The 144,179-nt window shown below is 42.7% G+C and overlaps 1 protein-coding gene and 1 pseudogene across 2 annotated transcripts; one reads left to right on the forward strand and one right to left on the reverse strand.

Annotated features, from left to right (window-relative positions):
* The first annotated feature begins 31,169 nt into the window (after positions 1 to 31,169).
* On the forward strand, positions 31,170 to 82,430 carry LOC103012378 (alpha-ketoglutarate-dependent dioxygenase alkB homolog 4-like; annotated as a pseudogene).
* Positions 82,431 to 89,682: 7,252 nt separating this feature from the next.
* Positions 89,683 to 136,180, reverse strand: LONRF1 (LON peptidase N-terminal domain and ring finger 1). Of its 2 annotated transcripts, XM_057537277.1 has the most exons (12): positions 135,387 to 136,180; positions 120,814 to 120,932; positions 119,664 to 119,786; positions 116,155 to 116,304; positions 115,393 to 115,633; positions 115,198 to 115,294; positions 113,788 to 113,902; positions 110,535 to 110,656; positions 107,978 to 108,136; positions 107,703 to 107,865; positions 101,767 to 101,919; positions 89,683 to 91,039 (listed from the first exon to the last, which is right to left on the reverse strand). In XM_057537277.1, exons 1-12 carry the CDS (start codon positions 136,096 to 136,098, stop codon positions 90,881 to 90,883), a joined length of 2,313 nt encoding a protein of 770 aa, XP_057393260.1. In that variant the 5' UTR covers positions 136,099 to 136,180; the 3' UTR covers positions 89,683 to 90,880. The 2 variants fall into 2 exon arrangements, with proteins under 2 accessions (XP_057393260.1, XP_057393261.1); XM_057537278.1 differs by lacking the exons at positions 89,683 to 91,039; positions 107,703 to 107,865 and having other exon boundaries at positions 101,772 to 101,919.
* Between the last annotated feature and the right edge of the window lie 7,999 nt (positions 136,181 to 144,179).

Raw genomic sequence — 144,179 nt, forward strand, 5'->3', positions numbered from 1 at the left:
GTCAAGACCTCCACTGGGATCACATGGACACTATTCTGTTCTCAAAGAGCTCCAGCCATGTGGAAACTATAGAACTCTAGATTGCGTAGATTTCAATTTCCAAGTTTATAGCAGTTTCCTTTAAAAGTTAGAAAGACTTGGGACTTCCCTGGTGGCGCAGTGGTTAAGAATCCGCCTGCCAATGCAGGGGACATGGGTTCCATCCCTGCTCTGGGAAGATCCCACATGCCGCGGAGCAACTAAGTCCGTGTACCACAACTACTGAGCCTGCGCTCTACTGCCCGCAAGCCACAACTACTGAGCCCACGTGCTGTATCTACTGAAGCCCGCACGCTCTAGAGCCTGTGCTCCACAACAAGAGAAGCCCGCGCACCGCAATGAAGAGTAGACCCTGCTCGCCGCAACTAGAGAAAGCCTGCGCACAGCAATGAAGACCCAACACAGCCAAAAATAATAAATAAATATAAATAAATAAATAAATTTAAAAAAATTGTGCCCTTTATTTATGTCCTTTCTTTACTGACCATTCCTATCACCATGATGATGGAAACAATTTTTGGTTTTCCTAAAGGAGTGACAGAGATCGCCTCTCCTCTACCCCTCAGTCTTATTGGCTTTAATTATTTTGAGAATGTAAAACATAACATGGCACTAAAAGCCCAAACTATTCCAAAAAAATATACTCAGAGAAGTATCACCCCCCCATCTCCTGTCGCCATCCCTCCATCATTTCCACCCTGCTCCCACCCATCCTCACTGATTTCTTCTTTATCCCTCCTGTGGGCCATGAACCAAATGAGCAGAGGCAAATATATTTCTTTTGTCTCACACAAAAGTTAGTAGACTGGAGATGCAAGAGCACTTTGGTTTTCTCTCTTAGCGGTGTGTCAACAGAAGCTTTCTTAAATCGAGGAGGAAACTTGATCTCTCACTTGATTCAGAGAATTGACAGGGTTTCATCGCCTTCGACCCAGGTATTAAAAACATCATTTGCACAGCTTGAAGAGTATTCATCCACCAAAGTTTTAAAGATCCCTTAATGCTATAGCTCCTCAGTTCTTAGGACAACCCATTTCATTGCCATGGAGAGGTATGGACTGTTTTTCCTCCCAGATAGAAATCCTGAGGTTTGCCCCAAACCGCAGTCAGCATTGACAGCAGTCCCCTGAGTTTAATGATGAACTTTATCCTTGACCCTCACTCCTCTCTGGAGTGGCACTGCTGGTTCTTGCACTTGGAACCCAGCACTTCTTTGATAAGCTCTGCATTGAGCCCGTACCGCAAACTCGACCTGCTGACCATGGCCAGGTCGCAGAGGAAAATGTTTCCACAATGATCTTCCAGAAAGAGTGTTCAAGGAGGGAAAAGATTGTGCTACTCTGCGGCTTGGCTTTTCTGTGGCTTTTCCCTGACTGTAGACAGTGCCATGTAAGCAACAAGAACTCCACTAATGGAAATTGTTTATGGAACTTAGAGTTAACTCTTCAACAAAAGGAGCCTGATGCTGTTGGTCTTGGCCGAGTTCGGCATGAGTCATGCGCTGTTTCAAGTACCTGATTGACTATGGACAGAATGAAGGGGCTCGCTGGCTGTTCTGTCCAGTGGAACAGCTCCACATGGAAACAGGGACTGGGGGAGAGAAGTGGGGTGAGTGTGCGGGCCATGCTTCCAGCGCAGAAGGCACACAAGGGCACAGAGCAGAAAGAGCCTTCTCGGCCAGTGCCGACTATACCCCTGCAGCTGGAGCTGGCAGCCTCCTTCCAGCTATGAATCACACATTTGATTGCAGCCCTCAGCCTGCAGACAGCCCCGAGCCAGCTGCTGGGCCCTGCCTGATCGTTGGGCAGCCCCCTTTGTTTCAACTCTGGAAAGGCAGCAGCCCATCGGAGAAAGCATTGGAATGAAGAAAACCAAGGGCATTGTGACATGGGGATTGATGTCCTTTGGGTAGGATAACCATTGCTGAACAATGCCCAGCTCACAAGTGCTCCTACAAAGGAGCTTTCTCTGGGAGCTCCTCTCTAGGAGCAGTTTGCTGAAGAGTCAGGATTATCACCTTCCAGGGCACAAGCCCTGGAAGGTCTGGAACTTCTCCTCTGTGGTGCCTCTAACGTTACCATGAAGGGAAAGAAAGGCTGTCGGAGAGAGACACTTAATATCCCTGGAATGATTCTGTTAAGAGCATGTCACAAGCCCTGGGAATGCTACCGCGGGACTCTGTTTGCTGTCAGTGTGTCTGTAAGCAGACACCCCGATGTTTAGTGAACAGAAACCGGCCATGTAATCCAGGTTCCTTGTCCAGCTTTCACTCACACACCCCTGTGGTCTGAGCACCGAGAAAGGAATGCCTTCATCTGGGCAACGTTTCATTCGTGAACTCCCTGGGTTGTATAAACAGAAGTTTCTAGTTTGGTGTCTAATGAAAATATTGGAAAACTATGAATGACATAATAATAGTCTCCTTGTTTACCTGATTTCTCTGTTCCAAAAGACTTCAAGTCCTGTGTTTGAAATATCATTTTACCTCCATAGAACATTTCTCTGTTGTATGTAGGAATCAAGACAGGAAATCTACATTTTAGGCGGATTGGCTGCGTTGGGTCTTTGTTGCTGCGCGCGGGCTTGCTCTAGTTGCGGCGAGCAGGGGCTACTCTTTGTTGCAGTGCGTGGGCTTCTCATTGTCGTGGCTTCTCTTACTGCGGAGCACAGGCTCTAGGTTCCCAGGCTTCAGTAGTTGTGGCATGCAGGCTCAGTAGTTGTGGCTCAGGGGCTCTAGAGCACAGGCTCAGTAGTTGTGGCGCACGGGCTTAGTTGATCCACGGCATGTGAGATCTTCCCGGACCAGGGCTTGAACCCGTGTTCCCTGCATTGGCAGGCGGATTCTGAACCACTGCGCCACCAGGGAAGTCCCTCCTGGGTCACTCTTGACCAGGTACTCTTGACTCACTCCTGGCTGACTCATGGAGAGGCGGGTCCTGTTTTTTTATCTCATTGTAATAAGAGTGGCGATGGAGTATATTCTTTCTCACTAAGTAGACCATGAGTTCCTTTAGGGCAGTGACCATGTCTGAAACGACCCCAGCCCCTTATATTGTATATAGTGGGTGCTTAATAAATGTGTTGATGGAATTGATTATGATGCACAGTTTACAGTGGATGACTGGGACCACTGCTTAGGAAAAATGATGCCCCACTCATCATCCAGGGCCGTACAGTTGCAAAGCACTTTCACATGTCTTATCTCACACCAGCCTTCCAAGGAGGTACAACTTCCCCAAGGACAGTGCATACAGTGAACCTCAGAGAGAGGAAGTGACCTGTCAGAGAGTCCTTATGGCTGGTGAGTGACAGGACCCAGACTGGAACCACGTCTTCTGTGGTCAAACCCATCAGTGTTGCCTCCACATTTCTGAAGAAAGACTCACTCCTGTTCACACAGGGACCATCCCCACCGAAAAGCCTCTGTCTTTTACACCTAAGCTGCTTTCTGTTTTTCCATTCCAATAGTGACTACATTGAGCTCCATGACTAATATCAAAAGTTAAATTCGGGGCTTCCCTGGTGGCGCAGTGGTTCAGAATCCGCCTGCCAATGCAGGGAACACGGGTTCAAGCCCTGGTCCGGGAAGATCCCACATGCCGCAGAGCAACTAAGCCCGTGCACCACAACTACTGAGCCTGTGCTCTAGAGCCCCTGAGCCACAACTACTGAGCCCATGTGCCACAACTACTGAGCCTGTGCACCTAGAGCCCGTGCTCCGCAGCCAGAGAAGCCACCGCAATGAGAAGCCCGTGCAGAAACCCCCGCTCACCGCAACTAGAGAAAGCCCGCGCGCAGCAACGAAGACCCAACGCAGCCAAAAATAAATAAATAAAACAAATTTAAAAGTTAAATTCAAAGGAACATTTTACAACTTCTCTGGCACGTCATGCCAACACTATCTGTCCGTCTAAAATGTGTAGGAATGAGGTGGGTAGTAACAGATGCACACAAGTTTTATTAGCGCCATTTTCAACTGAATTACCTTATATGCACTCCCAGAGGGATCATGCCCCCCTCCGTGGTACCCAGAGGAGGACATTCTCTTTCCTCAGACCCTCTGCTCAGCCCTGACCGGTTGCCAAGCTGCCGCCCCCCTGTGCTGAGGCCTCGGGGGGTGAGGGGCCTGTGACGGGCACGTAGGGGATGCCCCAGGCAGGTACTCACATTGAAACTGCTGTGACTGCACAGTCACTCTCCTGAGGTGTCTCCCTACTTCGGGCTTGTCACCCTGGCGCCCAGCTCCAGGCAGGACAGCTGGACAGAGAGAGCAGCGTGGTTTCTTTGCCAGATGGCTCCAACCACCAGATTCCATTTTCTGCCCCGAACTGAGGCTCCCTGGGCAGAAAGGGAGCAAGAGTTTTCACACTTCTCAAGCTGCTTATTTTTCACTCTGCATTGGGGAGATTTTTCTCCTTAAGGCTGAGTCTGAGTGTCATTGAGACGCCAGCTTGGTGGCCCATAGGGTTTCTAATGAGGCTGTCCCAATATCCCCAGCACTGAACCTCTGAAATGGGGCTCAGGGCTGAAAGGCCGGATACGCGTCATCTTAGTTACTTGCAATAGAGAATTTCATGTGACTTCCTCTATATGAGGTGCATTTTTCTTCAATGCTTAGGTAAAATGTAGGATGAAATTTCATGAGAATCACCTGAATTCGTAAGTGTGCATAAGTTTACAAATCATTTAAATGTTTATCAGTGATTTTTAAGGAATACTGTTGAGAAAAATTTCCATTATGTAGTGCTCTGTTTGGGTTTCCTGAAATTCGGACCAGCTTTAAGACACAATTCTATTTCCTGGCAATGGCCCAACGGTGCCTTCCCTTTGAGCTGCTTCTCAGTGTGATGTTCTTACAGCAGGAATTCAGTTTTCCAAAATAATTTCTCAGTCTTTCTGGCATAAAGGCTCCATGAACCTAGCCCAGTGTCCCTGACAGCCACACTTGGTGGAGTTCAGACCTATGCCTGGTTTCTGTCTGTTTCTGGCCAGAAAGATCTGTGAGCTCAATCCTCAGCAGATTATTTCATCAGCCTTAATAAAGGCATGTCAGGGCTCTGGCAGGAAGAATCTGGTTTCAGAAGCAACTTTCCTTTGAAAGTGCCAGGGTAACCGCTTCTACCCAAACCCATGAGGATCGCATTGCAGGAAGCAAAAATATGATAGCACGGCATCTTGGCAGACAAGCTTCTTTCCTCTCCCCCCCAAAGCCTCCAAACAAATAGCTCTCTGGGGGAGTGATGTCTACATCAAAAGCTGCTTGTCGCTCAGTGGGCCTCCCAGATGGGGAAGTGTTTGCTTTAGCTGAGAATGACTATATTCTTTGCATCCGGAGTCAGGGGTGACTGCAACGGACTCTTTCTGGCTGTAGCCGGGTGGATTTGTGGGTGCTATGCCTTTCCCCGAGCTCCCATCATCCAGAAAGGGCGGAGGAAGTTAAGACAATACAAGGGCCCTGACAAGAACTGAAAGTCTCCAAAGTGGGCAGAGGCTGCCGCGTGTGCCATGAAGATCATAAAACCTTTTTTAAGCTTCTATTTGAGTTGATAATATCCAGCTCTTGGTAAAATCTGGGATCTTGCAGGATGCTGAAATTCGATTTTTTTTTTTTTTAAGAACACATGAGAGGTACAAACATTTCCAACTCCTATTTAACTCACTCTTGCATCCATAGATCTCCTCAGGAAATCTGTCTGCATTAAAAATGGTTGGGCTTCCCTGGTGGCGCAGTGGTTGAGAGTCTGCCTGCCAATGCAGGGGACACGGGTTCGAGCCCTGGTCTGGGAAGATCCCACATGCCGCGGAGCAACTGGGCCCGTGAGCCACAACTACTGAGCCTGCGCGTCTGGAGCCCGTGCTCCGCAACGGGAGAGGCCGCGACGGTGAGAGGCCCGCGCACTGCGATGAAGAGTGGCCCCCGCTTGCCGCAACTAGAGAAAGCCCTCACACAGAAACGAAGACCCAACACAGCCAAAAATAAATAAATAAATTTATTAAAAAAAAAAAAAAGATCAATGAGGTAATTCCCTGGAGGTCCAGTGGTTAGGACTCCGTGCTCCCACTGCAGGGGGCATGGGTTTGATCCCTGGTTGGGGAACTAAGATCCCCTGGCTGGAGAACTAAGATCCTGCGTTGTTTTTTGGCTCAGCCAAAAAACAAAAAACAAAAAAAGTCAATGAAACATGTGACATGCCACAATCCTAGGGTGAGAAGTCATGTTTTCTCTTTGTCAATCACTGAGCTGTAATGCAATCACTGTTGGATGCCCTAAGCCCTAAGTAATGTCCTCAAGTCATTGCTTTTTTGACTGACAGAAATGTGTAGCACTGTTCAGCAACTAAGAGCTATGCTAATCTCAGAAAGTTTCCCTAAGTCGCTTTTACACTCAGGTGAGAACCCCCCACTCACTTGTCCAGCATCCTATCCTGTAAGGAACAGGGTAGTCATATGGGAAAAAAACAGAGATCAATGACATGACCATGTCCTGTGACTTTTTTTTTTTTAATTTTTTTTTTTTTTTAATTTTAAGTATTTGTTTATTTATTTATTTATGGCTGTGTTGGGTCTTCGTTTCTGTGCGAGGGCTTTCTCTAGTTGCAGCAAGCGGGGGCCACTCTTCATCGCGGTGCGCGGGCCTCTCACCATCACGGCCTCTCTCGCTGCGGAGCACAGGCTCCAGACGCGCAGGCCCAGCAATTGTGGCTCACGGGTCCAGTTGCTCCGCGGCATGTGGGATCCTCCCAGACCAGGGCTCGAACCCGCGTCCTCTGCATTGGCAGGCAGACTCTCAACCACTGCGCCACCAGGGAAGCCCCTGTCCTGTGACTTTTATCCATGAGACTCATAGACTCGAAGAAAGGATTATGGGCTTAGGACGGGGATAGTCAGGGCTTGAAAAAAGTTATGTTCATTTTCTTAGAGCGTTCTAAGGGCTGGAATTTGGATAATTTTCACAAAATTGTATAGCACTTAAAGTTTGCACACACACACACCTCTTTTCAAACACATCTTTTTTAATCAGTAGTTTCTGGGCACCTTGTCTCACCAATTTTTGTTCAAATTCTTCAGGGAAAATGACTTTATCCTTTACATCTTTGACATCCTTCAAAACGTGACCCATGAGCCAGCAGCATCTGTATCCCTGGGAATTTGCTAGAAATGTAGAACCGCAGGGTCTACCCAGGACCTACTGAATCAGAAGCTGCATTTTAACAAGATCCCCATGTGATTTGTTTGCACATTAAAGTTTGGGAAGTGCTGCTGTACTCCTTTTAGTTCTCTAGATCCCCAGGCTATAAGCGAAATACTCAATTATCATACAAATGCTTTACTTTTTAAAAGCTTTATTGAGATATAATTCACATACTATACAATTCACCCATTTATAGTGTACAGTTCAATAGCCTTTAGTAAATTCAGAATTTTGCGTCCATCACCACAATCAATTTTAGAACATTTTTATTATTCCATAAAGACACTGCCACATTAGCCATCCCTTCTCAAGCGCCCATTCCTCCCAGGCCCGGACAACTTCGAAGCTACTTTCTGTCTTTACACTTGCAGTTTCTTAAAGCCTGGTTAAAACTACAGCTTTTCTTTTTCCGTCTCTCAAACACGACCTCACTATTAGCAATCACTTATAAATATGTTTATTTTTTATAATCAGTCCATTTAAAATCTTTTGGGGAAAAATTTAGCCCAGGGGTTACCTTAGAAGATAATCTGTGATGTCTTTTCCAGTTTTGTGGTTCTCCAGAGGCTATTTCCCCTTAAATAAACAAATGATGACTGCGTCTGTTTTGTAAGCAGTGAAGGTTTCCGCCCTTTCACAGATGTCAGGAACTTTATTATTAATGCAGGCCCAGCATGGTACCTGGACATTTAGCCTAGGAATTCAGGGATTTATTTTTCCTGTCAAGTTTTAACTGTGATTCTTCACTTAGACAGTCTGGCAGTATGTTGGGGTTTGTCTCCTTGGACAATCGGCTCACTCCAACCGAAAAGGGGACTGAACATGACTGTTGTCTTTAAACACCAGCCAGACCCAGCTGAGGACCGTGTACAAAGGACAAGCCATCCTGGCTCACTGGGCAACTCTAATCAGAGGGACACTGATGACTATTAGAATTAGAATCTGGCTGTTTTGACTGGAGCCCTCCCTGTGGTCCGTGGTCCTAAGGTGGCATCTGGGTCGGTCTTTTCTGTGCTTTGTAAGTGCTCTGAGGGCCTTGTTTTGGGGCAAAATGAGGAGGTACGTGATAAGCTGTTAATAGATACAACTATTCTTTTAACTTATGATTAAAGCTATTAAAATATATGAATGGTTAAGATCTTCTACTGCCACTATTAGCAATTACGGTCACTAAAGCAGAGCCTCTATCCTGTTCTCTTTCTAACCATCATTCCTTTGGAGTATTTATCCGCAGTCTTTGTGTTTAGCTGAAGCACTTCTCCAAGAGGTTAAGGCTTTCTCAAGGTGGCTGAATGGCTTGCTGTAGCAGAGACTCTTTGGAATGTTAACATTCATTTTCTCCTGACACTGAGTCCCTCTACACTACCCATTGGTTCTTTCTTCTTTCCTCGTCTCACATGATCTTTCTCTCTCACCCTCTTTGGCTTTTTCTTGATTTCCACCTTCCATTAGTGGGGAGACATTGCCACTTGTTAAAATACTGCCCCGAGAGTTCCCCCATCCATAAGAATTTCCCAGCTGACCCACCCACCCTGTCTAGGTGGTCAGCCCTCAGGGAACACCATTCATTTCCCTTCTGAGTCTGCGCACCTTCTCAGGCAGGGCTCAGACCCGAAACCCTAACCCTGTAGTTAAAGCTCAGAGAGGAATTTCTCCACCTGGTCTCTCCCAGGCGCTCCAAGTCCTGCTTTGGGATGACTGAACACTAGTGATTTTTTTTTTTACTATAATGTCACCACCGTCTAAGTGCTTATGCTCCTTCTGTGTCTTTTGGGGGATGGCAAGACATACAATTAACTCCATTTCAAAAAAGAAGGGAGCTGGAGGGCATCAAAGTCACCACATCATCTGGTTACACAGGACTCTGTGAAGGCGTAAACCTTTAGCTTTCTTTGGAAGTTTCATCTGAATCAGGAGATCTCATTATGTCCTTTGGGCCAATCTACATTTTTCCATGGCCCCTCTGAGGGCTCTGTTTTCATGCCTGAACTGGAATTTTCCACACCGACTCCTGAAGATGGAGAAGAAACACCCCCAGGCGGCCCCCCACCCCCGTTTCCGCACGGCCAGCTTTGCCTCCCGGTGTCCTTCCCGGCCTGGCTGAAGGGAAGGGTCCCTTGGCAGCCTCCCTGCACCACACGGGTGCCTGCGACCGAGAAGATGTCCTCTTGTTCCACAGATGATCCCTGTGGAGTGGAAGCCCTGAGGCCCAGCTCGGGATTTCTCCCCTCCCTGGTCTGGGGACGCTCAGAGAAAGCTCGGTCTCGCGGCTCTGCACAAAATCTCCCTCCGTGTGGATGGGCCAAGGCCTCTGGGAAGGCGTGACCTGCCCGGTTCCCAGGAAAGTGGGCTCCTCGCAGAAAGAGGGGGTGAAGGGGTGACAGGCCGCTCAGGAAGTAGCGCCCTGGGCGCCCTGGCAGTGGGCGAGGCCGGGGCTGCCGCTGAGTTCAGGCCGATGGAATGCTCTGGAAACACCCTCCCAGTCAGAGCAAGAGGTGAATCAGAGGGATCCCGACGCCGAGACTTGGAGGCGAGCAAGACTGCACACCGAGCGCCAAGGAAATGAGGAAACCGGGCGGCCCTCCTCCCCCGCCAGGTCCCTTGCTCTGCTCTGGGCCCCGGGGTGCGGGCAGGGGACTCAGCACAGGTTTCTTCCACCGAGTCCCACACATCCTCTTCTTGGAACAAACTGAACGTTTGGTTGCTCCTTGGATGGGTTTGCTCTTCTGGGCTCCTTGGGAGCGAGTGGGAGGAAGCCGCTTGCCTCTACCAGCCACCTCCATGGGGAGGGAAGACGCCGTTCTGGTGAGGACAAGGCGAGGCTGTGCCTTGTCCCCCGCACATAGTAGGCCATCAATGACGTTCACTCCCTGGGCTGAGAAGTGGGAGGTCTGCTCTTGCACCACTTTCCAGAAGCGTCCCCCATCAAACACTTGCAGGGGCCCATTTTCTCAACAAAATGGATTGGAACTCAAGACAGTTAACTCACTGACTCAGAAATGGTACCCATGGGCTCAGCACTTCCAAAGATGGGATCTAGCAGCTGAGAGAGGACGGCAGAGGCCTAATTGTGGAACATGGCCTGTGACTTTAAAACAAGTAATTTTCACAGAGGTGCCACAGGCCTGACTGAGACGGGACCCCGCCTTGAACTTGAGACCTCGGACCAGGGTGAGGCTGGGGGGCCTGAAGCCTGGAGCTGAAGCAAGTAGGCTGCTTACAGCACTGAGCTGGGGGCCCCCAGTTCTGAAGGGCTCTAAAGTCACCGCTGTGAAGGACGTGAAGGACAGTGCCCAGAGGCAGGGAAAGAAGCCGGCACATGGCTGGCGAGATCAGCTGGTTCCCTGGCTCTTCATGCACACAGCACTTTACATGCTCCTTTCTCAGGATCCCTCACCCTCCTGGGAGTGGCCAATTGCATAGTCAGGAAGGGGTGAATGTGGAGCCGTGAACTTGACCTCAGTCATGTCTAGCCCTGGGGGTGAGGTGTAGCAGCCCCAGCTGAACTAGCCAGGTAGACAGAGGTTCGCAGGGTACAGCTGGGTCAAGTGCCTCATTCACAGAAGGAAAGATATTGAATTCTTCCTAACAATTTCTTGTTCCCAGTGTTCTCCCTTACTTATTACAATCTGGCAATATTTTACTATCCTGTACTTACAGGGAGTTTTTGGACAATCTCACCTCTTATCAACTTTTCTCTTCTCTCCTCCCTCTGCTGTCATTTAGTCTGTCATGTAATCACCATTGGTTTGGTTTGGTTACCAGGTGCCAGGCCCTTTAGCAGGCCTGTAGATAAAAAGTCCCAGCCTTCCAAGGGCTCACTTTCAAATTGGAGAAGTAAGCCCGGTTCATCATGAAGACCCCAGTAAGTTCTGTGCTGGTGGCAACAGGAAGGAAGAGTTGGGACAAACAGTCAGGGCCCCTGTCAGGGAGATGGGGGGAGGGGAAGGCTTCTCAGAGGCTAGTTAGGACCACGCTGTGAGCTGGGTCTTGAGAGGTGGAGGATGGTTTTCCCAAAGAAGGAAATGGTGCTCATTCTGGGAAGAAGGCAGGGGTGCACACAGGCCTGGGATTTGAGAGGCATGTCACGTTTGATGAGTGATAGCAGCTGAGGGCACCGTGAGCTGGCTGAAGTGACGGGGGACCGGGTGAGTGGGGGCAGGAGGGACTTCCATTTCTTGATTCTCCATCAAGCCTTGAAAGGCTCATACAGTCCCTGAATTGGGAGGAGGCTGTGGGGAGCAAGGGACACCTTCCTCTCATCCCCCCTCATCCTCTCCGCCTCTGGGATAATTTATTCATACATCCCCCTCTTCTGGATCCTGCCTCACTTGTCACAAATCTGGCCTATCCTTGATTTGACTCTTAAGCACCACCTACCCTTCCATTTTTGCCTAGGAAGGGATGGAAAAGCTGAATGAGATTAGCCAGTAAATGAATGAGAAATCAACCACATCAGGAATCCTAGCAAAAGCGCTAAACAAAAGCAGGAAGGATATTTCAAAGGAAAATCCTCACATCGGAAGTAGGGAGACAAAAATAAAAAAGAGAAAGGGAAAAACAAACTTAGGTCACCTGTGAAAACCATTCAGTTAGCTAATGAAATACAGGATATGACAAAATGAATTACAATAAGCTAGGAAAATAATCACAGCCAACACTTAAATAGCAGTCACTCTATAAGCCCTTTCTTAAGCATGAAACATTTATTAACTCATTTAAGCCTCACGGAAACCCTATAAGATGAATACTATTATTATCCCCACTTTACAGATGGGGAGACTGAAGCACAGAGAAGTAAAGGAACTGAAGAAGTAAAGAACGGCTACATGCAATGGATAAGAATTAACAGTCTACATATATCATAACAGAAGTTCACAATGAGTAAGTTTACTTAAGGGGTTTGGGAAAATTCTCCCCTCACTCTCTTCCTGTTATTACCGGGGAGGTTACATTATACAGAGTGTATGCCAGCTTAAGCCTGAAGTACAGACCTCCCTCAGTATCCTTCGTACCCACGGGGGGATTGGTTCCAGAATGCCCCTCGGATACCAAAATCCATGGATGCTCAAGTCCCTTTTATAAAATGATGTAGTATTTGCATATAACCTACACATATCCTCCCATATACTTTAAATCATCTCTCCATTACTTATAATACCTAATACAATGTAAATGCTATGTAAATAGTTGCCATGAGGTATGCAGGGCTTGCGGATACAGAGGGCCAACTATACATCCAGCTTTGGGTGTCTGGGGGGTAAACGCGAACAGTGGGAAACAATGGTGCCAGGAGGATGGCAGAGACCATAGCACTGGCAGCTCAGCAGGAGTGTGGTTGGGCACCCCGTGCACAAAGCATGCTGCCTAGGAGAGGCAGCAGGTCCCGACCAGAACCCTGGTACCAAACCTGCTATGGTACCTGGAAGCGATGGTGGGACCTGGCAGTTACTGAAGCATCCAGCAGAGCTATGTCCAAACAGAAGAAATGGGAAAAAGAGAAATAATCTTATTCATGAATAAATATAAGAAAAAACTCCAAAGAATCCCTGAAAAAAAAACTGTGGCAAGAGCAATAAATACAAGTGATTACTGAACATGTAACCTCTAATTAAAAAAAAAAAAATGCAACTAGCCTTACAGAGAAGTATTTGCATTGCTTTAACTTAGAATTTAGGCAAAATCTCTGTTTTAACAAAAAAAATGTTCATGAATAATTTTCCTGAAATGAAAGAACGTATATTAGGTTATCACAATATTAACCCAAAGGAGAGTTAGTGTTTAAAAAATCTGTTTTTTTAGGAATGTTTGTTGACTTTTGTTTCCTTAAAGTTTTGCTAAATAGTGATGAATCTTTTCTACTTCCTATTGTTTGAATAATATTAGTGTTTCTATGGATAAAATCCAAGCTTCAAGAATACAAAAAGAAAGTTCATGGCATTTAGGTCAAGATTTGTTCCTCACCTCTTCCCCCCCGCCCCTGCCCCCGCAATTTTGATTCATTGTGGTAGTGGAGGCATGACCTTGTCTATTAATCTGAATGACATTCTGGTTTCTGAAAGGGCGATCCTCCGAATGACAAATAATAAGATAAAAGCATTTAATCCATTTAGTCCACATGTGTACCTGGGTCTCTTTATTTTAGAGGCTATGCGGGCAGACAGTACTCAACTAACCCTCAGAGTAATCACCCTGGTTATACCTAATGCAACAAATACTATTCAACTTTAACAAAATAAGAGTTTTATACTGTCTGGCTTGTTCTTAATTCTTCCCTAAGGGCCTATTTGGTTTAGCATCAAATATAAGCTTAAGAGATTCTAAATGTTAGCTAAACAGTCACTCAAGGGATTTAGAGATGATCTCTTTACACAATGGAGGGTTAGCATACATCTGACATCCCCTGTAGACAGCACATCTTTATACATGTCTTACACCTCTGATTCCTAATATTGATTATTTGAAAGCCAAATGAAAAACAATATTACTATACCCTCAAAAAATCAACTTCTGTTGTGTAAAAGTTTTGGCAAGACAAGTCTTTATCAATTTATACTGAATAAAGCAAAAAAAGAGAATGAAGTTTGCAGTGATTACATGATCAAATAAAAATATGTGTGTATATCTGCGTATGTGTGTGCATACATATGTATATTTGCATATATCTTAAATTTGCATAGCACAAATGAAATGAGGAAGTCAGACCTAGTAGGAGCTCAACAGGAATCCCAAATTTGGTCTTCTAAGACCCATTCTAGTGCTCTTTGCAGTACCCTGTGTTGTACCCAAATGGTGATAGAAACTTGTGGGCAGAGGAGAAAAAAAATACAGAGTAATATTTCTCTGTCTCAGTCCCACCAGTTGGCTAACGATTAAATATTTTTGCATAAGTCGTGGACCATAAGATACATTTTTCTCATGTATTTAGACTTAATAAAATCGTTTTAACGGTTTTAAAGAGACAGCAAGGTTAGAGAAACAGGGAAGGAGAAAGAAATCTATGGTAATAAAGATAAAAGGAATGAAGGGGAATAACTCTGTCTCTCTTTCTCTGTAATGGAGCAAACGGGGTCACTGCCTGTTGCACAACGGAAAGACCAGGTACCGAAGCAATGGTCTTTTTCAGAGAGAGAAAAGGTTTTATTGCAGGGCAGTCGAGCAAAGACATGGGGGCAATGCTCAGATCTGTCTCCCCAATCAGCTTTTGAGTGGGGTATTTATCGTGATCAGGTTTTGAGTGGGGTATTTACCGTGGATATAGGGAGCGAGATGGGGAGGGGGCTCAGAAATGACTGGTGGGAAGTGTAAGTTTCAAGAGTTCTATCCGCAGGTGCGGCTGCCTTCATGCCTCTTCTTGGGTCGTGTGTGCAATTTTGGGGGTGAGGGTGTTCCATGTGTTCCACGTGGTGGCTTTTTAGCCTGTGACAGCCAAAGCTTCCTGTCCTTATCCTAGTCCCTCAATGCTCCTGTGCCATGCCCAGTCGAATGCGCCCTTAGCAAGTTGTTTCCACTCCTGCTCTTTCCCTGGGGGGTGGGGGTGGGGTCTCAGTTAATCATTTTGTTTCTACCTAATAATGGGCCTTGTAAGTTACAGGGTATGGTTTCATCTCTCTCTTTAGAGGAGCTTTTCTCCCAAGAGGTCATAAAACCATAAAAAGAGCTGCAAGATTCCAAAATGTATCCCTATGAAGTTACAAACTGAAGAAGGTTTAGAAACAGGGTGGGGAATGGAAGAGTGTAATAGGGAAGGTGCAGGAAGGAAGAGGTGCATCAAGCAACAGTAGGCTAGTTGGCCAGACCTGGCTGAGCTGGAAAGGTTTTCATGTCACTGTGCACCAGCAGAGGCAAAGTCACTCTCCCAGTTTATTTCCCTGTGAGAGGATATGTATTCTTTAATATTTGACTGTATTGCTTTCGCAGGGTAAATGCAAATATGTGTATACCTAAACACATTTAAATGTGTTTAGTTACATTTTCTAAAATTAATTATTTCCATCTTCATAAGGCTTGGGTTCATATCAAATTGTTGGGTGGAGAGAGAGCACGGAGGTTGTATACACCCCTTTATTTACAGAGGAGGGAATGGATTTGGATATCACATATACTTTGCATATGCATGGCTTATGTAACATTGTATTTTTAAATATGAGAGCATAACTAAGCCTTTAAAAACGATTTAGACTGTGTTGGGGTTTGTTTTTTTTTGGTTGCCTGGGATGTTTTTTGTTTGTTTGTTTTTTGCTTCTCCTAAGTCCTAACTTTTCTGCAAATGGAATGAAAGTAGTTACCTTGGTTGCAACTTTATTTCCCCACAAATGTGTCAGCTCTTCCGCTAGGCAGACCTCTTGTCCTTGTAAGAAATGCTAATGATAGGGCAACAGCAACCAAATAAAAGATTAGGTACTGTTGGGGAAAGACTATTACTCATAACTCGGTATACATCCTGTCAATTATCCTGCCCTGATGCATAGTGCGTGACAGGAAGCCGGGAAGTGATAAGAGACCTACCAACCCCATCTCCTTGAAGGGGAAGGTGGGGCGTTCAGTGATTGCTCACCAGGTGCCTTGCCACGCACACCATAGCACGGGTCTGGGTCCAGTCATCACTAACAGCTGTAGACAGCCTCGGCTCTGTTATAAAGTGTAGGTATCAAAGTGTTTGACATACAGATCTAAGTAGGTAAGCCAAGAGTATAAAGAGTCCAAAATGAATGTCTTGTCCCAAACCAAAATATTAGTTAAGAGGGGAGAAAAATAATCACATAAACCAAAAAGATAGCTTTGCTTAGAGAACACATCTTTTGTCCATGCTCTTTTTCTAGTTTATAAATCGCATGATCTAAACAATGTACCATGATTGAAAAAACTCTTTTCATATCTCTAAGTGCGTCGATGTTAATTAAGTGAGTAACTTAATTTCAGAATAGCAGACCCAGAATTGCAGGTATCCTGGTGGCCTTGATGTCTAAGTTCTCACCCAATGAAGAGACTCTTTCTATAACAGCCTGGGAATGACCCAGATCCAGTTACTCCTTGAATATTGCCAGTATTATGGGCAAATCATGACCTAACCAGGCACGTCTTTCTACTTTCAAACAGTTCTACTTATTAGAAAGTCCTTATGTGATAGGATGGGCTGGGTTTTGGACCCAGAGACCAACTGGAGCCAGCAGGGATCCTTTCCTGAGTTCTCCACGGAGCTGGCTCTGCAGCGACCCCTTGAGGACAGACAGCTTAGGGAGCACTGAGCAAGGTCACCTTTGCACTGACCTTGGGCCTTATTTGTGATTCCATCAGCTGTAGCAAGAAGGTGGCTCCTTCAAGTACCTTTGTAAGCAGCAGATATGGAAAAGGAAAAAACGAGAGGAGGAGATGAGGAATATGGCAGATGTCTTGGGGGTTCTGATGTGAACAGTCTGGTTATTTGGGAAGTCCCAGAAATATACTGGTTAGGAGGAAGGGAGACAGGAGGTGTTCATGCCCGGAACTGCCCATGTGTAGAAGGCGAGAAGAATAAATTCTCTGGGTACCAATGTTAACGGATAGCCAAGCTGGTGAACCATAACAACATTGGTGCCACAGTGATGTAGGATCCCAGTCGTTGCTTCCTGTGCAACAGAGGCTAATTAAATTACTCCTATTTCTGGAACCATGAGGATCCAATGTGTGACTAACTCTCTGAACAGTTGTTTTTTTTAAGTCCCAGATTGATTTTGTCAATGGAAATAACTGACTTCTATGTTCATAGTATAAAACATACTTTAATCTTCAGCAACACGAGCAGCGAGAAGCACTGCAATAAAGTTAAAAGCTGTCACTCAAAGTGACCAGATAATGTATCATGCAAATCAGGACACTTTTGAAAGTGAAAGAGGGTGTAATAACACCCTCTTATTATGCTGGGACAACAGACAATAAGAGGGACTGCTCTGGGTAATCCGGCCATAGGGTTACCCTACCTAAGGGTGGTCTGTCATTGGTAAGACAGACACGGGCACTGAAATCAGGTGGCAATACTTGTATTTATCCACCAACCTGGAATACAGCCTGAATATAGCTGGACCATCTTGAAGCATAATTCTGCCTGCTGATGCCAACCTTCCCCACCAACAATAACAAAGAAAAGGGGGCGGGGGGGGAAGCAGACTCTTCCAGAAACCTCAAAGAGTAATATAGATATTTCTTAAGGCTTTTCTTAGAAGAAGGGTTCAGGGCTTTAAATGGGTGCATCACACACACAGCAAAGCATCCTAAAATCCTTCCTCCCCATCCATCACCCCAGGGTCTCCTCCCTGTCCCCGGCTCCAAGCGATTCCTCACTCTCTCTTCCTCCTCATTCTCCCCTCAAATCTGTCCTCTTCCCTCTTGGCAGCTCCTCCCCACTGTTTCACGAGTGCAGTGAAAGAAAAAGGGAGATTGTGAACATGCATGTGTTAACTTGCTGTGTGTGTTCATCACAACTTTTAGAGTTTCATCACAGAAAAATTAAAATTTATGTGAGAGAGCTAGATGACCCCAGTTTGAGACATGCTGGAGAACTGGAACTCAGATGGAGGGAAGAGAAACATGGGGACTGAATCATTGGGCACAGTCAGGGGATGGTGCTTTATTCACACAATGTGAAACTGGCATCTCCTGTCTCAGTTTATCTGAGGCATGAAGACAGTAGATGCCGTGTTCCAGGTGCTTTGTGAGACTGACTCTCCCATGGAAATGGGAAAGCTTGTCAGATGATTCATCTACACTAAGGGTCACGGAGGTCGCTTTGTTGGAGATGGAAGGGGTTTGTGGAGATTATTTATTTGGAGATGGCTATCAGCATGTTACAAGTTCTACCTATGCCTCTTACCTCAAGCAGAGAGGGTGGGCAGGGGGTCTTTGAAGAATCACTCAGAACACTTGTGCCCTACATCTAGACAGACAGAGTGGACTTGGATTTGACTTGTGCCCGAGGAATCTAAGGTCCAGAACTGCCTGGCCAGCTGTTTTGATGGCAGAGTGAAGTAGATTGCCAGGTTGAGGGTTGGCTGCTCAGTTTTGGGGAGATTGGGGGATGATTTGTAAGTGTTTCCCGTGGGCCTGATCTGGTGAGCCTACGACCAAGAGAAGGAATGAAGATTTGCCTTAGGACCTGTTTGGGTGGCCTTCAGGAAAGCACCAGGCTTCAGGAGAGGAGAAGGTGACGGGCTCTGCTCTTCCCAAAGGCCTGAGAGGGGCGTGAACAGCCACAAAATAAAGTCCATTTGCCCAGGTCAAAGGCACTTCAGCGGGAGCTTCCCAGGGTTGCAGAGGTCAGGGACTGGCAAACTAAGGCCCGCAGGCCGCTGCCTGTTTTGTATAGGTTTATGGAACACAGCACACCCATTCTTTGACATGTTGTCTAGGGCGTTATAATGGCAGAGTTGAGTCGCAACAGAGACCGTAGGGCCTGCAAAGCCTCATACATTTACTACCTGGCCTTTTACAGAACATGTTTGCTGACCGCTGGGAAAGAGTCTCAGAAACTCTCAGAAGTGCCTCAGGAGGGGAAGAGTGGACTCAGAGAGCACGAAACCACCTTAAAACATTACCATTCAAGTAAAAACTCTCCATCGCCTTTTACTTCTTGCTCTCCCTGCATCAACCTAATCAGGTCTAAACAATTCTGATCATCAGTTCCAACAGGGGATGGGGTGAGTTCCACACCAACAGGCAATTCTCCATCGCCAGCTGGGTGTCCCACCATTCAACTTAGTTCCGACACTATCCCCCCGGAGACAGTGTCAGATCTCACAGGCCGAGGGCGCAGTCCTACAAGACTGCCGCCCACCTCCTCCGACGCCAGCAGCAAGTCCGGTTTGCTCGCTGTGCTTCTGATTCCCCGGCTGTAGATCTGAGGTTCCAACAACCCCTTCCTTGGGTTCAATTAATTTGCTAGAATGGCTCGCAAAACTCAGAGGAATATTTTACTTACTAGATTACCTGTTTCTTATAAAAGGATTTAACTCAGGAACAGCCAGATGGAAGAGATGCACGGGGCCAGGTATGAAGAAAGGGCTCAGAGCGTCCATGCCCTCCCCAGTTGCATCATTCTCCCCAAATTTCCACGTGTTCACCAACCCTGAAGCTCTCTGAACCCCATCCTTTTGGGGTTTTTTGGAAGCTTCATGATGTAGGCATGGTTGATTAAGTCACTGGCCTTTGACAACTGACTCAGTCTCTAGCCCCTCTCCCCTTTTTGGGGTAGGGAAAATGGGGGGGCCAAAAGTGCCAATCCTCAAACCACATGGTTGGTTCCCTGGCAACCAGCCCCCATCCTTAGATGCACCCAAAAGTTATGTGATCAGTGTTACAAAAGACACATTTGTCAGGACTTCCCTGGTGGCGCAGTGGTTAAGAATCCACCTGCCAATGCAGGGGACACGGGTTCAGTCCCTGGTCCGGGGAGATCCCACATGCCACAGAGCAACCAAGCCCGTGAGCCACAACTAGTGAGCCCACATGCCACAACTACAGAAGCCTGCGCACCTAGAGCCTGTGCTCCACCACAAAGAGAAGCCACCACAATGAGAAGCCCGTGCACCGCAACAAAGAGTAGCCCCCACTCACCGCAACTAGAGAAAGCCCACGCACAGCAACAAAGACCCAACGCAGCCAAAGATAAAATAAATAAATAAATAAGTAAAAGACACATTTGTCACTCTCATCATTTAGGAGATGACTTCAAGGGTTTTAGGAGCTCTGTGTCAGAACCAGGGATGAAGACCAAATATATGTTTTTTATTATAAACCACAACATCACAGGGACAGACACTGTTGCTGGAGGAGGAGAAAAGAGAGGGAATGACCCCTCCCTCCTTTCCCATTTGAGGGGGTCCGTCCTCAGCAGGTCCAGCTTGGGTGTATGAGCGGAAGGAAGGACAGCGTGAGATGTTTCCTCTAAGTCGGATTGAAATTTTGCTCATTATGTAGGTCTGAACACTGTAAATTACTACATCAAGAACCTGCTGATTAACAGTAGATGTATTTTTCCTTCAGAGGTAAGGGAAGAACTTCCACTGCAGAGCAAATATACCAGAACAGTGGGAGACAAAAAATAAACTCAGCTCTAAGATAACATCCCAAGAGTCCTTCCTGTTCAATGTATTTGCTTGTTTTCTTCAGTGAGGAAAGCCGGGCTCCAGATGTGACTCTCCCCTTATTTATATTGTGCAGGGCAGTGCTCATCAGTTTTGGAACTCAGGGCTCTTATCTGCGAAATAAGGGTGGGACCAGCCCTAGATGAATCCTTTCAGCACTGGTAATCTGTAAATCTTTCAAGAAGGGTCATGTTTCTTTGTGAATCTTTGGCAATGTTGCACAGGATTAACTGCTACCGCCTGGGGGTAACTTGTATATAAACGCGTGGAAATGATTCAGCGTATCCCCACCCTCCCCTCTAAGAGATTCCCTGGGTGCTTCCTGATTATCCATGCCTCTCTTTTACCCTTAGAAGGAGCTGAGGTAGAGAGGCTATGCCTGAGGTTTTACATTTATCTGGCTAGGAGTTAGGCTGTTTACTGTTTCCTATAGCTGCGTTGTCCAAGGCTAAAATGTCCTCTAGTGCGGTTGTTTTTGTCTCCCCTATTGTCTTTGGGTTTCCCCAAAGACTCCTTAAATAGGGTCTTGAGGCTTGCAGTTCTTAATCCGTATTCCCCTGTTACGGCCCAGGAGCTCTGTCACGTGGTGGTGAGGTGTGGGGAGGGGAGGCATTTACAGTCCTATGATTAGGTCTCAGTCTTTTACTGAGCCTGTCTCGGGCATTTCCCATTCCCCACATTGAGGACTAGAAGGGGCTAGAGTTGGTACTTCTCTTCAGCCTGGTCGTTGAGCCTTGGGTAGAATAGTTTCCCTCGAGGGTGGTTCTTGCTAAGGAGACCAGGATGCTCTGGGTATATTTCACAATGTTTGTTTGCCCCTCCACCTGCCAGAAAGACAAGGGGATTTTTCTCCAATCTTCACAGGAGAATTTGGCAGAGCTCCTGGAGGTAAAACTCATGAAAGTGGTGGTGGTGGTGGGGTCTCCCTGAGGCTGGGATGCCAGGAGTTTCTAACCCTCAAGGCACCCACATTAAGCCTCCAGCAACTTGTCAATTACCCCTTCAAGTGTTCCTATCCATATTGACTGCACCTTTCTGCTCCTGGGCTTCTGTTCCCAGGAAGATGTGACCCACTGTCTCCACCTGTCTGTCTTTCCAGGTTTAGGGGCGATAGCTGGCCTGTGACCTCAGTTCTCGGGTGGATCTAAGAAGAGTTGTGACTCTTCACTTTGTTCAGCCTTTTTCTTGTTGTGAAGACAGGAATGAGGACTTTCACACTCTTCACACGTCTGACCAGAAACCAGAAGCCCCCTCACTTATTTGGGTAAATAAACTACATGAAATCATTGACAGTCGACAATTTTTGTCCCACAAAATGGCAATTTCATAGTTTCAACCAAACTCGAACACATGAAGAAAATGAAGTGCAGCGAAACTGCCAAACTTGAGATTCAGAGTGCATTGCTATAGGCAACCCTGAAATTATTTTAAAGATTTTTTGGGTGATGTTTTGTATTCAAATTCAGTTTTGTAAATCTCTAAAGGAACTTTTCAATTTTTTTTCTCAAATTTTCAATACTGCTTCACAGGGATTCTCACTCCAAGTCCTTTAAGCAATACCTGACACCTACTTTATTTAGTAATTATAATCGCTTCCAGCACTTTCTACTTTGCAGACTTCCACATATATTTTCTCAAAGGTGGGTAGAATCAACATGGTCTGCAGGTATCTTAGTCTCAAGAATCAAAACTCTGTCATGGCAGTGGGGCCAGTACAGTGCTGCTATCCTGTGATAGATACTTGTGGAGGACGTGTGTTTGCAAACCTTAATCCATGTATGTATCCAAGAAATGTAACTGTTTTCTTACTTCAGCTTAATTCTGATTTGGGATTTCCATTCGGAGGGGACCAGCAGAAAGTTCCATTTCTATCATTACAAATGTCCCCCTCCCCTCTCTGAAACACAAATAGTACTGAGAATGGTACTCAGAAGGGAGAAGGATTCACATGTGCTTCTCAGTGCATCCCGGCTGCCCAGTGACATAATTCTCCGAGCCCGTGGTCCCTAGAAGTGAGCTGCTCCTCACTCTCAGCCCAAGAAGACCACCTTCCTCTTTTGCCATGAAGCCTGGTGTGTCTAGTTACATCACGTGGATTCCTCCGGAGGTGCTGGGGTGTGGGTCTCCAGGACACTTGGAATGATCTCACTACAGAAAGACAGGGAAGGAAGGAAGGAAGGAAGGAAGGAAGGAAGGAAGGAAGGAAGGAAAGGAGGGAGGGAGGGAGGGAGGGTGGAGGGAGGGAGGGAGGAGGGAGGGAGGGAGGGAGGGAGGGAGGGAGGGAGGAGAAAACAATAAGAACAACAGAAAGTGTCTCTTTCTTCCCTCCCTGGGACACAGGACACATAGCCTTCAGTGATTGCCAACCCGTGTGAAGGGAAGGTAGCGACCTTGTCCTCCATCAGCTTCTGCTTTCTGCAGAAGTGCAAAGTGCCTGAGGCAAGGTCAGCACCCAGCAGCTAGGAACACCAGTGGGAAACCGAAAGAAGAAACCCATTGTATTTTTTTATATTTTTTTAACATCTTTATTGGAGTATAATTGTTTTACAATTTGTGTTAGTTTCTGCCATATAACAAAGTGAATCAGCTATACCTATACATATATCCCCATATCCTCTCCCTCTTGCGTTTCCCTCCCACCCGCCCTATCCCACCCCTCTAGGTGGTCACAAAGCACCGAGCTGATCTCCCTGTGCTATGCAGCTGCTTCCCACTAGCTATCTATTTTACATTTGGTAGTGTATATATGTCCATGCCACTCTCTCACTTCGTCCCAGCTTACCCTTCCCCCTCCCCGTGTCCTCAAGTCCATTCTCTATGTCTGCATCTTTATTCCTGTCCTGCCCCTAGGTTCTTCAGAACCATTTTTTTTTAGATTCCATATATATGTGTTAGCATATGGTATTTGTTTTTCTCTTTCTGACTTACTTCACTCTGTATGACAGACTCTAGGTCCATCCACCTCACTACAAATACCTCCATTTCATTTCTTTTTATGGCTGAGTAATATTCCATTGTATATATGTGCCACATCTTCTTTATCCACTCATCTATCTATGGACACTTAGGAGAAACCCATTTTAAATGCTTCAGTGAATGACCCTGCCACACATCCAATACGTCCGCTAGGAAACAAAAACCTACCCATGATAATGTCTTCATTTGATTTGAGGCAATTTAATTCCTGGAAATTCTTTCCTTAATTTACTAGATTTGAGTATCAATCATAGAAGGCATGCGATGAATGACGCAACACAAATGAATCAGCGGAATGATACTGAAAGTTCAGCATCTTCGGGGGAAAAAAGTCATCTGAAGACAAGCACATTACAACACGTGATTCAAGAAAGTGGGGAAAATGTAATAAATATTGCCTTGAAATTAAGACAGAGCTGTACACATAGAATTATCATTCTTTTAAGTAGATGGCACAATTCGGATAAAAAGAAGACTCTGAGGTGGCTTCAGACAGAAAGTGACTGTGAACATGAGAGCACTGAGAACAAACAGTAAGGAAATAAGAAATTAAGAATGAAGCCTTCAGTGTAACTCAAACAATTACTTTATCGAACAAACTATAGATATTATGCTGGAATTGCTATTGAGTGTGAGTCTGTAGGGGTTGAAAGATGTTTCCTTAATCCAGACAGGAGCTACTTTCCACTATTTCAAGTTTACATCAAACGACCTTAGCTTGAGTGTAATTTTAATGTTATCTAATACCAATCACGATCAGTCATCAATGATCAGTATCCCAGTGTCCCACAAGACCTAGGGATTTCTTTTTTTTTTTTTTTTCAGTTACTGACATGTACCTACCTCTTCTTTTCATGCCTTTATTTCTGTATTTGGCAGGCATTTATTAGTTAGCATAATTATGAAATTATTCAGTAGCCCAGAAATCCACTGAAGCATGTGATTCTTATCTTACATTTCCACTGGAAAACAACCTTTGAATTCTTGCTACCAGATATGACAAAAGTCCAGTCAAAGCAAAAATCTGTCTTAGAATGCTTTCAGGGTAGCCGGATAGGGTAGAAGAGAGGCTCGGAGGCTGAGGCAGCCCAGCTGAGACACTGAAGTCATTCATGCAGTAAGGTAAGGCCCTGTGAAGGGTTAGATTTCCTGGAGCAAAAAAGCCGACACATACACACACTCGCACACACACACACACACGCACACACAGACCAGTTCCATTTCTGGTAATATGGCAGACGGGATATTCAGATACACTTTTTAAAGTATAACTCACCTAAAAATGCTAGATGTATATTTATATAAGCATAGATGTGTATATAGATAGATGATTGCTAGATGTATATAACATTTGGTCTTTGGAAAGGTCCTTTTCTCAATTACTTACCTAAGACGGGAAACTCAGTGATTTATTCTCTGAATTAGTCCATGTCCTCAATATCTTTCTTTCACCCTAACAGGTAAACAACTGAAATGCCTGATATAGGATTCTTGGGAGTTTCTTTCACTAGCCTAAATGTACGAATCCACAGACCTCTAGCTTCTGGTGTTGCAGGTAAGAAGTCCAATAGCAGTCAAAAAAGGGAAATCCTAGAAACTTGTTTTACCAGGTTATGCCTAAGTGTGCGTTTGTCTCCTCAATCCAGCCAAGAATTCTGAGCCTTCTTACTCTGAAAACTCAGGTCTTTCTTTGGCTTAGGAAAATTTTCTCCTAAGTTATTTAAAATTATTTCTTCTACTTCTTCTGTTCTTCTTCTTTTAGAATGTATATTATTCAGATGATAGGAATCCTGCATCCATTTTTCAAATCCTTCTCCTTTTCCCTCGTGATTTCCATCTCTTTGCATGTTTTGCTCTGGGATTTGTGATGTTGATGGTCCTCGACCTTCTAGGCCACAAATAGGATCCTCATTAGCTACCATCTACCCGCTTGATTCATATGCTGAATTGGTAAGGTTTTTTAAAGCTCTAGGAAGTCTTTTTAAATTTTACTTGTTGTCCTATAGTTTTGTTCTTAAGTGCTCTTTTTAATTTTAGTTTTTAGGAACCCTTTTGTCTGCTCCAGTAGGTTTGTTCCATTGGGTGTAAGATCTGAGTGTTGTTTCTATGTGTCCTCTTTGGCTTCTGGACACCTTTAGATTCAAGCTTCTTCTAGATTCCCTCCCTGTGGTCCTGGTATAGAAACTGACAGTCCCCCTCTAAGACATCGAGAGGAAGCATCCTTGATCTGTCATCATCCTGGGCTCTCCCAGCACCCATGGCAGGGAGGGCTTGTCCAAACCTCTATGTCCCTTTAGGGAACCCTGGCACACTCAAGTAGGAAAGAATAGATGCTAGGGTTCTGCACATCTTGATTGACAAGCTCTGTTCCCTTCTCCAAGCTCACCCCGCTCAGCACCACTTCTTTTGCAAAGAAGAAGCGGGGGTGGGGAGTGATCCATATGGAGAGCCCAAGCCCTCATATACTCCCACTGTAGGTCCTGGCTCTTAAGAGGAAAGTCTCTTGGATTTGGGAGCAGAGGGAAAGGGAATCTCACTTGGATCACATTCTGAAAATCCCCTGCCCAAGGGTTTCTTTCTGTAAAATGAGAAAATTTAGACTAGTGTTAGATCATATTTAAGGGCTCTTTCAACTCCCCAAATCTATAAATCAGAGATTAGATAAAACATATTCACGACTATGATAACTTATGGGATTAGAATGTGTCATGAAAGGAACACTTTAGGGCGACTGTTTTTGAGAAAAAATGTTTTTGAGCTGTAATGCTTTTATGAAAAACCAACAAATCAGAAGATAGGAGATTGAGCATGGAACCGGATGGCGAGATCCTCTGAGCTTTCTGATCTCTTAATTCTGATCATATATTGAATATCAAATGTTTTCTTCCCATAACCTAGGATAGTGCTTCTCAAACTTTACGTACGAATCACCTACGGTGTAGGTTCTGATTCAGTAGTTCTGGGGGAGGGCTGGAGAGTCTGTATTTCTTACCAGCAGGGATGCCCAGCCTGCTTGTCCGTGGCTCACATTTCAGTAGCAAGGCCTGGAGGATTTGCAGTGGTGAGTAGACCTCTGGCGGCCATCAGTAGAAATGTACAATCATTTTGTCATACAGCTGTAACTTCTTTTTCTGGGAATGTTAAAAAACACACCCCCCCCAAAAGCCAGCAACTGATCTATCTCTAACTGACATTATAAAGGCAAAGCCAAGATAGTTTATTAATTTGGATTCTATTAATCTAGAATTTTGTGTCATTCCAGAGAGGCCACATTGCCAGCAATAATCAAAGACGGGGTGTGTGTGTTTAGTCCATTAAGTGCTAAAGCAAATGCATTAAAACAGAAGAAGGAGAAACCAAGGAGTTACAAGTGATTAGTCTTTATTTTATTAAAACAATTTTTAAAATTTTCTAAGGCTTTAAATTTGATTCTCCTATCCTTGTCAAGGGCTGCCATAAATTACATTTTTAGGAAGTCCTCACTGATTCAGGCTCTTTTCTGAATCAGACTAGCCCACTCTTTTTTTTTTCTTTCTTTATAAATTTATTTATTTATTTATTTATTTATGGCTGCATTGGGTCTTCGTTGCTGCACGTGGGCTTTCTCTAGTTGCGGCGAGCCGGGTCTACTCTTCGTTGTGGTGCACGGGCTTCTCATTGCGGTGGCTTCTCTTGTTGCGGGGCACAGGCTCTAGGCACGCGGACTTCAGTATTTGTGTCACACAGGCTCAGTAGTTGTGGCTCATGGGCTCTAGAGCACAGGCTCAGTAGTTGTGGCGCACGGGTTTAGTTGCTCCGCAGCATGTAGGATCTTCCCGGACCAGGGCTTGAACCCATGTCCCCTGCATTGGCAGGCAGATTCTTAACCATTGTGCCACCAGGGAATCCCCTAGTCTACTCTTTAATTAGGAAAAATGAGGGCAGTTTTAGAGTAGTTTTCAATTTCTCAGTCTTTTGGCTCCTTTCTGTCTATGCTTCTCAAACAGAAAATAAAAAGTGCAATGTTGTTTGACTAACTATTGTCAGTTGCTCAAATTAAACAAAAATCTACAAATGTTTGAAAGGTATCCAATTTTGGAAACTATTTTTTCTATTTTTTTTTTTTTTGAACTACAAGTTTATTTCTTATTTTGAATGTCAATAGACATTTCCTGGCTTTGCCATGGTAAACAGATAAATGTTCCAGAAATTATCCTTTTTTTTCAGATAACAAAAGTAATATCGCTCTAGGAAGGAAGATAAACATCCTACACCACCATGTGCTTATTCTCACAGTTGAAGCTCATCTAACTGAAACAAACTTGCAAATTGATATTAATACCAACTTGATATTGATATAAACCTCTGGCCTCATATACAACTCAGTATCACTAGTCCTGAGCTGTTACTAGAAAATTGTCCATTGGCTCATGGAAATTTTCCGAGTTTAGTCATGTTCCAGTGACCTTGCATTTGGATACCAAATGAAACCCCAGAGCAGGTCTTTTCCTTTGCTGGCTTCCATAGCATAATCACATCCATTTATGTTATAAGAATTATACAGATCTTATATACTGTAGGAAGTTATATATGATTATTTAAGGCTTTTATTAATCAGCTTTATAAAACCATCTAGAATTATTACAACTAATGACCTGGACTTGACAGTTATCGAGAGAACTCTGTGCAGATCATTTCAAAGACTCCTGTTCTGGGGTTTAGAGGTTGGGCAGGCTTTCTCAGTAAAGTTTTCATGGGAAATGCAGGTAATGGTTAATTACAAATATTTCCATATCCTTAGCGTTTCCAAAACTACACAAAATTTCATATGCATCTCTGACTCAGGGATCCACATGTGGTTTGTATATATAACCAGACATTACCTGGTAAAGTCCCTGATGACTTTAATTCACTAAATGAGAGAAAAAACTCTATTCCTCTACTCACAACACTTTTGACACCAGACGTGTAGGGTTTTTTCCCACATCGACCAACTCTCTGATGCCAGGTAGGTGACCTACAATTCAATTTCAGGTCTGACACTGTCTACCTGGAGTCAGCATCAGAGCCACAGGTTAAGGGATCCGTCTCCCAAGACAGACCCCACTTCCGATGCCAGTCCTAAGTAGTAGGTCCCTAGGTCAGTCACACTTCTGTCCAACTTGGCTACAAATTGGGGGTTCCAAGACTCCCTCCTCAGGTTCAATAATTTGTTATAACATCTCACAGGACTCAGGGAAACACTCACGTTTACCAGTTTATTATCTAATAAAGGATATGATAAAGGATACAAATGAACAGCCAGAGGAAGAGATACACAGGGCGAGATCCAGAAGGGCCCCAAGCTCAGGAGCTCCTGTCCCTGTGGGTTTAGGGTGCGTCACCCTCCTAGCACGTGGATGTGTAGAAGCTCTTTTACACTGTAGTTTAGGGATTTTTATAGAGGCTTCATCATGAAAACGTGATTGGTTATTAACTCAGTTTCTGGCTCCTCTCCCTTCCCTGGTGGATGAGGAGTGCAGATGAAAATTCCAAGCTTCTAACCATCGCTTGGTCTTCCTGGTGACCAGCCCCAGCCTCTGGAGGAAGCCACTAAGAGTCGCCTTATTAGGACAAAAGACACTCCTATCACCCAGGAAATTCCAAGGGATTTAGGAGCTCTGCGCCAGGAACTGGGGTCAGAGGCCAAATATGAGGATAAAAGATGCTCCTAGGGACTTCCCTGGTGGTCCAGTGGTTAAGACTCTGCCTTCCAGTGCAGGGGACGCAGTTTCGATCCCTGGTCGGGGAACTAAGATCCCGCATGCCGTGGGGCAACTGAGCTAGAGCGCTGCAACTACTGAGCCCGCGTGCTCTGGAGCCCGTACATCACAACTAGAGAGAAGCCCGCGCGCTGCAACAAAGATCCCATGTGCCAGCGACTAAGACCTGATGCAGCCAAATTAATTAATTAATCAATTAAAAAAAAAAAAGATGCTCCTAGCACATTTATCACTTAGGACATTACAAAGGTTTGGGGAGCTCTGGCCAGGAGCCCAGGACAAAGACCAAAATATATGTTTATTATCATATCACAGTGTTGCACTAACCTCATTAGTTAGACTACATTAGAAATATCTGCCCTAATGTTAGCCCGGCCAGCAGCAGATTGTGTTTACCTGCAGTTCATAACACTTCTTTGTAACAAGGTATAAGGAAGGAATAGAACCTTACTTGATATCTACTAAAATTCAAGACACCAGTTATCTTTTTTTTTTTTTTCCTATTTATTTATTTATTTATTTATGGCTGTGTTGGGTGTTTGTTGCTGCGCGCGGGCTTTTCTCTAGTTGCTGCGAGCGGGAGCTGCTCTTTGTTGAGGTGCGCGGGCTTCTCATTGCGGTGGCTTCTCTTGCTGCAGAGCACGGGCTCTAGGCACGCGGGCTTCAGTAGCTGTGGCACGCGGGCTCAGTAGTTGTGGCCAATGGGCTCTAGAGCACAGGCTCAGTAGTTGTGGTGCACGGGCTTAGTTGCTCCGTGGCATGTGGGGTCTTCCCGGACCAGGGCTCGAACCCATGTCCCCTGCATTGGCAGGCGGATTCTTAACCACTGTGCCACCAGAGAAGTCCCAGTTATCTTACTTTTTAAAACCTAATTTATTGCTTTTTTAAAGGTAAGTCAAATATATCCCCTTCTTGTCTTTCAATCTGTGGAGCTCTTCCATTGAGTGGGGACAGAAAACCCAAAGGTAATCATTGGAGCCACTGTTCAAGGTGGAATTGGAAGCAGACAGTTCCATATGCCAGCACCCAAAGGAAAAAGAATCAAATATAAAACAAATATATGATTTGCTACCAAAACACCCAAATCACGCACAAAAAACAAAGTATGTATACTCTCCCGTATCTGTGTACCCACTGTGACAGCCATAGCAGTCATCTGAAAAATGGAAGTATTTATGGGATCTATGATTTCAGACTTGGAATAGGGAGAGATAAAAATAAGATGCAGCTGAGGGCAGCCTCGGGGCGATTCCACCTCCAGGAGGAAGGGGCTGACACCAGCCTGAGGCTCTTTGTACCCCAAATATTGAGTACTTCACTTTGTTTCATGACATTTATTTACTTCTAAAAACCAGAAATACATCTAAGATATAAGCTTGACGGTTAAATGGGTATTAATAATTCACACAGGAGGTGGAATCAATTCAATCAGGTCCCTTTCCCGTCCCTCTCCAGGGCCCTGCAGGACCAGTGGTGTGCACAGGGTACAAGGAGAGCAGGTAGATTCTCCACCAGAATCCTCTTCGGTAATCGCCTTCCTGGGTCAGGCGGGGCTGGCAAAGGGTCCCACTTGGTGCAGGGGTTGGGATGGGGCAGAGGAATGAGGGTTTTCTGTCGCTGGAAGTTCTGATGCAATCACAGACAGGTAAACACTGAAAGTCAAGTCCCCAAGGAATGCAAGTCAGAGCCAAAATCAACATTCTAAGCTGGGTCAGCAAGCCTGGGGGCCAAGTAACAAGTGGGAGCTAAGGTAAGGCGCCAAATGGATTAGCAAAACAAGAGAGAACAGCTGAATGGGAGTATCAGGCAGGGCCCAAGGAGGCAGTGATTTGAGGTCAGGCTGACTGCACTGAGAAGCACTCAAATGGTTCAGAATGAAACACCACCCCCCCCCCCCGGCCCCCCAGGCTTTCTCCTGCAGGGCCTCCCTAGATTTGCCTGGTGGAAGGCTCTGGAGGAGTCTGGAGCTTGCATTTCTAAGGTGGCAGGAGGTTCCCATGGTCACAGTGGATTAGCTACCGGAGCCCTTATGGGAATCGAGTGTTCAAGGTCAGCAGTTTGTGGCAGGCTGGGGGCAGCAGGGATCTGTGGAGCATGGTCGGGATGGAAGCTGAGGACAGGAGGCCGTGGGGTGAAGCTTCAAGGGCCCGAGTGGGCCTCTGGTTTCTGATGCGTTCGGTCTGGAAGATTCTGAAGGAGACCCAGGCATCTTCCACTGAGATGTCCTCTTTTAGGGATGGACAGCTATCCGTTTATGACTTATTTTGACCCTCAGCATACTAAAGGGTTTTCCAGAGGTCTTTCCGGGCGTCACAGCTCCTCCTGCCCCCCCGCCCCGAGTACCTGCCCTCGGCCAGGCTTATTCTTATGGAGTGGGGTACTCCTGGGGAACGAGTACAGTGGATTTTTATACCAAATGCCACTGAGTTGAGTTGAATGCACTGGTTCTTTCTGTTTCTCTAGAACTACAGAAGCTTCCCCCACTGCCCTTTCACCAAGTTAACATTGATTAATTATTGGTAGAAGTCAAACCCAGGAATAAACACTTTACGTGTGATTCTCACTGAATCCGTCCACGCTCTAGAGCAGACCCTCCCAAGCATCCAGGACCCCTTTCTTCGTCTCCAGAACCCTGAGCCTGTCAGGTCCTGCAGAGCAACGGAGCCATTGCGGACAACCACACAGCCCTTTACCACCTACTTGGAGTCTTGTGTCTTGTTTAAGAAAATGTTATTTTGAGTTTTCCATCACTCACAGCCAAACCTAATCCATACCAACTAGCCAGGTCAGCAGGACTAGGCTGTGAAAACTCTAAAAAGATCAGACAGTGAGAATAATCGAGCCTATGAGAATGCAGGAAAAATAACATTCCACTAGCCTACCACTCTTGAAAATTTGTAGTTATTTTTATGACTTTGTAGAGAAAATTCCTACATTCTACTTTTTATAGGTAGACAAGGGGTTGGCCCTGAAGAACTGGGTACACTGCTGGATCTGAATTGTCCTGTGTCACGGGCGGTGGCGGTGGGGTAGTCTGTGTACCTTGAGGGAGGCGCCTGGGTGCCTGGTCCACATGCTCATCTGGCTTATCTCATTAGATCTCTTTGACTGAAACTCTCACAAATTCTCAAATCGAAGCCAAAAATCACCTCTTAACCCAAAAGAGTGATTAGCATCATAAATGAGATTTGGGGGCAGATTCCAAGGGCTGCTTAATATAAGGAATTATTCAAGTGAGGGAATTATATGATGGGTAGTTATATGTAATACAGATATGAGTAATGCACTGTGACCCATTCCACCAACATTAGCCTTTTTCTACAAAAAATATTCTTGCAGTCACTTTATTTGAGAAAAAGTTTATAAAGCATCTGTGAAATTATTTTGTGAATTGTCTATCCCTTGACCATATTATCAATTTCCTGTGTGTTATAGCCTTTTGTGGGAGTTCCTTCTAAATCAAGGATTGTAGCATAATTAATTCTGATGCATTTTAATGCCACTCTTCATTGTTAGTCATTGTCAGAAAATTACAAATATTCTACATTGGGTACTGTCAAATGTTACGCATCATAGTTCTACATGAATAATCTTTTGCTGATAATTACTAGTAAGGCTTGGTTTACTTGCTGGGGTTCATGGAGCTTTATTGACTTGGAGCTAATTAAATTGTTGCCTGCTGCTTTTGAGATTCGGCCACAGAAACATGCCCATGATTAGTGCAGCCTTTGTGCAGGAGGCCCGAGTTGGACTGAGACCAACTTAGTGCTTGCTTAGTGCCTATGTGTTTGCTGGGGGTGGAGGTGGGGAAGTAAGATGGCTGCACAGGGGTGAACGTTGTATACATTCAAAAACTTAAACATAATAAAAGGCATCCAAATCTGAAGGGAAGGGGTAAAACTGTCATTATATGCAGATGACATGAAACTATATATAGAACCCTAAACACTCCACACAAAAACTACTAGAATTGATAAACGAATTCAACAAAGTAGCAAGATACAAGATTAACATACAGAAATAGGTTGTATTTCTTTACACCAACAATGAAACATCAGAAAGGCAAAGTAAAAAAAGAAAAAAAATCCATTTCAAAATAACATTAAAAAAATACTTAGGGGGCTTCCCTGGTGGCGCAGTGGTTGAGAATCTGCCTGCTAATGCAGGGGACACGGGTTCGAGCCCTGGTCTGGGAAGATCCCACATGCCACGGAGCAACTAGGCCCGTGAGCCACAACTACTGAGCCTGCGCGTCTGGAGCCTGTGCTCTGCAACAAGAGAGGCCGCGATAGTGAGAGGCCTGCGCACCGCGATGAAGAGTGGCCCCCGCTTGCCGCAACTAGAGAAAGCCCTCGCACAGAAACGAAGACCCAAAACAGCCAAAAATAAATAAATAAATAAATAAATTTATTTAAAAAAAAAAATACTTAGGAACAAACCTAGGAGGTGAAAGACATATGCTGAGAACTATGAGACATTAATAAAGGAAACTGAAGATGATTCAAAGAAATGGAGGGACTTCCCTGGCGGTCCAGTGGTTAAGACTCTGAGCTTCCACTGCAGGGGGCACGGGTTTGATCCCTGGTTGGGGAAGTAAGATCCCGCATGCCACCCAGCATGGCCAAAAAAAACCAACAAACAAAACAAAACAAAACAACAACAACAAAGAAATGGAAAGCTATCCAATGTTCTTGTCTTGTACTGAAAGAATTAATATTGTTAAAATGGCCATACTACCCAAAGCAATCTACAGATTTAATGTGATCCCCATCAAATTACCCATGATATTTTTCACAGAACTAGAACAAATAATCCTAAAATTTATATGGAACCATAAAGGACTCAGAATTGCCAAAGCAATCCTGAGGGAAAAGAACAAAGCAGGTGGCATAATGCTCCCAGACTTCAGACAATACTACAAAGGTACAGTAATCAAAACGGCATGGTATTGGCACAAAAACAGATATATGGATCAATGGAACAGAATAGACAGCCCAGAAATAAACCCACACACCTACGGTCAATTAATCTTTGACAAAGGAGGCAAGAATATACAATGGGAAAAAGTCTCTTCAGCAAGGGTTGTTGGGAAAGTTGGACAACCACACGTAAATCAATGAAGTTAGAACACTTTCACACCACACATAACAATAAACTCAAAATGGCTTAAAGACTTAAACATAAGACATGACACCATAAAACTCCTATGAGAGAACATAGGCAAAACATTCTCTGACATAAATCGTACTGTTGTTCTCTTAGGTCAGTCTTCCAAGGCAGTAGAAATAAAAGCAAAAATAAACAAATGGGACCTAATCAAACTTAAAAGCTTTTGCACAGCAAAGGAAACCATAAGTAAAACAAAAAGACAGCCTACGGAATGGGAGAAAATATTTGCAAATGATGTGAGAAAATATTTGCAAATGATGCGACCGACAAGGGCTTAATTTCCAAAATATACAAACAGCTCATACAACTCAACAACAACAACAAAAAACCCAAACAGCCTAATTGAAAAATGGGCAGAAGAACTAAATAGACATTTCTCCAAAGAAGAAATACAAATGGCCAACAGGCACATGAAAAGATGCTCAACATTGCTAATTATTAGAGAAATGCAAATCAAAACTACAATGAGGTACCACCTCACAACGGTCAGAATGGCCATTATTAAAAAGTCCACAAATAACAAATGCTGGAGAGGGTGTGGAGAAAAGGGCACCCTCCTACAGTGTCAGTGGGAATGTAAGTTGGTGCAGCCATTATAGAAAACAGTATGAAGGTCCCTCAAAAAGGCAAAAATAGAGTTCCATATGACCCAGCAATCCCACTCCTGGGCATATATCTGGGCAAAACTCTAATTCAAAAAGACACATTCACCTCAATGTTCATAGCAGCACTATTCACAATAGCCAAGACATGGAAACAACCTAAATGTCCACTGACAGATGAATGGATAAAGAAGATGAGGTACATACATACAATGGAATACTACTCAGCCATAAAAAAGAAAATAATGCCGTTTGTGTAACCAAGCAGGACCCTTTGGGGCCTTCCCAGAACAGCCCCCCACCCCATGTCCTCTGCCTGCCTTTTGTCTGTAGAAAAACTTTAGTCAAAGAGTAAATTTAATCAGAGAAATGAAAAAAATGCAGAAAGGAAAACAGTCAAGCAAGACAAAATAATAACAGTTTAGCCATTAAACAAAGTGAAGTTCCTCCTCAAGGGCTATAGATCCTATTCTGAGCCACACTGTTTAAGTTGTTTTGCAGCTACTGAAACCCCTGCCAGGTGGGAGAAGTTAACTGTATGCTGCCCACAAGCACTTAGACCCCAGACCAGTTGGAACCAGGTTGATGATGTTGATCCTGATTACCTCACCACCAACCAATCAGAAGAATGTCCAGGAGCTGATCACACACCCCACGACGACCCTCCCTCATCCTGTCTTTAAAACCCTTTCCCTGAAAGCCTTCAGGGAGTTTGGGTATTTTAAGCACTAGCTGCCCTGGACTCCTTGCTTGGCCCTGCAACGAACGCTTTCCTTCACCACTTGGCTTTACTGCCCATGTGCAAGCAGACCCAAGTTTGGTAACATCTGCAGCAACATGGATGGAACTAGAGATTATCATACTAAGTGAAGTAAGTCAGAAAAAGAAAGACAAATACCATAAGATACCATACAGTACTATACCATATGATATCACTTAAAATATGGCGCAAATGAACTTATCTACAAATCCGAAACAGACTCACATAGAGAACAGACTTGTGGTTGCCAAAGGGGGCGGGCAGGGAAAGGGATGGACGGGGAGTTCGGTGTTGGTAGATGCAAACTATTACATTTAGAACAGATAAACAACACGGTCCTACTGTATAGCATGGGAAAGTATATCCAATCCCCTGGGATAAACCATAATGGAAAAGAATATTAAAAAAGAATGTCTCTGTGTATAACTGAGTCATTTTGCCGTACAGCAGAGACTGGCACAACATTGTAAATCAACTATACTTCAATTAAAATTAAAAAAGTTTAAGAAGCCTTAAGTATGGCTGACCAACCTTAACTTGATCTTGAGTGTGACAGGGGCGCTGAATCGGCTGAGCGTCTGCTGTCCCACTGCAGGAGGGGCGCGGGGTCCCAGGCGCTAGTACCCAGTGAGAACCCCGAGGGAGAGAGATGCGAGGCACCACGACCTGGTCTGCAGCCCATCTCGCTCCCGGCGGCTCTTCCCGGTGATTGGGCGGCGCCAACTCCCAGTGCACCCCGCCCACCCCGCCCACCCCGCCCACCGGCGCCGGCGTTCCTCGTGCGCGGCGGGAGCGCGAGTTAAAGCCTTCCGGGCGCTTCACCTGCCTGTGGCGTCCTGGCGCAGCGCGCCTCGCTCCCGGGTCCCCGCGCTGTCTCTTCGCGCCCGTGGGACGCCAGGCGCTCCTTCTGCTCCTGCCGCCTCTGCTGGCCGCGCTGGGCGGCCTCGGGGGCTCCGCGACAGGTGAGTGGGGCCCGCGGGTAGGGCGCCCCGGGAGGGACCGCATCCCGCTCTGCAGGCTGCGGGGCGCGTGGCTGCCCGGCTGCCGGGCGGGGGCGGAGGAGAGCTTGGGGCGCCCTCGCTGGGTGTGCGCGGCGTATCCCCCATCCTGCGGTGACCTTTTGTCTGGGAGGGCGAGGCTAGACTGTCTGGAGGGGCCCCCTGCTTCTCAGCCCTTTACTCCTTAACAAGCCTGCCTGGTGGGTGGGCTCAGCGGATGGATTGGATGTCTTTTCCTCTCTGGTCCTCAGGCCGGTGGGAAAGGAAGCTCGTTCCGCACTACGCTCCCTTCTAGGTTCTTCCTTTTCCCAACATCCAAGGGAGTGGAATTGGCTTTTTAGCCTTGGTCTCTGATGGGCCCGCCGCCCAGGTTTAACCAGGCAACAAATTTAGCCTCTTGGAGGCCCGGGACCTTGGGAAGAGGTGCTTCCCTCCAGAAACAGCCCGGGGGAAACGGAGCTTGGGCCCAGGTGCGGTTAGCAAGCAACTTCCAGCGGCGCTTGTTAATACCACCCAGGTGTAGGCGGACCCCAAGGCAGAGGAGAGCTGAGTCGGGGTCCCAGGGTGACTAAGACACCCTGAGTTCCCATAGGGTTGGTGGCTGGTGACCTGGGCAGGTGCAGGAGGTGCCCAGTGTTTGTCAAACGACCTGGCCTGCAGAATTGCCCATCTCTCCTGACAGATGCTCCCAATTGGCCCTCATGGATGGAGGCAGATTTTAGCTCATTTTTTAACTTATGCAGACACTTTGTTGGTCAAAGTACTGTTAACTGGTTAGGAGGAGATGTCACTTAGTCTCTGAGCTGTTTGCCCTCCAGGAGGGATTCTGACCCTCAGGGTTTTTGCCTAACCTGGTGGGGCATCTCTACGGCAGGAATCCCAAACAGTGGTCTGTTTGCTCCACTCCGGAAACAGGATTTAAAGTTACTTGCCTTTTTCACTAAGCAGTGTTCGCCCAGATCTTCTGGTGTGAAGACATCTTTGTGATGTCTGTTGTAGACCAGCCCATGATCATTGTACTTTGTATATTGACAGACTATGAGAAAGCTACCATGAACTATAGTAAATAGATTAATAAGTACATTTTTTATTTATTCACAGCAAGCATCCACCTAAATTTGAAAAGTAATGTTTGAGACCCCTGTACAGATGGTGTTCAGCATCCATGTGCACACTGGGTCTCCAGACTGAGAATCACCAGGGCAAATAGTGTTCCAGGTGGGACTCGCCTAGCAGTGTGAGTCTTTGAGGGTTGACTGCAGCCCTAACTGGGATCCTTCTGGAAGGATCTGCTAGAAGAGGTAGCAAAAGAGCTAACACTTTGGGAGCATTTATTTGGTGGGTATTGTGCCCAGTGACTTTGTACTCTTTTAATCCTTGCATTTTCCTCTTAGAACCACTTATTTACTAGCCTCACTTTACAGACAAGAAAAACTGAGGTCCAGAGGGAGGCAGTAACTCTCCCGAGGTGATGTTGTTAGTACGTGGTCTGACCAAAACTCCAACCTAGTAAGTAGCCTGACAACTGAGCCTGGGATCCCATCTTAGGGGTTGCTGACCTCACCTGCTCTCAATTGAATGGTTTTGGTCAAGTCAAGTGGGATTGCCCGGACGGTATGTGAGTAGCTGGCAAAGTTGTTAGCTATTCGTTAATAACCAGTACCTCCTGAGTCTTTCATTTATAATGCAATTTATAAGCCAGCCTTTTAAAAATCAAACATTGAGTAACTATGCTAAAAGCACTGTCTTAGAGGGATGCAAGTAAGACTGAGGTCTGGTTCCTTACCAAAGAAGGTGTAGTCTGCGCAGTGGGCTTCCATTGTCAACTCCCATCACATAGCTTTGCACACGACTTTCCATCCCATGTGCATACATTGTCCCTGGGGTAGGATTGCTGGGTCTTCACTGCATCTTACAGAGACTTCTACCAAATGGGACATGTGGCTTATGTTTTCTCTGAACCAAGGATTGGCTTTTTCTCTTTGAAAGTTAGGACAAAATAGTAAACTAAGTACAACCAGGCCTTCTCTGAGCACCACATCCATAACAGGCTTATTTTTGACCATTAATCAATCAGGGTTGAGAAACACAAGTTAATGATTCGAATAAAACTGATAATATAAATCAGTGTGATAACTGAAAACTTAAGTATTTATAACCAGGCTATTAGAGGTACTCTTATAAAGATGGCATGTAGGACCCCAAACCCTAACTTCATTTGAAGCTGTATCGACCCATGTCTAAAAGGAAACTGAAGTTAAGTGCTTTGAATGTAGATCTCTAAACTTGCAACACTTAATACTCTGAGTCTGTAAGACCGAATCAGGCCTGGAAGAAGTAGTATCTTTGTAAGCACAAGTGTAAGTCTGAGCCATTCTGACAACGGGGAGGCAAATGACAGCTCTCCAGCAGCAACTCCACAGCATCAGAAAGAATGGCCCCCAAGGGTCGTCACTGGAGAACCTGCATGGGTTTTCAGGGTGCTGAACCCCCCCCTAGCGTTCTCCTCGATAATAGCTGAAGGAAGGTCTTCCAAAGAAAACAGTGAATGCAGCTTACATGAGAAGGTCTCCTGGACCCAAGGAATCCAAGAACTCTGATGGCTTTGCTTCTTGGTCCTTCATTGCAGATGAAATACAGTGTCAGATGACAAGGCAAGCTGCATGTGGTGGGAGATGCATTCCTGTGGCCTGGCTCTGCAACGGAGAGCAGGAGTGTCCGGATGGGGCGGACGAGCAGTGTGGTGAGTGGTCTCACCGCTGTGTCCCGTTGTGTAGCATGCACTCACCCACAGCGGGCCCTTATTGCTATGTGCCTGGTTGACAGTCAGTTCTCATGGTTTTCACCCTCTTAGGGGGTGTTCTGAAATGTTGGTAGTTCTGGGTGTCTTGGTAGTATAATTCCAGTGTCAGAAGTAGCCTAACCTTTGAAAGCAAAGTAAAACTGGCTTAAATCTACTCCACGTGCAGTGGGATCTCAGAGTTCCCCCCCAGTTCCCAGCAGGTTTGTGCAGAGGAGCCTGGTTTACAGCGTTTTGGGGTCACCTCTGGAGCACCCTCCAGTTTTGCTGAAGTGTTGAGCTTGTGGGTATCTGCACTGCATGTGTCCACCGCTGCAGCAAACACATTGCACTGCTCTCCACCTTCAAATTCCCGCTCTTTCCTTTTGGAGCAGTTCAGCCCTCTCCTGCCAAGTTCTGCCTTAGGAATTTCACCATAAGTTCTAAGCTATTTCTCAAGGTATTTTTCTCAGGTTAAAAAAAAAAGTTCCATCCCTAAGGGAAATTCTAGTGCTGTTAAAATAATTTATTATTTCACCTTGCTGCACTAGTTAAGACTCATTTGATTATGAGTCACAGAATCCAAATGAAGCTAAGGTAAGCTGGCTTAGGAATTTATTGTAAGGATACTATGGTTTCTAATGGAACTCAGAGAAGACTACCTGGGCCTTGGGACAGTGTCTCATAGTAAAAACACATATCTCTGAGGATCAAAGACAATTGCCTCAGAAGGGGAAATCCACACAAGTTGGCCAGACACCCTCAGAAATGTCTATAAGATGACCTACTGAGCCCACAGGATCTGAGTCCATTTCCTCAAAGAGGTAAGAGTTCAAGTGGGTCATTGACTATAGGATATATCACATACACAGACCACTTTTATGTATAATCATTTTCAAATTTTTAAAAAGTCATTGCTTTACAAAAACAAACAAAAAACTTTTTTAAAGTTTTATTTTTTAAATTTTTATTTTACTTTGGAGTACAGTTGGTTTACAATGTTGTATTAGTTTCAGGTGTACAGCAAAGTGATTCAGTTATACATGTACATATATCTATTCTTTTTCAAATTCTTTTCTGGTTTAGGATATTACAGAATATTGAGTAGAGTTCCCTGTGCTATACAGTAGGTCCTTGTTGGTTATCTAATTTAAATATAGTAGTGTGTATATGTCAATCCCAAACTCCCAATATATCCCTTCCCCTGCCACCTTTCCCCTTTGGTAATCATAAGTTAGTTTTCTAAGTCTGTGATTCTGTTTCTGTTTTGTAAGTAAGTTCATTTGTATCATTTTTTTTATGGAAGTATAATTTACTTACAATATTTTATTAATTTCAAGTGTATAACATAGTGATTCGATATTTTTACACATTATAAAATGATCACCATAATAAGTCTAGTTATGATTTGCCACAATACAGAGATATTACATAGTTATTGACTATATTCCCCACACTGTACATTTTATACCTGTGACTCATTTATTTTGTAACTGGAAGTTTGTACCTCTTAACCTCCCTCACCTATTTTCCTAATCCCCCCCTACCCACCTCCCTCTGGCGACCACCAGTTTGTTCTCTGTATTTATGAGCTTGTTTCTGTTTTGTTATGTTTGTTCATTTTTAAAAAAATTTTTATTGGAGTATAGTTGATTTACAGTGTTGTGTTAGTTTCAAGTGTACAGCAAAATGAATCAATTGTACATATACATGTATCCACTCTTTTTTAGATTCTTTTCCCAAGTAGGCCATTACAGAGTATTGAGTCCCTGTGCTATACAGTAGGTCCTTATTAGTTACCTATTTTATATATAGTAGTGTGTATATGTCAATCCCAATCTTCTAATTTATCCCTCCCCCCTCCCTTACCCCCTGGTAACCATAAGTTTATTTTCTACATCTGTAACTCTATTTCTGTTTGGTACGTAAGTTCATTTGTACCCTTTTTTTTAGGCTCCATGTATAAGCGATATCATATGATATTTGTCTTTCTCTGTCTGACTTACTTCACTCAGTATGACAATCTGTAGGTTCATCCATGTTGCTGCAAATGGCATTATTTCATTCCTTTTTATGGCTTTTCATAGTCCATTGTATATATGTACTACATCTTCTTTTATTTATTTGTTTGTTTATTTTTGGCTGCATTGGGTCTTCGTTGCTGAGCAGGGGCTCCTCTTCGTTGCGGTGCCCGGGCTTCTCATTGTGGTGGCTTGTCTTGTTGCAGAGCACGGTCTCTAGGTGCATGGGCTTCAGTAGTTGTGTCACGTGGGCTCAGTAGTTGTGGCACGCGGGCTTAGCTGCTCCGTGGCATGTGGGATCTTCCCGGACCAGGGCTCGAACCAGTGTCTCCTGCATTGGCAGGAGGATTCTTAACCACCACGCCACCAGGGAAGCCGCATCTTCTTTATCCATTCCTCTGTTGATGGACATTTATGTTGCTTCCATGTCCTGGCTATTGTAAATAGTGCTGCAGTGAATATTGGGGTGCATGTATCTTTTCAAATTATGGTTTTCTCCAGATATATGCCCAGAAGTGGGATTGCTGGATCATATGGTAATTCTATTTTTAGTTTTTTAAGGAACCTTCATACTGTTTTCCATAGTGGCTGTACCAATTTACATTCCTACCAACAGTGTAAGAGGGTTCCCTTTTCTCCACACCCTCTCCAGCATTTATTGTTTGTAGATTTTTTTTGATGATGGCCATTCTGACCGGTGTGAGGTGGTACCTCATTGTAGTTTTGATTTGCATTTCTCTAATAATTAGTGATATTGAGCATGTTTTCATGAGCTTTTTGGCCATCTGTATGACTTCTTTGGAGAAACATCTGTTGAGATCTTCTGCCCATTTTTTGACTGGGTTGTTTGTTTTTATGATATTCAGCTGCATGAGCTGTTTGGATATTTTGGAGATTAATCCCTTGTTGGTTGCTTCTTTTTTTTTTTTTTTTTCTTTTTTTTATTTGCGTATATTGAAGAATCCTTGCATCCCTGGGATAAATCCCACTTGATCGTGGTGTATGATCCTTTTAACGTGTTGTTGGATTCTGTTTGCTAGTATTTTGTTGAGGATTTTTGCATCTATATTCATCAGTGGTATTGGTCTGTAATTTTCTTTTTTTGTAGTGTCTTTGTCTGGTTTTGGTATCAGGGTGATGGTGGCCTCATAGAATGAGTTTGGGAGTGTTCCTTCCTCTGCAATTTTTTGGAAGAGTTTGAGAAGGATAGGTGTTAGCTCTTCTCTAAATGTTTGATAGAATTCACCTGTGAAGCCATCTGGTCCTGGACTTTTGTTTGTTGGAAGATTTTTAATCACAGTTTCAATTTCATTACTTGTGATTGGTCTGTTCATATTTTCTGTTTCTTCCTGGTTCAGTCTTGGAAGGTTATACCTTTCTAAGAATTTGTCCATTTCTTCCAGGTTGTCCATTTTATTGGCATAAAGTTGCTTGTAGTAGTCTCTTAGGATGCTTTGTATTTCTGCAGTGTCTGTTGTAACTTCTCCTTTTTCATTTCTAATTGTATTGATTTGAGTCCTCTCCCTCTTTTTCTTGATGAGTCTGGCTAATGGCTTATCAATTTTGTTTATCTTCTCAAAGAACCAGCTTTTAGTTTTATTGATCTTTGCTATTGTTTTCTTTGTTTCTATTTCATTTATGTCTGCTTTGATCTTTATGATTTCTTTCCTTCTGCTAACTTTGGGTTTTGTTTGTTCTTCTTTCTCTAGTTTCTTTAGGTGTAAGGTTAGATTGTTTACTTGAGATTTTTCTTGTTTCTTTATGTAGGCTTCTATAGCTATAAACTTCCCTCTTAGAACTGCTTTTGCTGCATCCCATAGGTTTTGGGTCATCGTGTTTTCATTGTCATTTGTCTCTAGGTATTTTTTGATTTCTTCTTTGATTTCTTCAGTGATCTCTTGGTTATTTAGTAACGTATTGTTTAGCCTCCATGTGTTTGTGTTTTTTACGTTTTTTTCCCTGTAGTTCATTTCTAATCTCATAGCATTGTGGTCAGAAAAGATGCTTGATATGATTTCAATTTTCTTAAATTTACTGAGGCTTGATTTGTGACCCAAGATGTGATCTATCCTGGAGAATGTTCCGAGCGCACTTGAGAAGAACATGTAATCTGCTGTTTTTGGATGGGATGTCCTATAAATATCAATTAAATCTATCTGGTCTATTGTGTCATTTAAAGCTTCTGTTTCCTTATTTATTTTCATTTTGGATGATCTGTCCATTGGTGTAAGTGAGGTGTTAAAGTCCCCCACTATTATTGTGTTACTGTCAATTTCCTCTTTTATGGCTGTTAGCAGTTGCCTTATGTATTGAGGTGCTCCTATGTTGGGTGCATATATATTTATAATTGTTATATCTTCTTCTTGGATTGATCCCTTGATCATTATGTAGTGTCCTTCTTTGTCTCTTGTAACATTCTTTACTTTAAAGTCTATTTTATCTGATATGAGTATAGCTACTCCAGCTTTCTTTTGATTTCCATTTGCATGGAATATCCTTTTCCATCCCCTCACTTTCAGTCTGTATGTGTCCCTAGGTCTAAAGTGGGTCTCTTGTAGACAGCATATATATGGGTCTTGTTTTTGTATCCATTCAGCAAGCCTGTGTCTTTTGGTTGGAGCATTTAATCCATTCACATTTAAGGTAATTATCGATATGTATGTTCCTATGACCATTTTCTTAATTGTTTTGGGTTTGTTTTTGTAGGTCCTTTTCTTCTCTTGTGTTTCCCACTTAGAGAAGTTCCTTTAGCATTTGTTGTAGAGCTGGTTTGGTGGTGCTGAATTCTCTTAGCTTTTGCTTGTCTGTAAAGCTTTTGATTTCTCCATCAAATCTAAATGAGATCCTTGCCGGGTAGAGTAATCTTGGTTGTAGGTTCTTCCCTTTCATCACTTTAAGTATATCATGCCACTCCCTTCTGGCTTGTAGAGTTTCTGCTGAGAAATCAGCTGTTAACCTTATGGGAGTTCCCTTGTATGTTATTTGTCATTTTTCCCTTGCTGCTTTCAATAATTTTTCTTTGTCTTTAATTTTTGCCAATTTGATTACTATGTGTCTCGGCGTGTTTCTCCTTTGGTTTATCCTGTATGGGACTCTCTGCGCTTCCTGGACTTGGGTGGCTATTTCCTTTCCCATGTTAGGGAAGTTTTCGACTATAATCTCTTCAAGTATTTTCTCTGGCCCTTTCTCTCTCTCTTCTCCTTCTGGGACCCCTATAATGCGAATGTTGTTGCGTTTAATGTTGTCCCAGAGGTCTCTTAGGCTGTCTTCATTTCTTTTCATTCCTTTTTCTTTATTCTGTTACACAGCAGTGATTTCCACCATTCTGCCTTCCAGGTCACTTATCCGTTCTTCTGCCTCAGTTATTCTGCTATTGATTCCTTCTAGTGTAGTTTTCATTTCAGTTATTGTATTGGTCATCTCTGTTTGTTTGTTCTTTAATTCTTCTAGGTCTTGGTTAATCATTTCTTGCATCTTCTCAATCTTTGCCTCCATTCTTATTCCGAGGTCCTGGATCAACTTCACTATCATTATTCTGAATTCTTTTTCTGGAAGGTTGCCTATCTCCACTTCATTTAGTTGTTTTTCTGGGGTTTTTTCTTGTTCCGTCATCTGATATATAGCCCTCTGCTTTTTCATCTTGTCTGTCTTTCTGTAACTGTGGGTTTTGGTCCACAGGCTGCAGGATTGTAGTTTTTCTTGCTTCTGCTGTCTGTCCTCTGGTGGTTGAGGCTATCTAAGAGGCTTCTGGTTGCTTCTTTTGCAAATATTTTCTCCCGCTCTAAGGGTTGTCTCTTCGTTTTGTTTATGGTTTCCTTTGCTGTGCAAGAGCTTTTAAGCTGAATTAGGTTTCATTTGTTTATTTTTGTTTTTATTTTCATTACTCTAGGAGGTGGATCCAAAAAGATGTTTGCTGTGATTTATGTCAAAGAGTGTTCTTCCTATGTTTTCCTCTAAGGGTTTTATAGTATCTGGCCTTACATTTAGGCCTTTAATCTGTTTTGAGTTTGTTTTTGTATATGGTGTTAGAGAATGTTCTATTTTCATTCTTTTACATGTAGCTGTCTGGTTTTCCCATTTATTGAAGAGCCTATTTTTTCTCCATTGTATATTCTTGCCTCCTTTGTTGTAGATTAATTGACAATAGGTGTGGGGTTTATTTCTGGGCTTTCTATCCTGTTTCATTGAGCTATATTTCTGGTTTTATGCCAGTATCATACTGTTTTGATGACTGTAGCTTTGTAGTATAGTGTGAAGTCAGGGAGTCTGATTCCTCCAGCTCCGTGTTTCTTTCTCAAGATTGCTTTGGCAATTTGGGGTCTCTTGTGTTTCCATACAAATTAAAAATTTTTTTGTTCTAGTTCTGTGAAAAATGCCATTGGTGATTTGATAGGGATTGCATTGAATCCGTAGATTGCCTTGGGTAGTATAGTCATTTTGACATTATTGCTTCTTCCAATCCAAGAACATGGTATATCTTTCCATCTGTTTGTGTCATCTTTGATTTCTTTCATCAGTATCTTATAGTTTTCTGAGTACAGGTCTCTTGCCTCCTTAGGTAGGTTTATTTCTAGGTATTTTATTCTTTTTGTCGTGATGGTAAATGGGATTGTTTCTTTAATTTCTCTTTCTGATCTTTCATTTTTAGTGTGTAGGAATGCAAAAGCTTTTCTGTGTATTAATTTTGTATCCTGCAACTTTACTGAATTCATTGAGCTCTAGTAGTTTTCTGGTAGCATCTTTAGGATTTTTTATGTGTAGTATCATGTGCTCTGCAAACAGTGACAGTTTTACTTCTTCTTTTCCAATTTGGATACCTTTTATTTCTTTTTCTTCTCTGATTGCTGTGGCTAGGACTTCCAACCCTATGTTGAACAGAAGTGGCGATGATCTTGGGTGACCTCAGCCTGCAGTGGCTTGAAGCAGGATCTCAGGTCCCAGACCAGAGATTGAAGCCAGCCCGTGGCAGTGAGAATGCCGAATCCTGGCCACTAGACCTCTAGGGCCAGTGGCCAGTTCCAAGGCCCTGGGTCATCTGCTTTGTGGAAAAGAATTTTAACAAAGAGACAGAAGGTAGTGAAACAAGTAAAGTGTTTATTAGGAGGAAAAAAAAGTACGTGTGGATAGACAGACACAAGCAGGCTCAGAGAGAGTTGCACCCTTGGGGTAGTTCACATTACTTAAATGGGGCAGTTCTTCTCGGTTCCCTCTGGCCAGTCATCCTGCTTTGCCTGGCTCTGAGTCCATATTTGGTCTAACTCAGGGCCCTCCCCTGTGTGCGTGTGCATCTTTTAGACAAGATGGATTCCAGTGCAGGGGTTTCTGGGAAGAAGGACATATTATGATCTGGCGCCCCCTCCCTCTTCTGACCTCTGGGGAACCTTTCTGTTGCATGTGCAGTCGGGAAGGTGTCCTTGACGTCAAGAATGAGAGATATGTGGTTTCTTTATCTTCTCTCCAAGCAGGACTCAGCTCCCCTTGTTCCTGCCGTTATGTTTATCCTGGAGTATCTGTCCACAGGGGACAGATTCCAGCTCCTCAGCCTGGGACCCATCCATCTCCTGCCTCAAATTCCCCCTGAGAGACGTGGACCCCACGAAATCTTTACTGGGAAGATGAAGGCCGAAGGTCTATCTTCTGTAGCTTCTTCAGGCTGGCATGGGGCTTACAGACCCTACCTAATTGGAGCCATGCAACTCTTGCCATATCTTGTTGAGGGACCCCAGGGTGACTTCTGCTGTTATTCTGGCAGGGTCTTTTTCAGGGAGCAGCTGGAATCCATGCATCACCATTATCCTGTTGTGCCCTCGAGGAAACAAGCTGAATAGGTAGATTAGAGGAGCAGGGGCTAAAGACTAGTGAAAGACAGTTATAATCCGAGACTCAAGCAGGGGTAAGAATCTGGTTATACATGGTCAACATATTTTTGTTAATCTCAGGGTTAAAATTTAGCATGTTTCTGCATTTCTAAAATGGAAGTTCTGAACCTGTTGGTTCCAGCCCTCCTACTTGGGCTGAAAGGTCTTAGTTATAGATTTATAACAGTATGGAAGACAACAAAGCGCTAGGCGAAATATAACATAAATCAGTATGACTGAAAAGAGGAGGGCTATAAGAAAATGGAAACCTGTCCGAAAGTTTTTAATACCTTGTGGGATCCAAGAGAACAAACTAGAGAACCAGTTTTCAGTTTTCCCGCCCATATTGAATAACGAGGATTGATGGTTAATTGACTGCTGAAGCCAGGTGGCTTATTGTTGAATTTTTTCAGTGTTGGTTTCTAGCTGGGAAGAGGTGTTACCGCACGTGCGACAGGAAGCATTGGCGGTTGCACATACTCCTCCTTGTTCTGCCAGTAGATACTCCAGGGCCAGTCGGTTGTCAAGTACCACCTTGGGCAGGGAATCTAGAGACTCTGTAAATTAATAAGAGATTTAGCAGTCTCACTGGCTGTGGTGGTAAGAGTGCGAGGCAAGTTTTGAAGGACGTATTGGTGGGCAGCTGTCCCCCCACCATGGTAACAGTGCATACCCAACGAAATAGGCATCTCCATCTGGGATATTCCCGGGTAAGTTTCGAGTCAATCCAGTGAATGGTTTTAATGAACTGACCCAGTGCTTGGATTCATTTGAGGAGTGGATTGAGAAAGGGGAAATCAAGGTTCCCAGCCTACACTGCGTGGGTGTGGAATGATTGCGTAGACAGTTAGTAGCCCACGGTTGTTTATCTACGTGGCATCCAAAGACGTATCCTGTTGGGGCACAATAGACTAAACTGGCCTAAGGTTTTAAAGCTTAGCCATCCAATCCTGTCGTTGTGGAAATATTTTCCAACCATATACCCAGTGCACTCCATCCATTCCGTTCTGTGAATTGCTCCACCAGTATGGATCCTTCTTCCATCAGGTAGTGGGTTAGGGTTTGAGCACAAACGGGCAACTGGACCTCTGGCTTGGGCGAGGGGCATCATAAAACACTGGGGTGTCTTAATGCCAGTTTTTCATTCCCCAGTTTTGACCTCATGTTCTGCTGCTGCTGCTAAGGAAGAGGTAGGCAAGAGACATGAGAATTTTTTCTGTGGGAAGATGAACAATTTGACTCTGTACATCACAGCACTGAGTCTTGGGTCTTTGAAAGTCCATTTTCCCTCAGGAACTTGGCTAAAATTCTTTACGGGACAGACAAAGGGGTCGCTATGGTCGATGACGAACTTAGCTCGCAGGGTAAGCACATCCAGCATTCCGTCAACTGAGGGGAGGAAGCAAGAGTTTGCAAGGTGTGAACCAGGGAGTTGTCTGTCCTGTGGACAAGGGAAAGAGGTAGAGAAAATCTAAAGTAATTAATACCTTCATAGTTGCACCAATCAGAGTTGGGTTTTTTTTTTTTTCTTTTCAATCAGAGTTTTGATCTTGAAAAATAACTGGAAAGCATGAGCATTAAAAGAAGTGTTGTAGTGAGTTGAAACTCAGTGGTTAAGTATGGGTCCTGAGGTTTCAGGTGAGTCACATTAAACCACCCAGCATGGGTAGAGGAGTTCTGTCTCGGGCATAGGTGCAGGGCTACAGCGGCACTCGTAATAAATTCTGAAAGCAAACGTGAGAGCACGGAGGACAGTGATTATCTAACTCTACCAGAGCATGTCAGTTATTTTGTAAGTGAACTAGAGTTCTGGAAGGCAAAAAGGAAGATAGTGGCTGCGGGTACTTAGCCTTGGGTCTAAGAAGTCTCTTTGTCCTTCCTGAATAGAGCTTTAGGTCTTGGAGAGGCTTCCTCGTCCACCTGGATTTTTCAGGCTGTCCAGGGTCCTCTGTGTCCTATGGAGACTTGCAGGAAGGGGTGGATTCATAGGAATGGCTGGAATGTGGGTCTTCGGGTTCCTGTAACATATCAGTGGAGGCAGGTTTAATCCTGGACAGACGGACCCAACTCGTGACTCCCTGGAGCTTAACTGCTGTAGGGGTGCTCAGCAGGACTTAAGGACCCTTCCACTTTGGGAGTACCTGGGTGCGGGGGGACTCATTTTTCCAGGTCTCTAAGAGTACCCAGTCCCCAGGATTTACAATGGAGTGACTGGGGCTCTTACCTGGGGCGGGCTGGGTATGTATGTATGTATTCATTCATTCATTCATTATCAGTCATCAGTTTTATACACATCACTTTATACATGTCGATCCCAATCGCCCAATTCAGCACACCACCATCCCCACCCCACCGCAATTTTCCCCCCTTGGTGTCCATACGTTTGTTCTCTATATCTGTGTCTCAACTTCTGCCCTGCAACCCGGTTCATTTGTACCATTTTTTTAGGTTCCACATACATGCGTTAATATACGATATTTGTTTTTCTCTTTCTGACTTACTTCACTCTGTATGACAGTCTCTAGATCCATCCACATCTCAACAAATGACTCAATTTCATTCCTTTTTATGGCTGAGTAATATTCCATTGTATATATGTACCACAACTTCTTTATCCATTCGTCTGTTGATGGACATTTAGGTTGCTTCCATGACCTGGTTATTGTAAATAGTGCTGCAATGAACATTCGGGTGCATGTGTCTTTGAATTATGGTTTTCTCTGGGTATATGCCCAGTAGTGGGATTGCTGGGTCATATGGTAATTCTATTTTTAGTTTTTTAAGGAACCTGCATATTGTTCTCCATAGTGGCTGTATCAATTTACATTCCCACCAACAGTGCAAGAGGGTTCCCTTTTCTCCACACCCTCTCCAGCATTTGTTGTTTGTAGATTTTCTGATGATGCCCATTCTAACTGGTGTGAGGTGATACCTCATTGTAGTTTTGATTTGCATTTCTCTAATAATTAGTGCTGTTGAGCATCTTTTCATGTGCTTTGTGGCCATCTGTATGTCTTCTTTGGAGAAATGTCTGTTTAGGTCTTTTGCCCATTTTTGGATTGGGGTGTTTGTTTCTTTAATATTGAGCTGAATGAGGTGTTTATATATTTTGGAGATTAATCCTTTGTCCATTGATTCGTTTGCAAATACTTTCTCCCATTCTGAGGGTTGTCTTTTCGTCTTGTTTATGGTTTCCTTTGCTGTGCAAAAGCATTGAAGTTTCATTAGGTCCCATTTGTTTATTTTTGTTTTTATTTCCACTACTCTAGGAGGTGGATCAAAAAAGATCTTGCTGTGATTTATGTCAAAGAGTGTTTTTCCTATGTTTTCCTCTAAGAGTTTTATAGTGTCCAGTCTTATATTTAGGTCTCTAATCCATTTTGAGTTTATCTTTGTGTATGGTGTTAGGGAGTATTCTAATTTCATTCTTTTACATGTAGCTGTCCAGTTTTCCCAGCACCACTTATTGAAGAGACTGTCTTTTCTCCATTGTATATCCTTGCCTCCTTTGTCATAGATTAGTTGACATTAGGTGCGTGGGTTTATCTCTGGGCTTTCTATCTTGTTCCATTGATCTACGTTTCTGTTTTTGTGCCAGTACCGTATTGTCTTGATTACTGTAGCTTTGTAGTATAGTCTGAAGTCAGGAAGTCTGATTCCTCCAGCTCCGTTTTTTTCCCCTCAAGACTGCTTTGGCTATTCGGGGTCTTTTGTGTCTCCATACAAATTTTCAGATGATTTGTTCTAGTTCCGTAAAATATGCCATTGGTAATTTGATAGGGATTGCATTGAATCTGTAGATTGCTTTGGGTAGTATAGTCATTTTCACAATGTTGATTCTTCCAATCCAAGAACATGGTATATCTCTCCATCTGTTGGTATCATCTTTAATTTCTTTCATCAGTGTCTTATAGTTTTCTGCATACAGGTCTTTTGTCTCCCTAGGTAGGTTTATTCCTAGGTATTTTATTCTTTTTGTTGCAATGGTAAATGGGAGTGTTTCCATAATTTCTCTTTCAGATTTTTCATCATTAGTGTATAGGAATGCAAGAGATTTCTGTGCATTAATTTTGTATCCTGCAACTTTACCAAATTCATTAATTAGCTCTAGCAGTTTTCTGGTGGCAGTTATAGGATTCTCTATGTATAGTATCATGTCATCTGCAAACAGTACAGTTTTACTTCTTCTTTTCCAATTTGTATTCCTTTTATTTCTTTTTCTTCTCTGATTGCCGTGGCTAGGACTTCCAGAACTATGTTGAATAATAGTGGTGAGAGTGGACATCCTTGTCTTGTTCCTGATCTTAGAGGAAATGCTTTCAGTTTTTCACCATTGAGAATGATGTTTGCTGTGGGCTTGTCATATATGGCCTTTATGATGTTGAGGTAGGTTCCCTCTATGCCCGCTTTCTGGAGAGTTTTTATCATAAATGGGTGTTGAATTTTGTCAAAAGCTTTTTCTGCATCTATTGAGATGATCACATGGTTTTTATTCTTCAATTTGTTAATATGGTGTATCACATTGATTGATTTGCGTATATTGAAGAATCCTTGCATCCCTGGGATAAATCCCACTTGATCGTGGTGTATGATCCTTTTAATGTGTTGTTGGATTCTGTTTGCTAGTATTTTGTTGAGGATTTTTGCATCTATATTCATCAGTGGTATTGGTCTGTAATTTTCTTTTTTTGTAGTGTCTTTGTCTGGTTTTGGTATCAGGGTGATGGTGGCCTCATAGAATGAGTTTGGGAGTGTTCCTTCCTCTGCAATTTTTTGGAAGAGTTTGAGAAGGATAGGTGTTAGCTCTTCTCTAAATGTTTGATAGAATTCACCTGTGAAGCCATCTGGTCCTGGACTTTTGTTTGTTGGAAGATTTTTAATCACAGTTTCAATTTCATTACTTGTGATTGGTCTGTTCATATTTTCTGTTTCTTCCTGGTTCAGTCTTGGAAGGTTATACCTTTCTAAGAATTTGTCCATTTCTTCCAGGTTGTCCATTTTATTGGCATAAAGTTGCTTGTAGTAGTCTCTTAGGATGCTTTGTATTTCTGCGGTGTCTGTTGTAACTTCTCCTTTTTCATTTCTGATTTTATTGATTTGAGTCCTCTCCCTCTTTTTCTTGATGAGTCTGGCTAATGGCTTATCAATTTTGTTTATCTTCTCAAAGAACCAGCTTTTAGTTTTATTGATCTTTGCTATTGTTTTCTTTGTTTCTATTTCATTTATGTCTGCTCTGATCTTTATGATTTCTTTCCTTCTGCTAACTTTGGGTTTTGTTTGTTCTTCTTTCTCTAGTTTCTTTAGGTGTAAGATTAGATTCTTTATTTGAGATTTTTCTTGTTTCTTGAGGTAGGCTTGTATAGCTATAAACTTCCCTCTTAGAACTGCTTTTGCTGCATTCCATAGGTTTTGGATCGTCGTGTTTTCATTGTCATTTGTCTCCAGGTATTTTTTGATTTCCTCTTTGATTTCTTCAGTGATCTCTTGGTTATTTAGTAACGTATTGTTTAGCCTCCATGTGTTTGTGTTTTTTACGTTTTTTTCCCTGTAATTCATTTCTAATCTCATAGCATTGTGGTCAGAAAAGATGCTTGATATGATTTAAATTTTCTTAAATTTACTGAGGCTTGATTTGTGACCCAAGATGTGATCTATCCTGGAGAATGTTCCGTGCGCACTTGAGAGGAACATGTAATCTGCTGTTTTTGGATGGAATGTCCTATAAATATCAATTAAATCTATCTGGTCTATTGTGTCATTTAAAGCTCTGTTTCCTTATTTATTTTCATTTTGGATGATCTGTCCATTGGTGTAAGTGAGGTGTTAAAGTCCCCCACTATTACTGTGTTACTGTCGATTTCCTCTTTTATAGCTGTTAGCAGTTGCCTTATGTATTGAGATGCTCCTATGTTGGGTGCATATATATTTATAATTGTTATATCTTCTTCTTGGATTGATCCCTTGATCATTATGTAGTGTCCTTCCTTGTCTCTTGTAACATTCTTTATTTTAAAGTCTATTTTATCTGATATGAGTATAGCTACTCCAGCTTTCTTTTGATTTCCATTTGCATGGAATATCTTTTTCCATCCCCTCACTTTCAGTCTGTATGTGTCCCTAGGTCTGAAGTGGGTCTCTTGTAGACAGCATATATATGGGGCTTGTTTTTGTATCCATTCAGCAAGCCTGTGTCTTTTGGTTGGAGCATTTAATCCATTCACATTTAAGGTAATTATCGATATGTATGTTCCTATGACCATTTTCTTAATTGTTTTGGGTTTGTTTTTTTTTTTTTTTTTTTTTTTTTTTTTTTTTTTTAAAGGATGGTCAGAGAAGGAAGGAGGAAAGGAAAGAAACATTCTTTTTTTTTTTTTTTTTTTTTTTTAATGAGGATCTTGAATCAGATGCGTATGTTTTGATTGATTGATTGATTGATTGATTTTGGCTGTGTTGGGTCTTCGTTTCTGTGCGAGGGCTTTCTCCAGTTGTGGCAAGCGGGGGCCACTCTTCATCGCGATGCGCGGGCCTCTCTCGTTGCGGAGCACAGGCTCCAGACGCGCAGGCTCAGCAGTTGTGGCTCACGGGCCCAGCCGCTCTGCGGCATGTGGGATCCTCCCAGGCCAGGGCTCGAACCCGTGTCCCCTGCATTGGCAGGCGGATTCTCAACCACTGCGCCACCAGGGAAGCCCTTGGGTTTGTTTTTGTAGGTCCTTTTCTTCTCTTGTGTTTCCCACTTAGAGAAGTTCCTTTAGCATTTGTTGTAGAGCTGGTTTGGTGGTGCTGAATTCTCTTAGCTTTTGCTTGTCTGTAAAGCTTTTGATTTCTCCATCAAATCTAAATGAGATCCTTGCTGGGTAGAGTAGTCTTGGTTGTAGGTTCTTCCCTTTCATCACTTTAAGTATATCATGCCACTCCCTTCTGGCTTGTAGAGTTTCTGCTGAGAAATCAGCTGTTAACCTTATGGGAGTTCCCTTGTATGTTATTTGTCGTTTTTCCCTTGCTGCTTTCAATAATTTTTCTTTGTCTTTGAGTTTTGCCACTTTGATTACTATGTGTCTCAGTGTGTTTCTCCTTGGGTTTCTCCTGTATGGGACTCTGTGCTTCCTGGACTTGGGTGGCTATTTCCTTTCCCATGTTAGGGAAGTTTTCGACTATAATCTCTTCAAATATTTTCTTGGGTCTTTCTCTCTCTCTTCTCCTTCTGGGACCCCTATAATGTGAATGTTGTTGTGTTTAATGTTGTCCCAGAGGTCTCTTAGGCTGTCTTCATTTCTTTTCATTCTTTTTTCTTTATTCTGTTCCGCAGCAGTGAATTCCACCATTCTGTCTTCCAGGTCACTTATCTGTTTTTCTGCCTCAGTTATTCTGCTATTGATTCCTTCTAGTGTAGTTTTCATTTCAGTTATTGTATTGGTCATCTCTGTTTGTTTGTTCTTTAATTCTTCTAGGTCTTTGTTAATCATTTCTTGCATCTTCTCAATCTTTGCCTCCATTCTTATTCCGAGGTCCTGGATCATCTTCACTATCATTATTCTGAATTCTTTTTCTGGAAGGTTGCCTATCTCCACTTCATTTAGTTGTTTTTCTGGGGGTTTTTCTTGTTCCTTCATCTGGTATATAGCCCTCTGCCTTTTCATCTTGTCTGTCTTTCTGTAAATGTGGTTTTTGTTCCACAGGCTGCAGGATTGTGGTTTTTCTTGCTTCTGCTGTCTGCCCTCTGGTGGTTGAGGCTATCTAAGAGGCTTGATGGGAGGCTCTGGTGGTGGGTAGAGCTGACTGTTGCTGTGGTGGTCAGAGCTCCGTAAAACTTTAATCCACTTGACTGTTGATGGGTGGGGCTGGGTTCCCTCCCTGTTGGTTGTTTTGCCTGAGGCAACCCAACACTGGAGCCTACCTGAGCTCTTTGGTGGGGCTAATGGCAGACTCTGGGAGGGCTCACACCAAGGAGTACTTCCCAGAACATCCGCTGCCAGTGTCCTTGTCCCCACAGTGAAATAAAGCCAGCCCCCGCCTCTGCAGGAGACCCTTGAACACTAGCAGGTAGGTCTGATTCAGTCTCCCCCAGGGTCACTGCTCCTTCCCCCGGGTCCCGATGTGCACACTATTCCGTGTGCGCCCTCCAAGAGTGGGGTCTCTGTTTCCCCCAGTCCTGTCGAAGTCCTGCAATCAGTTCCCACTAGGCTTCAAAGTCTGATTCTCTATGAATTCCTCGTCCCGTTGCCGGACCCCCAGGTTGGGAAGCCTGACGTGGGGCTCAGAACCTTCACTCCAGTGGGTGGACTTCTGTGGTATAAGTGTTCGCCAGTCTGTGAGTCACCCACCCAGCAGTTATGGGATTTGATTTTACTCTGATTGCGCCTCTCCTGCCGTCTCACTGTGGCTTCTCCTCTGTCCTTGGACGTGAGGTATCCTCCTTGGTGAAGTCCAGTGTCTTCCTGTCGATGATTGTCCAGCAGCCAGTTGTGATTCTGGTGCTCTCGCAAGAGGGAGTGAGAGCACGTCCTTCTACTCCGCCATCTTGGTTAATCTCCACTCGCGGACTGGGTTCTGTTGCTGTATTCTTGTATAGCCCTCTGGACCTGGCCTAGGTTTATAATGTATTTAAGATGGGCTTGGGTTTCTGGGCCAGTTAGCATGTCCAGGGTAAGGAATGGCCTTCCGTGTGTCATTTCAAAGGGGCTTAACTTCGTGGTTGTTTTATGGGCCGCCCTGACCCTTAAGGGAGCTATTGGCAGCAGGCGGTACCACGGTTCTGGTTTCCTGACAGTTTGCCCACGGTTTTCTTTAGGGTATGATTAACCTGTTCTACTTTTCACAAGGATGGAGGTCTCCAGGACGAATGCAGGTGGTACCTGATTGCTAAGGCCTGTGAGAGCTGTTGGGTAACCCTGGCTTTGAATGAGGGTCCACTGTCACTCTGGAGGTGGCGGGGTAACCTGAACCTAGGAGTGATTTCTTACATTGATAGAAGTGCTCTGGCCACTTCGGTTGCCTTTTCTGTCCTGCTGGGGAAGGCCTCTGCCCATCCAGTGAAAGTGTCTTTAAATACTAATAAGTATCTGAAGCCTTGGAAAGAGGGCACCTGACTGAAACCCATTTGCCAGTCCTCTCCTGGGTAAGTCCCACGTCACTGGGCTGGGCTAACGAGAGGGGGAGGGGGTGCGGCTTGAGGCTGCCTCCGGATTATGGGTGGTGCAGAGGGCGCAGGCTCGAGTAACCCTTCTGATTGTCTCTGGGAGCCCTTTCCTGTAAAAAGCTGGAAAACCACAGCAGACATGGAGTGGTTTTCTCTCTCATTCTCTCTCCCCCAGATGGAGGAATCATGTGGCCCTTTAATAATTTTCCATTGGTCAGAAAGAGGTATGAGCAACTTTTGATCCACGTGCCACCAGCCATCTGTTCCCTTTGGTTCCCCCTTGGTCTCGTGGCCAGGTCTCTTCGGGAGTTGAGTATCTGGGTACAATGCTAGAAGGGGCAAGGGATGGGATCAATGCCATTTCTGTTGTGGGTATCAGGGCAGCTTTCTTGGCTTCCTGATCTGCCCTGTTGTTCCCTTGGGTAATTTGAGAAGTTCCCTTTTGGTGCCCGCAGCAGTGAATGAGTGCTACCTGTTTTGGTTTTTGAACCACTTCTATGAGATGTAAAATCTCAGCCTCATTTTTTAGGGGAATTTTTTGTATTTAAAAATTCTCTCATTTTTCCAGATAGCTATGTGGGCATGTAGAACAGGGAAGGCATATTTTGAGTCTGTTTATAAATTTATAATTTTTCCTTCCCCTAGGGTTAAGGCTCGGGTTAGAGCTATCAGTTCAGCCTTCTGGGCTGAAGTGTTGGGCAGCAAAGGTTTTACTTCTGTGACATTATGAGCGCGCTCATGATAGCGTACCCTGCCCTTCTGACCCCTTAATAAAGCTACTGCTGTCAGTAAACCATTCTTCCTCAGGGTTTTCTATGGCTTGATCTGTTAGATTAGGCCTAGAGGCGTAGACCTGGTCAAGGGTTTCGAGGCAGGAATGTATTAGTTCTGGGCTGTCAGCAGGTATCCATGTAGCTGGGTTGAGGGTGCAGCAAGTTTTAAGGGTTACCTCTGGGGAGTCGAGGAACAAAGCCTGGTACTTAGTAAGGCAGCCTCCAGTTAGCCAGTGGTGGCCTTTGATCTCCAGGATCCCTTGTACTTGATGGGAGGTCTGGACTTCCAGTGGCTGTCCAAAGGTAAGCTTGTTAGCTTTTTCCACTAATTAAAGTGGTGGCAGCTACGACACGAAGGCAGCCAGGCCAGCCTTGGGCCACAAGTCTAGTTGTTTGGAAAAATAGCCTATAGTCTGAGGAACTTGCCCTAGCTTCTGTACTAGGACCCCCCCGAGCTGTCTCTTGCTTTTCAGTCACGTATAAGATGAATGGCTTTTTCAGATTGGGGAGACCCAGAGCAGGGGCTCTGGTGAGGGCCTGCTTGATATTATTAAAAGCCTTTTCCTGTTCCCCAGTCCAAAGTAATGGTTTTGTATCTGGGCCTTTAGTGGCTTCATACAGGGGCTTAAGCCATTATCCCAAATCATGGAATCCAAATTCTGCAAAATCCTGCCATGCCCAAAAAAGGTGTTTGTCCTTAGAGTGCTTAGGCCTAATATAGCCTGTTTTCTATCTGGAGATAACTGTCTACTTCCGAGGTTTATAATATAGTTCAGATATTTAACTTGTTGCTTTGAGATTTGTGCCTTTGTCCGAGAGACTCTAACCTCGGGGTCCCAAGGAAATTAAGGACTTCAGTTGTATTCTGATTTGAGGCCTCCATGGAGGGACTACATATTAATATATCAATAGCTACATACTGTAGAATAGCCCCTTTTAGGTGTTATCTCCCTTAGTTCTTTTCCTAGGGCCTTGGGGAACAAGTGTGGGCTGTCCCGAAACCCCTGAGGCCGTACTGTCCAGGTGTATTGTTGCATTTGGCCTGAGAGGGCATTAGTCCACTCGAAGGCAGACAGATACTGTGAGGAGGGATGAACTGGGATGCAAAAAAAGGCATCCTTGAAGTTGAGCACAGTAAACCATTTAGCATCGTCAGGGATTTGGGCTAATGTGTTATAAGGATTGGCCACGAGGGGGTGAATAGGGACCACAGCATCATTTACTGCTTTAAGATCTTGTACCATTCTATAGTCCCCATTTGGTTTAACATCTGGAAAAATAGTATTGCGTGGAGACTGGCAGGACACCAAGAGGCCATGTTTTAAGAATTTATCTACAAGGGGTTGTAAACCCTTCTTTGCTTCCAACTTTATGGGGTATTGTCTCTTGTTAGGGTAGGCAGCTTCTGGCTTAAAGCTGATTTTACAGGTTGGGCGTTTATGGCCCTCCTAGGGACTCCTTTGTCCCAAACTGCAGGGTTCACTGGTTGGAGAATACGGCTGGGAACAGGCCCTTGATCTACCTTAGTCAGGGTCAAGATAAGGGGCTGCTTTCCTCCTAACTGTAATGTGGCCCCGAGGGAGCCCAGAAGGTCTCTCGCCAGTAGTGGGGTAAGACACTCAGGGACGACTAAAAGGGTATGTGAAATCAAACGCTGCTCAAATTGGCAAGTGAGAGGCCCAGTAAAATAATGGGGGTGAGGCTTTCCTTGGACACCAGTCACGGTACAGCTTTCGGAGGAAAGAGGCCCAGCGTGGGAAATCAGGACAGAGTAAGTGGCTCCCGTGTCAGTTAAAAAAATCGATCTTCTCACCTGCCGTGTCATGGACCACCCGGGGCTCCTTGAAGGGGATAGACATCTCCTGGGGGGATTTGTCCAGCATGGCAATCTCACGAGTGGAGGCCCCCCTTCCCCTTTGGGACCGAGGGCAGTCCCACTTCCAATGACCTGTTTGTTTGCAGGCTGGGCACGGCCTAGGGGCATTCTTGGGCCCAGTGGCCTGTTGACTTGCACTTGGAGCCTTCCTCCTTGTTGGTCTTACTTCCAGACAGATAGTTGAACTTTCTTGGCCCCCTTGGGTTGTCTTGAGGTTGCAAGGCGTGGCTGACAGCAACGGCTGTCAGTTTTGCATGAGCCCTGTCCTGTCTTTTCTCACGTTTGGTTCTTTCTTCCTCCTCAGGTTGATCTCGGTTATTAAATACTCCAAAGGCCACCTCTAGGAGTTGGGGCATGGGGGCTTGTGGTCCTAATTGTAACTTTTGGAGTTTCTACCTAATATCAGGGGCAGATTGGCTGATAAAGGGTTGTCCCAGCAGGGATTGACCTTCGGGAGTGGAGGGGTCAATGTTAGTATATTTTCTAAAGGCCTCCACAAGCCGTCCATAAAAGAGGGCTGGATTTTCTTTTTCTTCTTGGGTCACTCCTTTAACCCTTTCATAGTTCACTGACTTTTTGATACACTTTCTTATCCCTTCTAATACACATTGGATTATGTGCTTCCTGGCTTCTGTCCCCTCCCAGGAATCATAATTCCAGCAGAGCTCCTAATTTGGGACTGCGACTCCACCCATAACAGAATGTTCGGGTTGGTCCCTGGCCAGCAGGTCAGCGTGCCCCTGGGCTGCTCCCCAATTCTCTGTTTCTCCTCAGGGGTACAGCAAGTAGATAGGACTACTTGGACATGCTTCCAAATTAAATCCAAGGCCAGAGTTAGGGCCTGAAACCCTTCAGCAAGCTAGGGTCTTCAGCAAATCAGCCCAGTGTTTGTTTGCATTGGGCTAAATCAATTAAAGAGAAGGGCACATATATTCCGATTGTCCCTGTGCTATTTGCCACTTCCCTAAGAGGGGATAATTTCCCTGATCCTGGGTGACAGGAGGTTCCACTGCGAGTTACCCCGGAGGGACTAGTCTCTCTTTCTTGGGGTATTGGAGGGTATAGAGGGACATAGGGAGGTGGAGTTTGGGGTCGGTCAGAGAGCTCTGGGGAGGTAGGTGACACCAGAGAAGTGGGTGGCTCTGAAGAGGTAGGGGTACTGTCAGGAGTAGGGGGAGCTCAGTTTCCCCCCTGAGAGTTGGGAGTTAGGAGGGGATCATCTAAAATGTCGCGAGGGTTTTCTAGTTCCCCAGGCTTTTGATTACAAGAGCCACCTAGGGCGGGATTTTGGTAAAGGACCATGAAGACTTGAACACAGGGAACCTCAGTCCACTTTCCTATCTTGCGGCAATAAAGATCCAATTGCAGAATGGTATTATAATTTACAGACCCATTTTCAGGCCATTTTTCTCCATCCCGGAACTTAGACAAAGGCCAGGCAGTGTTACAGTAGAATTTGTTTTTCCTTTCTTAACCCGTCTATTTAAAGAAGTTTCTAGTTCTTAAGGATACACTCCAGAGGTGTTTCTTCTGGCTTGGGAGGGGATCCTGCCATGTTGGGTAACCTGCAACCGAGAACAAAAGAGCTCTCCTAGAAATGGAATTTGGTGTCCCAGAAACATTACAAGCAGGCGCTTGAAGGAGATTCAGAGCATTCCTCTAAATTTCCTTCAGTCTTATTGCTGATGGGGTTTGGAGCAACGTCTACTTCCCCATCGACTCCTAAACAGACGTTTCCAGTCATCCTTGGTACCTTGTGCAAGGTGTCCCCCATGTGGCCAGGGGAGGACATCTGAACCAGTGCAGGCCGGTTGCCAGGATTCCCCTTGGGGAGGGATCTGTGGTCTGTAGAGCTTATGCCCTATGTCAGGTCTTCCTATGCTGGGGTGTATTCCTCGTAATTAAGCATCTACAAAGTTTATAACGCAGGCTTCTGTGTAGTGGCCAGCCCAATAGGCTGTCCGTAGCAGTGTGTAGGCTGCCAAGGCCTGGAGTAAGGGAGTCTGGTAGATGCAAAGAGGAACCCTTGGAGAAATCGGAGTTGGGCGCTATGGAAGGTGGCACAGGTTCAAGACCCAGGGGGCTGGGAGGTAGAGAAATTCTCATAGTAGATTTTTGGACATTGAGTGATGTGAAAGACTAGACAACAGAAGAACCCCAAATCCATTACCCTATCTATCTGGAGGCTAAGATAAAATCATCAGGCACTTCCCAATTTTATCTGACACAGGCAACAGTGAGTTTGGCAGCGGCGGGGACGCAGTTTAGGAATGAGGTCCAGAAAATCCTTCCCTGAAACAGTGCAGAGATACGAAGTGAGAAAGAGACCTTGCTGTACGAATGAGGTGGGAAAGAAAAGCATAGAGGAGGGTTCCATATGGGACAGGGAGAGAGAGAGAGACAGAGACAGAGAGAGAGACAGAGACAGAGACAGAGGGAGGGAGAGCGAGAGACAGAGACAGAGAGAGAGACAGAGACAGAGACAGAGGGAGGGAGAGAGAGAGACAGAGACAGAGAGAGAGACAGAGACAGAGGGAGGGAGAGAGGGAGGGAGGGAGAGAGGGAGGGAGGGAGGGAGGGGGAGAGGGAGAGAGAGAGAGAGAGAGACAGAGGGAGGGAGAGAGGGAGGGAGGGAGGGGGAGAGGGAGAGAGAGAGAGAGACAGAGGGAGGGAGAGAGGGAGGGAGGGAGGGGGAGAGGGAGAGAGAGAGAGAGGGGGAGGGAGAGGCAGGCACCCCTTGGACTCCTTCACGGTGAGGAATCACGTTTCCACCAGGTCCCAGAGGACAGCGGCAGCAGTCACCCCAGCGTTAGCTGGGTCTGCACGGCCTGGGGGTATCCGCTGCCACCCTCACCTGGGGGAGCCATAACGCAGTGAGTGGACCGAGATTAGGCCCCGTGGGTCTTGAAAAGAAAGCGAAGCAGAGAGCGAGAGAAACAGGGCAAGAGCGAAAGTCAGGGGCCTCAAGCAGCAGCCGGGCAAAGCCCACTGTTTACGTTGAATTCCCAGGTTTGGGCACGAAAAATGATCTCGGGTGGCCTCGGCCTGCAGTGGCTTGAAGCAGGATCTCGGTTCCCCGACCAGAGGTTGAAGTCAGGCCGCGGCAGTGAGAACACCAAATCCTAGCCACTAGATCTCCAGGGCCAGTGGCTAGTTACAAGGCCCTGGGTTGTCTGCTTTGGAGAAAGGAATTTCAACAAAGAGAAGGAAGGTAGGGAAACAAGTAGTGTTTTTGAGGAGGAAAAGAAAGTACATGTGGATAGACACCCATGGGTGGGCCCAGAGAAAGAGTCGCACCCTTGGGGTAGTTCAGATCACTTATATGGGGCAGTTCTTCCCGGTTCCCTCTGGCCAGTCATCCTGCTTTGCCTGGCTCTGAGTCCACATTTGGTCCAACTCAGGGCCCTCCCCTGCGTGCACGTGCATCTTTTAGCCAAGATGGATTCCAGTGCAAGGGTTTCTGGGAAGAACGTATGTATTATGGTCTGACACCCCCTCCCTTCGCTGACCTCTGGGGAACCTTTCTGTTGCATGCGCAGTCGGGAAGGTGTCCTTGACCTGAAGAATGAGAAGTATGTGGTCTCTCTGTCTTCTCTCCAAGCAGGACTCAGCTCCCCTTGCTCCTGCCGTTATGTTTATCCTGGAGTATCTGTCCACAGGGGAAGATTCCAGCTGCTCAGCCTGGGGCCCATCTATCTCCTGCCTCAGCAAGAGTGGACATCCTTGTCTTGTTCTTGATCTTAGAGGAAATGCTTTCAGCTTTTCACCGTTGAGAATGATGTTTGCTGTGGGTTTGTTATATATGGCCTTATTATGTTGAGGTAGCTTCCCTCTATGCCTACTTTCTAGGGGATTTTTTTTTTTTTTTTTAAAGAGCCATTGATTTTTTTTTTTTAATGGGATTTATTTATTTATTTATTTATTTATGGCTGTGTTGGGTCTTCGTTTCTGTGCGAGGGCTTTCTCTAGTTGCGGCGAGCGGGGGCCACTCTTCATCGCGGTGCGCGGGCCTCTCACTGTTGCAGCCTCTCTTGTTGCGGAGCACAGGCTCCAGACGCGCAGGCTCAGTAGTTGTGGCTCACGGGCTCAGTTGCTCCGCGGCACGTGGGATCCTCCCAGACCAGGGCTTGAACCCGTGTCCCCTGCATTGGCAGGCAGATTCTCAACCACTGCGCCACCAGGGAAGCCCTCTAGGGGATTTTTAAAAAAAATTTTTTAAATGTATTTTTGGCTGCATCAGGTCGCAGTTGTGGCACACGGGATCTTCGTTGAGGCATGCATGCGGGATCTTTCGTTGAGGCATGTGGGCTCTTCCTTGCAGCTCGCAGGCTCCAGGGCACGTGGGCTCTGTAGTTTGCGGCACGCAGGCTCTCTAATTGAGGCACGCGAACTCAGTAGTTGTGGCATGCAGGCTTAGTTGCCCCATGGCATGTGGGATTTTAGTTCCCTGACCAGGGATCGAACTGGCGTCCTCTGCATTGTAAGGCAGATTCTTTACCACTGGACCACCAGGGAAGTCCCCGGGGATTTTAAAAAATATATATAAATTTATTTATTTATTTATTTTTATTTTTTATTTTTGGCTGTGTTTGGTCTTCGTTGCTGTGAGCGAGCTTTCTCTAGTTGCAGCGAGTGGGGGCTACTCTTCGTTGTGGTGCGCGGGCTTCTCATTGTTATGGCTTCTCTTATTGCAGAGCATGGGCTCTAGGCATGCGGGCTCAGTAGTTGTGGCTCACGGGCTCTAGAGTGCAGGCTCAGTAGTTGTGGTGCACAGGCTTAGTTGCTCTGCGGCATGTGGGATCTTCCCAGACCAGGGCTCGAACCCATGTCCCCTGCATTGGCAGGTGGATTCTTAACCACTGCGCCACCAGGGAAGCCCTCTAGAGAGTTTTTATCATAAATGGGTGTTGAATTTTGTCAAAAGCTTGTTCTGCATTTATCGAGATGATCATGTGGTTTTTATTCTTTAGTTTTTTAATGTCGTGTATGTATCACACTGATTGATTTGCAGATATTGAAGAATCCTTGCATCCCTGGGATAAATCCCACTTGATCATGGTGTATGATTCTTTTAATGTATTATTGGATTCGATTTGCTAGTATTTTGTTGAGGATTTTTGCATCTATGTTCATCAGTGATATAAGCCTGTAATTTTTTTGTGGTATCTTTGGTTTTGGTATCAGGGTGATGGTGGCCTCATTGAATGAGTTTGGGAATGTTCCTTCCTCTGCAATTTTTTGGAGGAGTTTCAGAAGGGTAGGTGTTAGCTCTTCTCTAAATGTTTGATAGAATTCGCCTGTGAAGCCATCTGGTCCCGGACTTTTTGTCTGTTGGGAGTTTTTCAATCACAGTTTCAATTTCAGTACTTGTGATTGGTCTGTTCATATTTTCTATTTCTTCCTGGTTTGTAAATTGACTTTTGAAGTGATCAAAAGCCTAATGTTTATTCTAACAGTGTTGCCATTCTTAGCATTTTTTTGTGTACCCACCCTATGCCCCTGTGAGATATGTAATGAATATTTAACTCCTACACAATATGAGATATAGTTATTATTTTCATCATTTTATAGATGAGAGAAGTGAGACTTGGAAAAGGTAAGTGAACTCATCGAAGATTTCACATCTAGCGAATATTAGTAAAAATATTTATCATTCAGGCTTCAAAGATTATGGATAAAAAAGTGTGCCCCTGCTAATATGGAGGATATTCTTCTAAAACAGAAAAAAAAACTTTAAAAGCACAATGGCCTCATGTAAGAGCATATGTTTCGTCCAAATGAGAGAAAAATCCTTAAGAGCAGGGATCCAATTCCCTCTGAAGCTGAGGTGACTTGGCCCCATTTCATCTTCAGATGTGGCAGCACCACCTAGTGGCAAAGAAAGACATAGCCCTAGTGAATGGTTTTCTTCTTTGGACAACTAACCCCGTTTTTAAGAGTGACAGATTAATTTGGGGCTTCCAATTCAAAATAAGATGACCAAATATGTTTATCTCCTTTGCCTGGAAAAATTTCTCAACAAATACTAAGAAGACAGAAAGGACAGAAGGTGATGACTGAACAGAACAGAGCAAGTTCAGGCCAACGGCCTGCGTGAGGGGATAACTGATAACCGAAGGTGGCCCGAGGGGCCCAGAACTTAGAGGCAGTCTGATCCGTGAAGAGGGCTGGAAAAGTGGGGAGGGGGTGCGAATTAATCTGTTCACCTGCTGCCCATGCTCAGGAGGTTTACACTCAAGAGGATTTGATCCGAAGGTGCTGATCTCAGGGACATCAGGCCTGCATTAGACCAGGAGGATAAAGAGGCAGGAACTGAAGAAAAATCTGCACCCTGAATGGTGGGTCCTCAACCTCCTTCCCACACGCGACACCTGCATTCCGTTCTGGAGAAACTGAAGAACGCTGGAGAAAAATACAGCCACAGAAGTCCCTCAGGGAGAAGGCTGTTTCTCTGCTGTCCTTTGTGACGACAATGTTGACCTGAAACAAATGCACAGCTATTTCTCCAGTAAAGATGGGTTTATTCAGGATCAGCAGAGAAATGCAGTTCGGGGGCTGTAACCGTGATGGGCAGCATGTGAGTTTCCCACATGGCAAGGGAAGAAGAGCGCTTTTACGGGGGGAAAAGGAAGTTGGGAGGGTTATAGCAAACAGAGTCCATGGCTTTTCCTTAGCTGAGTCCTTGCCAGGAAAGAAGAGGAATCTTTCTTCTTCCTCTTGGGCTCTGCTGTGGTCATAGGGCCTGAGAGCTCCCCCTGCTGGTCTCCAGATTCTGTTTAATTGAGGTTTCTGTTCATTAATTTTTTACACCAGCCTTTAACAAACCCAGCCCTACCTGTGTGAGTCTCTCTAAAATATGAATGGATGGCCAGAAGTCATCACACTTTCAAGGAAAAGCTCTGACAAGAAAAATGAAGACCAAAACCAGCAAATGGGGAAAAGAGGCTAAGTGGAAACAGAAGATGCAGGAAGGGGACAAAAGCTACACTTAACAGTATCAGAAGAGAATGTTAAAAAAAAAAAAGAGAAAACAGAAAAAGTAATTCTTTGCAGTTTATAAAAATGGTAACTGAAATAACAATTCACGATAAGTTTTGAAGGCTAATGCTGAGGAAATTCCAGGAATGCTGAACATTAAGAAAAAAGGTAGATAGAGATTGGAGACAAAAGAAAACTACAAGTTGAGAAAAATCTAAGTGGGGAAAATCTGTCTAATGGAATTTTCAAAAAGAGAGAAAAGAGGAAAGAGGTGTTGTGTGATCATTCAGTGATGTACCTTGGCAGGGCCCTTCCCATTTATTACAATGGGTACTTAGTAGGTCTTTCAATAAAGTTATGGGTTATCATTCTAGCAAATATTCTGGCAGAGCTTTCCATGTCAGCAGAAACGGAGCTTATTCTTTTTAAATGCTTCATAATACTCTGTTATCTAGAACTAAATAGCATATTTAACTACCCATTTTTCCATTGGTGAGCGTTTAGGTGTTTTTCTGTGTCTTGGCATTACAAACAGTGCTGCTATAAACATCCTGTAATCCTTTTCCTTGCAGATGTTTGAGTATTTCCCTTAGAAGTATACCTCAAGAAAAGATTTCTAGATCACAGAGTATGAGTATTTTTAAGTTAAAATCCAAAGGTTGCCCCTTCCTCATGACACCGATTTATGCTGTTACCAGCTGAGCTTGGGGTGCCGTCTCCCCATACCCAAGACTGGGTGCTAATAATCTACTAAACTGTTTTCCAGCCTATTAGATTAAAAAATGACATCTCATTATCTTAATTTGCATTTTCCTGACTATTATCAAGGTTGAACAGTTTTATTTACTAATCATTTGTATTTCTTCTGTGAACTGGCCATTTGCATCCTTTGAACATTTATATTGGATTATTTTTCTTTTTCTTACTGATTTATAGGAACTATTTATATATTCTGGACAGAGGCTTCTATCTTAGAAGTTATCAATGTTTTATTCTAATCAGTTTTGTCTTTTAACTTTGTTAAAAATCCCTGTTATAATGAGACATCCCTGAAGGCAGGGAATTGGTGTTCCTCATTTTTGTTGCCAAGCATCTGGCAGGACATACTAGACACTCATTTTGTGAATGAAAACAGAGACATGACCTTGGCTTCATGACCACCCTGAAAGAACATTTACAGGTGCTTGTAGCCAGAGCTCTCCTGGGTCTCGGTGACTTCTCAGATTGCAGGGGGGAAGGACTGGCTTGGATTTAAGATGTTAAGTGGATCACAGGAATGCCAGTGACATACACTCCCAATCGTAAGAGTAATGAAGAACCATAATAGGGTATAGATCGTTGAGGGAGTATCCTCTGGTTATCTTCCTGAGCCTAAAACCAGGATCTAGTCAATAGGTTAATGTAATAAAAGGAGAGATGTGTGTGGTTGGACTAGCTTACAGAGATGCATATGTCTTCAGGACCAGAGAACTGTTAAAAAGTTTGATTTGACAATGGACTATGACTTCATATTTTAACACCAGCGGCAAGGAAGTCTCAACCAAATGGGAGATAAACTAGTAAAAGATTGTGGTGAGGGTGAAAATTCACTGCATATCGTCTTTTAAGTGGTATTGTTTTAATAGACAGCATGAAGTTTGAGATTTGGTATTTATTCATATGTTAGTGTCAATTGTTACAATTTTTGCATCTTTGAAAGCTCATGGGTGGAATTTTTAGATTTCTTTTTTTTAAATAGATCTTTATTGGAGTATAATTGCTTCACAAAACTGTGTTAGTTTCTGTTGTACAACAAAGTGAATCAGCCATATGCATACATATGTCCCCATATCCCCTCCCTCTTGAGCCTCCCTCCCATCTTCCCTATCCCACCCCTCTGGGTCATCACAAAGCACCGAGCTGATCTCCCTGTGCTATGCTGCTGCTTCCCATTGGCTATCTATTTTACATTCAGTAGTGTATATATGTCGATGCTACTCTCACTTCGCCCCAGCTTCCCCCTCCCACCCTGCGTCCTCAGGTCCATTCTCTATGTCTGCATCTTTACTCCTGCCCTGCAACTAGGTTCATCAGTACCATTTTTTTTTTTTTTTTTTAGATTCCGTATATATGTGTTAGAATACGGTATTTGTTTTTCTCTTTCTGACTTAGTTCACTCTGTATGACAGACCCTAGGTCCATCCACCTCACTACAAATAACTCAGTTTCGTTTCTTTTTATGGCTGAGTAATTTTCCATTGTATATATGTACCACATCTTCTTTATCCATTCATCTGTCGATGGACAATTAGGTTGGTTCCATGTCCTGGCTATTGTAAATAGTGCTGCAGTGAACATTGTGGTACATGTCTCTTTTTGAATTTTGGTTTTCTCAGGGTATATGCCCAGTGGTGGGATTGCTGGATCATATGGTAGTTCTATTTTTAGTTTTTTAAAGAACCTCCATACTGTTCTCCATAGTGATTGTATCAATTTACATTCCCACCAACAGTGCAGGAGGGTTCCCTTTTCACCACACCCTTTCCAGCATTTATTGTTTCTAGCTTTTTGATAATGGCCATTCTGACCAGTGTGAGGTGATACCTCATTGTAGTTTTGATTTGCATTTCTCTAATTAGTGATGTTGAGCATCTTTTCATGTGCTTCTTGGCCATCTGTATGTCTTCCTTAGTGAAATGTCTATTTAGGTCTTCCGCCCATTTTTTAATTGGATTGTTTGTTTTTTTTGATACTGAGCTCCATGAGCTGTTTGTATATTTTGGAGATTAATCCTTTGTCTGTTGTTTCATTTGCAAATATTTTCTCCCATTCTGAGGTTGTCTTTTTGTCTTGTTTATGGTTTCATTTGCTGTGCAAAAGCTTTTAAGTTTAATTAATTCCCATTTGTTTATTTTTGTTCTTATTTCCGTTACTGTAGGAGATGGGTCAAAAAAGATCTTGCTGTGGTTTTTGTCAAAGAGTGTTCTTCCTATGTTTTCCTCTAAGAGTTTTATAGTGTCTTGTCTTACATTTAAGTCTTCAACCATTTGCAGTTTATTTTTGTGCATGGTGTTAGGGAGTGTTCTAATTTCATTCTTTTACATGTAGCTGTCCAGTTTTCCCAGCACCACTTATTGAAGAGGCTGTCTTTTCTCCACTGTATGTTCTTGCCTCCTTTGTCGTAAATTAGGTGCCCATATGTGCGTGGATTTATCTCTGGGCATTCTGTCCTGTACCATTGATCTATATTTGTTTTTGTGCCAGTACCATACTGTCTTGATGACTGTAGCTTTGTGGTATAGTTTGAATTCAGGGAGCCTGATCCCTCCAGCTCCATTTTTCTTTCTCAAGATTGCTTTGGCTATTCAGGGTCTTTTGTGTTTCCATACAAATTGTGAAATTTTTTGTTCTAGTTCTGTGAAAAATGCCATTTGTCGTTTGATAAGGATTGCATTAATCTGTAGATTGCTTTGGGTAGTATAGTCATTTTCACAATATTGATTCTTCCAATCCTAGAACATGGTGTATTTCTCCATCTGTTTATGTCATCTTTGATTTCTTTCATCAATGTTTTATAGTTTTCTGAGTACAAGTCTTTCGCTTCCTTAGGCAGGTTTATTCCTAGGTATTTTATTCTTTTTGTTGGGATGGTAAATGGGATTGTTTCCTTAATTTCTCTTTCTGATTTTTCATTGTTGGTGTATAGGAATGCCAGAGATTTCTTTGCATTAATTTTGTATCCTGCAACCTTATCAAATTCATTGATTAGTTCTAGTAGTTTTCTGGTGGCATCTTTAGGGTTTTCTATGTATAGTATCATGTCTTCCACAGACAGTGACAGTTTTACTTCTTCTTCTCCAATTTGTATTCCTTTTATTTCTTTTTCTTCTTTGATTGCCATGGCTAGGACTTTCAAAACTATGTTGAATAAGAGTGGTGGGAGTGGACATCCTTGTCTTGTTGCTGATCTTAGTGGAAGTGCTTTCAGTTTTTCACCATTGAGTATGATGTTTGCTGTGGGTTTGTCATATATGGCCTTTATTATGTTGAGGTAGATTCGCTCTGTGCCCATTTTCTGGAGAGTTTCTATCATAAATTGGTGTTGAATTTTGTCGGAAGCGTTTTCTGCATCTATTGAGATGATCATATGGTTTTTATTCCTTAATTTGTTAATGTGGTGTATCACATTGATTGATTTGAGTATACTGAAGAATCCTTGCATCCCTGGGATAAATCGCACTTGACCATGGTGTATGATCCCTTTAATGGGTTGTTGGATTCTGTTTGCTAGTATTTTGTTGAGGATTTTTGCATCTATGTTCATCAGTGATATTGGTCTATAATTTTCTCTTATTGTGATATCTTTTTCTGGTTTTGGTATCAGGGTGATGGTGGCTTTGTAGAATGAATTTGGGAGTGTTTCTCCCTCTGCAGTTTTTTGGAAGAGTTTGAGAAGGATGGGTGTTAGCTCTTCTCTAAATGTTTGATAGAATTCACCTGTGAAGCCATCTGGTCCTGGACTTTTGTTTGTTGGAAGATTTTTAATTACGGTTTCAATTTCATTACTTGTGATAGGTCTGTTTATATTTTCTAATTCTTCCTGGTTCAGTCTTGGAAAATTGTACCTTTCCAAGAATTTGTCCATTTCTTCGTGGTTGTCCATTTTATTGGCATATAGTTGTTTGTAGTAGTCTCTTATAACTCTTTGTATTTCTGCAGTGTCGGTTCTGATTTCTCCTTTTTCATTTCTAATTTTACTGATTTGTGTCCTCTCCCTTTTTTTCTTGATGAGTCTCGCTAAGGGTTTATCAATTTTGTTTATCTTCTCAAAGAACCAGCTTTTAGTTTTATTGCTCTTTGCTATTGTTTTCTTTGTTTCTATTTCATTTATTTTTGCTCTGATCTTTATGATTTCTTTCCTTCTACTGACTTTGGGTTTTCTTTGTTCTTTTTTCTCTAGCTGTTTTAAGTGTAGGGTTAGATTGTTTGAGATTTTTCTTGTTTCTTGAGGTGAGATTGTATTGCTATAAACTTCCCTGTTAGAACTGCTTTTGCTGCATCCCATAAGTTTTGGGTTGTCGTGTTTTCATTTTCATTTGTTTCTGTGAATTTTTTAATTTCTTCTTTGATTTCTTCATTGATCTCTCAGTTATTTAGAAGCACACTGTTTAGCCTCCATGTATTTGTGTTTTTTTACAGTTTTTTTCCTGTAATTGATTTCCAATCTCATAGTGTTGTGGTCAGAAAAGATGCTTGGTATGATTTAAATTTTATTAAATTTTCTGAGGCTTGATTTGTGACCCAAGATGTGATCTATCCTGGAGAATGTTCTGTGTGCACTTGAGAAAAAAGTGTATTCTGCCACTTTTGAGTGGAATGTTCTATAAATATCAATTAAATCTATCTGGTCTGTTGTGTCATTTAAAGCTTATGTTTCCTAATTTATTTTCTGTTTGGATGATCTGTCCATTGGTGTAAGTGGCATGTTAAAGTCCCCTACTTTTATTGTGTTACTGTCGATTTCTCCTTTCACGGTTGTTAGCATTTGCCTTACGTATTGAGGTGTTCCTGTGTTGGGTGTGTAAACATTTATAATTGTTATATCTTCTTCTTGGATTGATCCTGTGATCTTTATGTAGTGTCCCTCCTTATCTCCTGTAACAGTCTTTATTTTAAGGTCTATTTTATCAGATATGAGTTTTGCTGTCCGTTTCTATGGAATATCTTTTTCCATCCCTTCACCTTCACTCTGTATGTGTCCCTAGGTCTGAAGTGTGTCTCTTGTAGACAACATATAAGTGGGTCTTGTTTTTATATCCATTCAGCCAGCCTGTGTCTTTTGGTTGGGGCATTTAATCCATTTACATTCAAGGTTATTATCGATATGTATGTTCCTATTACTATTTTCTTAATTGTTTTGGGTTTGTTTTTGTGGGTCTTTTTCTTCTCTTGTGTTTCCCACCTAGAGAAGTTTCTTTAGCATTTGTTGTAAAGCTGGTTTGGTGGTGCTGAATTCTCTTAGCTTTTGCTTGTCTTTAAAGGTTTAAATTTCTCCGTCGAATCTGAATGAGATCCTTGCAGGGTAGAGTAATCTTGGTTGTAGGTTTTTCTCTTTCATCACTTTAAGTATATCCTGCCACTCCTTTCTGGCCTGCAGAGTTCCCTCCGAAAAATCAGCTGATAACCTTATGGGGACTCCTTTGTATGTTATTTTTTGTTTTTCCCTTGCTGCTTTTAATATTTTTTCTTTAAATTTGATTTTCGTTAGTTTGATTAATATGTGTCTTGGTGTGTTTCTCCTAGGGTTTATCCTGTATGGGACTCTCTGTGCTCCCTGGACTTGTGTGACTATTTCCTTTCCCATATTAGGAAAGTTTTCGACTCTAATTTCTTCAAATATTTTCTCAGACCCTTTCTTTTTCTCTTCTTCTTCTGGGACCCCTATAATTTGAATGTTGGTGCATTTAGTGTTGTCCCAGAGGTCTCTGAGATTGTCTTCAGTTCTTTTCATTCTTTTTTCTTTATTCTGGTCCTTGGCAGTTATTTCCACCATTTTGTCTTCCAGCTCACTTATTCGTTCTTCTGCCTCAGTTATTCTGTTATTGATTTCTTCTAGTGTATTTTTCATTGCAGTTATTGTGTTGTCCATCTCTGTTTGTTTTTACTTCAGTTCTTCTAGATCTTTGTTAAACATTTCTTGTATTTTCTCAATCCATGCCTCCATTCTATTTCCAAGATTCTGGATCATCTTTACTATCGTTACTCTGAATTCTTTTTCAGGTAGATTGCCTATTTCCTCTTCATTTATTTGGTCTTGTAAGTTTTTACCTTGCTCCTTCATCTGTGACATATATGTTGTCTTATTTATTTATTTAATTGTGTGCCTGTCTTACTGGTTTTTTGGCCTGAGGCTTCCAACACTGGAGCGTGTTGGCTGTTGGGTAGAGCTGAGTCTTCATGCTGAGATGAGGACCTCTGTGAGACCTCATTCCGATGAATATTCCCTGGGGTCTGAGGTCCTCTGTTAGTCCAGTGGTTACGGCACAGAGCTCCTACCACAGGAGCTTCGGCCCGACCCCTGGCTCATGAACCAAGATCCCACAAGCTGCATGGGGTGGCAAAAAACCCCACAAAAACAGAGAACAATAACAAAGTAAAAAGTGAAGTTAGACTAGGAAAATAACAGATAAAAAGTAAAAATATAGGGCTTCCCTGGTGGCGCAGTGGTTGAGAATCTGCCTGCTAATGCAGGGGACACGGGTTCGAGCCCTGGCCTGGGAAGATCCCACATGCCGCAGAGCGGCTGGGCCCGTGAGCCACAACTGCTGAGCCTGCGCGTCTGGAGCCTGTGCTCCGCAACGAGAGAGGCCCGCGCATCGCGATGAAGAGTGGCCCCCGCTTGCCACAACTGGAGAAAGCCCTCGCACAGAAACGAAGACCCAACACAGCCAAAATCAATCAATCAATCAATCAATCAAACATACGCATCTGATTCAAGATCCTCATTAAAAAAAAAAAAAAAAAAGTAAAAATATAGATGAAATCAACAACTGGAAGGTACAACAGTACCACAATAGTAAAAAGGAGGAGGAGGGAAAAGAGAAAGGAAAACAAAGAGGGGGGGAAAGGCCTTGGCTGTGGAGGGTGGGGCCTAAGCTAGGGCGAAGTTTGGGTGGTGGGTGGGGCCTATGCTCAGGACCCACAGGGCTGGAAAAGGCCTTGGGGGCTGTGGGGGGGGGTGGGGCTTAGGCTCAAGGAACAGAAGGGGCCCAGGCGTGGCCCCACCCCTGGTCTCAGAGGGCGGGGGACCTCACCTGGGAGCCCAGCAGGCTTTCCTGAGCTCGAGTGGGCAGGGCAAACGCCCTCCGCTCCTCTGCTGCTCCTCCGGTCCCGCAGGGCCCCTCCCACCTGCCTTTCCTGTTCTCCCCTCAGCCTCCCTCCTATGCCCCCAGGGACCCACACGGCCTGGAGGGGGCTTTGGAGAGCAGGGAACCGGCCTGGGAGCTCAGCAGGCTCCCTGTACCCGAGTGGGCGGGTCAGTCGCCCTCTGCTCCTCCCGCCTACGTCTCCTGATCTCCCCGGCTTCAGGGGTGCCAGTCCTGTCCGGCCTCCACTGCTCCTCCCTCCTCTTCCCCGCACGTCCTACCGGTTCACTTGGGGGTTCCCTCCCATCTCCTTGGGCATCAGGGTCCCCCACCAGCAGCCAGCAGGTGCCCTAGTTGTGGGAAGACCTGCATCTTCCCACACCGCCATCTTGACTCCTCCCCCTAGATTTCTTAATTGAGACTTATTTCTACAACTGAGGAAATGTGGCAGATGGAGCTTCCTGCTACATTGGTTTTTTTCCCCCCAACTTTCTACTAATTTAGTATGAAGAAACCTCCAGAAAGCCTTTTCTATCTAAAAACATGTCCAAACAGTGATCAGAGCCCATATGGTTGGAAAACGGGAATGCTAGGAAGGAATGGTGAGGAAATTTTACTTGTTGCTTATTATATGTCTGTATTACTTAATTTTCTTATAAAAATGTGTTATATATGTGTAATTACATTAAAACAAGCCATCAAAGCAGTCATCTAAATCACCATGTGGTGAGCAGTCAGCCTAACCCTCATTTTCTAGGTTTGGGCAATACTCTTTACTACGTTTTCAAGTGTTTCCGGTAACCAGTGTGAGGCAGGAAAGGAGGTGTGAGCCTTGATATTTACGAGCAAGTGCCCCTATTTCCTCCATCCCCCCACGGGACTGTGCAGGAAAATAGGCTAGAATGAGACTTTTCTAAAAGCATGACATCTCAGACTAGAGTTGATCTTCCTGGCCACCAGGTGACGCTTGTGTGTCTTTGCAGGGAAAGAGATTTGAGTAACAATCTAGACAGTAATTTTTAGAAATTCAGGATATTTAACAAATCACCAGATTATCTCATGCAGAAATGGAGTATAGGTGTTTCTTGACACGTTTTTATAAACAGATCAGAAAATTTTACCTTGGTAAGAAATTCTATTTTCTCCTCAATTAAGAAAAGATGACATTCTGATTTCTATCTGAAGATCCTCATATCTAAATTCTAAAGTTATAGTTAAGATTGTAGGCATTAGGTTAACAATCAAAAAGTGCATAGTGGGACTTCCCTGGTAGTGCAGTGGTTAAGAATCCACCTGCCAATGCAAGGGACACGAGTTCGAGCCCTGGTCCGCGAAGATCCCACATGTCGCGGAGCAACTAAGCCCATGCACCACAGTTACTGAGCCTGTGCTATAGAGCCCATTGGCCACAACTGCTGAGCCCGTGTGCCACAACTACTGAAGCCCGCATGCCTAGAGCCCATGCTCCATAACAAGAGAAGCCACTGCAATGAGAAGCCCGCACACTGCAATGAAGAGTAGCCCCTGCTCACTGCAACTAGAGAAAGCCCGTGCACAGCAACAAAGACCCAATGCAGCCAAAAACAAACAAATAAATAAATAAAATAAAAAATGTTCATAGTGTATGCATATTCGCCTCACTCCAAATTGTAGGTTGACCCCATGCAGGTGAACAGTCAAGACATATCTCAGACTTTCCCTCCCCTGCAGGATAACTGAAAAACATTTGATTCCTTCCTAATGGGTTACATTGCAAAACAATATTCTATCAATTTAATACATCATAATGACACAAAACTCAGGGCCAACCAATTCTTGGCTTTTCACAGCACTTGAGAGTGATTCCAGCACACTTAGCCTCACACCCTTTTTTAACCTCCCTAATGTGTGTCTGTCTGTGTCTTAAGACACATACACAAATGTATGAATCATAATAGCAAAAAAACTGGAAATAATTCACGTCTATCAACAGTAGAAGAAATTTAAAAATTGTGGTAAGCTCATAAAATAGAATACTATACAACAAAGAAAATGAATAAGATATAATACTGATTGAAATAAGACAAGCACAAAATATATATCATGTGATTCCATTTATATAAATTGAAAAACAGGCAGAATTAATCAATGGTTTTAGAAGTCAAGGTACTAGTTACATTTGGGGAGGAGGTGAGGGTAGTAATTTGGAAGGAGAATGAAGTGGTTTCTGGGTACTAGTTGTGTTCTATTGCTTTACCCAGATATCTTCATTTTGTGATAGTTCATTAAAGCTGTACATTTATGCTTTGTACACTTCTCTTTTTCTGTTTTTATTTTATATTGGAGTATAGTTGATTTACAATGTTGTGTTAGTTTCAGGTGTACAGCTAAGTGATTCATTTATACATATACATTTATCCATTCTTTTTCAGATTATTTTTCCATATAGGTTATTGCAGAGTATCAAGTAGAGTTCCCTGTGCTGTACAGTAGGTCCTTATTGATTGTCTTATTTTATACATAGTAGTGTGTATATATGTTAATCGCAAATTCCTAATTTATTCCTACCCACCCCCAACCTTTCCCCTTTGGTAACCATAAATTTGTTTTTGAAGTCTATAAATCTGTTTCTGTTTTGTAAGTAAGTTCATTTGTATCTTTTTTTTTTGGATTCCACATGTAAGTGATGTCATATGATATTTGTCTTTCTCCATCCATGTGCTACAAATGGCATTATTTCATTCTTCTTTATGGCTGAGAAATATCCCATTGTATATATGTACCACATCTTCTTTATCCATTTCTCTGTCGATGGAAATTTAGGTTGCTTCCATGTCTTGGCTATTGTAAATAGTGCTACAGTGGACACTTGGGTGCCTGTATCTTTTTTAAAAAACTTTTATTGGAGTATAGTTGATTTACACTGTTGTGTTAGTTTCAGTTGTACAGCAAAGTGAATCAGTTACACATATACATATATCCACTATTTTTTAGATTCTTTTCCCATATAGGCCATTACAGAGTATTGAGTAGTTCCCTGTGCTATACAGTATGTCCTTATTATTTACCTATTTTATATATAGTAGTGTTTATATGTCAGTCCCAGTCTCCCAGTTTATCCTTCTCCCCTTTTCCCCTGGTAACAATAAGTTTATTTTCTACATCTGTAACTTTATTTCTGTTTTGTAGATAAGTTCATTTGTACCCTTTTTTTTTAGATTCCATGTATAAGTGATAACATGATATTTGTCTTTCTCTGACTTCACTCAGTATAACAATCTCTAGGTCCATCCATGTTGCTGAAAATGGCATTATTTTGTTATTTTTTATGGCTGAGTAATATTCCATTGTATATATGTACCATATCTTCTTTATCCATTCCTCTGTTGATGGACATTTACGTTGCTTCCATGTCCTGGCTATTGTAAATAGTGCTGCAGTGAACGTTGAGGTACATGTATCTTTTTGAATTCTGGTTTTCTCCAAATATATGCCCAGGAGTGGGATTGCTGGATCATATGGTAGCTCTATTTTTAGTTTTTTAAGGAACCTGCATACTGTTCTCCATAGTGGCTGTATCAGTTTACATTCCCACCAACAGTGTAGGAGGGTTCCCTTTTCTCCACACCCTCTCCAGCATTTATTGTTTGTAGATTTTTTGATGAGGCCGTTCTGACTGGTATGAGGTGATACGTCATTGTAGTTTTGATTTGCATTTCTCTAATAATTATTGATTTTGAGCATCTTTTCATGTGCTTTTTGGTCATTTGCATGTCTTCTTTGGAAAAACGTCTATTGAGATCTGCCCATGTTTTGATTGGGTCGTTTGTTTTTTTGATATTGAGCTGCATGAGCTGTTTGTATATTTTGGAGATTAATCCCTTGTCAGTTACTTGATTTGCAAATATTTTCTCCCACTCTAAGGGTTGTCTTTTCGTCTTGTTTATGGTTTTCTTTGCTGAGCAAAAGCTTTTAAGTTTAATTAGGCCCCATTTGTTTATTTTTGTTTTTATCTTCATTACTTGAGGAGGTGGATCCAAAAAGATACTGCTGAGATTTATGTCAAAGATTGTTCTTCCTGTGTTTTCTTCTAAGAGTTTTATAGTATCTGGACTTACATTTACGTCTTTAATCCATTTTGAGTTTATTTTTGTGTATGGTATTAGAGAATGTTCTAATTTCATTCTTTTACATGTAGCTGTCCAGTTTTCCCAGCACCACTTATTGAAGAGACTGTCTTTTCTCCATTGTGTAGTCTTGTCTCCTTTGTTGTAGATTAATTGACCATAAGTGTGTGGTTTTATTTCTGGGCTTTCTATCCTGTTCCATTGATCTATATTTCTGTTTTAGCTCCAGTGCCGTACTGTTTTGATTACTGTAGCTTTGTAGTATAATCTGAAGTCAGGGAATTGATTCCTTCAGCTCCGTTTTTCTTTCTCAGGATTGCTTTAGCTATTCAGGGCCTTTTGTGTTTCCATACAGATTGTAAAAATGTTTTGTTTTAATTCTGTGAAAAATGCCATTGGCAATTTGATAGGAATTGCATTGACTCTGTAGATTGCTTTGGGTAGTATAGTCATTTTGATAATATTGATTCTTCCAGTCCAGTAACACAGTATATCTCTCCATCTGTTTGTGTCATCTTTTATTTCTTTCATCAGTGTCTTATAGTCTTCTGAGTACAGGTATTTTGCCTCCTTAGGTAGGTTTATTCCCAGGTATTTTATTATTTTTGATAGGATGATAAATGTGATTGTTTCCTTAATTTCTCTTTCTGATCTTTTGTTGTTAGTGTATAGGAATGCAGGAGATTTCTGTGTATTAATTTTGTATCCTCCAACTTTACTGTGGCTCATCAATGAATTCGGTAGTTTTCTGATAGCATCTTCAGGATTTTCTATGCATAGTATCATGTGACCTGCAAACAGTGACAGTTTTACTTCTTCTTTTCCAATTTGGATTCCTTTTTTTTCTTTTTCTTCTCTGATTGCCGTGGCTAGGACTTCCAAAACTATGTTGAATAAAAGTGGTGAGAGTGGACATCCTTGTCTCATTCCTGATCTTAGAGGAAATGCTTTCAGTTTTTCACAATTGAGAATGATGTTTGCTGTGGGTTTGTCGTATATGGCCCTTATTATGTTGAGGTAGGTTCCCTCTGTGCCCACTTTCTGGAGAGTTTTTATCATAAGTGGTTGTTGAATTTTGTCAGAAGCTTTTTCTGCATCTTTTGAGATGATCATGTGGTTTTTGTCTTTTGTTGATGTGGTGTATCACACTGATTGATTTGTGGATATTGAAGAATCCTTGCATCCCTGGGACAAATCCCACTTGATCATGGTGTATGATCCTTTTAATGTATTGTTGGGTTCAGTTTGCTTGTATTGTGCGCCAGCTGTCTGTCCCAGCTGGTGTCTCTGCTGGTGAGGGAGGCTTTCCCCAGGTGTTGGAATCTCATCTGTTCTTCAGCTCCCCACCAGGGGTGCAGGTCCTGTCCCACGCTACCCGGTTGTGTGGGGATTTTTCTTGTCCTTTTAGGTTTCCAAGGTCTTCTGCTAGTGTTCAGCAGGTGGTCTGTGAGAATTGTTCCATTTGTAGATGTATTCTTGATGTACTTCTGGGGAGAGGTGAACTCCATGTCCTCCTTTTCCACCATCTTGACTCCTCCCCCTGTTAAACATTTCTTGTATCTTCTCTGTCTGTGCCTCCATATTTTTCTGAGATCTTGGATTCTCTTTACTGTCATTACTCTGAATTCTTTTTTGGGTAGATTGCCTATCTCCACTTCATTTAGTTGTTCTTCTGGGTTTTCATCTTGTTTCTTCATCTGGAACAAGACAGCAGATACTTTTCTGCTGTCTCATTTTGTCTGACTTTCCGTGTTTGTGGTCTCCTTTTCACAGGGTGCAGGATCATACTTCCTCTTGCTTCTGGTGTCTGCCCCCTTGTGGGTGAGGTTGGTCCAGGGCCTTGTGCAGGCTTCCTAGTGAAAGGGACTGGTGCCTGCCCACTGGTGGGTGGAGTTGGGCCTGTCCGTCTGGTGGGCAGGACCATGTCAAGGAGTGTGTTTAGAGGTGGCTGTGAGCTCAGGAAGACTTGAGGCAGCCTGTCTGCTGATGGGTGGGGCTGTTTTCTCCCCCGACCCCTGCTGGTTGTTTGGCCTGAGGTGTCCCAGCGCTGGAGTCTGCAGGCTGTTGGGTGAGGCCAGGTCTCGGTGCCAAAATGGGGACCTCTGGGAGACCTCACACTGAGCAGTGTTCCCTAGGGCCTGTACCACCCGTGCCCTTGCCTCCACAGTGAGCCATAGCGAACCCTCACCTCCCCAGCAGAGTCTCCAAGACCCGCATGTAGATCTAGCCCAGGCTTCTGTGGAGTCACTGCTCTGTGCTGGGTCCCAGTGCATGTGAAACCCTGTGTGTGCCCTCCAAGGGTGGAATCTGTTCCCCAGTCCTGTGGCGCTCCTGCATTCAAGCCTCGCCGGCCTTCAAAGTCAAGTGCTCTGGGGGCTCCCTCTCCCAATGCCAGACCCTCAGTCTGGGGAGCCTGATGTTCGGCTCAGAGCACTCACTCCTGTGGGAGAACTTCTGCAATATAATTATTTTCCAGTTTGTGGGTCGCCCACCTGGTGGGTATGGGATTTGTTTATATTGTGAAAGTGCTGCTCCTACCATTTTGTTGTGGCTTCTTCTTTGTCTTTGGATGTGAAATATCTTTTTTGGTAGGTTCCAGTCTTTTTTACCGGTGGTTGTTCAGCAGTTAGTTGTGATTTTGGTGTTTTTGTGAGAGGAGGTGAGCTCAAGTCCTTCTACTCCGCTATCTTGTCCAGAATCCTGTACGCTTTTCTATATGTGCGTTATACTTTGAATTTAAAAGTCTAAAATATATAAATAATTTTTTCCTAATGCCTATGAACCACCCAGAGATTTAAAATCAACAGGCATAAGATTTTAGTATTTATGTTATATACATATTAAAAGTCCAACAAATAGTATATTGATTGATTTCATCTGCTAATTAAAGCTATTTTGATATCAGACTAACTTTGAATTTTTTTTTCTGGCCATGGATATTTTGTTGTAAACTTTTGAGCGCAGGAATAACATTGGTTAGGTCTAAAGTGAGGCAGCCTTTTGTGGTCTGTCATGTATGAAAAAATCTGGATGAAGTGAGTGTTTGATAAGGGATGCTTTCCATTGGATAAAGTCCTAGCTCTTTCTAGTGCCTTTGTGATTTGACACCCACCTACCACCTCAGCCTCATCTAGACCTACTTCTCCCCTTACCCACTTTCCTTCTGGGCACACCATTAGCAATACAAAATTCTGTGTGGTTCTCTGATCCCATGTTGATCACTCTACCTGGACCACTGCCCACACCCATTTTTTTCACCGGTCCAATCCTAGTCCATATCAATTCTCCATTTAGTTTCCATTCTTCGTTGACTTCACAGTGGCCATGTACTCCCCAGTCAGCACAGCCTACCCTGGAACACTGATCATGCACATAACACATTTGCGACGTATCTGTCTTTTCTACCAAACTGTAAGTTTAAAAGGAGTCGATACAAGTATTCCAAATACCTGTAACGGTTCTGGGCACATGGTAGACGCTAATAAGTATTGTTGGAACCAAAGATCTAACTGTGAAAATAGTACTCTCTCATTCTCCACACAGCAGGGAGCCACCGGGAGCATATGCCTCCCTTGCTTTAAACTCTCCAACAGCTTCCCAAACCAACTCAAAGAAAATCCAAAGTGTCCTTACTGTGGTCTATAAAACATTACGTAATCTGGTCCCGGCCTAATTCTCTGTTCTTTGCTTCTGCTATTCTCTTTAATCCCTAAGCTCTGGCCTCATTGGCCTCCTTTTCATACCTGCACACACCAATCTCATTCTCCTCTTAGGGTTTTGTACTTACTCCTTCCTCTGTCTGCAGTGGTGCCCTCACAGTGTCATCCTGGCTGCTGTGGTGGCGGCCCTGAAGGGCCTTCAGGAATGCTGTGCAAGGGCATCCGGACCTGTCTGGTCCAGCAGCAGCAGGGAGGCGGCCCCGCCCTGGCACCACTACCCACACGAAGCAAAACCTCTCATCTACTGCTCAGACACTGGCTGGGCCATGGGGGCCAAGGAGTCTGACTTTTAAGACTGAGCCAGCCGCTTCCCAGTGCAATGTTGATAGAGGACCTCGTGACCAGGGAGAAGGAGGCTGAGATGGTGCAGCTGCTGGACCATGAGCCCTGGTAGCTCTCGCAGCCTGGACGGAGCAGGCAGGACTATGGACCCAAAGGCAACTTTCAGAAACAGAAGCTAAGGACTGCTGGCTTCAGAGGACTCCCCAGCTTCGGCCGGCAGGTGGTGCGGAGAACCGGCCTCTTCCCCATCTGGGAGGACTTCCGGCGCGTCTAGCAGTGGACGCTGGACCACTGCCACGAGTGGAGTTCAGCCACAGACCCCACCTGGACCACGCCTGGCGTGGGGAGGGCCGGTGAGCCTCCTCGTCCTAGCCCCATCCAGCTTCCCCGCGGCCTTGGTGGAAGGTGCGATGGCCCCAGTAGGTCTGTACTGGGCCAGCAGGTGGAGGCGGCTGTCCCCTAACCCCGTTGGTCTCTGCTGGGCACCCAAGAGCCGCATGGACCTGGACCCAGGGCGGCACGCCCTCTGCCGCGGTCACACGGGGCCGCGTGTGCGCCACCTTCAGGGAGCCATGGGTGTGTCTGTCCTGGCCAGAAACTTCAAGGACTAGAGTAGGATCCAGGAAGCCTGCAGATCTCCCTCCTTCCTTCAAAGGAAGCCCAGGTCTTCAGAGAAGACCGCTCGGTATCCTCAGACCCTGGGATGTGAGCCTTGCGTGAGAGCTGGTTGCGATGGACTGTGTGCCGGATCAGTGCCCTTTGACCTGCCCTATGGCCACTCTTTGGACTATTTAATCTAGTCTCTCCCCCCCCAGTCTAGTGTTTGAAGCTTATTGAGGTCACAGACCTTATTTACTTTATTCCACAAAGTCCCTTGTCGCTGTGAGAGCACCTGGCACAAAGTAGGCTCTTGCTCACAGGAAACATCCTGACACGTCCTGTGAACGGGTGCAGGAAGGAAGGAATTAACACATCTCCTTGGAAGTGTGACGGGACCCAGGACTTCACCCCCTCCTCTTTTAGTATAAATGAAGCCTGAGTTCTACCTCCAGGAAGATGGTTCTTTGGGATGCTAGTCTGCTCTCTTCTCAGCCTTCTGGCTTTCCAAATAAAGTCGCTGTTCCTTGCCCAACAACAATAAAACAGTGCTGTCTCACTTAGATCTAGATTTTCTAACCATCTGACATTCTTAACCTTCATATATTGTCAACAATATGGTACAGAAGTAGCATAAGACTCTGTAAAATTAAGAATGAAAGTAACTTGACTTCATGAAATTTCTGTTTCCCAAGAGACCCCATTGATCTCTCAGTTTTGAAAATCAAACCAACTTAGTAGTAACATGAAATCACTTGTTCATATTTATATCCAGATAGGCAGTCATTCTAGAGGTATTTATTGAGTAACTAGTATACATATGATGTGCTAGAATCATTCAGATATGTTGACTTGGGATGGGAGGATGATTTAAAAAAATTTTTTTTATTGAAGTATAGTTGATTTACAGTGTTGTGTTAATTTCTGCTGTACAGCAAAGTGATTCAGTTATACATATATAGACATTGTTTTTTTATATTCTTTTCCATTATGGTTTATCACAGGATATTGCGTGTAGTTCTCTGTGCTACACGGTAGGACCTTGTTGCTTATCCATGCTATATATGAAAGCTTACATCTGCTCACCCCAGCCTCCCACTCCATCCCTCCCCCAACCCCCTCCCCTTTGGCAACCCAACCACCAGTCTGTTCTCTATGTCCATGATTCTGTTTCATAGATAGGTTCGTTTGTGTCATATTTTAGATTCCACATAAGTGATATCATATGGTCTTTTTCTTTCTGACTTACTTCACTTAGTATGATAATCTCTAGTTTCATTCATGTTGCTGCAAATGGCATTATTTCATTCTTTTTTATGGCTGAGTAGTATTCCATTGTATATATGTACCACATCTTCTTTATCCATTCATCTGTCGATGGACATTTAGGTTGTTTCCATGTCTTGGCTATTGTGAATAGTGCTGCTAAGAACATAGGGGTGCATGTATCTTTTGGGATTAGAGTTTTGTCTGGATATATGCCCAGAAGTGGGATTGTTGGATCATATGGTAGTTCTATTTTTGTTTTTTTAAGGAACCTCCATACTGTTCTCCCTAGTGGCTGCACCAACTTACATTCCCACCAACAGTGTAGGAGGGTTCCCTTTTCACCACATCAGGAGGATGATTTTCTTGTCTACAATGTCTCATATTTGACAGCTAGTCTGAATGGGTTTGTGAATAGATGTTTCTGGAGTCAAGGCATAATTATTTTGAGTCTCATCTGTTGATTTGTCTTTCATTCCCTACCTTTCTTCATTATTGTCAACTTTACCTACAAATTTCCCAACTCCAGTTACTAGAATCAATTATATCTGAAAAAGGAAGTTTTCAACCACTTTCAGACCCACTTCCACATGGACTTTGCATCATAATCCTTGTCAGCCTGAATTGAATGCTGTATTAGATCCTGAGGTTGCGGTGTACCACAAACTGAGTGGCTTTCAACAGTAGGAACCTATTCTCTACATACAAAACCGGCAGAGCCATCTTCAAAGTTCATGCTGGAGTGGAGTGTCTCCAACTGAGGGGGGCCCATGATAAGAGAGAAACCCCCTTATTTACCAGGCAAGTAAGCACTGAAAAATTATAAACTGCCGTGAGGCACAGGCAGCAGGAAAAGCATAAAACTGAGTATAAAACACCAACATAAAGAAAAATCCTCAGGCAAACTGTTGTGATTTTGTTAAATTAACATTTGTTAAGTAGAACCTTGGTACTGAGTCAAATGATGAGCCACAGTTTAACAAAGACCGAAAGGGAAAGTGAAATAGAGAAGACTATTATTACTCAGAGGTCCTGGCGGAGGTCCATGGCAGCCTCGAGGGGCCACATGGGGAGGTTAAGGCAGGATGCAGGCAGAGTGGGACCAGCAGGACCTGGGGCACTTGGCTTTATTAGGGTCCACAGGTGCAGTGCTTTGCGGGTCCCAGGTTAAGGCTGGATCAGTTAATTCAAACCATAAAGAGCAGGGTTTAAGCTCGCTCCAGGGGGCTCTTATGCACAAGTGGAGAAAGCTAGGAGGCAGGAGAGACTCTTTATCAGCAGGGGTGTTGGAGAAGTCACATCAGGAACTTGTGACTCTGAGGCTTCCATGGAGGGCATGCACCCATGGGAGGGCTAGTGTCAGTTCAAGGCCCCCACTGGGCACTTGGCTGCACAAATTGATGTCCAGGCAGCAGTATTATGGAGTAATTTAGTGAACCCCTCAACACAAACCAATGCCCACACTCCAAGATAGATCGAAGAAAAATTATCTAAACTGAAACACAAAGAGCAAAGAAAGGGAAAATAGAGCATCAGAGAGCTATGAAAGAATATCAAATGGGCTAACATACATGTAATGGTAAAGAAGAAGAGAAAAAGAAAATGTACATTTGGAGATATGTATGTGTGTATATATGTATGTGCATCTGTGGCATAGTTTAATACATTTACAGTGAAATACCAAGTCCAAAACACAATAAATTCAACTATTATTTCATGCTGAGAGAGAACAGGGAAGTTATTTAAATATTGGGGTGCCAGGGAAGAACCTAGATCACTTAAAAGAACAAAAGTCAGGTTTGCATTAGACTTTCAGCAGCAACATACATGTATGTATGTGCCTAGTATGGGGTCTGGTACTTAAGAGGAGCTCAGTCAAAGGCCACTACTCCACACCAAGAGACCTGGTTATTGCACATCTGTTTTTACTTGCCACTTAACATCCTGTCTTGGGCTTGGACATTTGAGTACGAGAGGTAATTCCTAAGTCTGGTAATTCCTAAGTCTGTTCTAACTCCACAGATGTGGAAATGTCCTTGGAACTAAAGGTATGTTTTTCTTTCACTCCCTGGCTTGCACAAGGAGTTCTTACAGCCTTTCACCTTGCCATTTTGTTTTCTTTGCTGTCCTTGCTTAGATGTGTTCTAGCACGTTAGGCTGTTCAACAGTGATCTGTATGTTGCTACATCGTTATTTCTCTAGCTTCATATTCAATTTGTTGATGATAAGAAAATTCATTTCAGGAATCTCCTATACACTCCTTCCTCCCTCCTTTCCTTTACTTTTTTGGAAGAGTTTGTTGACTGTCTTGACTAATTCCAGTGATACTGGTTTACAGTTAAATCAAGTGGATTAAGATTTGAGAATCATTGAGTACACAGCAACAAAGGCATTTCAAAGAATGCAGAAGGTATTATAAGCATGGGGTATATAAGCATATGAGGTTTTCCCAATTTCAATGTTATATACCATTGTTCTGTTGTGGGTTTTTGTTTTAATTTGGGTCTCTGCGACTTGAAACATGGGGGATAAGAAGACGCCACAGTATGAGCTTGGGTTGAAGATTATGAACATTTTAATGATCCTTGATACATAACTGCAATATTACTTTCTAAAAAGGTTGTTAGCAATTTACACTGCTCCCAAAAATATAGGGCTGAGCCCAATTTGGCCATCTTATCATCTTGGTGAGTTGCTTAAAAATAAGTCCTAATGTTATCGCTCTAAAATGCACCCCTCCCCCAAGTGTAAAGCCTAGTAAGTCAGGGAGTCACGTCAGTCACTTCCAGACCCTTCACATATCGACCTTCTTAGATGCCTTAGAACTTGGGTGGTGGTAAGGTTGAGCCAGACTGCCCGGGTTCGGTCAGTTCCACCACACATTAGCTGTGTAATCCTTTGACAAATTACTTAACTACTTAGTGTTTCCATTTCCTCATCCTTACAAGGACACCACCTACTTCACAGGACTTTTCTGAGGATTAAATGTGCGTGTTTACCACATTTTGAAACAAAGTCTGTGCGCTTTTCAATATCCTACTGTGACCTGCTCCCCCCCCCCCCAAAAAAAAAGTCCTTAAGGATACTTTTAAATTTTGGTGAACAGCCAAAAGCTATTTGAAGGCAGATCTGTAAGAGAGCTCATTTATTAAGCCACGTCATAAATGTCCTATCTGTAAAAAATGTTGGCATTTAAGTGTTGGCTTAGGAAGAAAATTCATCTCACTGAGCCAGTCATTTCCCTGTGGATCAATGAGCCAGACAGTTGAGTTATTGCTGTTTTGTCTGTCCTCTGGTCATCTAAGTTTGCCTTATTGTCCTATTTAAATGGATCAACTTGGTACCTAAGAAAGCACATAAATTATTTTATTACTCTTGAGCTAATTACTTGCATTATTTGTTTCTTCCCTACTCTTAAGAAACTTCTCTCAGATGAATGTTAAAACTTTGAATCTCTCCTCCACGTCTCGATATTTCCCTCCTGCTCTGCCTCTACTGATTTCTGCATTGTGTTCTGGAAAGGACCCCAACTCAACGCTCTGCCTCATTCCTTCATCCTTTGTCTGAATTCATTCTTCTATTTAACTCGTCTGCTTAGTTTATTTGTATGATTCATTCACTGACTCCAGAAACTTTTATTGAATGCTTCTGTGGTGCCAGGGACTGTCTGAGGAACATATTTTAGATCTCCAGATAATTTTTGGAATTGCACATCCTCAAATCGAAGGGCACTGGATTTGTTGTATTGTTTAGAATGTTTTCCCTCAAATTTGTAGGACTTAACTGTCTACTCATCTTTGTCATGTGGGAGCTCTATTCCTTCCTGTGGGTGCTGGTGTGGTTCTGGGTGGCCTGCCTCTGCTGATTGTGGCGAACGCTGGAACGCATGCCGTGTGAGCGAGGTCGGCAGCCTGCCGTCTGTGCATGAGAGCCCTCCATCCCATGTAGCTAATAAAGGTTTCATGGTCTTCTCTGGCCCAACGCCCACATTTGGTGCTTTGGCCTGAGAACAGCTGGTGTTGCTGCCTGCTGCCCTGGCCAAGTGGGGAGAGGCCAAACGATCCAGCCATGTCAAGTACAGCCTCCCCAAGGAATCTGCCCGAGTTTTCCAAGACCCTCTACCAGTCTGGGGCTCCCCTGCAGTCCTCCATTTCTGTAAAGCTATGCTCTCCTCTGATCTTCTATATTAGATCCCGTTTCCATATCTCAAAAATTCCTCAAAAAGCATTGACTTTGGTTTTGCAATGCCATTAGATTTCATTTTCTTTACTGTCATTGTTTTGAACTTGGGGAGGAAGGTAAGACGAGGTATTTGCTCAGTCTAACCATCTTTATTCAACTTCCCTTCTTAACTGGCACTTATTTCAACTCTGTTCAGTGGTCAGCCTATGTCTTGGAGATTAAATCTGTCTAAACTGCTAGACACTGGTCTTGATACTCAGGAGAGGGTTTATGTATTTAATTCAGATATCCCCCATAAGTGCTATAAGCAAAGTACAAGGAAAGTGCTATGGATTCAGGGTTTTAGCTGAGTGAAGGCATTCAAGTTGACCTCAAGGAACAGGAAGAACTGGACATGTAGAGACAGGTGTGTAAGAAAAGAAGATCAACAACCAGGTACCTTGGCTTGAAATATGGAATTCATGACAGAACTTAGTTACTTAAAGTGATAAGGGAAAAAAAAAAGTCAGATTCTCCCCCCACCCCTTCTTTTTCTGATAATCTGAATGGAAAGTGCAGTAGGAAAAAGATTTCCAGAGATTAAAAAAAAAAATCTATAGACAGAATAACTATCAGAGATCATTTACCACAAAACTAGGGTCAAACGATAAATAAAACCCATGAATTTCCATTAGTATGTGTGTGTATATATATAGAGAGACCATTTAATGCTGCTTTGTGCGTGTGTATGTGTGGACACACGCAAGTACATACCACGGATGTAGATTCAGCACCAGGTAACTCCTGCTGCCGTCTGATACATATTTTGAGAACTATACAGAACTGAATAGGTAAACTCTTCATTTATACCACCCAGACACTATTTAAGCTATTTAACAGGCATTTGATAGTTTTTTATTACAAGAAAGTTCAATCTAACACTGCAGAAACTATTGATAAGGTACTTTTGGGGAATGGCCCATTCTTTAGACATTTTCTGTAGAACTATTCACGATTCGTGACTAGCATAATTGTGAGGGCAAAGGGTGGCTCTCTATCTAGGCAGTCGTTTCTGCCTTTTTAATTAAAACATTCAATATTAAAAGATGATTTATTTATATTTTAAAACTCCTAGCTGGGAAATCAGGGACTGAAAGAATCAAGGCTGTTTAGCCAAGAGGTGTCCCCAATGGGGGTAACTAAGAGCCTTATCTTTATCCTAAAGGGAAATGGATTTTTCAGAGGTTGAAAAATGTGCCTTAGAGCAGCGGTCCCAAACTTTTTGGCCCCAGGGACCAGTTTCGTGGATGACACTTTTTCCACGGACTGGGGTGGGGTAGGAGGTAGTTTAGGCGGTAATGCGAGTGATGGGGAGCGGCAGATGAAGCTTCGCTCGCCTGCAGCTCACCTCCTGCTGTGTGGCCTGGTCCCTAACAGGCCACGGACTGGTACCAGTCCGGGGGTTGGAGGACCCCTGCTTTAGAGGATGGTTCTAGGCCTAAACTTTCCTTAAGACACTTCATTGTTTGGTCAAAAGATGACCAAAAAAAAAAAGTATTTTGAAAGCTATAGCTTACATCTCACAGCACAAAACAGTAGGCAAATCTCATCTGTTCTCTACTCTGTGTAGCTTGATTCCTCCGCTGATCTTTTTTTTGACATTAACCTAATCATTAAGAAAAAAAAAAGTATTATGAATTTAGCTTTTATTCAAAATTAAATAAGCAAAAGCAAAATTTTTAAGAAACTTTTACAAATTACTTACATAAAAGAAAGTTAAGAGGGACAGTCACAAGTCTGCAACAAATAATTACAAAAGTATCTAGGGCAGCATGAATACAGACCATGTCACAGCATGGTGATCTAACTGTGATATGAATAAGGCATAACTAACATTTGCACCAAGACGAGAATTAAAAAAAAAAAAAACAAAAAACCAACATACTTTAAAAGCTTAGTTCTACATTAAGCTTCTTCTCTTCCCTTAGATCCTTAATGGGTTTATACTATGTAATTTTTTTAAACAAACATACCATGTCAAACTATAAATTACATAGATGGGCAGTTAATGTGAAAAGCGCCCCCTAAAATGTACAAACTAACTGGTACTGAACTGAGTTCTCCATTTACCTTTATGTACAGTTAAGTGTAAACCATATTTTCACAGTTTTAAGTGTTTTATGAATAGATGCACAGTACCAAGTCAGGTTTGCAATTGTTCCTGAAAACTGGCTCTAGGTTCTGCATCCGATGCCTGTTGGCTATTGGGATGCAAGTATTTACATAAATAAGAAACTGTGTCCTAGTCAATGGTCAAGACAGTTCAGCAAGAGCGGTATTTCCGACAAAGAGTGATACTCAATACCATAGCTTACGTACTTGTGCAAATTAAGCATCAGGACAGAGAAATCTGAGGCAAATTCAATTTGCAAAAACTTGTATCGCTACTGTTGTAAACTTGGGCAATAAATGACCCTCGGCAAGTTCTGCTCTCTATGGCTTTTTTTTTTTTCTTTTAAAATTTTAAAGCCAGAGAAAATGCACCCATACTACCCACACGGGCACGTACGCACGCACACACGCACACACACACACCCACACACAGAGTTCTCATTTCGAGTATGGTACATAGTGCAACTTCATCACAATGTAGAGGTTTAACACACATTTAGTGTGTGTTTTTCTGTGCAAGTTCTTAGTGGTCTAAATCCTAGTTGAAGGTATTTGTTTGCAGAACCACATGATTCAGGAGGTTGAAGGAAAAAGAAAAAAAAAAGAACAGTTTCATTACATTTCTCAAACCAGCACTGGATGTGCAAAGGCAGCGGACAATCTGGCCATCACCACAGCCAGATTAGGGTAATTTTAGAGGAAGATCCAAGCAGTTGGTTACTTAGATTGGTCTCTAGAAAAATAAGTCAGTATATGCTGTATCTTTGTCAACCGTTCTTTCAAAGACTTCATTGACAAAACCGACAGCTGATAGCGGGGGTCGACGGGAAGGACGGCAAGAAGCCACCAACACCAGGCGGGTCCATTAGGGATTGCCTAAAAAGAATCCACATTGTATAGTGTTAATAAAACAAATATTTATGTAATTACAGCAGTAAAAAACCACCACCAAGCTTATCTGTATTGAGCACTTTATGGTGTTAGATTCTTTTTCTAACTTAAAAAAAATTTTAATTGAAGTATAGTTGACTTACAATACTGTTAGTTTCAGGTGTGCAACATAGTGATTTAGTATTTTTATAGATTATCCTCCATATAAAGTTATTATAAAATGTTGACTGTATTCCCTGTGCTGCACTTTACGTCCTTGTAACTTACCTATTTTATACCTAGTAGTTTGTATCTTTTAATCCCCTTTACCCCTCCGCCTCCTTCACTTCCCTCTGGTAACCACCATTTGTTTTCTGTATCTGTGAGTCTGTTTCGGTTTTGTTATGTTTGTTCATTTGTTTTATTTTTTTATACTCCACATAGAAGTGAAAACATACAGTTATTTGTCTTTCTTATTATGATAATCTCCAGGTCCATCCATGTTGTCACAAATGGCAAAATTTCATTCTTTTTTATGGCTGAGTAGAGTTCCATTGTAGATATACACACACACATACACACACACACACACACACACCACATCTTTATTCATTCTTCTGTTGATGGGCTTAGGTTGTTTCCATATCTTGGCAATTGTAAATAATGCTGCTCTGAACACTGGGGTGCATGTATCTTTTCAAATTAGTGTTTTCATTTTCCTTGGATATATACTCAGGAGTGGCATTGCTGGATCTCATGATAGTACAATTTTTAATTTTTTTGAGGAACTTCCATACTGTTTTCCACAGTGGCTGCACCAATTTACACTCCCACCAACAGTGCACGAGTGTTTCCTTTTCTCTCCACATCCTCACTAATACTTGTTGTTCTTGTCTTCTTGACAATATCCATTCTGACAGGTATGAGGTGATATCTCAACATCACTAATCATCAGGGAAATGCAAATCAAAACCACAGTGAGCTATCATCTCACACCTGTCAGAATGGCTATCTCAAATCCTTTATCCATCATGTAAGGAGGGCACTATTATGCCCATATAAAATGGGGAAACTGAAGCTCATAAATACAATGCAAATTGTCCAAGATATCTCAGCTCATATGTGGCAGAGCCAAGATTCAAATAATCCAGACCTGCCTCATAGCCCGCACTCTTTCCTCTTCACTGACCTAAACAGGGTATCTCAATCTCAGGCTACTGGCTTCTGGGGCTGGACAATTCTGTGTTATGGGGACTGTCCTGTGCATTGTAGCATGTTTAGCACATCTCTGACCTCTGTCTACTAGCTACCAGTAGCACTTCCCCCAGTTCTGATGGTCAAATTGTCTCCAGATATTGCCAAATGTCCCACAGGGGCAAAACTGTCCCCAGTTGAGAACTGCCTTCTTAAAATATATATTTAAAACACTAAGGGACTTCCCTGGTGGTCCAGTGGTTAAGGCTCTGCGCTTCCAATGCAGGGGGCATGGGTTCAATCCCGGGTCGGGTAACTAAGGTCCTGCATGCCACACGGCATGGCCAAAATAAATAAATAAATAAAATATTAAGACAAGTTAATTGATATTTTTAAATGTCTTCAAAGAATTGTGGAATCTTAGGAAGGATATAGGAAAAGTCTCAGCTTCCAGTTTCATTTGAGAAATAAACATATCTCCAGCAAAGAACTTCATCTGATGCTGCAGGGGCTGACTACTGGCTATGGAATGAATTAGGAACTTATATACAAGAACGTTTAAGTCACCTTTACTACACACTGAATTGATTTTTACTGAACCTAAAACATGAAGTTTCAGAATGACAAAAGGAGCTATGACATGAATTGATATCAATAAGCTCCTCCTAGAATCAAACTGGACTTATCTGTGTCCTGCCTGTTGTCAACTCAGCATCACTGCCACCTTCCATACTTTAGAGACATCAGAAACTACTACATTTCCCAGGATTCCCCCCCCCCATGTGGGGGGGTGGTTCCAGGTTAAACATGACCAATGAGAGGCACTCTTTCAAGATTAGGAAGTTGGGAGAGGAAGCCATTGTTCTCTGGAGGCTGTTGCCAAGTGTGGGCAGATGTGAGATTTGCAGAAGCTTTCCAGAGCATTCTTGAAAACCACCTGCTCCACTACTGCAAACTGAGATACTGGTGGGGACTGCCCTGGGATTCCCAGGGATGACAGCAGCTTCCCCTGAAGTCCTGAGCCCGTGCTCCACTGTGTCAGGAAGAGAGTCCCTGAGCTCCGCTGACGATGGCCTGATCTGATCCTCCCTCCTCCAGCTCTCCCAATGGGGGTGTCAACTTTAATTCCGACAATAAACCCTTCACTCCCGGGATATATAGAGTGGCTGCTTTTGTTTTCCTGACTGAATCCTGACTCATACAGTATGACTAACTGAAAGCAGTGGAAGAGGACTGCATAATAAAAGTGAGGGTGGTGGAGGTGATTGGAAAGTAATGTTGAAATTTTCTACAAGTTGGTTTGTTAACATTTAAAATGTACTTATTCAATTCTGTGCTCATCAAAAGCTGTTTCTATCAGATTCAGGTAGCCAGGATAAAACAAACACGTGGCAACTGATATTATGCTGGACACAGAATGAGAACTCAATTTGGAGATGATGTGATGTTGAAATTTCAAGTTCAGGTGAAGGATTCAATTGAGATTCAGACAGATGTAGGCCGACCTTTGAAAACTGGAATGAGAGACAGTGTCCATCACAGGGGGATCAATTCTCTGTCCATCTGATATTCGTTTACAGCCATTCCTTTATGTAATCTATTCCCATCTGACCACAATCATTGTATCCAACTCAATTCAAAAATGCTTATGCCTAATGCTTTGGTGGGTCTATTACCAGATTTTCCAGGATAGGAACTCTTCTTTATGCCTCTTGCAGTGCTCTGCTTGACCAGAAAGCACCTGCTATATGCTAATTAGATTAAACTTAAATGTAAACCCTAAATTCCAGATCAAGACCATAAGAACAATAGTTTCAGGAGGAGTGAAGTATAAACATGAAGAGACAAAAATGAATTAAAGTGTCAGGGTAAAAAGCTGGGGATAACAGAAGAGGTGACAAAATTTTTTAGAAGTATAGAAAATGATACAACTCTCAAAAGAATAACAGCAAAGCTAAGAGGCTCGAAGACATAGCTGTCTTATAGGCACAATTTACTAGATGGTACCATGTCCCCTTTTTTTTTTCTTTTTTTTTTTTAAATTTAAGTATAGTTGATTTACAGTGTTGTGTTAATTTCTGCTGTAAAGCAAAGTGACTCAATTATGCACATATATACATTCTTTTTTTATATTCTTTTCCATTATGGTTTATCCCAGGAGATTGGATATAGTTCCCTGTGCTATACAGTAGGACCTTGTTGTTTATCCATTCTACATGTAATAGTTTGCATCTACCAACCCCACACTCCCAGTCCATCCCTCTCCCTCCCCACCTCCCCCTTGGCAACAATGAGTCTCTTCTCTACGTCTGCTAGTCCATTTCTGTTTTGTAGATAGGTTCATGATAGGTTCATTTGTGCCATATTTTAGATTCCACATATAAGTGATATCATACAGTATTTATCTTTTTCTGATTTACTTCATTTAGTATGATAATCTCTAGTTGCATTCATGTTGCTGCAAATAGCATTATTTTGTCCTGGCTGAGTAGTATTTCATTGTATACATATATGTACCACATCTTCTTTATCCATTCTTCTATCGATGGACATTTAGGTTGTTTCCATGTCTTGTGACATGTGCTATTGTGAATAGTGCTGCTATGAATATAGGGATGTATGTATCTTTTTGAATTAAAGTTTTGTCTGGATGTGTGCCCAGGAGTGGGATTGCTGGATCATATGGCAACGCTACTTTTAGCTTTTTGAGGAACCTCCATACTGTTTTCCATAGTGGCTGCACCAACTTTCATTCCCACCTTCAGTGTAGGAAAGTTCCCTTTTCTCCACACCCTCTCTAGCATTTGTTATTTGGGGCCTTTTTTTTTTTTTTTAAAAAAAAAACATTATTTATTTGGCTGCATGGGGTCAGTTGCAGCATGTGGGATCTTCCCTGCGGCATGTGGGATCTTTCGTTTTGGTGCATGGGCTTTTCTCTAGTTATGGCATGCGGGCTCAGTACTTGTGGTGCACGGGCTCAGCAGGTGCAGCATGCAGGTTCTCTAGCTGTGGGGCGCGGGCTCTAGAGCACATGGGCTTAGTTGCCCTGTGGCATGTGGGATTTTAGTTCCCCTACCAGGGATCGAACCTGTGTCCCCTGCATTGGAAGGCAGATTCTTAACCACTGGCAGAGCAGAGCCCTGTGGCCTTTATAATAGTGGCCATTCTGACCTGTGTGAGGTAGTACCCTGTTGTAGTTTTGATTTGCATTTTTCTATTAGCTATGTTGAAAATCTTTTCATGTGCCTATTGGTCATCTGTATTTCTTCTTTGGAGAAATGTCTATTTAGGTCTTCTGCCCATTTTTTGATTGGGTTGTTTGTTTTTTTGTTGTTGAGTTGTATGAGCTGCTTACATATTTTGGAAATTAGCCTGTGTCAGTCACATCATTTGCAAATATTTTCTCTAATTTTGTAGTTTGTCTTTTCGTTTTGTTTATGGTTTCCTTTGCTGTGCAAAAGCTTCTAAGTTTGATTAGGTCCCATCTGTTTATTTTTGCTTTTGTTTCTATTGCCTTGGGAGGCTGACCTAAGAAAACATTGGTACAAATTGTGTTAGGGAATGTTTTGCCTATGCTCTTCTAGGAGTTTTATGGTGTCATCTTAAGTCTTTAAGCCATTTTCAGTTTATTTTTGTGCACGCTGTGAGGGTGTGTTCTAACTTCACTGATTTACACACAGCTGTACAACTTTCCCAGCACCCCTTGCTGAAGAGACCATCTTTTTCCCATTTTATATTCTTGCCTTCTTTATTGAAGATGAATAGATGAATTGACTGTAGGTGTATGGGTTTATTTCTTTATTCTGTTCCCTTGATCTGTATGTCTGTTTCTGTACCAATACCACACTGTTTTGATGACTGTAGCTTTGTAGTATTGTCTAAAGTCTGGGAGAGTTATGCCTCCTGCTTTGTTTTTTTTCCTCAGGATTGCTCTGGCAATTCTGGGTCTTTTATGGGTCTATATAAATTTTTGGATTATTTGTTCTAGTTCTGTGAAAAATTTCATGGGTGATTTGATAGGGATCACATTAAATCTGTAGATTGCTTTAGGTAATATTGCCATTTTAACAATATTAATCCTTCCAATCCAAGAGTATGGGATATCTTTCCATTTCTTTGAATTCTCTTTAGTCCTTTATTTTATTTTTTGGTGCAATTTTAAAAGGTATTGATTTTTACATTCCCTTTCTGATATTTCATTGTTAGTGTAAAGAAATGTAACCGAATTCTGTATGTTAATCTTGTATCCTGCTACTTTGCTGAATTCATTTATTAGATCTAGTAGCTTTTGTGTGGAGTCTTTAGGGTTTTTTATATATAGTATCATGTCATCTGCATATAGTGACTATTGTACCTCTTCCTTTCCAATTTGGATACCTTTTATTTCTTGTCTGATTGCTGTGGCTAGGACTTCCAATACTATGTTGAATAGAAGAGGTGAGAGCAGGCATCCTTGTCTTGTTCCAGATTTTAGCAGGAAGGCTTTCAGCTTTTCACCATTTAGTATTACACTGGCTGTGGGTTTGTCATAAATAGCTTTTATTATATGGAGATATGTTCCCTCTATACCCACTTTGGTAAGAGTTTTTATCATGAATGGATGGTGAATACTGACAGATGCTTTTCTGCATCTATTGAGATGATCATGTGGTTTTTGTCTTTTCTTGATGTGGTGTATCCCACTGATTGATTTGATTTGCGTATGTTGAACCATCCTTGTGAACTTGGGATAACTCCCCCTTGGTTGTGGTGTATGATGTTTTTTATGTGTTGTTGGATTCAGTTTGCTAATATTTTGTTGAGAATTTCTGCATCTATATTCATCAAAGATATGGGCCTGTAATTTTTTTTTTTTTTTTTTTGGTGGTGTCTTTATCTGGTTTGGTATCAGGGTGACGGTGGCTTCATAGAACGTCCTTGGGAGTGTTCCCTCCTCCTCAGTCTTTGGAAGAGTTTGAGAATTGGAATAAGTTCTTCTTTGGATGTTTGGTAGAATTCACCTGTGAAGCCATCTTGGCCCTGGACTTTTCTTTGTAGGGAGTTTCTTTTTTTGTTTGTTTGTTTTTTTAAATTACAGATTCTATTTCACTTCTGGTGATCAGTCTGTTTAAATTATCTGTTTCTTCTTGATTCAGTTTTGGTGGGTTGTATGTAGAAACTTGTCCATTTCATCTAGGTTGTCAAATTTGTCAAAGTTGTTGGCATATTGGTTGAGATTTCTTTTTCATTTCTTATTTTATTTGGGTTCTCTTTTCTTGGTGAGCCTGGCCAGAGGTTTGAAAATCTTGTTTATCCTTTCAAAGAACCAGCTATTGGTTTTATTGATTTTTTTCTATATTTTTTAACCTCTATTTTATTTCCTCCCTGATCTTTATTATTTCCTTCCTTCTGCTGGCTTTAGGTTTTGTTGTTCTTCTGATTCTTTTAGGTGATAGGTTAGGTTGTTTATTTGAGATTTTTCTTGTTTTTTGAGGAAGGCCTGTATTGCTATGAACTTTGTTCCAAGAACTGCTTTTGCTGCATCCCATAGATTTTGTACAGCTGTGTTTTCATTGTTGTTTGTCTCAAGGTATTTTTTAATTTACTGTTTGATTTCCTCGTTGACCCATTGGTTTTTTTAGTAGCATGTTGTTTAGTAGTCTCCATGTAATTGTTTCTCATTTCTTTTCCTGTGGTTGATTTCTAGTTTCATGCTGTTGTGGTCAGAGAAAATGCTTGAAATAATTTCTATACTCTTAAATTTTTTGAGGTTAGTTTTGTGCTCTCTAGTATGTGCACTTGAAAAGAATGTGTTTTTTTGGATATAATGTCCTGAAAATATCAATTAAGTCTGTTTTATCATTTAGGATCTCTGTACCTTATTGATTTTCTATCTAGACGATGTGTCCATTTATTGTGAGTGGGGTGTTAAAGTCTCCTACTATTATTGTATTCCCATCAATTTCTCCCTTTATCTGTTAGTATTTGCTTTATGTATTTAGGTGCATATATGTTGACAAGCACATAATCCTCTTCTTATATTGATCCTTTTATCATTATATAGTGTCCTTCTTTGCCTTTTTTTATGGCCTTCGTTTTAAAGTCTATTTTGTCTGATACGAGTATTGCAACTGCTGCTTTGTCATTTCCATTTGTATGAAATACCTTTTTTTCCATCCCCTCACTTTTAGTCTATGTGTGTCCTTTGCCCTAAGGTGGCTCTCTTGTAGGCAGCATATTATAGACTCGTTTTTTAATCTAATCTGCCACTCTGTCTTTTGATCGGAACATTCAGTCTATTGACATTTAAGGTAATTACATGTGTATTTATTGCCATTTTAAACCTTGCTTTCCAGTTGATTCTTTGTTTCTTTTATCCTTTTTTCTTTTTGTGGTTTGATGATTTCCTTTTATTTTATGCTTGTGTTCTCTTTTTGGGTTTTGTGAATCTATTGTATGCTTTTGATTTGTGGTTGCCCTGTTTTTCAAGTACATTAACCCCTTCCTATATGTGCTTGCTTTAGACTGATAGTCATGTAGGCTCAAACACATTCTTAAAGAATCTACATTTTCTTACTTTCCTTCTCTACATTTTATGGTTTTGATGTCCTTTTTTAATCTTAATGTTTATCCTTTTGCTATTCCTTGTGTTTATTGTTGCTTTCACAAATAGGGTTTTTTTATTTTTTTTCTTTTTGATGTGTATACTGGCTAGTTTATTTACTTTCCAATTGTGATTTCCTCCTTCCTATATCTTCTTGCTGCTTTTTTATTTAGAGAAGACCTTTCAATAATTTTTAAAGATAAGTTTAGTATTGCTGTATTCTTTTAGTTTTTGCTTGTCTGAGAAATTCTTTATCTCTCCTTCTATCCTAACTGATAATCTTGCTGGGTAGAGTACCCTAGGTTGCAGGTTTTCCCCCTTCAGGACTCTGAATATATCTTGCCACTCCCTTCTGGCCTGCAATGTTTCTGTAGAGAAATCAGCTGATAGAATTATAGGAGTTCCCTTGTAATTAACTCTGTTTTTCTCTTGCTGCCTTTAGAAGCCTCTCTTTAACTTTTGCCATAATATGTCTTAGTGTGGGTCTGTTTGGGTTCCTCTTGTTTGGGACCCCCTCTGTGCTTCCTGTAGCTGGATGTTTCCTTCTTTAGGTTTGGGAAGTTTTCAGCCATAATTTCTTCAAATACATTTTCAATCCCTTTTTCTCTTTCTTCCCTCTCTGGAATCCCTACTATGCATAGATTGGCCAGCTTTATATTATCCCACAGATCTCTTACATTGCTTTTTTTTTCTTTTTTGTTTTTTTCATTTGGTTTCCTGTCTGTTGTTTTGATTGGGTAATTTCTATTATTCTATATTGCAGATCACTTATTCTTTCTTCATTATTCATTCTGCTATCATTGCCTTTAGCTCAGCTTCCATCTCTGCAAATGAATTTTATAATTTTTCTTGGCTCTTCCTTCTAGTTTCTTTTTACAGTAATCTGCATTTCTGTCGATGGCCTTTCTTAATTCCTTCAGTATTTTCATTACCTCCTTTTTTGAACTCGGTATCTATTAGACTGAAGAGGTCTGTTTCATTGTTCCTTCAGGGGAATTCTCTTGGTCTTTTAACTGGGAGTGGTCTCTCTGTGTCTTCATTTTACTTGTATTTCTCTTACTCTGTCAGTTTAGGAGATGCGGGAGCATCCCTACGTAGCTTGTGTGGGTTTAATAATTTTTTGGCATGAGGGCTGTTCTTGGTTTGGATGCCTGTTGCCCCTTCGCTCAGCATGTGCTGGCCGTTGTCCCCTGGATCAGGGTGTGCAGGTGCGTGGCTTATGTACGCTGCCAGGGAGGAGGGGGCAGCGGTTGGCACGCGGTCGTGGGACCCTCAGCAGCAGCAGCGGTCTGCACCTGCCTCTGGAGTCCGAGATGGCAGCTGCAGCTTGCACCCGCCCCTGGAGCTCATGTAGGCAGTGCCCTGTTGCCTGAGAGTGCGTGCTCAGAGAAGGAAGCTCCTGTGGCAGTCCTGACCCTCTCCTTGCACACACCCCCAACAATGGCACCTTGCCTCTCTGGCAGTCCCAGGTTTCTTCCCATATTCCAGCAGTCCCAGGTTTCTTCCCATATTCCCTCGGTCGTGGGGCCCTACACCCTAGCCCCGTCAGGCTGTCTCCACACAGCCAACCACAGTCCTCTCCCCAGGGTCTGACCTCCGAAGCCTGAGCCTCAGCACCCAGCCCCCTCCTGCCCCAGTGGACAAGTGTCTCAGGTTGGTGAATGCTCGGTGGCACCGACCATCTGGGCAGGTCTCTCTCTGCTTTGCCCTCCGCACACTGGTGGTTGTGCTCTCCTCCGTGGCTCTGACGCTCCCCCTCTGTCCCAGCTGATCTCCCCACCAGTGAGGGGACTTCCCAGTGTCCGGAAACCTTTCCTCTTCCAACGCTCCCTCCCAGGGGTGCAGGTCCCATCCCAATTCCTCTCTTTCTTTTGTCCTACCCAGTTATGTGTAGATTTTCTTGCCCTTTTGGAAGTCTGAGGTCTTCTGCCAGCATTCAGTAGATGTTCTGTGAGAATCGTTCCACACGTAGATGTAATTGTGATGTATTCGTGGGAGAAGGTGAGCTCCATGTCCTACTCCTCTGCCATCTTGATCCTATCTATCTCCCATGTCCCTTTTTTTTTTTTTAATTTATTATTTATTTATTTATTTATGGCTGTGTTGGGTCTTCGTTTCTGTGCGAGGGCTTTCTCTAGTTGCGGCAAGCGGGGGCCACTCTTCATCGTGGTGCGCGGGCCTCTCACTGTCACGGCCTCTCTTGTTGCGGAGCACAGGCTCCAGACGCGCAGGCTCAGTAGTTGTGGCTCACGGGCCTAGTCGCTCCGCGGCATGTGGGATCCTCCCAGACCAGGGCCCGAACCCATGTCCCCTGCATTGGCAGGCAGACTCTCAACCACTGCGCCACCAGGGAAGCCCCCATGTCCCATTTTTAATTCCTTATCCCTCCCTTCTGGAAAATCCTCAGCTGGGGGCTTTCTCCTTGTGCACTTGCTCCTATATGCATCTCACCTGACACTGTTTCCATCCTCTTCCTATATAAGATGCAGTGGATACCCCTGTGCTAGAGAATATGGTCATGAATCTAAAGACAGGACGAAGGAGATGTGCAAAACTGAAGATAAAGAAACTTAAAAATCTACCAATTTCGGGACTTCCCTGGTGGCACAGTAGTTAAGAATCCGCCTGCCAATGCAGGGGACACGGGTTCAAGCCCTGGTCTGGGAAGATCCCACAGGCTGCGGAGCAACTAATCCCGTGCGCCACAACTACCGAAGCCTGCACGCCTAGAGCCTGTGCTCCGCAACAAGAGAAGCCACTGCAATGAGAAGCCCGCGCACCTCAACGAAGAGTAGCCCCCACTCCCAGCAACTAGAGAAAGCCTGCGCACAGCAACAAAGACCCAACTCAGCCAAAAATAAATAAATAAATAAATTTATAACAGAAAAAAAAAAATCTACCAATTTGGGTTTACACAAAAGTGAGACTTTTGGAAACAATATCAAAGCCATCATACCTGGAGGTTTTCCTCCCTCCCGGGCATTGATCCAAAGTGCTGAAGAATTTGGCTTCGAAATCTGTCTCTTAAATTCTGAAACCAGCTGCAGGCTTGAGAGTAGACCAAATTGTGAAGCTGTCGGAGGTTCTCTATCTCATCTTCATTCTCAACCTAGAAATACAACAGTCAGTAAGGTGTCTGTGTCTAATCTTCCCATCCATCCCTATAGAAATGGAAAAAAAAACCCATAAAAAATAGGGAATACCTATTTCAGTGCTGGATCAGAGTATTATTCTTATGCAGTAAACACCATACGTTTCTGCCTCACAGAGTGCCAATGGGTCAGACTAAGAAAGACAGCAAGCCTTGACCTCTGAGCGTAGCTGACCTAGCCTTGCTGAGTTAGCAGTGCAGCACTGCAGAAGCCAACTAACAGCCCCTAACTGGGAGGGGTAAGATGGAGAGTTAGTTCTCAGATAAAGGTCTACAGGGACTGGGAATTCATCTTTATGGATCAACGGCCTTTGAAAGCAGTGGAACAAAAAGAACAGAGGAATACAGTTGCTACAATGAAAGGAAAGACTGGGGGAGGTTTAAGGTGCAGGTGCTATAGCAAAAGCAGTAACAGGACAGAGGAAAAGCATAACTACACCTTTTACCAGGGAACTGGGTCGAAAAAAAAAAACTGCAACAAATAACTTAGCATATAAAGCCAGAATATCAAAAGAGAGAGAATACATTATACAATCATTGTACAGTGATGAACTGCTGCTGCTGTCAAGGCCCAAGGCTGTGGCGACCTCCACCCCCTGTGTATGCCCTTTGGACTACCGGTTCATCAAACTGCAAATATAAAATTAAATGCATCAGCCTTCCAGCCTAAGATCCAGAAGACTAGTCTCATAAAACACAGGTGGGAAGATGGAACATTAACTCATCCATCTCATATTGATCTCTTTAACACTCATATCCCACTCAGTCCATGCCAGGGAGCACTATATTTCACATACATTAATGCATCTGAACAAATACCAGGCCTGAGTCAGCCTTTCCTACTTCAAGAATGACTCAATAAAAAACAACAATGGGACGCTGAAAATATCCTGATGTATAAAAGGTAACACTATTAGCACACAAGAGACAGAAGAACATACTTTTTATTTTTGAAGGATTTGAAATGAAAAATAAAACCAAAGTTGAAAAAGCATCTGCTTTTTCACAATAATGTGAATGTGCTTAATGCCACTGAACTGCATATGTAAAAATGGTTAAAATGGTAAATTTTATGTCATGTATATTTTACCACATGAAAAAATTTTAAAGAAAGGTAGAAGAGCCATATGATTCAAGAATTCTGGTCTAGGAATTGGCTATACAAGATTCAGTCCTCTGCTAACACACATTGGTCTTGATATGAGCAAGAAATAAACTTGTGGGGCTGGGATCAAGATGGTGAAGTAGTAGGATGTGAAGCTCACCTTCTCCCTCAAATACATCAAAAATCTACATGTGGAATGAGTACACATGGAATGATTCTCCCAGAATATCTACTGAACACTGGCAGAAGACCTCAGACTGCTGAAAGGGCAAGAAAATCACCATGTAACCAGGTAGGAAAAAAAGAAGACAGAAAAAAAAGAAAATGAGAAAGGACTCAGGACAGGACCCGTGCCCCTGGGAGGGAGCTGGGAAAGAGGAAAAGTTCCTAGACCCTGGGAAGCCCCTTCACTGGCAAGGAGATTAGCCAGGACAGTAGGGAGCTTCAGAACCTTGGAGAACACAGCAGCTGGTTTGTGGCAGCCAGAGTGGAGAGAGGACAGATGGTCAGTGCTGCCACTGTGGGCTCCCCAGCCTGAGATGCGTGTCAGCCGGGGCTGGGTGCTGGTACTCGGGCTTCAGAGATCAGACCCAGCGAGAGGACTGGGGTTGGCTATGTGGAAACAGCCTGGGGGTGGTAGCTAGAAATCTGGTGCAACCGCAACTGAGTGTGTATGAGGAGGAAGCCTGGGTCGCCTTAGAGGCCAGGTGCCATTGTTTGGGGGGTGCTCAAGGGGAGGGGTGGGACCTGCCATTGTAGCCTTTTTCCCGTGTGTGCGCTCGCAGAGGGCAGGATACCGCCGGCATGTGCTTGAGACTCTGTCACAAGCTGCCACTGCCTCCCTCCCAGACTCGAGGAGCAGGAGTGGGTGCAAGCCACCTCCCGCCTCCCCTCCCAGGGCCAGGCACCAGTGACTGCATCTGCACAACCCCGAACAAGGGGGTAACAGCCGGCACACACTGAGGAAAGAGGCGACAGGCATATAGCAACCCTTGCACCAAATATATTAAACCCACACACGCTACACAGGGAGCCCCACATATAAATAGCCCTCCCAGACCACAGTAGATGATTGTTTCTCCTAAATTCACAAAGTAAGAGAAATATAAGTAAATTAAGAAGCAGAGGAACCACACTCCCAGTTAAAAGACCAAGAGAATTCCCCTGAAAGAACAATGAAGTTGACCTCTTCAGTCTAACAGACACGGAGTCAGAAAGGAGGTAATGAAAATATGGAAGGAATTAAGAAAGGCTATTGAGAGAAATGCAGATTACTGTAAAAAGGAGCTAGAAACTATAAGAGAGAAACAAAGAAATTAGAAAACATTTGCAGAGACAAAAGCTGAGCTAAAGACAATGAATAGCAGAATGAATAATGAAGAAAGAATAAGTGATTTGCAAGATAGAATAATGGAAATTATCTAATCAGAACAGCAGACAGGAAGCCAAATGAAAAAAAAAAAAGAAAGCAATATAAGAGACCTGTGGGATGATGTAAAGACAGTGTGGTACTGGCACTGGAACAGAGTAGAGCCCAGAAATAAACCCACACACCTACAGTCAATTAATCTTCAATAAAGGAAGCAAGAACATACAGTTGGAAAAAACAATCTCTTCAGCAAGGGGTGTTGGGAAAGCTGGACAGCTGCATGTAAATCAGTGAAGTTAGAACACATCCTCACACCATGCACAAAAATAAACTCAGAATGGCTTAAAGATTTAAACATAAGACATGACACCATAGAACATAGGTAAAACATTCTCTGACAGAAGTTGTACCAATGTTTTCTTACCAAGGCAATAGAAATAAAAGCAAAAATAAACAGATGGGACCTAATTAAACTTGTAAGGTTTTGCAGAGCAAAGGAAACCATAAACAAAACAAAAAGACAACCTACAGAATGGGAGAAAATATTTGCAAACAATGTGACCAACACAGGCTTAATTTCCAAAATATATAAGCAGCTCATACAACTCAACAACAAGTAACCCTATTGAAAAATGGGAGAAGACCTAATTAGACATTTCTCCAAAGAAGAAATACAGATGGCTAAGAGGCACGTGAAAAGTTGCTCAACATCACTAATTATTAGAGAAATGCAAATCAAAACTACAATGAGGTACCACCTCACACAGGTTAGAATGGCCCGTGTAGACCATTAAAAAGTCTACAAATAACAAATGCTGGGCAGGATGTGGAGAAAAGGGAACCCTCCTGTACTGCTTTAGGGAGTGTAAGTTGGTGCAGCCATATGGAAAACCAGTATGGAGGTTCCTCAGAAAACTAAAAATAGAATACCATATGATCCAGCAATCCCACTCCTGGGCATATATCCAGAGAACACCGTAATTTGAAAAGATACATGCAACCCCTGTGTTCTTAGCAACACTATTCACAGTAGCCAAGACGTGGAAACAAATGTCCGTGGACAGAGGAATATGGATAAAGAAGATGTGGTACATATACACAATGGAATAATACTCAGCCATAAAAAAGAATGAAATAACCGCAACTTAGATGCAACTAGAGATTATCATACTAAGTGAAGTAAGTCAGAAAGAAAAAGACCATATGATATCACTTATGTGGAATCTAAAATATGACACAAATGAACCTATCTACAAAACAGAAACACAATCACAGACTGGTGGTTGGGTTGCCAAGGGTGGAAGGGGCTGGGGGAGGGATGGAGTGGGAGGTTGGGGTGAGCAGATGTAAGCTTTTATATATAGCATGGATAAGCAACAAGGCCCTACTGTATAGCACAGAGAACTATACTCAATATCCTATGATAAACCATAATGGAAAAGAATATAAAAAAACAATGTCTACATATGTATAACTGAATCAATTTGCTGTACAGCAGAAATTAACACAACACTGTAAATCAACTATACTTCAATAAAAAAAATTTGATCCAAAAAAAAAAAAACCCCAGAAAATAAACTTGTGACTTGTTAAAAACTATTACCAAAAAAAGCTTTCTACCTTTACAAAATTCAAGGGACCAAACCATGAACTCTAGTAAACAGGGAATGATAAAAATAAAAGTCTGAGTTAGAAAAAGGAGCTAAGAAGTAGGCAAAAGTTTTAAAGGCAAGCTTTTAAAGTTAAGGAATTTCATTGCAATAACAGAATTTAAAATGTCATCAGAGCACAGAAATTAGAATTACTACACCAAGGGAAAAAACAACTGATATAAAAAACAAATTTGAGAAACTTTTCCAGAATGAACAAGAAATCATTATATAGATGAAGAAAAATTATGAGACATTTCTAAGACCACAATGACATAGAGAATTCAGTTTCCTAAACATCAAATCCATAATACTCTCAATATGCTAATTTACTGTCATATATTTATATATAGTCATAAGTTTAGCCACATACTCAAGGAATTTTATCAGCAAATCCAATATATGAAGATGTGAATTTACATAAAACTAAAATAATGTTATTAGTTTTACAAAGAATATCACTTTTTAGCAAATGATTCCATTAACCAAATATTCCTAAGGCACAGACTGTATCAGTCAACTCAAAATTCCAACTCATACAATACTTTTGGCTCACTGCACAAAGCAGACTTTCCCCATAACATCTTTATAATAAGATAGGACAGGTAATATCCGATTAATCAAGTTTATCAGCAGAGAAGCAATATGATATAGCACTTGGAGCCAGAGAGCTGGTTTTAAATTATTTTTTTACACTACCTATAGGATCTTTGGCAAATTAATACTCCTCAGTTCTTTCCTCATCTGCTAGCTATCTCATAGCGTTTTGAAATTTTAATGAGCCACTGTTTGTAGAAATGCCTAATGCCAACATTGAATAAGTGCTGACTGAGATGAAGGGCTCAAACAGATCAATGAATAAGTGAGAGTGTAAGATCTATGTTTTTCTAATGCCCTTCCAAAGAAAATTGCCTTTCATTTGATATTTACAGTATCACAAATCATTTTTCTGGTACCTAAACTAATTGCAGATGGTAGAGTAAGTACTGGAAATACCAAAAGGGCAGCATTAACCCTATTAGCATTAACCCTAAGAAAATTTTCACAATAACCCTCCACAGGTAAGATATCACCAACAATTATACGGACAGTGCTTTATCTGTGATGCCCTAGAGTTAGACACAGTTGGGTGCTGTGTTCAGTTTTAGGTTATCTTAGGCATATCTTAATATAGAACAATTCTTCCAGGATTTTATGTGTTTACCTTTACATCAAAGTTCAATCTACTGATGATTACATCAGCTTTGACTACTAATAAATTCAGTTTAAAAGGGTAGGAATTAGCAGGTTTCATAACTTACATGGATTGGAAGTTCAATTGAATCCACTGCTATTGTTAAGCAATTACCATGCGAATACACACGTACATTCTAGGCACTGTGCTGGCTGTCAAGCCAGTAGAAATGAACAATATATCTAGGTGCTGGTCTCCCAAGTTCTCTTGGAACTCAGGATGGTTAAGAGCAAGATGAGGAAAAGGTAACTTGGAGCTAATCTGTTTAAGTATTGAGGGTCTCTGACAGGAAGAACTGGTTAATGTTCCTATCAGCCTTTATGCGTGTACAATGCCTAGGACACAGTATACCAGAGCATGCTGAAAAAGAATAGTTTTTAATACCTTAACATCTTCCAGATATTCAATGTCTGCAGTGCAGTATCCATCTTTCATCCCTCTTTTTAAAACCCTAAACCGCTTTCCTCCAACTGTGTCAACCACAGACCTCCCATCAGGCAAGAAATGTACATTTCTAATTTGTAACATACAACCATAATCTGCAAAACTAAAGGAAAAACTCCAATTAATATCAAAGTTCAAGCAACAAGCATGCAAGTTCTCAGCAATATTCAAAGAAAATTCCAGAATCAATAAAAATATTTACATAAAAAGCATACCCATTTTGTGTATCGCTGACACACATCCCAAACTGTTTAGTTCCAGTCTGTATACTTCTTCGAATCATCAATCTGTATCTTGGCTCAAATACATGAAGAGGGCAAGGCACAGTGGGGTAGGCCATAGTGCAAACAAATATTGGAACATTCTTGGTCAAGCTGAAGAAGAAAAATGTTTCATTATTATATATCAGGACATACAACAAAAATGAGTGAAGCTTGCAACAGTAATAAATAATAGGCAAATTCACTCTAAAATCAGGTGATCTTTATTTTTGGTAAGAAAAGGAATCAGCATCCTTTTCATTTAAGCTCATACTGATACAATATTAATCCTAAAAATCTGTTGGTGATCCTCTTACTAGTAAATTTGAATTTGATATACAAAGTTATCATATAGAGCTAAGTATCTTTATGAATCACAAAGCAATTGATTATAGTTACTATTTTATATTAAAATCTGTTTAAAATATTTCTAACATGACAGAGTTAGTATACTCTTACTCTTAGATAACAATAAGAAAACGTGAGGTCCCACAAAAGACAAAAAGCAAATCATTCAAAATTTTTAGGCATTAAAATATTTTCATATTAACAAAAACAGGTAATTCAATGAGATAACATTTTTTCCAGATAATTAAAATGACAACACTGTTATTGCCATATTGGCAAGAAATGTGAAGGATAAAGGCAGTGCGCAGCTTTGGCAAGGGTGTGGGAAAACTGGCAGTGTGAATAGCACAACCATGCTGAAGAAGAATCTGGCCATATGCATCAAACGCTTTCAAAAAGATTCATATCCTTTGAACCAAAAGGCTCACTTTTTTTCCTGCAAGTACTATAAGACTGTTCAACATAGCACTGTGTATAGTAGCCAAAACTTAGAAGCAAAAAGAGAAGGCCAGTAAAATAAATTATGACGTAACCATAAAATACTACGTTTAAATGTTCAGATTAATGAGAAAAGGAAGTTACAGAAATGATAGGATTAAAATGATCCCATCTTTATTTAAAATGTATTTATATACATTAAAATTGGGAAGGATATATGCTAAAATGCCAATGATGATTACGTTTGGGTTACAGATTATGGCTCCCCCCCCCACTAATATTTTCTAGTCTTTCTTCAAAAAGACCACAAATTACTTAAGTAAAGGCAATATTTAATACACACGTTTAACATACCAGTCCTAGTTCCTCTACTTTTAAAACTGTATATTCTGCCATCATTGAGCACTCTTATGAACATAAAAACTGGAGGAGGGGGGAAGCCAGTATACCTCTTAATTAGCAAAACTTGTAAGTACCAGGGGATGAGCTACCCCTTAAAATAACAGCCCTGTTAGTACACAGCAAGATTCCCTGAAGCCTTTCCATCACACTCAGCTTCCCTCACATCACTACTCTTTCTGTCATCCATGGATTTCCACTCTTCTGTGAGGGGTCTGGTCCTGTCACTATGTTTTAGTATTTCAAAAATATATCCGAAGCATTCTTATATCCTAGCTTTTTGCAGTGTTGGTCAAAAAGGCTTATAATCCTCACATCAGAATATTTTCTATCATAAAATCACCCAGTAAAATATCAGTTCCATGAGGAGACAAATCAATATCAACTTCTATAAAGAAAAGATCAGAAACTTTTCTTCTATTGAAGGCCACTGGCCCAATGAAGACATTTGGTAGACACATATTGAAAAGGAAAATCTGCAAGCACAATTATTTTTTTCTTAGAAAGTTAGAAATATAAAATGTTTAATCTGTATTTTTTAAAAATAGAAACAGCATATAAAAATGACCATTTTGGTCTTTAGTGTCCAGTTAAAAGTAAGAAATTAGAAACCCATGAAAGAAACTTGGACACTCAAGAAGAGACTGGTGAAAAGACAGGGGAAGAGAAAGGTAGAAGAAAGCTATACAGAGCAACAAAACCATGTCCAACCTACCCAGCCCCAATTAGCTTTTATGTGCTCTTACTAGTGGTACCACTGAATCCCAAAGTTACCACCAGGTTTTTCACCTTGCTGATACTAAGTCATTTCTGCTAACAGTCAATATCTTCATTAATTGAGAATTTAGCCCCTAAGTCACCCCTTCCAATTTCAGTCTCAGGCCTCAAGGTCCCACCCCCTTCAAACCTCTGATTGGCTAACCCTCCTGCCAATCCAGGCCATTTATCCTCCACCTTCCCCCTGCACCACCTTGATTGATGCCTGAGGGATGCAGTTCCCAGCAACCACCTCACTGCTCTCCATTCCCGATTGATTCCAGGGCCTGATGTCACTGGAGGAAAACTCTCCTCCACCTAAAACACTGCTTCAGGGCAGAGAGCTGAGTCAGTCACTCCCAACAGAACATCTAGAAGTTACCAAATGAACTTTTAAAAACTTGCGTCTGTTGAGGACAGGGGAAGCTGGCCAATATTTGTTTAAAATATGCCTTTGACTACACTGGGTTGAACTAAAGACAGAACCCAGCTTGCTGTGAGGCTTCTCCTTACTATTTCAGAGGGTAGTAGTTCGTAATTTGATTGTTAATTTTTATGAGAAGAAACTTACTGTGAGAGTTCAGCAGTTTCTTCATCATATATTTTTTTTCTCTCAGACAGTTCATCAGGCAGATACTTCACTATTAAATCTTCCAACAGCTGTGTGACACAGTACCTCCTATCTGCTAGATACTGAAAAACAATATTATTTTACATTCCAGTGCTTTTTTTCCTACAGTATAAAACAGGCAAAACAGTTTAACTTGATATAGTAAAGTCTTTATTACATATTTATACAGTCAGTTCTGAATTTAATTAGTGAGGGGGACCATTACAATGGATGGTGCTAAACAGGTAAACCTGCCTGAGGCTTAGCTCAAGAGCATTAAAGACACATACTTGCAACCTGAACCAAGTTCTGTATATAAGACCCTTGTCTTGCTATGATCATACATCTTTATTAGCAGCAGTCAGCGCTGCCCTGCCATCTCCCACACCATCTCACAGTGCATGAGTATCTGAAACTAGCATTTGAATTGAGAAACAAAAATAAGATAAGGAATGAAGAAAATGATGCATTTGCCTTATTTAAGAAAAGCAAAACTACTCCCCTTTTTTTGTCCCCCATTTCAGTGGCAGAGTTTCCAGGTAATTTTTCTTTCAGATTTTCCTTCCATTGTCATCCCACTATGACTAATGATCCCCTTATTAAGAGGCTGCTTTTCCTATGTGAGCCACCCTCTGTATAAAATGGTCCATTTGTGCCACTCCCTTAATACTCTGAACACTGCCACCCTCATGCATTTTTGTGTTATTCTCTCTTCCAACTGCCAAAAGCCATCTGACTATCCTTCAGGGTCTGGCTCCAATTTTACCTTTTGCATAAAGTGTTAATTTTTGTCTCCCAAGAATCCCTTACTTAACCCTTTACCATATAAAAGGCAGTTACCACCTTTACCATGTAAAAGGCAGTTACCATACCCCGCACTATATTACATGGACAGGGATACATTATATCTCTGTAACTAAACTAAGAACTGCATAGGGCCAGGGACCAGGTCAGTGTGTGTGCAGGATTTTGGACCAAAAAAAAAAAAAGCCCAATACCAATTATTTAATAAAAGTAATGAGGAAAAACTCTTGGGAGACAATCACAAGATAAAGAGAAGCCACCTTTTTCTCTGTAGATCCAGCAAAAAATTTTGTCATTATCCAATGAAGTACAGAGTAGGAAATATGAATGGTGGGGAAATGGGTTATAGTAGTGGTTTTTAAGGTTTAGCATGAACCAGGGCTTGTTAAAATGCAGATTGCTGAGCCCCACCCCAGGGTTTCTGATTTAGTGGCTCTGGGGTAGGGTCTGAGAATCTGTATTTCTAAGAAGTTCCCAGGGGATACAGATGCTGCTGGTGAGGGGAACATACTTTGAGAACCATTGGGCTGTAGACTGGAGAGACGTACTCTTGAGCAGATAATATGTACACACATAACTGAAGAGTTTATTATAAAATTAATCAAATGACAGATACTATAAAAGCAGTTTCATTACCGTTTTCTATTAAATTAAGATGTTTTAAAATTTAAGACTCATGTATTAAATTTGGGAAGTACAGCCTCTCTTACAGTGCTGGTAAGAATCTATTTTTGTACATTACTCGGGACCTAGGCAATTTGGCAATTGGTTTTAGTAAGAGTCTTATAAATATACGTCCTTTGATCCAGTAATTCTCCTCCCAGGAATTTACCCTAAGAGTCAAAGACACAAACCACAGTGTCAAAAGACACAAACCACAGTATACTAAAACAAAACAAAACAACTTACATACCCAACAATAGGAAAATGGTACATCACTGGACTAGTATACTGCTACTGCTTTAAAATGTATTCAAATGAAAAAATGAGCAAAATGAAATGACAAGTAGGAGAAGTAGAAAACTGTAGAGCACGTCAATTTTATCCTTGTAAATATATATTTAGACTTTACCAATTATATTATACAGGGTGTCTTCAGGTCAGGACAAAGGATAAAGTTATTTTTAAACAGTATGTTATGTTTTAAAATAATATCCTTATTTTTATTTTCCTTAAAAGTCCAGACATTTTTTCAGGTGAGAGAACTCTAAATCTAAAGCAATGTATCTAAATGTTAATCTGAAAAAAGCATAATAAATATATGAGCGTATCTAAAAACTCTGGAAAACCAGGAAAGACAGCATGTTTAGAGTACTTCACCTGAAAACACTGAGTATACTAGTTGAAATAACGAACAAACTCTTTAAGAAGGAAGTTTTTTTATCTTATGTTTCCTGACTTTGTGAACATTCTTTATGTGGTTTTCTGTTTTACTACATATAGGCTGGTTATGCTATAACAATACATACATGCCATAGGATATCTGTACAGAGCTATGTTTTATGTATAGGAAATAACTGTGTTTTCAGTAGCAAAATGGTTTTATCAATTTTTAAATTATTTGGAAGACACTTCTTTTCTTCAAACAATCCAGGGACAGAAGCACTCTCCCTGATCAATGCTACCACTGCAACTGGAACTCAGAATTCGAAGGCTTTGGCCTCACCTTTGGGGACTTCACGTCACTCAAGCACGACTGAGAGGGTGTTGCTCTCCCACTGGTTATGGAAGACACCCACCTGAGATGCAGCTGTTTGCTAATGCAGGTGATTAGTGCTTTTCAGTTACTAGACAAGGAGGGAAGTGGGAAGCCGTGCCTCCCTCTCTTCTCGCCAGGCCACCGCTTTCTAGAGCTGTGCTGTCCAGTGCGGTAGCCACTACTCACATGTGCCTACTGAAATGTAAGTTAATTAAGATTAAACAAAATTTTAAATACAGTTCCTTCTACACATGTGGCTGGTAGCTACCATGTTGGACAGCATAGATACAGAGCAGTTCCATCAATGCAGAAAGTTCTACTGGACACAGTTGCTCCAGATGTTAAGGGGATTGGACTAGACCTGAAATCTAGCCTAAAAATGGTGGTGGGAGGCAGGGCAGTTGGGCTTCCCCAATACTGTCATCATTAAAATTCAATAGATTCCTGACCAGGTACTTGACCACACCTCCCTTTGTTTAAAAAATTAAGTAAGGGGTCTTGGCCTTCAGACCCTCCCTGCTTTCTCCTCCCCTCTCCCAACTCACTTTTCTCTAACACTAGCATACGGGTAACAAAACAGAATCCCTTTTGGTCATTCAGCGTATACAATGTAATTTATTCTGAACCTATTAATCATTGCCATGGCTGAATAAAATCAAACCATGTTGCTACACTTAAGACCAATAAACAGATAAGCATAAAAATGTTTACCTCTTTTAAGCTTTCTTTACAAAGGGGACAGTATGGTGTGTGATCTAAACAACGCTCAAGACAATTCTTACAGAATGAATGTCCACAAGGGGTTGTTACTGGCTCGAAAAACAACCTGAAATCAACCAAAATACATGTTAGTTTTCACAATAAACTATCCATTGGAAAAACTGAACGAACTAATAATGGAACCATAACACTAATCTCTCTTTAGAGTAGAGGAGGAAGAAGGAGGGTCTGGTGGGCAGGAGAGGAGAGAAGGGGCAGTGGTAAATACAAGTATATCCTCCTGAAGCGTTTAAAAGTTCACCATCCACAGAGGTACCCTGCACTGGGGGCCTGGAGCTGTACTAACATAACCGCCACTCACATGTGGCTATGGCGTCCTTGAAATGGGGCTGGTCCAAACTGAGATGTGCAGTGCATCTAAAATACACACTAGATTTCAAAGACTTAGTGCAAAATTAATGATGTAAACTATATCATTAATAATTACTCATTTGTTTTTGTACAGATTCTTTTATCATCACTTTAAAATTGGTTTTCTTAATAAGCTTATGAAAGCCTTACTATATGAAATTCACAAAATAATCCACTAAATTATTACCATTGAATCCTAAAGAAATAGGAGGCTTAATATTCAAACAATATGGAAAAACTAATTTTTCTTACATTATAATTATTTCCTGAAACATGATACTTTGGAAGTTCCTAGAAGTACTGTTAGATGTATAGGTACTTCAGAAATCATCTGGGTCTAATCCCCTTGCCTCACAGATGAAGACGCCAAGACTCAGAATTAAGGGACTTGCTCAGAAATACCTCTCGTCACCCCTGGCCTGGTGTGGACAGTGCCGGGTGCTTTACACCGTTCCCTTGCCTCCAGCACAGTTTATGTACCTGGAAAATGTTCTTTTTAAACTATCAGTCTTAGAATTACAAGCATTCTACATAATGGAAATCCTTATCCAATGTTACTTAAAAAAAGATTTTAGAGTTAAGATATATAAACAAGATAGAATCACATACACACAATACATCATTGTATTCTTACCCAAATCTAAAACCATGGAGTCTCAATAATAACATGTAGAGCTTTTATAGTACTTTACAATTCCCCAGATACTTTTTATATTTTAGTCATCTGATTCTTACAGGACTTCAGTATAGGCTATGCAAACCCTGACCCCACTTTCTAAGTAAGGAAAAGCTCAATAAGGTTCAGCGATTACATTATTTGCCTAAGATGTGAAAGGGAAACCTAGGACTAAAATTCATATATTTTGATTTTTAATCCACTGTTCTGTTACTTCACATTGCCTGTTATTAGAGTAGATTACCTTTATCTGCTCTGTACTTTATTTACATTAATATAAAATATTCATCTTTTATAAAATTGTACATACTTACCTCATGCAGAGAGAACACTCAAAATCTGAGACATCTATTAATTCTTCTGGGATGTCACCGTAAGTTAATGAAAACGTACAGACTTCATTGGGAGTTTCTATTAAAACAGAGATGGGGTTATCTTCTTTAGGAAGAAGTTTGAAGGCCATTCTAAATAAATCAATGTGTTTTATATGAGTGTAGTGAAATTTTTACCTCCCTGTCTTTTCAGCTTATTTCTTCCATCTTCATTTACAATCACATCCTGGTCTAAGAGAGACAGCTTTCTTTTCAGCAGAACACCTTTCTCTTGAACAGAGAGTGAAGGTTCTGAGGACACTCTTTTTAAACAATCCTCTCTGGCAGGCATGTCTGTTGAATTTATAGTCTGTGCTGACCGAGCATGGTTTAGGCTTCCTTTGACAGTCTCTGAAGTGACCTCTGCTATTTCTTCATTCTACAAAAAATACAACAAATAAGGGTAACTAACTGTATTTCTTTACTATCCTTATTCTCGCCAGAACCAAACTGAAATTTTGATGTCTTAAAATGTTCATTTTATTGTTCATTTAAACAGCACCAACTTTTAATTCTAAAACCCTGGCAAGTAAGTGATTTTCGCCAGTACTTAGATAGCCCTGGACATCAAGCTGGCTTACATCATAATAAGGGTAAAGCAGTTATGCTAATATAGTTCCTACTCCAAGGAAACTGAAATAAACACAATGTTCTATATTTTCCAAGAGACTGCAAGTTTTCTGACATTGAATGACCTAAATTTGTGATTAATGAGCATATACTTTACATAAAAGTTTTCAGTATAAAATAAAAGGCCACAGATGAAATTCTATTAAGACAACGCTTACTAGGTTGAAAGTACCTAAACAGATTTTAGTACTTGAAACTAGAAAGTGAAGATCTTATCTTGTAAAGAAATGGATACACTAGGCCCATGATTGTCTTTACTCACCCCCTTACCTGCTCTGGGCTAAGCTCACTGGCACAATGAGACTCTTCTATTACTGAAGGAAAACCAAAAGGTTTGTTTTTAATACATGGTAATGAACTCCAGGAAGAGTCCTTCAGGCCTTCTTTTAAGTTTTCAGGTGATAATAAATCACATAAAATCTGTAAGAGAAATATTATAAAAAGTAATGAAAAATATAAAATATTTGGTTGAGGATAATTTAATATAAAGTTACCTAATATTTAAGAATTTGGGGGAAATTTGTAGCAAATAACTTCATATGGAGTATAATCTACAAAAATATCAAATTACTATATCATACACCTAGAACTAATATAATATTCCGAGTCAGCTATCCATCAATTTAAAAGAAAAAGAAAGAAAACTTGGGCTTCCCTGGTGGCGCAGTGGTTGAGAGTCTGCCTGCTAGTGCAGGGGATGCGGGTTCGGGCCCTGGTCTGGGAGGATCCCACGTGCCGCGGAGCGGCTGGGCCCGTGAGCCGCAGCTGCTGAGCCTGCGCGTCTGGAGCCTGTGCCCCGCAGCGGGAGGGGCCGCGATGGTGAGAGGCCCGCGCACCGCGATGAGGAGTGGCCCCCGCTTGCCGCAACTGGAGAAAGCCCTCGCACGAACCGAAGACCCAACACAGCCAAAAATAAATAAATAAATAAATAAAGTAGGGGAAAAAAAAATTATTAAAAAAAAAAAAAAAAAAAAAGAAAGAAAACTTGTAGCCAACTTTATTTTTAATGAACAGGGAAGGAAAAGGTTAAGTAAAAAGCAGAACTTCCATATTGATTAAAAAGTCTTGCAAAACCAAGGTGTGCCTCAATGGGGTCAAATCACCTCAAATACATGATTCAAAAGGAAGGCACGGGGTGGTGAGTTTAGTAGCCTGAGAAGGTACCCAAGGTAAAGGTTGACGTTTTATTTATTTATTTATTCTGGCCGCACCCCGAGGCATGTGGGATCTTATTAGTTCCCCGACCAGGGATCAAACCCGTGCCCCCTGCATTGGAAGCACGGAGTCTTAACCACTGGACCGGCAGGGAAGTCCAAGGTTGACGTTTTAATAGGAGGTTTGTAGAAAGAAGAGATCTTAAGAGAAGTGGAAAATATTTACCTTTGAACATCAGTGAGTCCTATCCTGTCAAAGTAGTTCATGGTTCACCCCAATGTATATTTTAAGGTGGACTTAAGAGTGTTTATGTGAACTTGGACCTTTAACTACAAAACTCTAAAATTCCATGTGTTTACACTGAATTTAGTTTCTCCCTCAACAAGTGACCTGCACAGTCAGTCACCACTGCCCAGCATTAATTGTGGCACCAAATGGCAGCTGTCCGATATGAGAGGCAGCTGCAGTATCAAAATCTTGGGTGCTTCTCTCAGGAATATGTCTAAAACTCTCAAAGAAACAGGGTGGTTAAGACAGAGGAAGAACCTGGCTACAAGGAAATGAGAGGGATTCAAATTTGTTGTTTGCTTGTCAAATAAGCTGTGTGTATATGTACAGCAGACGATTTCTTAAAGCCTCAATTTGGAGGTTTGGTTTTTCAGCTGTACTGTCTCTCAATACACAAAAATCAGAATTTTTCATGAGTCTTTACAATGTAATTAAAAAGGAAATATATACAATGTAAACAAAAGTGTGTGTATCTGTATGTGCTCAAGCAATACCCCATCTATAATGAACAAACATTTTAAAATTTGGGTATGTTTTTACATTTCCCAATTTTTAAAAAAGGTATTAAACACACACCCATCCTAGAACAACAGCAACTCCACTCCTAGGTATTTACTGAAGAGATACAAAAACGTATGTCCACAAAATGACTTGTATAAGAATGTCCATAGCATCAACTGGAAACAATCGAAATGAAAATCGCCACTAACTGTGAATATCACAAGCTGTGGTGTGTTCATACAATGGGATACTTGGTAAACAATAAAAAAGAAAAAAATTACTGGATGTATCTCAAAAATATTATGTTGAGCAAAAAAAGCCAGACACAAAAGAGTATATGCTGTATGATTCCATGTATATGAAGTTGCAGAATAGCAAAACTATTCTATGGTGATAGAAATCTGAACGGTAGTTGCCTCTGGAAGCAGGGAGATCGGGGATTTGCTGGAAAGGAGATGAGGGAACTTTCTAGGATGATGGAAATAGTCTATTGATTGGGGTGCTGTTACGTGACTGTATAATTTCTCAAAACTCACTGAACTGTAAAATTCATGCATTTTATATGTAAATTATACCACAATTTACAAAAAAAAAATACTGAGGAAAAATAAATATTTCAAGGCAGTAGGTATTTTGCGTTCACCTGACCTTATTAACGAACAAACAAATATTTACAGAAGTATAAGGATATCCAGCAGCATGGAAAATGCAAAATCATAAACCCTTAAAAAGTCTGCAATCTCACCAGGGCGATCACTCTAGCAAAGAGAGAACAGTCAGAAAACACACAACAGTGAACCATTTTTTGTTAAATCAGTGGGCTAGAACATGTATGCAAACAAACCTTATAGAGAATATAGTAATGTTAGCTGTATTCATAAGGCATTTGGAATCTGAGAAAATTTTCAAAATTCTCATACTTCAAGGTACATAAGAATCTCCCAAGGTGCTTGTTAAACTAAACTATGCCCCAATTCTGGAGATTGTAATTCCAAAGGTCTGTGGTAGGGCCCAGGAATCTCTGTATTTACCATGCACCCGAGATGATTCTGAAAAAAAGCCACACTCTGAGAAACACTACGAAGGTAATAAATAATGTGGCATCTTTGGGGGACATCGAGGGGAGCATCATGACAGGGCACTGAAATTATATTAGGGTAGATTTTCCCAAAACATTTTTCAAAGACTCTAGTCATCCCAGATGCTCTGTGGGTAAATCTGGCAAAAGCTGAATGCTGTTGTCAATGCTAGCAAAGCAAAAACTCTTGACAAAATCTGAAGAAATCGGTTTGGTTCGACCCAATGTTTTCCAAAGTCATTTGATCAGAGAACCCCCTTCCCTTTTTCCGCTTAATTAACACCTACTGACACATCACTGTACAAACTTTGGAAAGGGATGTATGCAGTACTGAGAATATTAAGGCAAAACAAATTGAGTGGGGCAATACTAACTGGCAGCCATGGAAAGCAAGCAAAGTTGAGACCTGAAATGAGAGGCAAAGGAAGCCAATAAAAATTCCTGAGCAGGAACATCATGACAACAATGTTTAATTAAGGATGATTAGTCTGGCTCCCATGGAACAAACTATTAGAGAACATCTAAATTTAACTAGGCAAAAATAATGCATTTAACTATCTCTGAATGAAATGTTTTGATTTCGGTAAGAATTCAGTATGCTAATAAGTATATAAGCCTGAAAACTACTTGGCAAACTGCTACTGAATTTGACTTACGGACACTCCTTATGTTCTTACCCCAAGATTCTAATTGGCATTTGTAAAAAGACCTGTGTCGTAGCCCTACCTTGAAGTATTATAGTTGGTAAACTGATTACCTTTTCTACTTCTAGCTTTGCAGGTGCGAAATCTTCATCAAGCGCTAAGCACTGAAGAAACAGTTGTAAGGCATCACCTAAAAAACCAGCATCATGGAGGACTTTTCCTTTCCTGAAGTAGACCTTCAATAAAAGCACATATACACGACTTTTACGGATGGAATTGTTTTTTAAAAAAATCAGTATCAAGGGGAAAACAAAAAAAAGTCTGCTTGGAAATACTCATTTTGAAACTCTGAATGACTCTGAGGAGGCCCAAGCATTCTAAAGGCATATTTACACCCTACCCTGGAGAGGCACTTATGGGGGAACTGAGGCCCAGAAAATGACTTCAAAACCACATTTCTAATTATATCCCTTCAATGATAAGTCCAGAGGGTTCTTTCTTTTTAACAGTTGTAAAGCTGTCCGTAGGATCATTTTCCCTCTTAACATTCATTGGACTTGTACTAACCAGTCATGCCATCACGGGATTTTGAATCATTTTCCTTATTAATTTATAACTTTTAGAGCATCCTTACTATACTGTCCTCAAAGGCACAGCTTTGAATGCAGGAAAAAGTCACATAAAAAAATGACTTCTAGCTTAAAGAATATATATGGGAGATGAACTAATTTGCCTTGGCAGTTTGATAAAAAGGAGAATTAGTAAACTGATTATATATTATATACATGCTGCAAGCCTTTTTTTAAAACAGCATGGGCAAGGCAACCTCCTTTGACCCCATCTACCACAGTAAACCACAGCCTAATCATCCAGTTCCCATCACAATCCTCAGTCAACTGTTCAGCCACAAGGACCTCTTCTCTTTCCGTTGATAAAACCTCCTCCATTGATAACCAGTTTGGATCCAGCTCTGCAATAGGGCCAGTTGTATCTCTTTGAGGAAATGCTGTATATTAAAGTCTGTTTTTTTCTGTGCCTTGAATTCAGGTTGTTCTTTGGTTAGGAGACAAAGGTTTCTTATATAGTTTAAAAAACTGTCATGATATTCGTCCACTCAAAATATTGACCTTAGATTTCTAGAACTCTATATTGTATTTAAAGAATCACCCAATCCATTCCGTTATAATTTATAACCATAACTGAATGCATAGTCCCTGCAGCTGAAATTTGTAAATATATGCAAATGTAAGACAGTAATTTTACCTCAGGCCAATTTGGCAGTTGAAAGAGAACTGCATTTAAATCTTCTATGGCTGCTTTAAACTCTCGCAGACCAGCATATGATTCAGCTCTGTAAATTTTCAGAGTCAAGTCGCTGGGCTCTGAAATAAATATACTATGAAGGTTTGATTATTTTTAAAAGATTATTGTATAACCCACAAAATACATCACACTAGATTAAGAACTGATCTAGTCAGTAGCCACCAAAGCAAAGGCAGTGAACCAAGCACTGGACAGGTGCAACCCACTAGCATGTTACAATTTATAATTTATATCAAATCCTTATGAGTAGATTATTTTAGTGGAGGAAATTATGCTTTTTAAAAAAACTGAAAATATTTTTATAATATGAATAATCATCCCTAAGAAAATGTTTTCTTAAAATAGGTCATTCTGTTAAAATTTAAAAGACTCATGTCTTAGATGTTTAGAAGATTTGCCTTTTTGTGGTAAATCTTTTTTATACCAATTTTGAAATCCTATTTATAAATGACCATATGTGTAACCACTGCACATGGGATCCCATAGTTACAAAGACTGACCAAGGCACGGTCTTAGGAGAGTACACAGTGATCCTGCTTCTGGAGGAAATGGGTTGATAAGAGTCAGCTTTTTTAAGAGGGAAAAAAATTTTAATTCCTGCCATTAGCAAAAATAGTATTGGACAGTCCCCAGACTGTTAATTTCAAATATTTGAGGGAAAAAAGCTTTGTTGATAATTTCACTATGTTCTCCATCACTACTTGAGAAACTAAACTAGTATCCAATTGCACTCAAAATTTCAGACACTTATTTGGTTCATTTATGATACTACAATCAACTACTACAGGTACATATATTCTAAAACTGAAGTCTAGGCCAGAAACTAATTTTCAGTACATCTACAGATGACATAACTTGACTCTTCTTTTAAAGCTATTCATCTTTGGAGGCTTCCAAAATGTATGCTTATAAAACAAAGCATTCATTGTGGGAAGGGTGTAAAGACACGTAATGCCTCATCCAAAAAAAAACTATAATAAAACAAAACTCGTTAATAGCTCCCTGATTTACTCTAGTGTTTTGGTTTTTTTTAAATAAATTTATTTATTTTTGGCTGCACTGGGTCTTTGTTGCTCCGCGCGGGCTTTCTCTAGTTGCAGTGAGCGGGGGCTACTCTTCCTTGCGATGCGTGGGCTTCTCATTGTGGTGGCTTCTCTTGTTGCGGAGCACGGGCTCTAGGCACGTTGGCTTCAGTAGCTGTGGCTCGCAGGCTCTAGCGTGCAGGCTCAGTAGTTGTGGTGCATGGGCTTAGTTGCTCTGCAGCATGTGGGATCTTCCCGGACCAGGCCTCAAACCTGTGTCCCCTGCATTGGCAGGCGGATTCTTAACCACTGCACCACTAGGGAAGTCCCTACTCTAGTTTTTAAATGATTGCTTTTCTACAGATAAATCTAGATTTAACAATTAAATTAGACAGGCCTTTTTCAGTTGCTGGTACTTGAGAACCCGAATTATATTTGTTCCCTCAGATTTATACCAATGAAAAATTTTCAAGAATAAAATTAATATTTCATGAAAATATTTCTTACTTCCTCAGTAGAAAAAGACACATCTGGCATATTCCATCTTTTGTTTCTTAAAGCAATGTAATTGTAAATCATTATCTTTGGACAAAAACGCATAGAAACTGAAAGCTCCATGTGATTAATCAATCAAGAACGAAGAGTCCTAGCACCAAGCTAGACCCTACGGGGGTTTGAAAGATTTTACTTTACCCCTGTCTTCGAAGAGCTTACAGTCTCATTGGAAAATTCTGTTTTCTTGTGAAATGGCATCACGTGATCCTGATTTCACAAGCAAAACTGGAGTTTGGGAAACAGAGAGCAACGCGTGCCAGACCAGTCCAAGGAGTAAGCAGTCGCTACAGCAGCACCCAAACCCTTGAGCTGGAGAGGACGGTGACCAGGACGCGCACAGCTGGGGTGCTTCCAACAGCATCCTTGGGACCCCGCCTGTGCTCCAGCACCTCCAGAGACAGGGGGTTCACGGTCACAACAAGCAGCCCACTCCACACACGGATCCCTCACTGGGCTTTTTATCTTCTCACATGTTGTTTTTTACAGTGAGTCCCCATGGCATGACACTTGACGCAGTACACATTCGGACCTCATGAGTAACGCACCCTCTGATCAAGGCCTCGCTGCTCAGTGGTGCCCTTTACACAGCTTCTCTAGGGCAGCACTGAGGGAAGGGGCGGAGGAGACCTCCGCCTTTAAAGCACCCAGGCAATCTACAATGCTTCTCCCCTCTGAGGGAAGCAAGAAAGGACTGTGCCCCTCTCATCTCAACACAGAAGCACTCGGGCTATCCAGACTCCCTGGAAAGCTCGTGTCTACTGGGATTAGGAAAGAGGTGGACCCCATGAAGAGATGAGAAGAGGATCATATTTTAAAACTCTTGCTCCCCAAATCCTCATAGGTCATGTTTTTATTGAGAACTTCAAATGTCAATGGACTACATTTGAATGACTCTGTTTGGGGGGGGGAAAAACCCACCTCATCAGTTGAGTTCACACTCTCCAATATGTTTTAAAAGAGATTAGGGCCACCCCACTTATTTCCTGCAGATCCTTCTTAATTCAAAAAAAGAGCCAAATGCACTAATTGAGGCCCTTCGAATAGCCTAAGGATACAGAATGTCTGCCCTCCGTGTCCACTTTTGCGAAAGGCAACTGAAAAAAAAACGCCATCAGCCTGGCGTGTGTGTGATTAAGTCAGGTGTGAAACGGGCAACAAACATTTACTGTCTGCTCCCTACCTGGCCCTGCGGACGCTGGAATGAACTAGTCACCTCACTGCACAGGCCACCGGGAGGGCCTGCCTCTCAGTCCACAGCTGCAGGTATGCAGTGCCTGGCACATTACAGACTCAATTTGTTGGAAAAATGAAGAAGTATAAAGATGGGGTTTGGGCTAAGTGTACTGAGCGTGACTTAAATCCCACATCTGATTTTCTCATTCTACCTCCAGGTGCATCAAATTTCCAACAGCCTGCTGTGTTTTTCCTCAAGTTCAGTACACTTCTCACACCCCACCCCCCAAAAAAGGTGTCTGGTCACTATATTCTGTTAGTAACATTGACGTCCCAAATCAAACTCTTAACCGTGGTCAATTTTACCTCCTCTAATATTTCCCAAATCCATCCCTGGTCTCTTCCAATCCTACTGCTAATTGCCTTAGTTTTGGCTTCCAAAATATCATTAAGACTATTGTAGCAGCTTGCTCACTGCACCCCCTGCCTCCAGTTTTACCTATATCCTCACCATCCACAGATAAATAGGCATTTGGCACAACATCCAAGTTTCTCCCTGCTTGGGTCCTGCCCATCTCTCCAGCCTTATTTCCCATCGTTATGAGCCTCCCACTTGACTCCAACAAGACCTAGCTACTCACTCAGCCCCATGCATGCCATTCTACTTTACGTCTCCTCCTTTTTTCACAGAGCTTCCTCCTTAGCATTCTTTGTGAGACCACCTCAAACCAACTCCCCTCGGTCTGGATAACTTTTTCTAATCCAGTAAGACTCAGCTCACCAGTCTCTTCTCCAAGACGCTTTCCTTTGCGTCTACTGCCACTCAGCATCCCGTAAGGATTCAGAGCATGAGCCTGGAAGCCAGACTGCCTGGGTTCAACTTCTGGCTCCTCCACTCACTCGCTGTGAACTGGGGCAAGTTGGCAAACCCCTCTGTACCTCAGTTTCCTCAGCTATAAACTTGAGTTTTTGTCCACCTATGGTCAATTAATCTATGACAAAGGAGGCAAGACTACACAATGGAGAAAAGACGGTCTCTTCAATAAATGGTGCTGGGAAAACTGGACAGCTACATGTAGAAGAATGAAATTAGAACATTCTCTAACACCATACACAAAAATGAACTCAAAATGGATGAAAGACCTAAATGTAAGACCTGATACTATAAAACTATTAGAAGAAAACATAGGCAGAACACTCTGACATAAATTGCAGCAATATCTTTTTAGATCCGCCTCGTAATGGAAATAAAAACAAAAATAAGCAAATGGGACCTAATTAAACTCAAACTTTTGCACAGCAAAGGAAACCATAAACAAAATGAAAAGACAACCCACAAAATGGAAGAAAGTATTTGCAAATGAAGCAACTGACAAGGGATTAATCTCCAAAATCTAGGAACAGCTCATACAGCTCAATATCAAAAAAACAAGCAACCCTATCAAAAAATGGGCAGAAGATCTCAATAGATGTTTCTCCAGAGGAGACATACAGATGCCCAGAGGCACATGAAAAGATGTTCAACAAGGCTAATTATTAGAGAAATGCAGATGAAAACTACAATGAGATATCACCTCACACCAGTCAGAATGGCCATCATCAAAAATCTACAAACAATAAATGCTGGAGAGGATGTGGAGAAAAGGGAACCCTCCTACACCGTTGGTGGGAATGTAAATTGGTACAACCACTATGAAGAACAGTATGGAGGTTCCTCAGAAAACTAAAAATAGAATTACCATACCATCCAGCAATCCCACTCCTGGGCATATATTCAGAAAAAACGGTAATTCGAAAAGATACATACACCCTACTGTTCACTGCAGCACTATTTACAACAGCTGGGACAGGGAAGTAACCTAAATGTCCACTGACAGATGAATGAATAAAGAAGATGTGGTACATACATACAATGGAATACTACTCAGCTATAAAAAAGAATGAAATAGTGCCATTTGCAGCAACATGGATTGACCTAGAGATTATCATACTAAGTGAAGGAAGTCAGAGAAAGACAAATACCATATGATATCGCTTATATGTGGAATCTAAAAAAAATGATACAAATGAACTTATTTACAAAATATAAACTTAGAAATCACAGAGTTAGAAAGCAAACTTATGGTTACCAAAGGGGAAAGGTGGGGGGAGGGATAAATTGGGAGTTTGGGATTGACATATACACACTACTATATTTAAACTAGATAACCAACAAGGACCTACTGTATAGCACAGGGAACTCTACTCAATATTCTGTAATACCCTAAATGGGAAAAGAATCTGAAAAAGAGTAGATATATGTATAACTGAATCAATTTGCTATACACCTGAAACTAACACATTGTTAATCAACTGTACTCCAATATAAAATAAAAAATTAAACAAAATCTACCCCAAAGGGAAGAACTGAACTAATTTTAGGCAGACTTTTTTTTTTTTAAACATCTTTATTGGAGTATGATTGCTTTACAATGTTGTATTAGTTTCTGCTGTATAACAAAGTGAATCAGCTATATGTATACGTATATCCCCATATCCCCTCCCTCTCGCGTCTCCCTCCCACCCTCCCCATCCCACCCCTCTAGGTGGTCACAAAGCACTGAGCTGATCTCCCCATGTGATGCACTAAGCAGACTTCTTTAATGCAAAAATATCCACAAAAAAGCAAAGGGCAAGAATTTAAGTTACGTGAGATGCTTTTTTTTTCAGCTAATACAGTTATTTGATAACAACAAACTATGTACTGTTCTAAATAATTTACAACCTTCAGAACAATCCTATGTGGGTTATAACATTGTCCACATTTTTATAGATAAAGAAACTGAGTACAGAGAGTTTAAGTAATTTGCCCAAGATCAAAGAACTCGTAAGTGGTGGATTCTAGATGCTACCTCCAGCTGCCTGGCTCCAGAGTTCTTGCTGTTTGCCTCTATGGTAATAACGGGGGAGGGGGGGGAGAGGGGGAGAGAGAGAGGAGGGAGGGAGGGGAGAGGGAGGGGGAGGGGGAGAGGGGGGGAGGGAGGGAGAGAGGGAGGAGGAGAGAGGGAGAGGGGGGGGGGAGGGAGGGAGATGAGAGGGAGGGAGGGAGGGAGGGAGGGGGGGAGGGGAGGGAGAGAGAGGGAGGGAGAGAGAGAGGGAGGGGGAGAGGGGGAGGGGGAGGAGGGGGGAGGGAGGGAGAGAGAGGGGGAGAGGGAGAGAGAGAGAGAGGGGGGAGAGGGAGAGAGAGAGAGAGGGGGGAGGGAGGGAGGGAGAGAGAGAGGGGGAGGGAGGGAGGAGAGGAGAGAGAGGGTGGAGGGAGGGAGAGAGAGGGGGGGAGAGGGAGCGAGAGAGGGGGAGAGAGGGAGAGAGAGAGGGGGAGAGGGGACAGAGGGAGGGACAGAGGGAGGGATAGAGAGAGAGAGAGGGAGGGAGAGAGGGGGAGAGAGGGGGAGAGGGAGAGAGAGGGGGAGAGGGAGAGAGAGAGGGGGAGAGGTGAGAGAGGGGGGAGAGAGGGAGAGAGGGGGAGAGGGGAGAGAGAGAGAGGGAGAGAGGGGAGGGAGGGAGGGAGAGAGAGAGACGGAGGGAGGGAGGGAGAGGGAGGGAGAGAGGGGGAGAGGAGAGAGAGAGAGAGGGGGAGGGAGGGAGGGGAAGAGGGAGGGAGGGAGAGAGGGAGAGAGGGGGGGAGGGAGGGAGGGAGGGAGAGAGGGAGAGAGGGGGGGAGGGAGGGAGGGGGAGAGGGAGGGGGAGAGGAGGGGGGCGAGAGAGAGGGAGGGAGGGAGGAGAGAGGGAGAGAGAGTGGGAGGGAGAGAGGGGGAGAGAGTGAGGGAGTAGAGGGTGGAGAGAGAGGGGGAGAGAGGGAGAGAGGGAGGGAGGGTGAGAGAGAGGGAGGGAGGGAGAGAGAGAGGGAGGGAGGAGAGAGAGAGGGAGGGAGGGAGCGAGAGAGGGGGAGAGAGAGGAGGGAGGAGGGAGGGTGGGGAGGGGGGAGGTGAGGGGAGGGGTGAGGAGGGAGAGAGAGGGGGGTGGAGGAGGGGGAGAGGGAGGGAGGGAGAGTTGAGGGGGGAGGGAGGGGGGGGAGGGGGATGAGGGATGTGAGAGAGGGGTGGAGGAGGGAGAGAGAGAGATGAGAGAGGGAGGGAGGAGGGAGAGAGGGAGAGAGGGAGGGAGGGATGGGAGGGAGGGAGAGTGTTAATGTGTGCAAAGTACTTAGAACAGGGCTTGGTATATTTTAAGCACTATTTTAAGTGTTTGCTATTATGACTGTGTTCCTTTACTGTATTTGAGCAGCATTTATTTAATTTTAAAAATCTGTTTTTGAGCTCCCTCCATTATTTACTGTCTCTGTATCCTCAAATCCTGGCTTTGATAAATGTTTGCTGAACCAGGGGAAATTCATTAAAATCTGTCCCCTTGAGCTTCTCAATTCATGCCCTCATTTTCTCTTCTCTTCAACCCAGTAATACTGTGAGTCATTAGGCAAATAAAAAGACTGAAATAAAATTCTGCTACAATGAGGAAACTAGTTTTAAGTTGTCCAAGGCCCCACATGGGCTGTGGAGGGAGAGTTCTCCAGAGTGGTGATTCCTCATCTGTTTTCCAGTACGTGATGGGTAGTAATAGGAGTGTACACATCATTTATTTCATCTTCAAGAAACTTGTTTTGAATAACAAAAGTTATAAAATATTTAAACTTTGAAAAACACAGAAAATTAAGAATTAAAAATGCTTTTCCCACCACAAAGAAATTCATTAAAATCTGTCCCCTAAAGTTCCTCAATTCATGCTCTCATGAATTGAGAAATAACCAGTATTGGCATATAACCTGTACTTTTTATGTTTGTGTAGATTACATTTTTAATGTACAGTTTTATAAAATATACCATATATACTGTGTATAATCTGCTTTTTCTGTCAATGTAATTATATCCACAAGATTTTTAATGGTTACAAACTATTCCACTACGTATACCATCTATTTTAAAATTCCCTATTACTTCTAATTTTTGCTAATATAAAAATTCATTACTATATATTCATTGCTATACTGCAATGAACATATATCTATAAGCTTTTACATATCAGTTTATTTCCTTAGTTATTTTCTATAAAGTTGAGTGACTGTGTAGAAAGTTATATAGGTATACAGTCCTCAATACATTCTGCTCACCCTTCTTTTATAAAACTTTATTTTACACTCCCAGAAGCTGTGTATTTGTTTCCTAGAAAAAACACAAATGAAAATAGCATCATTATTTTAATGTGCATTTTTTCAGTGAGTTTGACCCTTAAAACTATTTATTGGCTATTTGGATTGTTCATGTGTAAGTATTCCTCTTGAGGGTCTTTTTTCTTAGATATTTATATGTTGAGCTGTTTCAGGAATTCCAAGGGCTAACTGAAATACCAGATTTCTTTGCTTCTATTTCTTTGTCACGTTCAGTACGGTAGAACTTGGTTATCACAGTTAAACTAAGAGCTGCCAATTGACAAGTTGTTAGTGATTGATTAATAAAGTCCAGGAATAGTAGTCTGGCATACTAATTAAAATCATAACCATTGGATTCAGAAGATCTGGCTTCGGATCCACTTTGGACAGTTTACCTAACTCTTTGAACCTCAGTCTCTTCACCTATAAAATGCTGGCGATACCTACATCTTAAGACTGTTTTGTGGACTAAATAAGATAGTGCATGTTAACGGTTAACATAGTGCCTGGCACAAGAGCGTTCAATAAATAACAGTTACTGTTAACATTACAAAATATTTGAAAACAAGTTGATAAAGAAATGAGATTAACTCTTGATACAAGGTATTAGAAGAGTATTTTCTACCTCTTTTACCCAAATAAACCTTAGCTGGATGAGAAATATCTTTAGCGATCAGTAATGCAGGTTGGACAAAAGGAGGGGAAGCAAAAAAGAAAAAAGAAAAGAATGATCTTACCAAAGAAAAAGAAAAAAACTGAACAGAAACTTCTGCCTTGCATTTTAGAGTTCTCTTAAGTCATTCACCTTCTACAGTAAAACATAACAATTTTGAAAAGTATCTTTACAATGTAAGAGGCAGAATACTATACAAATTTGTTTAAAATTACACTTGAATATATCTAAGCCTCTTAGAAATATTCCACTAAATAGAAAAACAATTCTGAATAAGCCAAAGGTTAATACAAAAATAATGAGAAATCTATGATAACTGAGTTTTGATAAATTTTTCATCATTTGATGAATTAAAAAAAGTAAAAACATGGAAATTATTTAAAACACAGCACTTAAGAGTTATTTATATACCCCCCTTTTCATCTGTAACAAGAATATGCTGTTATAACTGATCTTTATAGTAACCCTGAGGCACCGCAAAAATCCTTCAAGTGACTTCTGAATTAAAGGAAAGATGAATCACAGATATACTGGATATAGGCTCAGTTTGTTAGAAATCAGTTAAGCAATAAGCCCCTTTTCTGGTGATTTTCAATACTGTAAATGCCAATTTGCTGCAATTTTAAAAGAAACAAGAAATACAAACTTTATAAGGACAGGGACTTGATTTTGCTCACCTCTGTATTTCCAGCACCTAAAACAATGCCTAGTATACAGTAAGCACTGAATAAATACTTGTTAAATGAATAGCAAGAACACCTAAGATTTATGTTTTATATGCTAATTTTAAAAATCAACTTCAGTCTTAGAAGCAATATTCACATGCCCAATTTCTGCTTTCAGTTGCAACTCAGTTGCTTGCTTGCCTTTAAAAAGTCACTTAAAATTCTTGGAGCTCTTTTCTTCAGTTCTAATTTGGTTACTTATTTGCCTTAAAAAAAGTCACTTAAAATTCTTGGAGCTCTTTAATCTGTGAATTAGGGGTACTAATACATGCTCTCCTACCTCACATGATCTTTTGTAAGAATCAGTTAAGATAATGGAAGTGAAAATACTCAGTGAAGTATAAAGCACCATATAAATGTCAATGTTTACTGTTTCAGGTACTTTGCAGAATAAGTTAGGGCATATATAAGTTTACTGATGAATTAAATTCACATCTCTTCATGTTAACCTAGTTGACTAAGATATTAAAAACCCTTTACATTTTTTTTTAAATTTTTATTTATTTATTTATTTATATTTATTTTTGGTTGTGTTGGGTCTTCGTTTCTGTGCGAGGGCTTTTCTCTAGTTGCGGCGAGCGGGGGCCACTCATCATCATGGTGCGCGGGCCTCTCACTGTCGCGGCCTCTCTTATTGCCGAGCACAAGCTCCAGACGCGCAGGCTCAGTAATTGTGGCTCACGGGCCCAGTTGCTCCGCGGCATGTGGGATCTTCCCAGACCAGGGCTCGAACCCGTGTCCCCTGCATTGGCAGGCAGATTCTCAACCACTGCGCCACCAGGGAAGCCCAAAACCCTTTACATTTTCTTTAAATGTATTCAGTATCTACCTATAATTTGACTTACCTTTTTATAACGAAAGCCTTGCAATGTCTATATTTTATTGATGTATGCTAAAATGTTACTACTAATTAACATATGCAGGCGAGAATCAGTATTTAACCCTCACTCTGGTAATATTCATGTGGTAGAAAAGAGCAGGACTTGACATTATAAGATTTAGATTTCAATTTTAGCTAAATCGCCTTGTTGCTGGAGCACAAATTTTACATTTTAAAAATATTTTAATTAATATTTACTGAGTATTTATCCATCAGGCACCATTCAAAGCACTTCACATGTTTTGACTCTTAATTCTCACAACAGCCCTAGGCTGTTGTTATGGTTGCTATCTTTCTATGAGGTAGACACTATTCTCACTTTTCAGATAAGGAAAGCAAAACAGGGAGGTCAGACACAGGCCCAAGGCCAGAGAGCAGGTGGAGGCCGTGCGCTGGGATTCAAACCCAGGTCGTCAGACACCAGCATGCACAGCTCTAACTACTAGGCTGTACTGCATTCTCTAACCCTAGGTGCCTCAATTTCCCTCTGAGGATAATGGTACTCCACAGGATTCTTTATGACAATGAAATGACACAGAATTTTAAAATACTTGGTAATAGTCAAGGACTACATAATTAATATTCAAAACAAAACTTTCCTTCTCCAAGTATTTCAAATAAAATATTCTCCTCCTTATGACCTTTATTTTTTTTTAACCAGTTCAAACTGTAAATTATACTGTTCTGTTGGTCTTCTTTCGGGGGGGAGAGTGGCAAGTCAGTGTAAAAATTCATTAAAAATAAAAGGAAGAGGGACTTCCCTGGTGGCACAGTGGTTAAGAATCCACCTGCCAATGCAGGGGACACGGGTTTGATCCCTGGTCCGGGAAGATCCCACATGCCATGGAGCAACTAAGCCCATGAGCCACAAGTACTGAGCCCACGTGCCACACTACTGAAGCCCGCACGCCTAGAGCCAATGCTCCGCAAGAGAAGCAATTGCAATGAGAAGCCGGCGCACCGCAATGAAGAGTTAGCCTCTGTTTGCCGCAACTAGAGAAAGCCTGTGCGCAGCAACAAAGACCCAACACAGCCAAAAATAAATTAATTAAAAACAAAAAGGGAAAAAATCTTTATTGAAAAAAAATCAAAGAGAGCACAGCAAAGTTGCATTATTTCAAGACTCTTAAGTATAAAGGTTCAATGCAGAAAAGACTTTTACATAATATCCTTGAATACTAAAAAGACAAAGTTATGAAACATCTGAGAGTTAATACCAAAAGATCAATGGATTAAATGTTATCTAAATATATTTCAGTTCAACAGAAACTTATGTAATCTCAATGGGAACGTTCTGATTTTGGCAAAGGTTTTCTAACTTTCCTTTCTTGTTGACAGGGATTAAATTTGGATGTGTGTGGGCTAACTGTAGACTAGATTATTTTTTCTAGTTAATAGTATTTGTTTCATTGTAAGAATTATATGAAGAAATTATAGTGAAGGTCATTTTCCATTGTTAACAATAATGAAAGTATCTTAAGTAACTACAGCTGTATAATTATATAAATACATTTCAAATGCCTAACATAACTGGCTCTCAAAAATTTAAAGCTTAACTGTACAAATACATTTATAACTCTACTAAACCTTTTTTATTTATGCCCATAAACTGTTAAACACATAATATCTGTACTTTACCAACTATAATTTGTTAGCTCTAAGATTTTTTCCCTACTTTGCACTAAAAATTCAAAGGATGAAAAAAGTTATCCTCATTAGTACCATTCAGACACATTTTTGAGTATGGAATTAATGATTTTTGAAAGACCTAAAAATGAGGGGAAAACAGACTGATGAGGTGAAAGTCAGGAGACTTGGGTTCTAGTCCTGCAAAAGTAGAATTAAGCAGCTGAGTGGACAGAATTCCCACGTGCAGTCTATGCAAACTGAAAAAAGGAGAAAGAATAGATCTTTCAGTCTTTTTCTGTTAAAAATAATACCCTCAACCCCAGGCCCCAAATCTTCTTTAATTAAAAGATTATTGGTCATAAAACATTAAGCTAAATCTTAATTAGTAAATGTACTCCATGTTCTTCCATGGATTAGGACCTGAATTCTTACGAAATGCCTAATTTAAGAGGTCAAACCACTAAATCAGTGGGTGTTAATACTGAATAGGGCTGTCAGTAAATTTCATCCTTTATTTTTACACTAGTGACAAAAAACTTCCTTGGAAATTTATGTTAAACATTTTCATTGGATGAGTTATACCAGTAGGATGAACCCTGGTCCAACAATTAGGAGAAATGGAGGACATGGTGTTGCCTCCACAATCAGCTGGCTGTGTGTGACTGTGGGCAAGTAATTTCACTGCTGCAGCTTCTGCTTCATTTTAAAAACGAGGACCGGGCTTCCTTGGTGGTGCAGTGGTTAAGAATCCGCCTGCCAATGCAGGGGACACGGGTTCGAGCCCTGGTCCGGGAAGATCCCACATGCCGCGGAGCAACTAAGCCCGTGCGCCACAACTACTGAGCCTGCGCTCCAGAGCCCGCGAGCCACAACTACTGAGCCCACGTGCCACAAGTACTGAAGCCCGCGTGCCTAGAGCCGGTGCTCTGCAACAAGAGAAGCCACCGCAGTGAGAAGCCCGCTCGCCGCAACTAGAGAAATACCGCGTGCAGCAACAAAGACCCAGTGCAGCCAAAAATTAATTAATTAATTAATTTTAAAAAAATGAGGACCATGTCCTAGATAGTCTGTACTTCACCATTCATACTCTATTCACCCAGAGAGGCTGAGTTGTATTGGAATTTTGTATTCCAAATAGTTCTCTTTTGTTTTGGATCTATCATTCTATTTTATAACTGCTACTCCCCATAAAGATACTGAAAACATGAAAATATGCCAAGTTTGTGCTTTGAACTCTAAAGGTATTAAACAGCTCAACACAGTTACTAGCTCGAAGTGACTGGGCACTTAGTGTAAAAGACCTACAACAAGATACTTTCAGTTACAGTTTATGAATGCACCTCATACTTAGCATCAGTTTATATTTTGGAAGTCTGTTTTCTTGGGGATTATTTCCCCAAGTGTCATTCCATGCCTGTATAGACCTTAGTCTTGAAATATGCTTACTTAACACAAGGCTTAACAGTGACAAAATTGACATTTGGGGCCTGATCTTTGTGTGGGAGACTGTCCCGTGCATCACTGGGTGTTGAGCGGCATCCCCGGCCTCTACCCACTAGATGTACCAGCACCACTCCCACATGGGGTGGCAACCAAAGATCTCTCTAGATATTGCCCCAGATAATGTCCCCTGGGGGTGGGGTGGGGGGCAGTAAAATCCCCCTGGTAGAAAACCACCGAATTAAAGAACAACTCTTCATTTTACATAGCGAACTAACTCCGGCAATGTCCCTTTCCACAGCCCAAAAAGAAAAGTGCTAGCCTAAGTTAGAAGGCCTAAACTGCTTCTTGGAGGTGAAGAAACAGACAAAAGATCTTCAAGGCCTTTTCCCCACAGCTTGATCAAGAGTGGAAAGGGAAACAAGCGTGACAACGAACTCGATCAGAGACTGCCTCTTTATCTTTACCGTGAACTAGGTGTTTTCGAAACTAAGCACACGTGTGCTTCTGAAATAAGCACGCTCGGACACAGACAGGGGGAAATCATCAAGAGGAACGAGGTCGGCAGGCGTTTTCAGCTAAGACTGGAACAACCCGGAGCAGCTCCGCAGCCCGGCGGCCCACGGGGCCTCCGGGTGCGGGGTGCGGGCGCCGAGCTCCTGCCACGCCCACCGGACGTCACCCGTTACACAACGCCCCCCACCCCCCGCTTATGCAATTCTGCCTCCAGCGGTTTCCAATTGCCCCGGTGACTTCTGTGGGAGACCAAGGTATACGTTGCACACCCAGCCTCGTCTGGGGATCCTCTCCCCGCCCCGGCTGGCGTCTCCCCGTGGCGGACCCGGCCCGGCCCGAGCGGCCAATTACCGGAAAGAGCGCGGCAGGAAGAGAGCAGCCGCTCAGGCTCGCCCAACTCCCTACCCATTCCGCGCTCGGGCGGCCTCGCCCGGCCACCCGCGCCGCGCCGCTCCGCTCCGTTCCGTTCCGGGCGCGCCCGCCACAGCGCCAGGCCGCGGCGGAGGGAACCCCGCGCCGCGTCACAGTCGGCTCGAGGGCGATCCCCACTGTGACCGAAGCACCCCGGGGCGCCGCCCCCTCCCACACCCTCCGGGACCCCGAGACCCGACCCGCGAGCGGCAGCCGGCCTCGGGAAGCCTCCCGGGGGCATAGACGAGTTCCTGGCCGCCCGCCCGTCGGGGAAAGGAGGGTGGGGTCGCGGGGCCCGCGCGGTCACCTGTTCGCAGCTCCTCGCAGGCGGCGGCCAGGGCCTCCCGGTAGCGCCCCTGGTGCAGCAGCTCCCCGAGACGCCCGGCCGCCCGGGCTCTCTCCCGCTCGCCCGGGAACCACTTTTCGGCCAGGTGGTTGAGAACGACGCTGGTCCTGAAGCCCGAGGCAGCGATGGCGGCGGCCAGAGGCGGCGGCCGCGGGGAGATCCCCTCAGCATCAGCGGCCGCGGCGGGCGGCAGCCGGTCCCGGCAGAGGCGGCAGCGGGCGCGGAGCTCTCTCCGCAGGCAGCGGCGGCAGTAGCTGTGGCCACAGGCCACGGTCACCGGCTCGCTCAGGAAGCCCCGGCAGCCCAGGCAGCTGAGCAGCCCGCCGGCGCCGGGGTGGGCGCCCTCCGCCGGGGTCGCGCTCCAGCCCAGCCCGTGGCGGAGCCGGTAGTTGAACACCAGGCAGTCCACCAGGGTACCGAGGCACTCGGGCCTGACTGGGGCTCCGCGGCGCAGCGCCGCCGCGTACGCCTCCAGCGCTCCCTTCAGGTGGCCGCCCAGCGCCAGCAGCTCGCCCCGGCGGAGCAGCAGCTCCCAGCGCTCCGACTCCGCGGCCGCGCGCTCCAGCCGGTCGCCGCCGCCGCCCACTTCCCAGAACCGGCCCCGGCTCCGCGGCCGGGGGTCCGCCTCCTGGCTCTCTCCCTGGGAGCTCCTCGCTACGGCCGGAGAAGACATGGCCCGCAAAGGGTTGCTCCGCCGCCGCCGCCGCCCGCCGCCACGGTCCCGGAGCCTCCGGGGCGCGCGGCTCCGCACGCGGCCCGCGAGCAGGGGGGCGTGGCGCGCGGACACGGCGGGGCGGCGCGCGCCCGGGAAGCCCCGGGGGCGGGGCCTGACGGGCGCGGGCGGGGCTGGGCTGCGCGGAGGCGCCCGGGACTCCCCCGCACTCTCCCCCCACCCCCCAACCCCCGCCCCGCGACCGGGTCCCCGAGGAGCCTACCGCCTGCCCAGTCCCTCCCGAAGCCCCTCCTGGCGGGAGACGCGAGGTCAGATGATGCCCCAGCGGGGATCTAATTGGCTTCTCCGGAATAAGGGCCTGGCTTGTAACCGAACAAAGCCCGAAGGAGCCCATACTTTCCTCGCCCCACTGGTTTCTCCGCCGGACGACCCCGCACCTGCCGCGAACTCTCCCCTAATCCCTGCTTCGTGGGTGCTCTCCTGCCGGGCGGCCGGCTTCGCGGGACTGAGGCCCAAATTGCCCACCCTTCCCTGACATAAACGCCCACCTGAGTGGGGACCCGCCCCCTCTTCCTGGCCCCTGGGAGCCTCCCGGTGTAGTGTAGGTGCTCATCTGCGTTTTCTCTAGTTCATGCCCAAGTTACAGATGGACACATAGAGGCAGAGGGCTTAGGAACGCGCAAAGTCAGTCTGATGACTTTGTGACTCCCCAAGTCTAGAGTAGGTCAACTTTAGGAACAAAATAACTCCACTCACCTACCTGACGCGACTCCCTCCACAGTGTATGACAATTTTCCGTGGTGCCAAATTACTAATGCTTTTCTGGTTTAACCCCGCCCCCCCCATCGCGAGGGAGGAGGCCCACAGGTTCCTCTCCACATCTCATTTACTGCCCAACAGCTGGCTAAGGCCTATATTTGGCATTTTTAAAGAGAAAACACCAGGTGAATGTTTTTCACAGGAAAGTCATATCACTGCAACCCAAGCAAGGTCTGCAGTTTTGCCCACAGAAGAGAAGGAAAATGATCTGGTTTTTGTATAATGGGTTATATTTCCTTTAAACTTGGTGGCAGCGGGTTTAAAGCTCTCCGTTGAAAATATTTATAGATTTGATTATAAGGTACTAGATTGTTAATGCTGTCCTTTTTCAAATAGTTAGAAACAATGGCCCAGAGAGGGAAAGTTATTTGCCCAAAATCACACAGCTAATAATATACAAACGTTTTAAGATCACTTTACTCACATTCCACTATTATTAGATCTTAGATAAAAATATTTCACATGAGATTTTCAAAATGGAGCTAAAAGGACTCTTAACCTGAGCATGCTATGTCTGAAACTGGCTAACGTTTAATCAACATCCCTCTTTACAGAGAACAGGCAGTTAGGCTCAAAACTGCTTTGAGTTACATGTGTTTCTACTACACAATTAGCAAATCTCACGACTTCAGAGACGTAGATACACTGCCCCCAAGACAACATCCACATTGAACCTGAAACAGATTGCCAGCTGAGACCCAAGGAGCAGCTCCTAATCATCTGAAGTGTGGTGTATTGGGATTGATTCACAAGCACAACCTTGAATCTAATTCTAGACCCCCTGAATTACTGCCTTCCCTCAATAAACAGAAGAATGACATTAGTCAGATGCCCACATACTCATCTGAAACTTGAAACCATAAGTAGTAAAACAAATATCCTTATGCCCATGGACATTTACTTTTGTGATGTATTCCTATCCTTAAGACCCGCTTGCAAAATGTACAATAGTAATGAATACATGTGTTCATGATTACACAAAAAAAGTATAAGTTGATAAACACGCTTATGTTTCTTATCAAGTATAGTTCAAATCAGGTTTTATTAGGGAATTTCCCCCAGAAGTAAAATATATGGTTCAGAAAATAATATGAAGCATCATTTGTCCTTTGGAATTTCTTCCCCCAATAAATGTGACAAATAGCCACATCTGATTCTGGTGTGAAATAAAATAGTACAATTATGATAATGTGAGGGGGGAAAAATGGGACTGTAGGAGGAATCTTGCCGTGTTCTCCTTGGCATTTGTGAATGATTATAATTCCTGTTTGCTCGTTTATACATTTACGTAACTGGTTCTCATTTATGTAACTTATTTATGTAAGAGGTTGTACTGCCCCTGTGGCCTTTGTGTGCAGCACAATTTCCCTCTGAATCAGGAAGTCTGGGGCAAAACGATCACTGGCTCTAAGACCGGTCACTTGTCTGTCATGCTATGCCACCAAAAGAGGATATGTACTTTGATGCGACTGCTTTTTAAATTCAGAGGAGAGAAAAATTAGTATCTTTCTTCATTCATTTTCTAAAATTTGGACTTTGGTCTCTGACTCACCCAGCAGGCTGCCATGGAGGAGAGGGAATCCTGTGGAAAAAAAAAAAAACAAAATGTCCTCTGGGCCAAGAGGAATAGGATGGGGTGAAACTCTCCTCTCTTTCCCTTCCAGCGTTACTTGTGTCTTTGCTAACAAAGTAGTAAAATCATGAGATTTGTATTTCATTTCAGTTTTTTTGTGTTGTCTTCTAAAATAGATCAGTTATGTAAGAGAGTAAGAAGAAAAGCATATCTATTTCCTAATTTGGAAAATGCTTATCACCATCATTCCCTGCGTATCCCTGCCCTCCCCCGCCCCACTGCAACAGAAGGAGACTTTTCCTGATATAGTTAGATAAACTATTTAAGAATCACGTAGCATAGTGCTTTTCCTGTGCACAAGTCAGCTGAAGATGTGTATTTGAACCCCTTTTTCTTTCTTTTTTTTTTTTTTTTTTTACTGTGGGTGAATTTACCATTTGTTTCCTCACATTCTTACCATTAAAAAAACAGAAACTGAATTTAAGCTTTAAAGAGCCAAGCAAAATTATGTCCTCTTCCTGATTCATTTCAGTTGGTAACATTCTAGTCAATGCACTGAGAACAGTGAATTCTAAAATGAAACAATCAGTACATACCCAATAGCGTATCAGTACATAACGCACAGATGGAAGGGACTTTAGAGCCACCTTGCATACCCCTCGTTTTACATACACGGGGACTCTTAGACCTGAGAAGCTGCTGCTTTAATAGAAGTCATACTAGAAAGGGAATCCAGAGACCTGGTCTTGACCGCGTCTATGCCTCTATATCCGGGAGGAAATCCCTTGGCCTTGCTGAGCCTCATTTGCCATGTGAAAAATGCTAGAACTGGAACTCTCTTTCAGGTGCCTTCTGCCTCTGGAGCTGAGTCCTAGGGGTTGGTTTGAACACAGTGAGAGGAGGCAGAGAGCCTCCCAGACACAGGAGCACAGCAATGTGACACCTGATGAAAATATAACAGCAGAAGGTGAAGGCTGAGAAGAGGGATGAGAAGCACACTTGTTTGGTGCACGCCCAGCCCTGTCCGGAGGAGGGAGAACCATCTCTGGGACATGAACATCTGCAGTCACTGGACAGGGATCCCCCCATACACCCCTCCTCGCCCCTTATATAAATCTGTGAGAGGCTGGAGGAAAGCCTTGGCGGGGGGGAGGGGAGCTGGTTATATAACGGGCATTTGTGGGGAAATTTATATAAGATGCTAAAAATACAGTATATGATTGCTATAATGGTGTTCTAAGTGAAGAGCCCTAATGAGGACAAACTGAGTAGGTTAAATAGAGGTGACGGTAAGTAGATGTCTAAACCCAGTTGCCTGCAATGACTACTGTCTGACCAAGTATACTACCCAGTATTAAAGTATTCTGTTATCCCCTTGGGGAACACTGTCGAAGTGCTCAAGGGCACCATTTTTAATTCTTTTCTAATACTCTGAAGAAGCTAGAAATACTATGTAACCCATATTCTATTTTACTGGTAGTCAAATTGATAAAATGAATGCAGTTCCCAGTATCAAGCTGTTAAATAGAAACAGACATAGGGAAAAAATCCCATACATTATTTAACAAGTTCTAAGAATTAACTACATATAAACTCTCCTGGATTGTCTATCCTCCTTTCTTGTCCCCTGACCCCTCACCTTAGCACTTACTGTCACCTGACATCATATATATATATATAAGTGTCTCTGTCCTCTAAAATGTAAGCTCCTTGAGAACTGGGATTTCTGCCCATCTTGTTCACTGAGGTGTCTCTAGCACTGAGGGCACTAGATAATCGTTGTTGAATGAGTCACACACAAAGTAATGATATCACCTAATATTCTTCATTCTCATCGGGGATAAAAAGACATTTACCATTAACACACTAGGACAATTTATATTCTTCATTTCTCCTTTCTCTCATATGTCCCATCGGGCCTGCCAGAGAATCCTTTTAGTTCTGCTTTCAGAATATATACAGACTCTGACCCCTTCTCACTGTTTCCTCTGCTCCCAAACCCCTGCCAGCCCCACCATCACCCTGGCTCAAGCTATCAGCATCTCTCCTAAAATAACACAATGCGTCTTGGTATTCTTTAGGTAAGAGAAAAAATTTTGCAAGTGGAAACAGATATAGAGAAAAATTATAAGCAGCAAATATATATATGTGCACATGTATAAATAAATCAAGAAAACAAAGAAATAAACAGCCTAACAGCAAATAAAGCTTTAATAATTTGAAAATTATAAAGCACTATTCGTTTGGATAAGATCTAGCATTATTATTACTATTATTATTTAGAAATGCTTACTAAACTCCTGGGAAAATCAGAAAGTCTTGGAACATCTGAGAAGACCCGGTAGGATGCCTACATGGGTCAAAAAAATCTTGGAGTCATCCTCAACTCCTCTCTTTCTCTCACACTTTACATATGGTGGGCCAGAAAATCCTTTTGGTTCTACCTTCAGAGTGTATCCAGACTCTGACTCCAACTCACTCCTCTCCTGCCACCACCCTGGTCCCAGCCACTAGCAGCATCTCTCACCTAGATTGCTGCCACTGGCCTCTGCTTTTGTCATGACGCCCTTTCATTCTGTTATCGGCACAGCAGCCAGAGTAATCTCCTTAAAACATAAACACTATGCTCCTCGAAACACAGCATCTATTTCTCATTTTAACTCAGAAGAAAATCCAAAGTCCCAACCATGGCCCAGAAGTCAGTACTTGGTCTATACTACCCTCCAGCTCTTTTGCTCTCTCTTTTCTCACACTTGTCTCGACACAACGGCCTCGCAGGACCTTGGTCCTTTCTGTTCTCCTGGCCAGGGATGCTCTTCTGCTTGAGATCCTCCAGGCTGCCTTTCTCGCTTCCTTTAGACTTCGAGCAAATGGCACCTGTGATGTCTTGCCTGGTCTCCCTATCTCTTTTTCCTGTTTTTTACCTTTAGCATTTATCCCTAATATACTGCATGTTTTCTTTTTCTTATTTATTGTCTCCCCCCAAAATACAAATTGTACAGGGAAAACTTTATATAATAAACTGCTTTATTCTCTGTTGGATTTTCAGTGTCTAGAACACGTAATAGGTCCTCAATAAAAAATACTATTGAATGAAAGAATAAGGAAGGGACTCTGGTGCTCCATACAGACGGTACACAGAGCTTACACACACGTGTGCTTTGATGCTCAGCTTCTGCTTGTGATGGCTTTGGCCATTTGTGCCACAGCTACAGGGGAGAGTGAAGTCTATGGATTTAATGATGCGGAATGGACCTATAACATGATTTCCTAGGAAAGGACTGGACAAAATAATAATTAAATTTGAGAAAGAGAAGTTGTAATATCACCTTACTTGAAAAGGAACAACACCAAGTGAATTTACTCCTTGAAAGTTCATGTATGTGCTGGGAATCTGGTAAACTGGTAAATCCCCAGTCAACGCCCCACACCCATCGAATACAGAGGAGCCCCTGCTCCTATCCCCCACCCACGTGGTTTTGTTTCATTTGTACATTCCCAGGATTGTACAGCTTGACTGGGCTGTCAGCTGGTTTAGAGGATAAAGGCATGCAGTGTACCTTTGCTTGGCTCATTTTCAGCTCCTTTGTGACATTTTTAGAATCTGAGTTATTAGATAAATCATAAGGATTCAAGTTTGCAATTCATAAAATAATGAGTGACTTGGACAAAGTGAATATTTGTAGAATTTCATCTGAAAGACTGAAGTATGTTGATTGTATGGGGAGGGCGTTGGAACTGGTGGAGGAAATCATGCATGTTAGGTAGGAAAACACCAGTGACTAGGTTAGGTCAGATGATCTGTGTCCCAAGACAGTCTACAAGGTCAGTGTCAAAAAAAGGAGAGATGATGGAAGAGTTCATAACCAGGAGGTGAACACGTATAGATCAGAGAGTCAAAATAAGGACATAATGGTAGAATAAGCAACCAGGTTAGTCGTTGAGAAAGTTAAGAGAAAGAAGCGGAGGAGGCAGATACGGAACACAGACTGAGACGCATTATAGGTCATCTTTATTCAGCGTCCAGTGCATGCTGTAGGCCAGGCTCGTTTAGGGCCTTGCTCCAGAGAGAAGGCTCTCTTTTCCATTTCTTTTCCAGCTGTGACATAGCTAGATGAAGCGACAGTCTTTCAAACTTAAGTAAGAACAGACATTCTTTCAAACTTAAGTGAAATAAATAAACAACACGAAGAACTCTTTCATCCAGCATGGAATACTAGTTATCACAAAAATAAACAAAATGCATTATTAAAGGGTTTTGAACAAGTTTAAGAATTGGTACATTAAAATACTACTAAAGGAAGTCAGACTCTACCGAAATTTAATTTAGTCAGGGAAGACAATGCTTTCCTATGATCCATCCTTTGGTATTTCTGTCGATAAGAGAATACTGGGCTGAATGGTCCAGGGATCTAACCCAGTAGGATAGATGTCACATTCTTATGTCTCTACTTAGTTAATCACATCAACTCCCTTAGGAAACCAAATCAAAAACACGTGATAAATTTGAATAAAATGCCTTGTAATCAGAAATGCCTTGACCAGAGCTCTAAGTAAAATGTGAAGTATAGGAACATGTTTCAGTATACAAGTGTCAGTTTTGATGACCCTTCCCACTGCTAGCTGATTAACTCATATGAACCCCCAGAATTCTGGCCACTAATTTAACCTGATCCTGACTCTGGTTTTGTCTGTGAAAATTCAGGACCTGAAATCTCTGACTCATGTCTAAGGTGACAATACTTCTCATCCAGCGTGGAGGGAACCAAAGCTTCCCACATGCACATTTATTACCAGGGTAATTTTTCTACAAGTGCCTTTGGCCTTAGAAGATTTACTAATCCAGTTATCAAGATATCATTGTCCCCTATTACATCAACTCTGGTCTAAAAAAATTAAGGCCTGTCCCACAGGCAGGCTTCTCTAGATTTGGATCAAATCTTTCTGACCAGAAAGGGTACTTTGAGTAACAAAACAGCTCATTTTTGTTTCCCTTAAATTTGATGTGGCCAAGTTATCTGGCTCCACATATAACTAAATAACTCAAATGCAGCCAGCAAGAGCTGAGTTTATGAAGCTTTCATCTATATCTGTTTACATAAACAACTTGCTTCAAGAATGTCTTGGAATTGTTTATATGATAAATCAAAGTTGTTTTGTGTTTATCTGGGGAAAAAAAATAGAGCCACTTCAACACATAAGAAAAGTTTGCAACGGCCGAGACGGTGTGAGTTAAAAGACACTGTTGCGTGCCGTAAGGCCGAAACCCCTTTTACCCAGAGGGTAAACCACCTGGATTCTGTACACCCATGGTCAAAGTTTCTCCAATTCTGTGTACGATGAGGGGGTTGTGACACATAATTTCTTAAGTCCCTTCCAGCTCAGAGAGGCTGTCATTTCTGAACAAACAGACCCCTGCCTTTTCATACTTTTCCAGTGTAAAACCAAGCAGTTTGGGCCCACATGTGAAATTTTTCATTTTGTAATTAAGAAACCCCCCTTGGGTCTGCCCCCAGAGGGGTGGGCCGTTCCCTACGGAGGCGGAGTCGACACAAGCGCACCGCACTTCCACCCAGGGTGTCAGCGCAGTGGCGGGGTTTGGGGGCGGAGGGCGGTGTCCCTACCTGGAGGGGTGGGGACAAAAGGTAAAGGGCGGTGTGGCGGCTCCAGGTGACAACGGCAGCAGAGG

This window comes from Balaenoptera acutorostrata, chromosome 21 (assembly GCF_949987535.1).
Source record: "Balaenoptera acutorostrata chromosome 21, mBalAcu1.1, whole genome shotgun sequence".
In the NCBI taxonomy this organism is placed as follows: Eukaryota; Metazoa; Chordata; class Mammalia; order Artiodactyla; family Balaenopteridae; genus Balaenoptera; species Balaenoptera acutorostrata.

Coding starts and splice junctions, on each gene's coding strand:
- LONRF1 (XM_057537277.1), bottom strand. CDS start 136,098: ATGTCTTCTCCGGCCGTAGCGAGGAGCTCCCAGGGAGAGAGCCAGGAG. Junction 115,295..115,392: donor TAAGCTGAAAAGACAGGGAG/GTAAAAATTTCA, acceptor CTGTTTTAATAG/AAACTCCCAATGAAGTCTGT. Junction 107,866..107,977: donor GTCAGCGATACACAAAATGG/GTATGCTTTTTA, acceptor TTTTTCCTTTAG/TTTTGCAGATTATGGTTGTA.